The sequence below is a fragment of the Numenius arquata genome, chromosome 2 (assembly GCF_964106895.1).
Source record: "Numenius arquata chromosome 2, bNumArq3.hap1.1, whole genome shotgun sequence".
Taxonomy (NCBI): Eukaryota; Metazoa; Chordata; class Aves; order Charadriiformes; family Scolopacidae; genus Numenius; species Numenius arquata.
This window is the reverse complement of record NC_133577.1, coordinates 2761530-2905708: the sequence shown is the minus strand read 5'-3', so window position 1 is coordinate 2905708 and position 144179 is coordinate 2761530. Positions and strand designations below refer to the sequence as shown.

Genomic DNA, 144179 nt, shown 5'->3' with positions numbered 1-144179 from the left:
TGTGGTTATTTCAGATTTCTATCTGTAAAGCCAGCCTCAAGGGGTGGTACGCAGCTGAGCAAAGACCCAAGACACAAGGGCCAGGTAAAGTTTCAAGACACACGTTCCAAGACTCATGTTCTGAACTTCCCATCATGATGTCTCTGTCAGGAAAAAACTTAGAATGACTTAGTCCTTTATAACGGCTTGTTCCAGCATCTGTTAATTTTGCTCTCCAAAACGCCCTCTTTTTGGCAAGTACGCACACACACAAAAATGTTTTTGCAAAGAGTTACTTATTTTTCGGCTGTTTTACCAGTCTTCAAGAAAAATATGATCTAAGGATAATAAACTGATCACCTAATATTTCCTTTATCATTGAAAAATGGCGTAATCCTGCCTGGTTTCAGGTTTAGTCTGGCAAAGGTTATTGCAAATTGAGTAACTGTTAATCTAACAGTTGTTAAATTGCTGGCAACAATACAATGAAAAGCTGTTATTTTAGCAATAGGACATACTTGCTTGACAGTCATTGCCTGTCTCTCTAAGCTCTGTAAAAATGCTTTTATTTGATATCAGAAAAAATGCCTTAACACCTTTAAGCTATAAAATCCTGACACTATAACAACGTTTTGGGAATATTTGGTGGGAAGCACATTATAAGATGTTTGAATACTTTAATGAATACGTTAATGTTACCCAACCAGACATTCATTATGCTGTTATCAGAGTAATCTCGTTAGCAAACGGTTTTAATACGTAATCTGCCAACCATATCTAAGTGGTCTGCACAAGCAAGCCTATTACCAGGAAGAAGACTTTGTACCTACATTGGAAAAAATGTAGGATGTTCACCAACAAGAAAGGAAAAAAAAGGAAAAATATTGTATTAGAGTAACTGGTCCTGGGGTTTCTTGAAGACTCTGCTGGTTCTGGCAAGGTTAAAAGCAGTGTTTATAAACCTGAGAGGAGTCCAGAACAAAGCAATCGTGTAGGTACTGTAACACCACTGCGGCTAGCTGGTGATTCAAAGAAGATAAAATATAATTTCACAATTTAAATGCTGTATTACGATATAAGTAGATAAATAAACAGAAGGCGTCATTGTGCTCTCATCCATGTTGGTCTCTGCAGGATATAGACACGCTCCAACCAACTCCTCTTTCAGTTCCTGCCTTAAAACCCATTTCTTCTGAGACATCTGTTTTCGAATTCCACCTTCATTTCATGCCTAGGAGTATAACAACTGCTGAATTAAACCAGGTTAAAAGGCAGTCAGGGATCTGCAGCTGAGAAGATTTCTGAGCCGGAGGGAAGGTCTCCTGCTAAATGCCATTTGAGATAATTTTTTCATCACGTCTAACCACTTTTTGAACCACTTCATCGCGTCTGCACACTTTTAGCACCTACCCAACTCCGCAGTAGGAGGTTTTGCAGTTTAATTCTCGGTGCCTGAAGAAATACCTCTTTAAACTTTAATGTTTGTTGCCGTCATGTAAAATACGTAGGTCAACGTAATTTGAGAGAGCCCCGTGCCCTGTGTAGTACCATCACCACCCAGATGCCGCGTGCCTGCTTTTCAACAGCTACGGGTGTTGGCACTCACTCCTTTTTTACTGGAAGCAAGTGCATGGAATGCCAAGTTTGGATTTCACTGCTGGAACGACATCGATTTCATACGAACATACCAAAAAGAAATCAAAACAAGATTCTGGAAAACATCCTTACTTTTGAAGAGTGTCCAGAATGATTTAAGAATGCTTTAAGATCGGCTGCACTGAGTTACCATGAGAAAAAAAATGGTTTGTGATTTTCACAATGCAAGTTGTTTCTTCCAGTGTTATAACCACTGGATCCAGGGCCACAAATGATCCAGGATCTTGTTGCACATTTAAGGAAACATCTGATATTGTAAAATATGGTATTACTCAATAAAATCCACACAAAATTAAAATACTATGTGCAGGGATAATGAGAGAAGTACCATTTGTTATTCCTTTCAGAAAACATCTAATGAAGGCATAAGACAGGAATTTAAACATTATTAACATTAAGATTCATGTTAATATTAATATAAACATCATTAACGTTCACGTTATACTTGCCAAGTGTGATGTTAAGACCAACTGGAAAACTCAAGAGGGAAAACTCAAAGATCTCCAGAATGGAAGGAGAGGAACACCTGGAAGGAAAGAGAAGGGAAGTTGTATCTTTGGGTTTTAATACTGCAGATGCTGCTTCTCATTCATCTGAATTTCAGTGTTGCATATGCAAGCATTATATTTAAGAGATGATCAGATTTGGTAGAACAAACCACCTCATGAAAATGTTTTGTTGTTCGGATCAAATTTCCCCTCCGCAAAAGGACATCCATAAAGCCTCCAAGCAATTTGGATAGTTTTGGGACTTCTGTGCTTCAGAGTAACAAGAAGAACAAATACTCCATGTTTCTGGAGTCTTGACCATCACAGCCTTCACCGGACAGCTGGTTCTGCAATCCTGACAGGTCTCTGCTCAAACGCTTTTGAAAGCTTAAGCACTGTTTAAGAACAGCATATTTTAATCAACCATAAATTTTAGAGCTCTCTAATAATCTCTAAGAAAGATAACTAGAATCATGTTTTCTCAGGAAGACTCTAACTCTTCTCCAATGGAAACAACTACCAAACGTTAGTCTTACACGTTGTTACTGTCAAGAATAAATGCCTGTCCTTGCACTGCCAAGTCAGCCCATGCCCAAGTTCCTTGCTGGTGGACATCTCCTGCTCACCCGTCCTTCTTCTGTGCTTCTCCTGCCTTGATGCAATCGTGCACATCCAGAAAAATTCACCAAGCAGGAAAACCCCGTCTCCTGGTAGGAAACGTTCACACTCTCATCTCCAACCAGTGTGAGTAGATGTGACCAGCACCTGAGCTCATCCCAACCCTCCTTCAGCTCTAGAGTATTCAGCTCTGCCTTGTCACCCAGCTAGGCCTTGACGCTGCCTCTTAGACTCCCACAACAAAAAACTACCCAGGGAAATTCCAGGAAAACACTTTAGTAATATTCTTCGGGGCTCCACAGTTTGCCTCCCCCACATTTATGAAACCAGAATCTTTGGAAACATTTACAAAAGTACAAGAGAATGCTAAAACATTGGTAAAGCTGCGTCAGAGTGATAAAGCAAAACCGTTTTCTGGGATGTGACCCAGGTGAGAAGCCCACCAGGAAAGGGAAACAATGCATGTTTAAATAATTGTTAAAAAAAAATATATATATATCCTACAGGGTGATATCTCAAGGACACAGGGCATGTTCTGGGGCAGGGCGCTTCACCTACCCCTCTTTTTGAGAACCAGCATGAGGTCTCCAGCAGGGGGCCTACTGCTGAATCCCTACTGCTTTATGGTCTGGGTATATGATATCTGACCTGGCCATCATCAAAAAACTGTCCAGAGATTTACCAGAGCTGGGTGTCGGGAAGAATAGCTAATTCAGTCTGTGGGGAATGCCAGGAAGCACATTCTTCCAAGTTTGATTCAAGGTCTATACAAGGTGTCCTAGGCATGATCTTCAGGAGCCCAGAAGATCACAAGGGACATCTTGCCATCCAAACTCAACCCACTGCCCTACTTTCAGAGCAGAATTTCAATGCATTGTTATAAGTCATAATATTGTTGGTGGAGAACTGAAAAAGAGAAAGAGAACTGAAGTCTGCAGGTGAGGAGGACAGACCCCATCTAAGGAACATGTGCTAAACCAGTCCTAAAGGGACACAGGGCGAGTTGGTCAATACTGGCTGCACGATCAGTGTAACGGAATAGCAAAAGCATGTGTCTTCCAACCTCTACTATTCTCCTTCCATACTTTCCTGTAGCCCGTAAGAGAAGTGGAAGGCAATACTCCTGAACCTGTCCAGGAGGCAGAATAAGAAAACGCAGGTCTTTTACAACCAGAGCAGCTGCTCCTCTGCTGACTCCGGGTATTTCAGGAAGCAGACTCTCAGCCCCTTCCCTACTCAATCTGCTCTTTGCTCCAGCTGGACTTGCAAATGAATCTTCTGAGAAGCAGAGTTAAGTATCCTTTATAAAACTCCCAAATCGTTTATGTCAAGTTTGTTAACAAACTTGGTTTTTTTGCAGATGTCTACATTAAACTAAAACAGCAATTCCCTTGTATAGACATGCCACAACCAGATTGTCTTCAGATGTCCGAGGCTGATTTGCTCATCCCATATTTGCTTCCTTTGCCTAAACTTGTTTGTCCCCAGCTTCTCAGCAGGGCCATCACTTATGAGAAAGTCTGTATTACTCAGCAAATCTTGGCGAAGCATCACTGCAGGGTATTTAACACAGACTCTGTGCAAGCCTTGCCTTCTCATATGAGCTCTTCCTGCCAGGACTAAGAAGCTGGAAAAAAGGAAAATATCTCAAAAGGCAGGTGTACAAAACTTACCTGACAAAGAACTTCTCCAGAGAAAAGCTTTAAAGCTCATTTTTTTTCTATTAATTTTTCTATTCATTTGTCTTTTTTTAAGAAGATATGAAGAAAAAAATCCCTGCTTTTATTGTCAGCTCTTGTAGGGATGTTTCTTTAGACCGTCATTATTTAAAAGCTAATATGTTCAACCAAACCCAACTATGTATTTTAAGGGAGGCTGAATTGACTCAGCCAGGATGTTAGTGATGTCTAAAAGTCATTTTACCCACACCCCAGAAAGAAACACGATGTATTTTTAGTAAATATTTATTTTTCTCTGGGGTTCCTTTTTCATGGTTCATGGGTTCCAAGAGCTCTACGTGCCAGATATCTTGGCCACACAATTTACAGTTTATTGGTAAATCACTTTGTCTCAGACTAGCAGTTTAAGCTTCTGAAGAATTGCTTGTCTTTTGAAGGTATCTTCCTCGTAACGCTTTCAGGTTCTTAACTCACCACGGGGTTGTTGTACTTAGTCACCCTGGTACTTTTCTCTTTCGAATTGCAGCACAATTGGCAGAGAAAGCATCTGAATCGAAGTGACAGGTGACATTTTGGAGGTGGCAAAGCTTTGTTAGTTAACCCTCCAGACTCGTTTAGTGTCGATAATCGTGATAGCATTTGTTGACAGCAAGTTGACTCATAGTGATTCTCTGTGACATGTGGTTAGAACTGTTACTCAAACAGCTAGATGAGATCTTCTCATACTTTGAGTCTCAAACCATGTTTTTAATCTAACCTATTTAGAGAAAGGTCCAGAGTTTACTTTGAATTACTCCCCATGGAGAAGGATAGAGAAAGCAGCTCCTTAAGATGAAATAATGATGTGCTTTAATTTACAGTCAGAAGTTATTGCCCGTATTCTTCTGCCTTAGCAATCTGCCATGCCCCATGGGCTTTCAGAGCATGTACAATCATGAAAGAGGGAAAACTTTAGGCATAGCTCCATGTTCTTCTTGTCATTCTTAGAGAGCAAGGGGGGTGTCTGAGAGGGTTCTGTAAATGCAGATTAGCTTTTCCACAGAAGCTACACATCCTATTCCCCCATGAAGCCATAGTTTCTTCGCTGATGCCTCACAGCCCTCTTCACTAGCATGATTTATAGTACAGGACCCCCAAGCCTGTCTCTTTCCATGACTTGCATCAGGAGGGAACTCCAACTCCACAACTCTGTGATCAATCAGGAAGGCCAACCTGATAAAGGAGGCCAAACTTACACAGGATCAACATCTGGAGCTCCCACCATGACCTGGTCTTTTACCACAACCACCAGACCCAAAAATGAACTAGCCAGTTGGCACCAGGTAATGAGGTGGGTTGAACCTCAAAAGCTGATGGCCAGTCCCACCAGTGCCACCCAAGGTACTCCATTCAGTCTGTACTTTGTTTACAAACAAAAGCCTACACGTTAGCAAATATTATTATTGTTTAGCTTCTCCACTAATTATTGGAAGACGGATATTAATGGAATGGGTTTGAGGATGCAAGGAAAATATTACTAGACACCTTTCTGTGTGTGAGCTTAAAGTCCCAAAGTACATGTCAGACATCTATCTTTTTAGAAGTTTTATGTGAAGCGCAGAGATAAGTAAGCATTACTTGTACCCTATGAACTACATAAATACTGGATCCTTGCAAGGCTTGAATTAAAAGCATTTGGAATAACCCTTTCATAAAACCTACAAAGCAGTAAATCTGCTCGTTCTTCCCCTTTATGGTATAAAAATCCAAAGCTCCAGCATATCAGTTCTAGCTCATACTTCAGCTCGAGCATATAAACCAATTTCCCTCTGATCTTCTGTCTGAGGTTATTTCTCAGCCATTGGTATTTATCTTATGCGTTGTGTGCCCCCTAGATAATTGAAAGATGGACAGAAAGGTAGGTTATAATTTTTTCTAACTACTCTAGAAGCCTGCAAATGATAAAACAGTCAGGTCTTTACACTGCCCAGCATCCCAGTACGACAGCTGAATAGTCTTCTGTTACTCAGGAATTAATGATACTGATGAATAGTGGACAACAGCTGCATCCTGTATCCAAAACAGTAAAAAGGCAGTTACCCGGCTATTATGACAGTCCCGTAACAGTCACTCAATCAGCTCTCACATCCAGATAATTTAATACATTTAATTGCCTTTAACCTCCTGCATTTCTTCTTCCTCTTCTGACTGCCTGCTCTCAGTGGATATAAATGGGAATGACCCGAAAGGCAGGTTCTCTGCGATGAAAGCTGCTGAGCAGATCCAGTAACCACCACATTCTCCATCATGTCTCTGGGCTCTTTGTAGCCGGGCTGCCTTGCCCCAGTCTCTGTATAGGTTCCAACTAAAATTCACATATCTTTTTTTTTATGAGGAGTTGGAATAGGATTTTGGCAAAGAAAGCAAGGACAACAGCATGAGTTTTGGATGTGCTAGAGAGGAGAGTCATGGCAGAAATGCTGCGCTGGAAAAAAATTTCCTGTCTTCAGGGAATTTTTAGGACTTCAGAAATTCTCACATTCTGCACCAGGTCAGAGCCATCTTTCAGACAGGGAGAGGGGTCAGACAGAAAGGCAACAAAACAAGTAGAGGTAAGACACTCACTCAAGTCATACAAAATCCAGCATCAGGCTTGTGCCTACAAGCTGCTCCGAGCATGGATTCTGTCAGCTCAGCTGGCCACGGAGCAATATGGCTTTCAGCCAGGACTCAATGAGTTCAAGTTGTTTGTCAGCTCAGGAGAAGCCTGAAAAAAAAACAAAACAAAACAACCAACAGTCATGGAGATGATATGTTGGCATCCAACCTTGTTCTGAATATTGTTTGGCTGACAAGGTTGCGTTGGGACACCACTGGAAGCAAATTCAGACTCTGCAAAAATTATTTCATTTCAGTGAGCTGACTAATTCATACCAAAGAAAAAAAGAAAAAAAAAAAAAGCCCGACTAAGTTGTATTAAGCTTTTTCTGACCAACTCTGTCCATGCCCTTTTTTATCCTAACTAGTCAAAGGCACTTTCTACAGACATTTTCTGACTCAGCGTGATATGTCCTGTCGTTATGTTTCAGTGAGGCTCTCTCTTGCACATTCTTGCAGATGCTGTGCAAAACAGGCGATAAAGCCAATAGAGGAAGAAGGTATTGATGGGTTTCATTACAACTCTTCACCCTTGGAGAAAAGGATCCCTCCAGCCCCCCACTGCCCTTTCCTTCAGTCCACCCACACATGTACTGCCCAGCCTCACAAACACAGCAGGAGGTAAAGCAAGTAGGGAAGGGTTTTCCTACCCAACTGCTCAGGAAGGTGAATCACAGAATCACAGAATGATATGGGGTTGGAAGGGACCTCTGGAGATCATCCAGTCCAACCCCCTGCCAGAGCAGGTCCACCCAGAGCAGGTTGCACAGGAACATGTCCAGGCGGGTTTTGAACGTCTCCAGAGAAGGAGACTCCACCACCTCCCTGGGAAGCCTCTTCCAGGGCTCTGCCACCCTCACAGGAAAGAAGTTCCTCCTCATGTTTAGATGGAACTTCTTATGTTCAAGTTTGTGCCCGTTCCCTCTTGTCCTGTCACTGGGCACCACTGGAAAAAGACTGGCCCCATCCTCCTGACACCCACCGTTTCAGTATTGATAGGTGTTGATCAGATCCCCCCTCAGCCTTCTCTTCTCCAGACTAAACAGACCCAAGTCGCTCAGCCTTTCCTCATCAGAGAGATGCTCCAGGCCCCTCATCATCTTTGTAGCCCTCTGCTGTACCCTCTCCAGCAGTTTCCTGCCCTTCTTGAACTGGGGAGCCCAGAACTGGACCCAATGCTCCAGATGGGGCCTCCCCAGGGCAGAGCAGAGGGGGAGGATGACCTCCCTCCACCTGCTGATCACACTCTTCCTGATGCCATTGGCCTTCTTGGCCACAAGGGCACATTGCTGTCTCATGGTCATCCTGATTCATAAGTGGAGAAAGCAGAGCAGGAGCTAGGGCTGCTGAAACAGCAGCACAAGTGGGGCTCACACAAATCCTGGCAACACAGAGAATTTCTCTTTAAATCACAGTAAACCCAAGTAAGTTTCTCAAGCACTCCAGTTCACGTGGACTTTCGGTGTTAATCTCTGTTAAATATCCTTGAGCACTGTCTCAATCAAACAGATATTTCATGACATTTCTACAGTAAAAATGACTTTTTTTATCTTAATAACTTAGTCATTATTCACTGAGTCAAAGAACACAGATCCAGTTGAGTCATTGAGGCAGTTCCCTGTTATCATGGGTAACTGGGTAATTCAGGTTTTAAGTAGTTATATGTGTTATATATTGGGGTTGTTCAGCCTGGAGAAGAGAAGGCTCCAGGGAGACCTTAGAGCCCCTTCCAGTCCCTAAGGGGGCTCCAGGAGAGAGGGGGAGGGACTCTTGATCAGGGAGTGGAGCGATAGGATGAGGGGGAATGGTTTTAAACGGAAAGAGGGGAGATTTAGATGAGACATTAGAAAGAAATTCTTTCCTGTGAGGGTGGCGAGACACTGGAACAGGTTGCCCAGAGAAGCTGTGGCTGCCCCATCCCTGGAGGGGTTCAAGGCCAGGTTGGATGGGGCTTTGAGCAACCTGGTCTGGTGGGAGGTGTCCCTGCCCATGGCAGGGGGCTGGAACTCAATGGTCTTTAAGACCCCTTCCAACACGAACCATTCTATGATTCTATGAAACCCATTAAAATTAAAATCTAAAGAAAAAGAAGAAATTGCACAATTCTTTGTTTCCTCTCCTTTACTTGGCCATTAGGCCATCACTGCAAGTTGTTGCTCAGTCCAGCCAAGCCCATGTGGCTTAATAAGCACCAATACACGTGGAACACCTCATTTGCATTCAAAGTGATATTTAGGAGTTGACAGCAGTTCAGAAATGACACTGAGTAGTTAAAAAGCAGATGGATTATCAGAGACCAGGAGGAAATCACTGTTTTCTTCTGTTCAACCTCAAACCTCAGTAAACAATCCAGGATGTCACACAGGAAAATCCCTGAGCATAAGCAACACACTGGTGTGTCATGTCCCATATATCATTATCCCATGCTATAGCTGTCCGGAATGTTGTGCAGCTTTGTTGGACAAGACGACGACTGTGGATTCAGTGATTCATAAAGCAGAAGCTTTAGCCAGAACATACAAAGTTTGTCGGTGCTGTTTTTCTCTGCAGTTATTCTGCGTTAATCACAGTATAGAAACATATCATGGAAAACAGAAGATCAACTCCTATGCAGAAATATAATTTTTCGTACAGTGGTTTTCATAAAGTTCCTGAGATATCCCAGAAATAAGTCAGACAACTTCCCTTTTGAGTTCCTGTCATTCATCAACTGTGTTTTACCAGGACAAGTTTTTTACAGCAATCAATCAGCGAATTTGTGTAGCAATATTACTGCCATCTGCCCATGGGTGTAGTAGGTTGTTCACACCTGGAAAAGAGGGAGCTTCCCATAACTGCATTAACAGCAGGTACCAATTTCTGCCCGCTGCTCTGAAATACGCACTGCTCGTCTTTGTGCGAGACACAAAAATCTTTTATTCTACTTTTAATTCTATTTCTAGAAAGCTTTCGCATTGCTTTTATGCACATCCTTGAACCTTGGGTTGCTTTTAATAACTAGAACATTTGGTGGTACCACTGACAACATTTCTGCTGGATTATTTCCCTTAAACATTTTGCGTGTGAGGAAGGTACTGAAAGAAAGGCTCTATATACTTCTGTAACCCATACGGTTTTGCAGCATTTCTCATACAATGATGTTTACTTGGAAGTTCTCATCCACGAGTCATTCAGACACACAGAAATTTTTTATCTAAGGGTCTTTACAGCAGCACATTAAATGAAATCTGTACCTCAGAGAGAACAGTTATTACGAAATACATGTTATCATCAAATGTTAAAGCCTTTCGTTACTGAAAATGCTTATTTCTGGATTTCTCACTCCTCACCCTATTCCTTTGGCAGAAGCCATGTGATTTTAATGACTAAATTCATCACTTCTACGCTAAGCTTTCTGAAAGCCCTGAGTTGCAGAAGCAGCGCAGTTTCTGATGTGAGAAAACACGGGTGGCCGTGATCACAGTCCCAACACCTGAGCAGGGAACTAGTTTACACACTGGTTTTACTCCAGATCAGTTGTTTAGGGAGTATGGTTGGCACATCATCAGTGGGGCTAAATGCTAAGGGCCAGGTTGGAGAAAGGTATGGGGGCTCCTTTCATTGCAGGGGGCACCAGCTGGAGAAGCTGAAGATCCCATTGAGCCACAGGTTCTGGGTAGAAACATGGATGGGGCTGTGAAGAGAAAAAGAGACACATTGGAGTAAGAGGAATGATAAGCAGGAACCATGAGAGAAGGAAGATGCTGGAGATCAGATACAGCCAGTGACACACTGCACAAAAAATAGAAACCGATGTGGTCGCTTCTGACACCCAATGTTGTGGGTCAATGCTATGGTTTGAGAAAACCCGTAACAGTTTATTGTTGCTTAGACAATTATTCTATCACCCGATGACCCCTCCCCACCTGGAAAGGGGAATCGGGGAAAGCAAGGAAACACGAGGGTTGAAATATAAATAGATTTAATAGGATAAGACTAAATAATTAACAATAATACCAAATCTGCCATCAAGGGAGAGAGAACTACACAGCAAATTTTCTAATTTTTATTGAATGTGACATTCACAGTATGAAATAATCCTGTTGGCCAGCCTGGGTCAAATGCCCAGGCCTTGCTCCTCCTCATCCCTGCTCCTGGCAAGGCTCAAAAAACACTGAGACCTTGAATCCCACATACCATAGCTGGCTGTAAAGTAAATATTTTCACAAATTCAGACTCCAGAGTCGTCCAAAAGTGGAGTTTTCCCCAGCATTAGAAGAGAAGCTAGTCCTGTGTCGCTCAACCCAGGAGAATCAGCTACTAAGAGGGGTCACTGGCCAGTCCTTGTGCCCCCCCGCCAGCCCACAGTCTCCTAGGGAAATGTTACTGGTCCTTTTTGAAATGTGCCTCGCTGCCATCTCCTTCTCCTTTCCCATTCCTCTGCTTCCCCACGTCCTGTTTGCTGTCACCCCATCTGACTGTGCCTTTAGGAACCAGGATATAGGAAATTATTTGCTGCCAAACCACCAGAAGGATGTCTAATACGCCAAACAGAGCCTGAACGTCGTTGGCAATGTTCTTAAATAAAAATTTACTAAAACAAATACGAGGTCATATCGTGTGCATTTCCTAAGCCTATGCAGCTAAACTCTTTCCAAAACTAGGATTGGAAACTACTCATAGGATTAAGTCGCATACCACATAAAATGTGATCTAACTCATAACCGAGGAAAGGAAATGAGGCAAGATTTCTCACTCTGTGGAAAGAATTAGAGTAAGCAACAGTGTGAACTCACCTTTCCCATGGGTCTGCAGTTAAGATTTTAAAAATGCCAAGGAACAAAAACTTGAATATTCGATTTTTTTTTCTGCATACAGACAGTGCTTTTTTTTCTGCCCCTCTTCCTCCTTCTAACTGAAGACTGATATGAAATGCTTATCGGTGGTTGGGAGACATCCAGCATCTGTAATCTGAACAAAAAACGTAGACAAATATAAACTGCTGAGACAAAAAGATGTGGACAACACCCCTCAGAGAAGACTGGGAAGGAGGGCTGCAAATTAATCTCTTTGGAATCTGCTGCTGCATGAAAATGTGCCCCCAGATACAAAAAAAGCATCCTTTTGTCTAAAATGGAGGAGAAATTCATTAGGAGAAATTAAACACAGCTATCATTTCTGAAGCACGTTTTGCATTCTTGGCTGGTGGGAATATCCTTCAAATGTCCTAGAGATGATAGAAATGGTATTCACAGCTGTAGTTTTGGTAGTTAGACACAAATCTATCAGCTTTTCTCCTGAAAACAAAAAGCAATAGGAAAAAAAAAATCCAAACTAGAACAGCTGAATAGATGGAAATTACATTCACTGGCTTGTCTGCAGAGCAGAAGGAACATTCCTTTCCAAAATGCTTTTTCTCAGCCATTCCCTGTCGGTCCTCTCTCTTCCCCTGGAGAGCTGGTTACTCCTGAGATTTGGGAGAAAATTCTGTGGCATGTCCTGCGTACGATAGCAAGAGAAGGACAGAAAGATTGTTAATTCCCATACTCATTATGAAAAGTTTTTTTGGTTTATGAAATGGAGTGGTTTATATTTACAGCTGACTGCTCGAGCTTCTGTCTGTGCTGATGAGTGTTTGGCTGCTCATACAAAAAAAAAAAAAAAAAAAAAAAGTCTGGTATATCTGAAATGCAGGACTTTGAGAAAACTGTTTTACCCTGCCTGCAGAATAAGAGGCTTGTACTCTGCCGCTGAAAAAATTTGATAACCACTGGCTTCAAAAAGCATCCTTGAAAAAGTACAAGGATTAGCCTTGCAGCCTTGGAGGCACTCCCATTGCTCAGTAGGGGTCTATACTGGGTCCAATGGTGTTCAACTTCTTTATTAATCAACAGGATGATGGGGCAGCAAGTTTGCTGCTGACGCGAAACTGGGAAGAGGGTCGTGCTGCCATCCAGAGGAACCGCAACAGGCTGGAGAATTGGGTTGACAGGAACCTCATGAAGCTCAACAAGGGGAAGTGCAAAGTCCTACACCTGGGGAGGACCAACCCCATGCAGGAGCATACGTTAGGGACCATCCAGCTGGAAAGAAGCTTGGCAGAAAAGGACCTGGGTGTCCTGGTGGACACCATGTTGAACACAAGCCAGCAGCATGCCCTTGGGACAAAGAAGGCCAATGGTATCCTGGGCTGCATTAGGAGGAATGTTGCCGGCATACGGAGGGAGGTGATCCTTCCCCTCTGCTCAGCACTGGTGATGCCTCACCTGGAGTTCTTGGTCCAGTTGTGGGTTCCTCACTACAGGAAAGACATAGACATACTGGAGAAAGTCCAGCGAAGGGCTACTACAGTGATTAAGGGACTGGAGCGTCTCTTCTACAAGGAAAGGCTGAGAGAGCTGGGACCATTCAGCCTGATGAAGAGAAGCCTCAGGGGGATCTTATCAGCGTGTATAAATACCTGAAGGGAGGGTGCAAAGAGGATGGAGCCAGTCTCTTTTCGGCGGTTCCCAGTGACAGGACAAGAGGCAATAGCCACAACAAAACACAGGAAATTTAACTTAAACATAAGAAAAAACTTCTTCGGTGCATTAAGATCCACTATATTTGCAATGATCTAGAAAATGCATCTGGACTAGCCTTCAAGTCACAGGGCTTTGCAGGTTTTTCCTCCATCTACCCTGTAAGTGGTCCTTGTAGGCACTTAGAGATCCTCCTGAATTACTGTGTATATCCTGCCTGGAGCCTGCACAGAAGAACACAAGTTGCTAAAGGGAAGAATTAGAGAAAAAAAAAACCTGGGGGTTTTGTTTTTAAGGAAATGAAAGAACTTTGGCTCATCGTGCCCCTGTCAAAGTGTGGAGCGTAACCAATAGCTCTTTTTCAGCTACACGGCACTACAGGCAGACACGTAAACGATTAAAAACCCCTCCGTTGCCTTTTTTGTATGCCTCGCAAGCACAGCTGGAGCTGGTATTGTTGGCATTTCTTTTTGTGGAACTGCTGATCTCGCTGGAGTCACGATGTGGTCAAAATTCACTTGTCCAGACACGGCTCTCCTAGGAGTGTGGTTTCTAAATCGTCTCCTGCCGTCATTGTAACCGTGAACAACATCTGCTTTGAGGGATGACCAGCCAAAGAAACAGCTTCCCTACTGCCAAATGTCACATTAGTGGGGCCTCTGGTAGGAAGGAAAGACTGTGCCCAGAGGAGATCACCCTGCTGCTTAGCTTATAACACCACTCTACAGCCCCTAATCTTGTGTAGAACCACACATGCCTTTGGTGGGTTGTTCCATCCATTGGGCAGCAATCTAATCTAGCTCAGTGATCAGGCAAGCTGGACAGCAAACAAAACTCTGCAAGTTTGCCTTTCCTCGGAGAGCCTCCGGAAAACCGGAGTCCTCTTCTCCCCAGCCATGTTTCTTTCGCATGGAGTAAGACCTGGAGATATGCTCCTCCTTGCTGCCAGTCTTGGGAAACACTCACTCTCCTTCCACCTTCCGACCATCACAGGCAAAGCAGGCTGTGGCAGAGCTTTCTGGACTGTTGTTTATGTGGTACGTTGGTTGCCACGTCTCCTTCACACACATTCATAAACAATTTGGGTCCTTGGCAAAAGACTCATCCTGCTTCATGTCTGGTTGATCTCAAACCCAAAGCCACCCTGAGCCCTCACCCTGGCTGACACCAAATGACGTTCCACCCACCGCTTTTCATCCTTCTGAGGACACTCCTGTACTTTGGTTCCTGCTCCAGGGACTGGGAAGGATTCAAAGTTCCTGCTATTTCCAGGCTGTGGGAAGAAAAGTCATTCCAGATGTCTTCCCTTCCTCCTCACCACGGAAAATGCGATGGGGCAGGGAAGTGCCGCTTGATTAAGAAGAGACTTCTGAACCTCCACTTTTGCCAAGACATCAGGACAGAGTTGTCATCTGCTGCCTCCTTACTGACAGCTCTACTGACCCTGGAGCAGGAACTCCCCACACTGCACAGGAATGGCACAGTTAGGGTAGAAAAAAACCTCTACTTATAAACACAACTGCACATTTTGCACGTGAAAAATCCCATTGTCCTATGTAGGAACATTGCAGCGTGGGAGGTAATTTTAAAAAAAAAAAAAAAAACAGATCCATTAATACTGTTTTCCTTAAGGAAGAGTGTTTAAGGTATCCTCTGCCATTGGAATGCCTGCACTCGGCTCTGAAGGCAGCCTTCAGTGAGGTCCTGACAAAAAGCCAGCGGTCTCTATAATAAATATTAAGAAAAAAAAAAAACCAACCCATTTTTTTATATGGTGACAGTCTCGCAGGGCCAGGGCAGGGTGTCACAGAAACAGTAGCATTTGCTAAAAAAAAATCTGTTCCTTCAAGTTCTCCTTGCTCTGGCTGTAGGGTTTTCTGGAGCAGGGTAGGTTGTGTTTCCCTTCCCTGCTCCCGTTCGTTATCACTTGCTACAGAGACAAGACCAGCTATAGGTAGTACCAAATTTCTCTATTAGCTTACAGGTTTGGTTCTACTACTCTAAACTTCAAAAAAAACCAAACCCAAAAACCCCACCAAAACCCAAAAAAACCCCAAGCATAAAAGAGGGAAACAGCCAGATCCTCCTGAGTTCAGATTTTCAACGGCTACAGCAGAGCTCAGTTTCTCAACTTCAATAGTGGTCTCTGGAAAAATCACATTTTCATAGATTCATAGATTCATAGATTGGTCCAGGCCGGAAGGGACCTCCAAAGGTCATCTAGTCCGACCTTCCCGCAGTCACCAGGGACACCCCCAACTAGACCAGGTTGCCCAGGGCCTCGTCGAGCTTCACCTTCTCAAGGGAAGGGGCCTCAACCACCTCCCTGGGCAACCTGTTCCAGTGTTCCACCACCCTCATGGTAAAGAACTTTTTCCTAATATCCAATCTAAATCTCCCCTTCTCCAACTTAAAACCATTGCCCCTCGTCCTGTCACTGCAGGCCTTTGTAAACAGACCCTCCCCAGCCTTCCTGTAGGCCCCCCTCAGGTACTGGAAGGCCGCTATGAGGTCTCCCCGGAGCCTCCTTTTCTCCAAGCTAAACAACCCCATCTCCCTCAGTCTGTCCTCATAGGAGAGGTGCTCCAGCCCCCTGATCATTTTGGTGGCCCTCCTCTGGACCCGCTCCATCAGGTCCATGTCCTTTCTATATTGAGGGCTCCAGACCTGCACACAGTACTCCAGGTGAGGTCTCACCAGAGCAGAGTAAAGTGGCAGAATCACCTCTCTGGATCTGCTGGCAACACTTCTTTTGATGCAGCCCAGGATGTGATTTTACAGAATTTACATTTTTAATTCTGACACGTAAGGTGGCTGTGAGAGCTGGGACGTGGCAACATCAGATTTTGCAGTCATCAGATCGATTTACACCTATTCCACTGACAGAATCACAGAATGACATGGGGTTGGAAGGGACCTCTGGAGATCATCCAGTCCAACCCCCTGCCAGAGCAGGGTCACCCAGAGCAGGTCCCACAGGAACGTGTCCAGGTGAGCTTTGAATGTCTCCAGAGAAGGAGACTCCACCACCTCTCTGGGCAGCCTCTTCCAGGGCTCTGCCACCCTCACAGGAAAGAAGTTCCTCCTCATGTTTAGATGGAACTTCTTATGTTCAAGTTTGTGCCCGTTCCCTCTTGTCCTGTCCCTGGGCACCACTGGAAAAAGACTGGCCCCATCCTCCTGATACCCACCGTTTCAGTATTGATAGGCATTGATCAGATCCCCCCTCAGTCTTCTCTTCTCCAGACTAAACAGACCCAAGTCCCTCAGCCCTTCCTCATCAGAGAGATGTTCTAGGCCCCTCATCATCTTTGTAGCCCTCTGCTGTACCCTCCCAGCAGTTCCCTGTCCTTCTTGAACTGGGGAGCCCAGAACTGGACACTCAATTTACACCTATTCCACTCCAGCTTCATACTTTGGGGTCCCAAAATGGGCTAAAACTCACAAAAACAAAGAGCTTGCCATTTTGGAGAAAGTTATAGCCACATCCCCCAGGAAATAGGGTAAGTTTGAAACTTTCAGAAAGGACATTATTTCTTAGTTCTCAGGACAAAGCAGTGGTTATCAAAGGAGGGGTATGTTTTAAAATTAAATATTTGCCCTGTGCTGGTTTTACTATGGGTTATTGTCTGTTTGTTGTTACTTTTTCTGTTTGTTTATTTTAGCTTCTGAATTTCTCAGCATCTCTGAGTTAAAAAAACCCCAGATTTTAAACACTCAGTCAACTGTTCTTTGGTCCTGCTTTTCTATAGTAGGGAACGTGTCCCCAGTAGATTTCTCACAATGTCACAGACATTTCCACCGGCTTTGAATTGCAAGACAGAATTTATTCCCCTCCTACTCACCTCCACATACCAGAACTTTTGTGTATTTGATAACTTTAATGAAGAATAAGTACTATTTGCTTTTCAAATGCAAACCAGGACAACCCGTTGAAAGTTTTGAAACTTAAGTGGCTGAAAAGTTCCAGGTCAATATTATTTGAGTAAAATAGATTTTTTAAATTCTTGGAATGGCTGTGCTGTGGTTTGTAGCTTTGGTGGCACATGAGTTCTGTTTGAGGCAGCTGTTCATTTCCATCTCCATGCAAACTGCAGAAGTTACGCTATTTCAAAAAGGAAAAGACCTGTACAAATGTCTTAGGGAATGGTAGACATTCTGGTAGACAGCAAAATGACAATGAGCAAGCAGTGTGCTCTTGTGGCCAGGAAGGCCAACGGAATCCTGGGCTGCATAGGGAAGAGTGTGGCCAGTAGGTCGAGGGAAGTCATTCTCCCCCTCTGCTCTGCACTGGTGAGGCCACAACTGGAGTATTGCATCCAGTTCTGGGCTCCCCAATTCAAGAGGGACAGGGAACTACTGGAAAGAGTCCAGCGAAGGGCAACGAGGATGATTCAAGGATTGGAGCATCTCCCTTATGAAGAAAGGCTGAGAGAGCTGGGACTCTTTAGCCTGGAGAAGAGAAGGCTGAGGGGAGACATTATTAATGCTTACAAGTATCTAAAGGGTGGGTTGAAGGATGATGGAGCCGGACTCTTTTCAGTGGTTTCCAGTGACAGGACGAGGGGCAACGGGCACAAGCTGGAACATGGGAAGTTCCATTCAAATATGAGGAAAAACTTCTTTCCGGTGAGGGTGCCAGAGCCCTGGAACAGGCTGCCCAGGGAGGGTGTGGAGTCCCCTTCTCTAGAGATTTTCAAGACCCGCCTGGATGCAGTCCTGAGTGATGTGCTCTGGGCAACCCTGCTTCGGCAGGGGAGTTGGACTAGATGATCTCTATGGTCCATTCCAACTCTAAAAATTCAGTGAAATTCAGTGAACTGCATAAGTTTCAGGCTATATCTCTGCTGGTAATGCAGCCTTATGTACACAGCATTGAGTGTTTCCTACGAACTGGCAAGATATTTTTTTTTTAATTTCTATAAATGGATAAGGCATTACATCAATTTTCAAATTTAAACAAAAATGCCTACACAAGCCTATGAACCTGTTAAAAATTTTAGATAATGTCACCAAAGCCCAACCACTACTGAATTTCCCTTACAGAAATCTCCAGGGTTTGAGAGCTGCACTTGCTCCCACCTGCAGCTTTAATTACCTGATACAAGGGTGGTCCACGGAGCCAAATCTGTCCCCTAATCGTCATCCTATCAACTTCAGTATTGGTTCTCCCAGTCTCCAGTGCAGGCACTGGCTCGTGTAACCAGGGAAAGGAAAGCAAGAAAACTTACAGAATCATAGAATTGCCTGGGTTGGAAGGGACCTTTCAGATCATCGAGTCCAACCATCAACCCAACTCTGATAAAAACCATCTCTAACCCGTGTCCCTCAGCACCACCCTCAGCTTTTAAATACCTCCAGGGATGGGGACTCCACCACTGCCCTGAGCAGCTTCTTCCAATGATTAATAACCCTTTCAGTGTAGAAATTTGTCCTAATATCCAATCTAACCCACCCCTGGCACAACTTGAGGCCGTTTCCTCTTGTCCCATCGCCTGTTCCTTGGGAGAAGAGACCGACCCCCCCTGGCTACACCCTCCTTTCAGGGAGTTGGAGAGAGCGAGAAGGTCTCCCCTCAGCCTCCTTTTCTCCAGGCTGAACACCCCCAGCTCCCTCAGCCGCTCCTCACAAGACTTGTGCTCCAGACCCCTCACCAGCTCCATTGCCCTTCTCTGGACACTTATCCCACAGTTTTCCACCAAAGAAGTCAGAAATCCAGACGTGTCCTAAAGCAGTCAGTGGCTGGGCTCCCTGGTTGAACTCGGCAGTGATGGGAGAAAGAAAGCTTCCCATGGTTGCTCCTGTAAGTGACAAAAACACAACAGGTTCAAGGAGGCCTGTGAAACCACAGGTTCAACTAACAGAGGGACCCTACAGCCTCTGGGGAGAAGGAGAGGGAGCACGATGCTGTCAGAAGGAGTTTGTAGCAGGGTTTGTGTCACGGGGTGTGATAGAAGCCCTATGAGAATGCAGAGAGAACTGGCACTGAGGAAGCTGGAGACTCCACAACGAGAAGAGAGCACCCAGGCACCGACACCAAGGGATGAGTAAGGGGCTGAGAAGCAAGTCCTTCCCTCACTTCACTTAGATATTCCTCCATAATTACATCTGTAAACGACCCACTACACTTCTGAATGCTAGATATTATCACAGCTGCGTGAACCGCAGGGGAAATAAAGATGACTCCAGCAGAACCACGTCCATATTTGCTTTATTACAGTAAACGCAACTCCAGGCTCCGTCACCACAAAAGTTTGTGTAAAACCCAAATATGTGATCCAGGTCCTCTTGGGTTAGATGCTATACAAATACTGAGCGAGAAAATACAGTTTTTGTCAGCCTGATAGGGATCTTCGTGCAGAAGGGGCCAACTTTTATCAGCAGGGTCACTGCTTTTAAGGGGGGAGGCTGGACATTTTGATAAAGAAGAACATTAAAGAAACTTCTGAAGGAGGAGAACGGATTAATTTTGCAGCTATTCAAGTCCGATAGCTGTCATGTGTGACAGCATGGACGAAATTAATTTGCAGAAGTCCAGGCAAACCTCAAAGACATTATTTCATTACACTGGTACCTGGAGATACACATAATAAACCACCAACTGCATCCTGGGCTGCATCAAGAGAAGTGTGGCCAGCAGGTCGCGGGAGGTGATTCTGCCCCTCTGCTCTGCGCTCCTGAGATCCCACCTGGAATACTGTGTCCAGCTTTGGAGTCCTCAGCACAGGAAGGACATGGACCTGTTGGAACGGGTCCAGCGGAGGGCCACGAAGATGATCAGAGGGCTGGAGCACCTCCCCTATGAAGACAGGCTGAGAGAGCTGGGGTTGTTCAGCCTGGAGAAGAGAAGGCTCCGGGGAGACCTCATAGCAGCCTTCCAATATCTGAAGGGAGCCTCCAGGAGAGCCGGAGAGGGACTCTTTGTCAGGAAATGTAGTGACAGGACAAGGGGTAATGGTTTTAAATTGGAAGAGGGGAGATTTAGATGAGACATTAGGAAGAAATTCTTTGCTGTGAGGGTGGTGAGACCCTGGCCCAGGTTGCCCAGAGAAGCTGTGGCTGCCCCATCCCTGGAGGGGTTCAAGGCCAGGCTGGATGGGGCTTTGAGCAACCTGGTCTGGTGGGAGGTGTCCCTGCCCATGGCAGGGGGTTGGAACTGGATGATCTTTAAGGTCCCTTCCAACGCGAACCATTCTATGATTCTATGATAATAAACACACGAGTGTAACTGCTCACAAAGGCGCATCTACACCAGAAATCTGCTTTCGTTCCTGAACCAGAGTATTGGCCTGGAGCTTGTTGTGCTGCCACAGTTGGTGATACGGGGCTTAATTCACATTTAATTATATCAAGTCACAGCAACATCACATCAGTCAAAGTAGTTCTACTGTAAATTGCTAACGTAGACAACCCAAATATTATACTCTTAAGAAACTGTTTGTTTCTTCTTATGTCTGAAATAATTAATTTTATGATTCTAGACTAGTTAATTTAGATTAGCCTAAATTAGTATGTGCTATGTAGATTCATTGACTAGAGTTAGGGTACGATATACTATGCAGTGAAAAATCAATTCAATTCTTAATTGAGGCAGTTTGGGTTAGGTTTTTCTTTTATATAGGCTTTTAAACTTAATTTTTCACATAGACATATCCCCTCCAGTCCACAATTAGTTACAGATTGAAGCAATCTTTCACAAAATCACAGAATGCTATGGGGTTGGAAGGGACCTCTGGAGATCATCTAGTCCAACCCCCTGCCAGAGCAGGGTCACCCAGAGCAGGTTGCACAGGAATGTGTCCAGGCGGGTTTGGAATGTCTCCAGAGACGGAGACTCCACCACCTCTCTGGGCAGCCTCTTCCAGGGCTCTGCCACCCTCTCAGGAAAGAAGTTCCTCCTCATGTTTAGATGGAACTCCCCATGTTCAAGTTTGTGCCTGTTCCCTCTTGTCCTGTCACCAGGCACCACCCCATCCTCCTGACACCCACCCTTATAAGCATTGATGAGGTCCCCCTCTCAGTCTTCTCTAGACTAAAGAGACCCAAGTCCCTCAGCCTTTCCTCATCAGAGAGATGCTCCAGGCCCCTCATCATCTTTGTAGCCCTCTGCTGTACCCTCTCCAGCAGTTCCCTGTCCTTCTGGAACTGGGGAGCCCAGAACTGGACACAGTGCTCCAGTTGTGGCCTCGCCAGGGCAGAGCAGAGGGGGAGGATGACCTTCCTCCACCTGCTGGCCACACTCGTCCTGATCCACCCCAGGATGCTGTTGACGTGTCTCTTTAAAACTCCCCCCACTGTGCCTATAAATCTGCCCAACGGTCAATTCCCCGCTGTTATTCATACCTGCCCTCAGCAGCATTTTCAGCTCAACACTCAATTAACGCGTGACAGCTCTGCCATAGCGGAATCCGGGAATTTCCACTTCTTGTCCCGGCAGTAACTTGTGTCCAGCACAGTGTGAGTTTGAGAGACTCTGTGTATAAATTCACTGCGGAAAGCAACACTGACTATTTTTCGGGTGCCACCTCTAATTTTGCGCTCTATTCTCAGGTTTAACCGTTTTAAATTAGACACAAACATTTAGGTATTGCCAGGCACTTGGAAATTGTTGCAAATACAGGTAATTATCCAGACAAAATTCTTCTGGCGAGAGCTTTTCTATTACCTCTTCATGTTGAGAATGCTTTCAGATTTCTGAAGGGCACAGAAAATAGCTCATTTACTGTAATTTCACTTCACTTGTTACTGGCAAAATGAATCATAGAATGGTTTGGGTTGGAAGGGACCTTAAAGATCATCCAGTTCCAACCCCCCTGCCCTGGGCAGGGACACCTCCCACCAGACCAGGTTGCTCAAAGCCCCATCCAGCCTGGCCTTGAACCCCTCCAGGGATGGGGCAGCCACAGCTTCTCTGGGCAACCTGTTCCAGGGTCTCACCACCCTCACAGCAAAGAATTTCTTCCCAATATCTAATCTAAATCTCCCCTCTTTCAGTTTGAAGCCATTACCCCTCGTCCTGTCAATGAATAATAAAATGATAATAAAATGAAGAATATTATAAATAATAATAAAATGAATAAACCCAAGCGGAAAACACGAGAGGATGATGACAGAAGACACTTTCAGTGTGTATAAACTGAGTATGTTTTCTAAATACATAGCAGTTTCCACGTGAATTAATAGGGGAAAAAGAGAAATTCAGAACATTTCAGGACACAGGAGTATTAGATAACTATAACCCCTCTGATAAACAGAAGGGAAAACCCACACACGCTCCTCTCAAACTCTTGCACTTTCCGACTCCATTATAGAGACATTTTCAATACAGTTTGCAATTCTGGGGTCTCTCTGCTATGAAACATGTTCCTTTTGGAGGTTTGGTTTTTTTTTTCAAACCACTACTAATAAAATAGTCTCTGTTTTGAAAGCCTGGCTCAGCAATGATTTATATTACTTTAGGTTATTTTTATTCAGTTGGTACAAAACACTCCACCAAAGAACACAAATTTGAAAAAAGAAATTAGCTCCTCCAAGTGTGTTTTCCTACAGAAGAGCTGCAGTCATGTTTCTTACATACTTTAGCAAGGAAAAAAGTTAAATTTACTTAAATTTGCTTTCTTCCAAGCACTGACACTTTTTTAACAGCTGCTCAGTTAATTTCAGTCTCAAATATTGGCAAAAACGTCTTTAGCTGTAGGATCTCGGAGACGGGTTCCGTTCTCTCCTGGTAGAAGTCAAGCCCGGTCAGCAGCTCCACATCCCGGACACGCGCGGAATGAGCCTGAACTCTTTCTTCAACCCATTCGGAAGGTGGCTTATCTCCCTGCCAAAGCAAACAAGACCAAGGTTCAAATGCATAAAAGGCACTCGCTCTGTTGTTTGGTGGGGGTGGTAGGTGATAACCGGTGTTTGAACTGGCTTGACAGACTAAAGGCCTCCAGTTGGTGAAACTTCTTCCAGGTTTTTCCCTCGACATCTTTGCAGCCTTGCGTTGAGGGATCTCATTTGGAGAGAATCAAATGGCCGTCCCCTCCTCCCACCTCCAGAGCAACAGAGAAGCAGAATTATGCTGAAACGGCAGGCGTGACGTTTAACTACAAAGCACAGTCGAGTCATATTTTAAACACACAACTAAGGACAGTTTTAGTTACAGTATAAATTAGCGGCAGCGCTCAGGCTGGAGAAACAGCAGGCACCCAACAACCGGAGCAAAGTCCCGACAGCAGCTCCGTCTGGATTGTCAGACAGCAATAATAATCGCTAGGTAGACAGCGAAAACAATGGAAATGTAGGCACTAATCGATCAAAATTGTTATTGCTCAATTCTTTTACCACCAAGTCGTTTTGCAAACGGACGGTAATTTGCTTTTCGGTTACCAATACCTGCTCCTGGCACAAATGGTTCACGAGATTTACAGCACTGCAAAGCATAATGAATGCAAAATGCAATGATGTTTGGGGGGTTGATGCTAAACTTTAGAAATAATAGATTTTAGTTTCTAAAGTCTAAAAAATAATTCATTCAAATTATTTATTTTGTTTATTTAGTCAGCTCCCAACTACCAAAGAGATGACTGGGCAGTTGGGGATTATCCACACCGCACCCAAGTTGTTCCTTGCACCTGATGGGAGTTATGAGTTCAAAGTTATAAATAAACTGAATAAACACAATAGTATTGCTTTGAGGGCCAGTTTAAGTCTGCGCAGCTAAACTTCTCTGTGGGGAGACTCTGTCATACACACACTGAGCTAAGGAACCTCCTGCACCACTATCTGCTTCACACTGAAAGAGGGGAGATTTAGATGAGATCTCAGGAAGAAATTCTTTGCTTTGAGGGTGGTGAGACCCTGGAACAGGTTGCCCAGAGAAGCTGTGGCTGCCCCATCCCTGGAGGGGTTCAAGGCCAGGCTGGATGGGGCTTTGAGCAACCTGGTCTGGTGGGAGGTGTCCCTGCCCAGGGCAGGAGGTTGGAACTGGATGGTCTTTAAGGTCCCTTCCAACCCAAACCATTCTATGATTCTATGATCCCAGAATTTATGGAACACTCAGCTGGTTTAACAATCCATGTTACACTCAGCTAATTTTTTTTTTTTTTTGCTACAAAACATGAGATTTACACTCTTAGTGGTAACCATAGATTTTATTTCACCCAAGTATGAATTTCAGCTGTGGGACCATCTATCTATATGCCTGCTGTCTAATTTCTGGTGAAGGTGGAACAAAGGATTGAAGGAATTATTCTAGATACACTGAAGGGAGTAACACTCAAAGTCTTTTAATACCTCTGGAGTAAGTTTATCCCACAGCCTTCCATAAAGCCATCTCATCACCTTGTTGGCTGTGCTGCCGTTCTCAGGGGACAGCATTTCCAAGCCCTCTTATCAAACCCTCCTTTCTTCTTTTTCCTCAGTTCCTATCCATTCATTAGTTTCCAGCCGCCTCTCCTGGAGCTTCTTCCTCTCCTAGTCATCGCTTTAGCTCTCAGCTCACTCTCAACTCATGGGCAATGAATTAATTGAATACTGAGACTTCTCAAGATTCTCCAGATGACCGGAGCCCACTGGGAATCAGTTCACAAAGCTCATGGGCACACAGGAGCCTAGAAACGGTACTTACAGCGCAGCTTTCAGTGTTGTCAGGTCGATGAGGAAGGATAAAAGACATAGCATCCAAGGAGCCCGAACAGTTCAGTGGAGTATAGGACTTGTTCTTGCAGCTGGTCAGAACCACAAAGTAATGGGTCGGGACAGGAATTTCCGTATTGTTTACATGCCTACAAAACAAACATCAATTAAGGGATTTATCTAGAAGTCAAGTATTAAAACCACTGATGCTGTTGGGAATTTATTTATAGAACTTATCTCAGCATAGATCTTCCACTCTGGTATGACTTTTATTTATTTTATAACTGAAATAAATACCTGATGGGAATAGGCAGCCTCACTATCTGTTCCATGAGCAGCCAAACACGCATGGATTGGTCCTTTTGCTACAAGCAGTCCCACTGAAACCAGCAGGATTGCTTACGTGGTCAATGTTCTATTTTGCCAAGGCCAGAGATCCCTACATCTGGAAGAGGCAGGATAGAGCATCGTGTTTGCCCTTCATGACATTAAGAATCTCAGCCACTTGAAACTGAACTGGAGAAGAGTAACGAGAAAATTACCCTCAGGTTCCTTGCCAGCAAGACATGCCAGAACAATGACTTGTGGCTATGTGCTACAGAAACCAGTTTAGAACACCCAATTCAAGATGTCTTTGCCTCCTTTTTCTGGCTATTCTGTCAACATGGCCGCTTTTGTGTATAAACTTCTGAGGAGCTGAACGCTTCCCAAATTTGCTGTACGTCTTCAGTGTCCGACCAAACACCATCACTGAAATCATTATATGGGTTCATAGGAATGACTAACCACGCTGAATAAAACATGCTTATTCCAAACTGTAGACAACATTATGTGGTCGACCGGGTATTACAGCATGTGCTTGGAAGGAAGTTCTAGTTTCTCCTCCCTTCCACCCTCCTACTTCGTGGCAGAGCCGATTTTCCCATTCTCAAAACATTTCTGACAGATGTGGTATGAAGTCTAGCCTTGAATAAAACATCTCCAGTGACAGATTCAGCTGTGTGGATTTCCCAGCACTTTTCAACTAAAGTGTTTTTTACTGACACAAGGCATTCTTCCCTATATTTGGAAAAAGTTAAGTTGTTTGTTCTCATTCTGGTTTTTTTCCTCCTTCTGTCCTCATTCACTAACATAAGTCATTGGACTTTATCTTTTATATTTCTCTTTTATAGAAATTTTTTTTTATGTAAGTCTTCTCTTATACCTGTTTCTACAAACAGATGAATTTTAAAATGTATTTTGTTGTGCTATCAGAGCTCACTAAAATGTACCTAGAACTCGTCAGACCTTCAAGCGACCTGCGTAAGCCACAGCTGTGCAAAGATGCCACTCGGGAACGTGACATTTGACATTCCCAGTTACACGACTGAGTGAAGATACTTGTTTCATGTTCTTTATGAATAGAAATGAGTTTGCTTGGAAATGCAGCGGGAAATAATCCGGAGTTTGACTTCTGGCTCTTCCACGTACTTACTGCTTAATTTCATCAAGCGTATCAAAATGGCCATCGTAATTGTAATCAAACACTGGTCCACTGACAACATTTACTCCATTCCTTTCTCTAGTGTACTCCTGAAGAAGCACATTATGGAAATAGTCCCATATATCTGTCATTAAAAGAAAATATAAGCGTATTTAACACAAACTTGAAGTTACCACCTGAGAGTTAGTCCAACTCTGCGGAACTAGTGTCAAATATCACCAGGTAATTTGGCTTATTTCACACATGCTATTAGAGAAAATACAATTCGTTGGATAGAAGATAATGAGACTATTTGAATATTTAGAGCTATCATGGCAAAAAAAAAAAAAAAAAACCACAGATGGGTTTAGGGGGTTGAGGGCACCTCCTATTGATTTGCCTCTTTCTTATGGTCTAGGGTACTTCTTGTAAGTTTAAATCTCTTGTAGAGTTTTCCTTGGAAAACTGGATTTTTCACAATGTCTTTGATTTACTTGGAAGATTGGAGCCACTTAGGTTTTCTGGGTCTCTTGTCTTTCATATGACATGGGTGAATGAATGAATGAGATCGGGATAAGTTAGAAAGGTAGTTAAATCATCACTTTTCCTCCAGCTTTTTCTTCTTTCTACCTAAAATGCGCCGAAGCCTAAGAGGACAATGTGCAGTTGTAGAAAATTTCTTATCAGTGTTTATGAACAAATGTGAGTCAGGCTGCATGGAAAGAGTTAAAGTAGCTGTTGTGGTTTAACCCCAGCCAGCAACCAGGACCATGCAGCTGATCATAGAATCATAGAATCATCCAGGTTGGAAGAGACCCTTGGGATCATCGAGTCCAACCATCTACCCAACTCTACAAAGTTCTCCCCTATATGATATCCCCCAACACCACATCTAAACGTCTCTTAAACACATCCAGGGATGGTGACTCAACCCCCTCCCTGGGCAGCCTGTTCCAATGCCCGACCACTCTTTCTGTGAAAAATTCTTTCCTAGTGTTCAGTCTAAACCCACCCTGCTGGAGCTTGAAGCCATTCCCTCTCGTTCTGTCAATGGCTCACTCCCCCTTCACCCCCAGAAGGGTAGGGAGAAGAGGGAGTTGCCCAGCTCGACTTGAGCAGAGATCGTGGATTCCTCCCCAACCCAGCCAACCCCCATTTAGAGACTGAGCAGGACGTCTATGGCACGGAATATTCCATTGGCCATTCCATCGGTCAGTCTAGGCTCCTCCTCAGCTTCTATGGGAAACTGAAAAAAGACCTTGGCTGGTATAAACATCACTCAGCAACAACTAAACCAGTACGCGTTATTGACGTTCCTTTCATATCAAATCTGAAAACACAGCAACCACTAGAAACAAAATCTACTCTATCTCAGCTGAAAGCAGGAGAGCAGCTCGCTGCACTTGTATCACAGAAACATCTGCCTGAAGTAAATATTCCGAGATCAGTATTGTCTGGTTCGAGCTCCTGCTTGATGAAACAGGCACTGTATCAGGGCATTGTTTGTAAAACTTCATCCTGTCCTCTCTTGAGACCTTGCAAAAGGAAAGAAAAAGTGCCATTTTCATTCACCTTGAGCATTTCCCCAAGGGGATATTTTCATGAGTTTCATAGTCAGCATTTCTTGTTAGGACAGGACACAGGAGGTGAAGAGAAAATTCAAAAGTGAGCAGGTACACCTAAGCAGATGTCAGACAAGACTATACACAGAAAAAAAAGATAACTTATCTGTGATTTAAAATTTCACACATATACTTTTTAAAAGTTTTAAATATATTTGCACAAGATCTGGATACACTGCAGGCCACGCATTAATGTTTTTAAGTCCTTGTCACAGCTTTATCAAACCCACAACTGTAGTTACAGAAAATTAATCAAAATTAATCAAAACTTTGCAACCTACCTCTGAAAGCGCTATACATGGGAACAATATTGCTGGTGAGCAAGGCATCATACTGTTCAAGAGCAGATGAATTGAAGTCTATATAAAAGAACAAAGTAGAAACTAATGAAATACTATGCGCACAGACTAATTTGATTCCTATGTCATTATAAGTTGCAGGTACATGTAATTCAATTACATTTTATATTTGAGCATGAGTGTATGATCCGTCTGCAAACATAGCTCCAAATTTATTTGTACAGTCTACTCAAGAAGGTAATTATCAAATTAGACAATAGGAAATGAACATTCATCCAGAGGATGAGGGACAGCCCTTCACTCCAGCCCTTTACATCTTCCCAACCCAGTTTTCACCACATTCAAGTTGTTCCATTTTTTAAAGAAAAACATAAATGGTCTAAACTGAAAATATTTAGATACAAGCCCTGCTTTTGGTCAGCCTACAAACACTGGAAACCTTTTTCTGCCCAACCTGCTGATCCACAGAAGTTTGTGTTGGTGTTTGGGTTTATGTTTAAGCACAAACCCACATCCAGCTGATTAAGACTTTCTAAGCTCTAGCTATAAAAAGAACCGTGCTCACTGGGAGGATAGAGGAAACTGCGGGTAAAGGTCAGCCCTTCTGGGTAGTTGGAACAATTTTGGCTTCGAGCAACAGGGATTCTAACATCAGCCCGCAGACAGTCTGAAACAGTGGGAGGAAGAGATGTGTTTTCCTGTTGAAAAAGGAAAAAAAAGAAAATATTACACCCACAGCTGTGGCTAACCCAACGCTTTGTATGGTTTTAACTTTCTAGAACGGACTTCATTGAATCTTCTCCTATTTTCATAGTGAATCAGGTCAATGAAAGTACTGGACACAGATGTTTTCTGCTTAGTGTTTTTTCCTCTACTTCTGTTTTTAGGTAATTCAGGGAAATCCTTATGCAGCACATAAAATTGTAGCAGCAAAATAAGGTTAGACCTCTAGGCAAAAAGCAGGTGACAAGTTTGGCTCATTCGTCACTTTTACATATTTCTGGAAACACAGACTTGATGTCACATCCTCCTGGAAAGCAGCTAGTATATAAAGTACAGTATGGTATAAAGATGACACTGTCACCTCATCTCTGAGGATGCTGTCGCCATAATAAGAGTCTGCGTTGTTGAAGATTTAAAGCTAAATAAATTCATAGCAACTTCAGTACATGTTATTGGCTAAGTTTCCCTAACTTCAGCTAAGACAAGTTAACATGCACACTGGCTAAGACCTGGCCAAAAGTGATTCTGATGAGGCTAATTGTTTCTATAACCTTTACTTTTTTTTTTTTTTGCTATACCCTTTATTGTAGTTTTGCGATAGCATTAACTGCAACATCCGAACATGCTCTTCTGTGTTTAACTGCATTTTCTTTTTCATACTCATTTACATGTAATTTATTTTCATTTTGGTAAAAACGGAACATATTTATTCGCTTTATACCTTTATAAACAGTAGTTAAACATTTAAATTGGTTTTCAGTACATCGTCTATTTTCATCGGTTAAAATTGAGCAGAAATAAAGAACTGCAATGTACTTCTTGTGCCTCGTTGTACTCCTTGATTTAATTTCTTTACTTACTTTTATGAGATATTATGGTCAGGTATATTAATGGAAAATATATATACCACATGGAATGAAATAAATAATTTGGAGTAAAACTTTCTGAAATACTGACATTTGGTTAGAATAATTTCCCCATATTTGTACTGATGAAATAAGAAATCATGCAGACATCAATAACAATTCTCTTCAGACAGAAAAATCAATATAAAAATTATTTCTTCAAGGGCAACTTCGAAAAAGGGTCAAATTAGAGGGGGAATTAAGCCCATGCATGTCCACTGTTTTACTGACCCTGAAAATTCAAGCAATTTATTCCAGAGCCACATGCCCTTGAACTCTCAGAGGTTCATTCAGCTATAATTACATTTTTCATAAATTATAGAATGTAACAGAGAGCAAATAATCAGAATATAGAGAAATATGCATTAGTACAAACTGTCTTGTAGAGTTTGTTAAGAGTAAAAAGATCATGATATTCATAGAAAAGCTTAAAAGCTGCTGATTTTGAAAATCTCTTGTGTCTCTAACAGATGGTTATTCTAATTTTTTGAACAATATTTTAAGATCGTTGAAACTTAAAAGATATCAGAGACACTTTTTCAGACATAAGGGCCTTAGGTCACATGATATCCACCAGTCCTTAACCGGGATTCCCGATGAATGAACCACATTTTCAATACGTTATATTACGTATTTAAGAATAGTACAGATATTTAATAACTTACAGGCTTATTCACGGTGTATGCGGTCCACAGTGGCATCCAGATATCATAGCTGTACCCGCTCACGTACCGGTGATGCGAAAGGAGGCAGTAGACTTTGTTGTTCTGCAGGACTTTGGGTCTCCCGTATGGCAAGTGATACGAGTTTGCCTGCTTTACTAGAATTGAAGCAATAATTATTGATTCGTTCTTCCATAACATTTTGGATGGCACAAAGGTTTAAGAGAGCAGAGGAAAATGTAAATTAAAGCATTAATAAATATAAATAAAACCAACGGCAAACATGGACATGCGTTTTTTTTAAGCTCTTAGATTCTGAGTGGAATAAAAAATGTAGAAAATAGTTTTCATGTTATTTTTGACGTATATAAGTCAATGTAATTGAATTGAGGTTCAACAAGGAAAAGTTTAAGATGCTACACCTGAGCAAGAAGAATGTCAGGCACCAATACAGGTTAGGGGTGGACCTGCTGGAGCCAAGCTCCGAAGAGAAAGATCTGGGAGTCCTGGTAGACAGCAAAATGACAATGAGCAAGCAGTGTGCTCTTGTGGCCAGGAAGGCCAACGGAATCCTGGGCTGCATAGGGAAGAGTGTGGCTAGTAGGTCGAGGGAAGTCATTCTCCCCCTCTACTCTGCACTGGTGAGGCCACAACTGGAGTATTGCATCCAGTTCTGGGCTCCCCAATTCAAGAGAGACAGGGAACTACTGGAAAGAGTCCAGCGAAGGGCAACAAAGATGATTAAGGGATTGGAGCATCTCCCTGATGAGGAAAGGCTGAGAGAGCTGGGACTCTTTAGCCTGGAGAAGAGAAGGCTGAGGGGAGACCTTATTAACGCTTATAAGTATCTGAAGGGTGGGTTGAAGGAGGAGGGAGCCAGACTCTTTTCAGTGGTTCCCAGTGACAGGACAAGGGGCAACGGGCACAAGTTGGAACATAGGAGGTTCCACTCGAATATGAGGAAGAATTTCTTCACGGTGAGGGTGCCAGAGCCCTGGAACAGGCTGCCCAGGGAGGTTGTGGAGTCCCCTTCTTTGGAGATTTTCAAGACCCGCCTGGATGCAGTCCTGAGTAGCATTCTCTAAGCAATCCTGCTTCAGCAGGGGAGTTGGACTAGGTGATCTATATGGTCCCTTCCAACTCTAAAAAAATTCAGTGAAATTCAGTAATATATCAACCTTGTAAATTCTGGTTTCTTTGCAGGTTCATACCAATAAAAATCTTTTGATTTTGTCTTGCCAGTGGAGTGCAATTTACATCTTATTTGGCTAGGAAGCATTACAATTCTTCCTAAAATTTCCATATAAAAGCACACAGAAATATCTGTGGGGATTTTTGATCAGAGAAAGGCAGAATTATGGTCACAGGGTGGGGAACAAGAGTTATGGCCTGGAAGTGCTTAGGCTTTCTCCAAAGACCAGTGAAACCTGTATGGTTTTTCCCAAGATTTTAATGGGATTCAGACCCAGTTCCTATGCATAAATGTTGCTATAACAGTATCAATTAGCATCTTTTAAAGAAATACGAAGAAAAAAGGAAAAAAAAAAAGTTATGCTTCTGACTTGGCTTCCCTACTTCACTTCAAATTGTAATTCATATTGCTACAATTCCCGCTGAAACCAATAATATAAGATCTAAACCAGGCATAGATTTTAAAATATTGCTGTTCTTATCATTTCTCGCTACTTACTTTCTTCTGCGGTGAGATTTAACCTCTCATTTACTACCGAAACATTCGATATCTGCAAAATATAAGAGAATGGTTCAGAATGAATCCATAGTTTAGAAAAAACAAAGAAAAGAGAACACACTTGATAAAGGTGTTTAAAAGATCCCAGGAGCCTCTACTTACATGCGGGCAGCTGCATCCCAGATCATTTTCGGGAATCAGATGGGAAACTGGACATGAAGAAGGAGCTGACTCTTCTTTTGCATGTGAAGGACTGTAAAAAGGTTTTTTTAAGAGGTGATTCAGGCTGCCATGTGTCCCGTTGTTTGGGGCTGGGGTAATGTGCAGCAAATCTGTTGAAACATTTTGAAATTTGTAAACATATTTTAAAGCTAAATTAAGACTGAAATGGCATTTTTAAAAGACATTCTCTTTCAAATTCTATGCATTTCCTACGCATTCATTCTAAATATAGAAGAAATAGCTTATTCAGTTACCTAAATGCTTATCGTAACTCCTACCATCAACTGCCAATTTTCTAGGTATGAAGAAACCTAGGTATCACCTAGGTGTTTCTAGGTATCATCTTTATCAGTGATCTGGATGAGGGGATTGAGTGCACCCTCAGTAAGTTCACAGATGACACCGAGCTGAGCAGGACTGTCGACCTGCTGGAGGGTAGAAAGGCTCTGCAGAGGGATCTGGACAGGCTGGATGGATGGGCCGAGGCCAATGGGATGAGGTTCAACAAGACCAAGTGCCGGCTCCTGCACTTGGGTCACACCAACCCCACGCAGCGCTACAGGCTCGGGGCAGAGTGGCTGGAGCTGCCCGGCAGAAAAGGACCTGGGGGTGTTGGTCGACTGTCGGCTGAACATGAGCCAGCGGTGTGCCCAGGTGGCCAAGAAGGCCAACACCATCCTGGCCTGTATCAGGAACAGCATGGGGAGTAGGACTTGGGAGGTGATGGTCCCCCTGGACTGGGCACTGGTGAGGCCCCACCTCGAGTGCTGTGTCCAGTTTTGGGCCCCTCACCACAAAAAAAGACATTGAGGGGCTGGAGCGGGTCCAGAGAAGGGCAACGGAGCTGGTGAGGGGTCTGGAGCACAAGTCTTGTGAGGAGAGGCTGAGGGAGCTGGGGGTGTTCAGCCTGGAGAAAAGGAGGCTGAGGGGAGAGCTTCTCGCTCTCTACAACTCCCTGAAAGGAGGGTGTAGCCAGGGGGGGGGTCGGTCTCTGCTCCCAAGGAACAGGCGATGGGACAAGAGGAAACGGCCTCAAGTTGCCCCAGGGGAGGTTCAGATTGGATATTAGGAAAATTTTTTACACAGAAAGGGTTATTCAGCCTTGGAATGGGCTGCCCAGGGCAGTGGTGGAGTCACCATCCCTGGAGGTATTTAAAAGCCGGGCAGACGTGGTGCTTAGTGACATGGTTTAGTGATGGTTTTTATCAGAGTTGGGTTGATGGTTGGACTAGACGATCTGAAAGGTCCCTTCCAACCCAGACAATTCGATGATTCTAAGGTTTGTTGCTATCTCCCATTGCATCAAGATTTGGTAATGATGTATTTGAGTATTTTTCATACAGCTTTACACATTGCCGTAACATTCATAGGATCAGCTGATTTAGTGCCGAGTACAGATGTGATTGCAAACGCAGCAGACTGTGAAGCGCACTGGCCTGCTGCATTTTTGTGGGATGCTTTAGTCCGTGTTTTCTGAGGCACGTACTTCCTGATTGCTCACTGCTGGGACTGCAATGGTTCATCTTAAGTCATGAGCAAGAGCGGTAACTCTCTACAGGATTCTTATCCCAAAATTATCCCCCAGGCACTATTTCAACAGCAAGCCCACGTGGCAGGAGAGCTTCTCTCTGATTCTTTACTGGACTCCCGCAATCAGAGAAATCCTTCAAAGCAGAACAATTTCTGGCAGTTATTTTTTAGCACTGTACAAGCAAGCATGGCTTCAGTGTTTTGTGTGAAAAACCTAGCTTCTGCATGAATTCACTAAATTTTTAGTTACTCTTAGCCCTTACAACACTGGTATTTGAAAACACTTTTGGTTTATCACCTCAAGTACTGGACCGTTCCTACTCACCACACATCAGGTTGTAAACCTCAATGTTTTCAAAAGCATCCACTTCTGTTTTCTCTTTAAAGCTTGGGCCGTATGCTAAGAATATAGCCTAGATGGTAATAAAACAAGAGCTGTTATCTAAAGGAACCCGAATTCAAAAGCAATTCAGTTGCATTTTACAGAGACAGGGACCCTGGAACAAAATATAGTCTTTTTTCAGTTTAAATACAGTATTGTAGCAGAAGCCTGGTACTACTTATAGTCAGTCTTACATTAGTTTCTACTGCTTTATAAGGCTGCCTGCCATGAGATACAGGAAACATGACTAAACAGGACAATGACCTGTTCTAAAATAATATCCTTATGTCCCCATAGTAGAAAAGGAATTTTTAATTTATTTTAAAATGTCGTTAGGACATTTTGCTCCTTCATAAAGAAAAAAAAGTTTCCTCAGCCGTGGTGCCACCAGCATAAGGTTATCTATGATTAAGGTTTGTACAGTAACTAGAAGTCACTTTTTCTTTCCATACAAACACCCAGCACCGTTCCGATCAAAATATTGACACAGGGTGTTAATACAGTCGCGAAGATCTGGAAGAACCTGATTCTTAGGCAGAGGGTACGGGACTAGCGGTGGCATGCTTGACCTTACCTAAAGGTTCACATCACAGAAAGTACGTAAAAAACCAAAAGCTCAAGACCTCAAAATATTTGCACTGTAACCAGAAGTGAAAATGAAATGAAACTGCGATACGGGGTATACTAACATACAGCTTATGCCAATGACTTTTTTGCTCTGACGAGATGATCAAGTCTTGTAAAATAAGCAGGGACAATGAGTTTTAGTTTATTTGAGCCCACAGGCTTTCAGATGCTCAACTGAACTCCCAGAGCCTGTGGAGATTTTTCAGTGAGTGCTTCAGTAGAAGAATGAAAGAATGAAAGAAAGAATTCAGTGTCCCACAGCTAAACATGGTATCCTTGGTTTACTGTAGCCTCTCTGGCTCCACGGAGTTAAGGTGAGCCCCAAGTTTTACTCCAGAGTCCCAAGGAAGGAGCCTCGTACACATCAATGAGAGGCCATACGAGTGTGCGGACCCAGTGTGTGTTCACAGTCTACACGTCTGGGTGACATGGAAAGACAAAGCACACTGCTAAAACTATCATATATTCTATATTCTGGTGGTTCACCCAGCACATTGTGATTTTCTGTATGAGAAGGTGCAAGACTTGACTAGACATCATCTTACCTCCATACTTTTAAATTCATTGTTATAGCCATGGTTACCCCCATCACACCCTGTGTAACCTGCGTCCCTAAGGAGAAATCATCACAGTGTAAATAAAACCAGCACAAACAGAACCACTTAATAACAGTTATCCTGACTCTGGATCAGGTCTTAAGAACTGACTCTGGCATAATATTGTAGTAATTTTTCCTCATCCAGTGTGGGAAACTTTTTGGAAAGCAACGGACACGTTGAACTGATGAGCTTATGAACTTTGTGTAACAGAAGAGATACCGAAATACGGAACGAGCTAGTACAGTCTGAAGGTCAACATGAAGGAGGAAATCACACGCTGATACTGAAACCGCTACTCCCCAACAGATGCTGAATGTGTGTTAGTAAAAGATTGACTTGGCATAAACAGTAACACAGCGTAGATACTAAGTTACAGCTGTGTTTAACCAGTAATAGTTTGTGTGTGTAAGTTTAGAAGCCAACGAGCACAGAACACGGAGCTAACCCACGTTGTAGAATCATAGAATCATAGAATCATCCAGGTTGGAAGAGACCCTTGGGATCATCGAGTCCAACCATCTACCCTACACTACAAAGTTCTCCCCTACACCATATCCCCCAACACCACATCTAAACGTCTCTTAAACACATCCAGGGATGGTGACTCAACCCCCTCCCTGGGCAGCCTGTTCCAATGCCCGACCACTCTTTCTGTGAAAAATTCTTTCCTAATGTTCAGTCTAAACCCACCCTGTTGCAGCTTGAAGCCATTCCCTCTCGTTCTGTCATTAGTTACCTGTGCGAAGAGACCAGCACCAACCTCTCTACAGTGTCCTTTCAAGTAGTTGTAGAGAGTGATGAGGTCTCCCCTCAGCCTCCTCTTCCTCATACTAAACAGTCCCAGCTCCTTCAACCGCTCTTCATAGGATTTGTTTTCCAAACATTTTTGTTTTCCGTAATTTGGAAATTATCTGGAAAATCTCCAAAATTTGTTTTCCATATTTGTAGTAAAGTATATAATGGTTTAAGTATTTTAATTAAACGGCTTCAGCACGATCATATCGGTCCGTGTCTGAGTCCCTGCATCAGCACGATCATATTGGTCTGCGTCTGACTCCCACCGCAATCCAGCGTTCACTTTTATAAAGATTTCTTTCTCCCGTAACAGATACTGCTATGGACAGAAATAAATTATCCTACATAGCTACCGGGTGTACAGTGAATCAATGTTTTCAAAATAAATAGGCAAAAAATGGCCTTCTATTTTTGAACTGAGGCCTTCACCTGGCTACAAGTTTCAGAACAAGTGTAATCTGTTTAGGAAGAATTCCTCACGTATATTGTGTGGTATCTGCATTTTAATACAAAATGTATGAAGGGAGAACTCTGCTGTTCGCCTCTGTGGAACAATATAAATAAGATTGCAAGGGATTTTGCCTTACAAGACTTTCACCGTGGATTCTAAAGGGTAAAGAAGAGCTGTGGATGCCTGCATCTGGACTATAGAATTAATAACATGTCGGAATAGTCTGACTTATAATGACTAACACTTGTTTAAATTTACCCGTTGCTGGGATACATGGAAAGATAATGCGATTTTCATCCCGTTCTGATTCAATGCGCATGTATCCTGTTTTCAGAGGCACAAGAACACAGCTTGAGCACAGTTTAAAAAAAAAGGGTGAATATGAGATTTTTCTTATATGTCCAGGGCAATGTGTTTAAGAGCCGTTTAGATGTGGTGTTGGGGGATATGGTATAGGGGAGAACTTTGTAGAGTAGGGTAGATGGTTGGACTCGATGTTCCCAAGGGTCTCTTCCAACCTGGACGATTCTATGATTCTATGATTATTTGGTTGCATCCAAACAATCAAATCATAGACTGATCGGGTGTTTCCTACTATGTGAATCGCCTTGAAATTCCAAGTGAGCTCATGCTTCTCCTACTGCACTGCTGTAGCTCAGGAAATACAGTATTTCTACTAACACCACGGGCTTTATATTGAGTTTTCAAAGCCTCAGGACAAAAGCTTGTCTGAACTGCTCTTGACTTGCTCAGAGCTATTTTTTTTTTCATTGATTAGCTCTTACAGCAATTTTTTGTAATGAGAATGTCTAATTTGTTGTCAGCTTATCTTTGCATGGCAAAGACGTAGTTTTCAGACAGGTAGCGGTAACAACCAGTTATTCTGTGTAGAATCGAGGCCCCAAGGCTAGAAACAACACACTGATGGTCAATTAAGGAAATGCAGATCTAGAACTCAGCAAAACCAGACTCAGAGGTAAGAAAGAGAATAAAGAACAAGTATTAACACGTGTAGAATGCACCATATCTCGTGAACCAAGATGTAACGTTAACTTGCAGAGCAGTGGAGAATGAGCAGGCTGCAGTGTTAGCGTACAGGTAGGAAGGAACCCCATTTGGACCACACAGTGAGGAAGAGAAACATCAACATCACGTTCCTCCTGAGGAAGGACTCCTAATGCCGATTACTGGCCGTGTCCACACACCCACCGGGCTGAAGGCATCAACCTTAGGATGCAGAAGGACAGTAGAGGAGTAACTAACACCAGGAAAAGTGCTAGGAAGGCTTTGTACCTTTTTTTGCTTTAGGGGTTTTTTGAGACTTTTTCTGCATTCATTTCTTTATTTCCCTTTTTCTTCCTTGTTTGTTTTTTTTTTCTTTAAAAATTTCATCTGGAGTAATGATGATTCTTTTGTTAGACTGTTAAGATTTGAATCGTACTAATAATACATTCTTGGCTTTATGTATAAGGCACATTTGCTTTTTTATAGAAAGATTTTAAATGTAACGAGCATGGAAATGTACCAAGTCTGAAGCAAAATGGGAAACGAGGCACCTGTGAGGGAAATTAAAAGGCTGAGAAGGGGATGAAAAAAGATAAAAGAGTCACACAAATGACGTTACCTCACAACCAGCCACTGCCGATCCACCAGAAGATGAACCTTATCGATGCGGATGTTGTTGGCATAGTGGAATCGTTTCGGCAAGTCAGGCGTAAGGTACGGTTTGAAGTGCTGAGGGGACCTTTTGCACTGTGCGAGAGGAGGGAGCCCGGTCAGGAGTTTTGCTCATTATCAAAAATAAGCCCATCGTTCAAAGTTATCGCAACCACCTTCATGTTGGGGATGTAAGCACAAAGGGTGCTATTCACAGACAACTTCTCGGATAACCTGCAAACCTCATTCTTGGCCCAAGAAGCAATGGCTTTTTTTTGGAACTGTTTGAAAATATACTTCTACAATACGTATCGCAAGTTCACAAATACTGGGGTAAAAGTACTCCTGAGGATGAAAGACATTTAATAGTAATGGTTAGTCTACATGTCCATACTAATGGACATCTTGTGGATGCCCCATCCCTGGACATGTTCAGGGCCAGACTGGATGGGACTTTGAGCAACCTGGTCTGGTGGGAGGTGTCCCTGCCCATGGCAGGGGGTTGGGACTTGATACCCTCATTCTAAGAACTTGAAATGAACAAAATGCACAAACTCTACTTTCGAATAGAAAAGGAAAGTGAAAGCGTCCCGATAACAGGCTATTCCTGTAAGGCAGAGATGTCTCATCGCTGTAACTACTAGCAGTTGCAGTTTCAACTGGGGTTGAAAGTGTGCAAATTGGGCTATTCCCCTCACACTAACGCTCTTTGATTCGACAGGCTCCACATCGTACAATGGCGCAGGGGACGTAGCAGTGAAAAAGCTCTTTCTGCTATTCCCAACCATTGATCATAGAATCACAGAATGGTTTGGGTTGGAAGGGACTTTAAAGATCATCCAGTTCCAACCCCCCTGCCCTGGGCAGGGACACCTCCCACCAGACCAGGTTGCTCAAAGCCCCATCCAGCCTGGCCTTGAACCCCTCCAGGGATGGGGCAGCCACAGCTTCTCTGGGCAGCCTATTCCAGTGTCTCACCACCCTCACAGCAAAGAATTTCTTCCTAATATCTCACCTAAATTTCCCCTCTTTCAGTTTAAAACCGCTACCCCTCGTCCTATGGCTCCACTCCCTGATCAAGAGTCCCTCCCCATCTCTCCTGGAGCCCTTTTAGGGACTCTAAGGGTCTAAGGGTCTCTAAGGTCTCCCTAGAGTCTTCTCTTCTCCAGGCTGAACAACCCCTACTCTCTCAGCCTGTGTCTACTCCCACATCTGCTTTGGATGCTGGAGAATAAAGGACTTGTTCTTATGTATATAAAGTCAAGAAAAAAATAAACTGGAACATTCACTACCTGTTGGACATCAGTGGTGCTACATGTAGCAAGCAAAAGCTACATGTAATATTGCACAACTGAGCTGTTCAACAGGTTAAAGGAAGACCTCTAGCGGTGATTTATCAGAAATATACCCAGCTGAGACAGATGAGAATTTTTCCAAGCTGAGAGCACTTATTCTAAAAGTACCAGAACATCTGCCTACTCTTTGGATAGGACTAGTCACAGAATAGAAAACAAACTGGCAATGAAGGAAAGAAGGGGAAATCATGACAATACACAGAGAACAAGCAGTTTAAAGTTTCCCACAGCATTCTCCTTTAGAAACTGGCTGTTCATGGGCAGTGATGGTCCCCCTGGACTGGGCACTGGTGAGGCCCCACCTCGAGTAAAGTGTCCAGTTTTGGGCCCCTCACCACAAAAAAAGACATTGAGGGGCTGGAGCGGGTCCAGAGAAGGGCAACGGAGCTGGTGAGGGGTCTGGAGCACAAGTCTTGTGAGGAGAGGCTGAGGGAGCTGGGGGTGTTCAGCCTGGAGAAAAGGAGGCTGAGGGGAGACCTTCTCGCTCTCTACAACTCCCTGAAAGGAGGGTGTAGCCAGGGGGGGTCGGTGTCTTCTCCCAAGGAACAGGCGATGGGACAAGAGGAAACGGCCTCAAGTTGCCCCAGGGGAGGTTCAGATTGGATATTAGGAGAAATTTTGACACTGAAAGGTTTATTAAGCCTTGGAACGGGCTGCCCAGGGAAGTGGTGGAGTCACCATCCCTGGAGGTGTTTAGAAGACGTGTAGATGTGGTGCTGAGGGACATGGTTTAGTGGTGGACTTGGCAGTGCCAGGTTAATGGTTGGACTTTATGATCTTAAAGGTCTTTTCCAAACGAAACGATTCAATGTTTGTATGATTCTATAAATATTTAACTCACTAACAATTATAAAAGCAAAGAAATAGAAAAAGAATCAGATACTTAGAGAAAGTGTGTGAGAAAAACTCAAGTATAGAATGAACCTTCTTTCTTCTACCTGCTCAGTTTCCTCTAGGCTTCAGAGATTTCTTAAGTCAGAGGTTCTTTATGGATCATGCTTAATAGCCCTTACAGGCCTGTCCTCCATTAATTTGCCTAAAATCCCCCCTCCCTATTTATATTTCCAGCTTCTGCAACACCCTGTGGCAATGTGCTCTACAATGCCATTATCTGTTGTGTGGAAAAGTTGCTTTAACCTCCCCCGAGTGGACCACCTGTAGTCCAGAGCTAACGGGCGCCTATTATCCAGAGCGTCTCTGTGTTGCATTCTGATCTATAACGGAGATATACCCTACGTTCTCCACATGAACTCAGCCGCTTCTTCTCTTTCAACGTGAAGTGCAGGAAACTCTTTTGCTCTGAGCTGAGATCCCCCCATGGCAAACCTTTGTGGACCATCTTTGAACACCCTCCAGAACTGCCTCCTATGGTACCCTGGAGCTCGTAAGCTATTTAAACTGGTACTGTAGTCTCAGTTTTTCCACAGACTGTGCTTTTTGATTAGATTCCAATTAAGAGGAAATACGAGGAAAAATTATGAAAATATTTACTCACTGTGAGGTTTTTAACAATTCCTTCTGAGTCAACTGTTAAAAAGAAAAGATGAATTAACATACATTCAAACAGCTAAAGGTCCAAAGCCTCATGAGAAAAAATTCAGCCTGCTTTTTGTCTGTGAAATTGAATTTCTTTGTTAGCCTATGAAGATTATGGTAACCATAACCTTCCACAGGTAGGAATGTTGTGTTTCCAAGGGTAACTGTCTGTAAGTGTGGTAGCCCGTGGAAGTAGCATTTTGGGTACATCAAGACAGACTGTAGAAAACCGCCACGGTGATGACTGCCTACACCCAAGGCTGACACATCGTCAGAACCAAATTTTCTTGTCCCACCTAACTTCTGTTTGAAGTACAACCTTTTTTTACTGGACCTGAAGCACTGGTCTTGTATCCTACTTCCAGCAGCAATCACAGAGAAAAATCCAGTCTGTCTCAGCACTTTCACCTTCCACATTTTCAAAGAGTTTTAGCCTTTTGACATTGGCTTTCTAAAAAACAAATCTGAGCACTTTACAGAAAAAAATTCCTTCAGAAAAAAAGTAAAACCATTAGAAGAAATGAAAAAATGAAGAAGAAATGATCCAACAATTATGTGGAGATTAAGACTTATATAAAACATCATTATTCTCTCCTCTGCTTATTACTCTGCTCCTGTCTGACTTAGACTGTCTTCTACTTAAACCAAGGAAAGTCTGCTTTATGTTGTATAAATATTGTGCCTACAAATATAAATACAATTAGAAAAGGTAAATAAAAAGTAGAATAGGATCCCAGCTCCTGTTTGAGATCTACAAGAATTATGCCTTTTAGAATACTTGATGAATTCTATAAAATCACTAAATAGAGCACTTCCATGCTCTCTCCATTCTTTTCCCTGATACAGAAAGTTTTGGGATGTTTTTTTTTTTCAATCTGGTAGCACGGTATCTATTCCCGGTCAGAGTTACCTCCACATGGTTTTTCAATTTTGTGTTCTTTTGTGATAATAGCTAACGGGCTCAACCAAGGCTTAGATCCCACTGCGCTAAGATTCAGATTCGGTGACTCTGTACACACAGTTGGAAAGAGTCACTGCTTCAAAAAGACTGACTCTGCCAGTGTTGCACAAGAAATCTGTGAAGAGCATCGCACTTACCAAAGCCCTGACGTTCCAGCTCACAACAATAAAACTATCTTTACTTCGTCTTTCCACATGACAAGAAAACGCAAATCAGAGTCTGCAACAAGCTTGTCTAACCTTAAATTTCATCTAAAGGGGTTGTTCTTGCAAAAAAACCCAAAACAACTTCCATGTTTAAGCTAGGTTAAGTGAAACAGAAAGCTGTTCACTCTGCTGATTACTACTGATTATCCTTTTTTCCCTATTTATTTATTTATTTCCTGTTACGATGATTGTGCAATCCCAGGATTGGTCCACACTTACAGGTGTGATAGTCCTGTGGAACATTTTTTGCTCGAATGCGAGCTGCAGGCCCAGCATATATGTAAAAATCAATCTGCTTGAAGTAATTAGTCATGTATTCTATCTGTTTGCAGTAGGTCTTCTCCATCCCTAAAGGACAACACAGAAACAGTTATTTTTTATATACAATATATGGCAAGGAAGATAAAGTGAATTATAGATTAAAAACAGTAAGCACACATATTACACAGAGGAAGAAAACAATGAACTCAGTAAAATTTAGATTGAAAAAAGAACTCTATACATTACCATGATCAGCTAAAACAATGAGGTTTACACAATTGTGCAGGTTTCTTTGTTTGAGTCCATCCATCAGCATCCCCAGGGTTCGATCTGCTAGCTGTAAGGCTTTGATTACCTGTGAGATAAACCAGTTTTGTCAAAATTTTTCTTCCTGATTTCAAGTCGTAAAATGCAATCAGCAAAGTCTGAAAAAGGTGAGCTTTTCTGTCAGTTTTCAGGTCCTTAATATTGCTGCTTCTTTTATTTTTTCATCACCACTAGAGTATAAATGTGCAGAATTCCACTACTCTACAGTAGAATATGTGACTTAAAAAAAAGACTTGCAAATAGATTTTTTCTATTACCTTAGAAAAATTGAGCTTTAAAATATGTTTATTGAAAGACAAAAATTAACACATTCAGATAGAATTTATTCCTCACTCCCAAATTGATATAAAATATCAGATTTATAACATTAAATACAATTTTTGTAGCATGAACATGTCACTGTATTAACAATAAGCAGCATTTCAAAAATATTTACACACATGCAGTATCTATAAGACCAGTGTAACATCCAAGAAGGTGCCCCCCTGTCATATATAAAGTCTATTTAAACTTCCTACAGAAAACCACAGACCACCCCTGAAGCTCGACGAGGCCCTGGGCAACCTGGTCTAGTTGGGGGTGTCCCTGCTGACTGCGGGGAGGTCGGACTAGATGACCTTTGGAGGTCCCTTCCGGCCTGGACCAATCTATGAATCTATGAATCTATGAATATGGGCACAAAACCCCCTTCCAACCCCCTTCCAAAACTATTCTACAAAGATCAGTTTTTCTGTCCTTGGGCACTACAAGGCCTTTTGCTGAAAACCATTTTCAAATATATGAAATAAGACCATTCCAGGACGGAGCTGATATGGTAAGTCCTAAGCTCCTTAAAGACTGAACTTTATGCCTGCATGCCAGTAAAGGTGTAATATGTTTTGGGTTAAAAATTAACAAACATTGAATTACAGTGTTAGGAATAAATAAAAGACAGTTCTGAGAATTTGCCAGGTTACGTGCTTCCAAATATCACTTGCCAATAAAATCAAGAGTTCAGTCTAAATAGTATCATTAATATTATTGGACTGGTAGTTTTAGATTAGATATTAGAAAGAAATTCTTTAGTGTAAGGGTGGTGAGACACTGGAACAGGTTGCCCAGAGAAGCTGTGGCTGCCCCGTCCCTGGAGGGGTTCAAGGCCAGGCTGGATGGGGCTTTGAGCAACCTGGTCTGGTGGGAGGTGTCCCTGCCCAGGGCAGGGGGTTGGAAATGGTTATCTTTAAAGTCCCTTCCAATCCAAACCATTCTGTGATTCTTTGATTCTATGACTCTGTTTCTAATAGTATGATGTGAAATGATTTTCTGCCAGTCTGTTTGGTTTACAGCTCTTTTGATTCACACACAGTGTTGGAATCCTAACAGTGGGCTCAAACACACGCAGGAGTTCTTAGTAAGCACTCATAAAATAGTCAAGGTAATCTTTGATCTACTATCCTTTCCAAGTTCATAAGCTGGTTAAGTTCATAGTACAGCACCATTTTTAGTGCGATTTAGTCTAAGAAAAACACAAAAGCTACTTACACCACCACTAACTGGTCCAAATGAATGTCCAGAAGAATCTGGTTCTTCAATATATATAGTGTAGAAATCAGGCCTTGAGTTAGAAATAAACAAGAATAGAATATTATGAGCATTGGGAGACACAGTTTCAAAAGAACATGTTTATTAAAAAAAAAAAAAATTAAAATTAAAATTGAATTATAAATAATTTATTTAAACCTTAATAAAAGTCCATACAGCAACTTCCTCAGAGTTTTGTAATTAATCAACATGGACTATTTGAATTTACAATTTCAGAAATAGTATCCAGTGGCTTTAATTGATATCCCGAAATCACTCTGGAAAACTTCAGGGTCTCAGACAGCAGAGCAAGCTGCTCCTTTTTGAGATGTAAGTGGAACAACCACCTAAGGCATCTTTTCCCCTGATTAAGCACTGAGGCTCTAGAGAGCATCTCCTAACTGCAAATATATTAGGAATTTGTTAAAAAAATATCAAATAAAAGATTTCATTTGTTTACATGTCATAAAGTCGAGCACCACAATCAGAACTGTATTTTTTGTACTTTCTTGTGAAATATCTTTCCTATAAAATCTTTCATCCATAGACTTAGACTAGAAATTGAATGTTTCTAGGCTACACACCAAGAAAAAAGACACAACAGTAAAAGAAAACTCACACAACAGTACATCCCATTCAGAAATATGTGCACTCTTTCCTCTTTTGTATCTAGAAGCTCATCTTGAAAACGATTAGCTATGCTTATACAACAGGCTTAATTTCAGGAAATCGTCGTTTGAGCTGGTGAGGAAGATTGCACGTTTCACAAACACCAACAGAAATTTCAATTGCTAAGCATTAAAACCTTTGTAAGCTACAGCCTCACAAACCTGCTAGATATTACTGTTACCTCTCAGATGTGGTGTAATCAAGCCATTTCAATATTCCTGAAATTCTCTCTTCATATGTAACTGAACTGAAAAAAAAAAAAAACCCAGATGTTAACAAGCCTTTTCTGATAAGACCTTCTGATTCCAAGATACAAAGTGTCCACCTTCTAGTCGTATAGTAAAGTCACAGATTTGGGTTTTAAGAACGATTCACCTTAACTAAGTACCAGCAATCAGTGTCTTGCAGGTGGCTGAAACTTTCAGAACTGTTTGGAAGAGCAGAATATACAGTACCCTTTGACTTTCTCATTGTGAATCCCCTAAATGGTTTTGAAAACGTCAACTATTACCCGTAGTTGCGTGGCAAAACCAGGATGATGTGAAATGGCACTTATCTCTCAGACCGTTTCAAAATCTTGTAGTTCAAATATCTTATATTCCACTTCCTTCAACTGCCATATGGCATCTGGGATTTTTGGAGTCATTTATGGAAGTTTACTACAAGCCCTGTAAAAACTTACCCGTTGTATACAGTGTACAAGTTGGGGTATGTTCCGTTAATCGCAACGTCAGACCCTGGCCAAAAGAAGGTGCCTGCTTTCAAATTTTGGTACATTGCTGTCAGCCAGACCTATGGGGAAAGATACAGAAAAAATTATTGCATGGTATTTACAGTGCTGGGGGAGCTCAGATCACCAATGTAAAAATATATAATTGGGTCAGAAATATGGGCTGCAAGCATGCATTTCTCTTTCTTGTTTCACATATCACGCGGTTGAATCATAGAATCATAGAATCGTCTAGGTTGGAAGAGATCCTTGGGATCATCAAGTCCAACCATCTACCCTACTCTACAAAGTTCTCCCCTATACCATATCCCCCAACACCACATCTAAACGTCTCTTAAACACATCCAGGGATGGTGACCAGCTCCAGGGCAGGTAAGACTGCGCTGGGAGTAGCGATCTGTAGCTGAAAAGGCCGAGGGAAAGCTCTTTTTGGGGCTTTTTTGTCGCCGGGCAAAGCCTCCTCCACGTGGTGGGGGCTGACAGCTGGTGGGCCGGCTGCTGACTAAGCCTGGGCGGAGCCAGCGCCTCCCGCGGCACATTTAAACAAGCCATTAACGTACCTAACGGTCATTGCGACGGAGACCAGCTCCAGGGCAGGTAAGACTGCGCTGGGAGTAGCGATCTGTAGCTGAAAAGGCCGAGGGAAAGCTCTTTTTGGGGCTTTTTTGTCGCCGGGCAAAGCCTCCTCCACGTGGTGGGGGCTGACAGCTGGTGGGCCGGCTGCTGACTAAGCCTGGGCGGAGCCAGCGCCTCCCGCGGCACATTTAAACAAGCCATTAACGTACCTAACGGTCATTGCGACGGAGACCAGCTCCAGGGCAGGTAAGACTGCGCTGGGAGTAGCGATCTGTAGCTGAAAAGGCCGAGGGAAAGCTCTTTTTGGGGCTTTTTTGTCGCCGGGCAAAGCCTCCTCCACGTGGTGGGGGCTGACAGCTGGTGGGCCGGCTGCTGACTAAGCCTGGGCGGAGCCAGCGCCTCCCGCGGCACATTTAAACAAGCCATTAACGTACCTAACGGTCATTGCGACGGAGACCAGCTCCAGGGCAGGTAAGACTGCGCTGGGAGTAGCGATCTGTAGCTGAAAAGGCCGAGGGAAAGCTCTTTTTGGGGCTTTTTTGTCGCCGGGCAAAGCCTCCTCCACGTGGTGGGGGCTGACAGCTGGTGGGCCGGCTGCTGACTAAGCCTGGGCGGAGCCAGCGCCTCCCGCGGCACATTTAAACAAGCCATTAACGTACCTAACGGTCATTGCGACGGAGACCAGCTCCAGGGCAGGTAAGACTGCGCTGGGAGTAGCGATCTGTAGCTGAAAAGGCCGAGGGAAAGCTCTTTTTGGGGCTTTTTTGTCGCCGGGCAAAGCCTCCTCCACGTGGTGGGGGCTGACAGCTGGTGGGCCGGCTGCTGACTAAGCCTGGGCGGAGCCAGCGCCTCCCGCGGCACATTTAAACAAGCCATTAACGTACCTAACGGTCATTGCGACGGAGACCAGCTCCAGGGCAGGTAAGACTGCGCTGGGAGTAGCGATCTGTAGCTGAAAAGGCCGAGGGAAAGCTCTTTTTGGGGCTTTTTTGTCGCCGGGCAAAGCCTCCTCCACGTGGTGGGGGCTGACAGCTGGTGGGCCGGCTGCTGACTAAGCCTGGGCGGAGCCAGCGCCTCCCACGGCCCATCACACCGCCATCCTATAAGAAGCCCCGGGGGAGGGCAGAAGCTAGCTTCTGCCCACCGAGCAGCAACCAGTTGCTGGGTGGGTGTCCTGGTCGGTGCCTAACGCCGCTGCAACTTGTACAGCTGGGTCCTGAGCCTCTGCCGTTGTGCAAGGTAAGTTCAATTCCTCGCTCCAACTGACCTTTCCACTGCCTCTTGCTTGCACACATCCAGCCATGGCTAGAACCAGGTCAAAGGCTATTGCCAAGAAAGCTGTGGGCACCCAGACAGAGGCCCCACGCAAACACGTGGGTGTCCAGGCCTCGGGCTGCAGGGAGTGCCGAGGCCTGGCCCTTGCCATGGAGGGTAGTGGTGATGACACCTGTGTCAGATGTGAACAGGTGAATGACCTCCTCGGCCTGGTGGTTGAGCTGAAGGAGGAAGTGGAAAGGTTGAGGAGTATCAGGGAATGTGAGAGGGAGATTGACTGGTGGGCCCACTCCCTGAAAATAAAAGAACATGTTGAGGCCCCACATAAGCCAGAGGACCCTCTCCCCATCTCTCGCCCGACAGTAGAAGGGGATCTCAGAGAAGAGGGGGAATGGAAACAGGTCCCTAGTCGGCGAAGCAGGCGAATCCCCTCCCTGTCTCTCCCACCTCCCCAGTTACCCCTGCAGAACCGGTATGGAATCCTGCAGGAGGAATTGACTGTTGGAGAGGAGGATGGTACAACTAGGCAGGATGTGCCAGAAAGACCACGTCGCCGCAAACCTGGCATCACAACTAGTTCAAGAAGGAAAAGCAGAAGGGTCATCGTTGTGGGTGACTCTCTATTGAAGGGGGCAGAGGGACCAATATGCCGTCCTGACCCGCTTCACAGGGAGGTCTGCTGCCTCCCTGGGGCACGGGTCAGGGACGTGTTGGACAAAGTTCCTGCTCTAGTCAACCCTTCTGACTATTACCCCCTTGTAGTTTTTCAGGTAGGCAGTGATGATGTATATAATACATCCAGGAAATTAAAAACAATCATAAAGGACTTTAAGACACTGGGAAAACTGGTTGAGGGATCAGGGGCACAGGTAATTTTTTCAGCAATACCCTTAGTTGCAGGAGGAAATCCTGAAAGAAATAAAAAGGCAACTGCGATAAACAAGTGGCTCAGAAACTGGTGCCATCACCGAAATTTTGGGTATTCTGAACTCAGGGAATTTTATATGGCACCGAGTCGGATAGCAACAGATGGAGTACACCTGTCTCAGAAGGGGAGAAAGATACTGGCAAGTGAGTTGGCGGCGCTTGTTGAAAGGGCTTTAAACTAGGATCGAAGGGGGAGGGGGTTAAGCGTAGGTTGAGCAGAAAAAAACTCAAAGAGAGCCTTCAACCTGCCATCTCAGCTAATAAGTCGGCCCCTTTAGGCACCCAGCTGAAGTGCCTTTACACAAATGCACGCAGCATGGGGAACAAACAAGAGGAGTTAGAGATGTGCGCACGCCTCCAGGGCTACGACATTATTGGCATCACCGAGACGTGGTGGGATGGCTCTTACGACTGGAGTGTTCGAATGGAAGGTTACAAGCTCTTCAGGAAGGACAGGCTGGGCAGAAGGGGAGGGGGTGTTGCCCTCTATGTCAAGGACCAGCTGGAATGTATGGAGCTTCACCTGGGGATGGGTGAAGACAAGACAGAGAGCTTATGGGTCAGGATTAAAGGGAGCACGGGGGCAGGTGATGTTACAGTAGGAGTCTGCTACAGGCCACCAGATCAAAGTGACAGCGAGGATGTGGCCCTCTACAAACAGATAGGGGCAGCATCGCGCTCACACGCTCTGGTCCTCATGGGGGACTTCAACCACCCCGACATCTGTTGGAAGGACAACACAGCAGAGCACAGGAAATCCAGGAAGTTCTTAGAATGTGTCGACGACAACTTTCTTCTGCAAATAATAGAGGAACCAACGAGGAAAGGAGCAGTGCTGGACCTTGTCCTCACCAACAAGGAGGGGCTGGTCGGGAATGTCAAGTTCAAGGGTAGCCTCGGCTGCAGTGACCATGAGATGATAGAATTCAAGATTCATAAGGCAGCAAGGAGGGTGCGCAGCAAGCTGGCTACCCTGGACTTCAAAAGAGCAGACTTTGATCTCCTGAGAGATCTGATTGGTAAGGTAGTGTGGGAAAAAGAACTGGAAGGGAGAGGGGCCCAAAAAAGCTGGGTGGTATTTAAGGATTGCCTCCTCCAAGCTCAGGAGAGGTGCATCCCAAAAAAGAAGAAATCGGGCAAAATAGCCAGTAGGCCGGCGTGGATGAACAAGGAACTGCTGGACAAACTCAGGACCAAAAAGGAGGCCTATAGAGGGTGGAAGCAGGGAAAGGTAGACTGGGAAGAATACAGAGAAGCTGTCCGAGTCACCAGAAACCTGATCAGGCAAGCGAAAGCCCAGGCAGAACTAAATCTAGCCAGGGATGTGAAAAATAACAAGAAGAACTTCTATAGATATATCAGGGATAAAAATAAGACGAGGGAAGCTGTGGGTCCCCTCCGGAAGGAAACGGGAGACCTGGTCACCCAGGATGTGGATAAGGCTGAGCTACTGAATGACTTCTTTGCCTCAGTCTTCACTGGCAAGGGCCCTAACCACACTGCCCAAGTCACGGAGGGCAAGAACAGGGGCTCTGGGAATGAAGAAGCACCCACAGTACAAGAAGACGAGGTTCGAGACCTCTTAAAGAACCTGAAGGTGCATAAGTCCATGGGACCTGATGAAATCCATCCACGGGTCCTGAGAGAACTGGCGGACGAAGTTGCTAAGCCCCTCTCCATCATATTTGAGAAATCGTGGCAGTCTGGTGAAGTTCCCACTGACTGGAAAAAAGGGAACATAACTCCAATATTCAAAAAAGGAAACAAAGAAGACCCGGGAAACTACAGGCCGGTCAGTCTCACCTCTGTGCCTGGCAAGATCATGGAGCAGATCCTCCTGAAATCCTTGCTAAGGCACATGGAGAATAAAGAAGTGATTGGAAACAGCCAACATGGCTTCACCAAGGGCAAATCGTGCCTGACAAATTTGGTGGCCTTTTACAATACTGCCACAGACTTGGTAGACAAGGGCAGAGCGACTGACGTCGTTTACCTGGACTTATGCAAAGCATTTGACACTGTCCCGCACGACATCCTGGTCTCAAAACTGGAAACTCATGGATTCGATGGATGGACCACTCGGTGGATAGGGAACTGGCTGGATGGCCGCATCCAAAGGGTTACAATCAATGGCTCAATGTCCAGGTGGCGGCCAGTAACGAGTGGTGTTCCGCAGGGGTCGGTACTGGGACCAGTACTGTTTAACATCTTTGTCGGTGACATGGACAGTGGGATAGAGTGCACCCTCAGCAAGTTTGCTGATGACACCAAGCTCGGTGGCGCAGTTGACACGCTGGAGGGAAGGGATGCCATCCAGAGGGACCTAGACAGGCTGGAGAGGTGGGCTCGTGCAAATTGCATGAAGTTCAACCAAGCCAAGTGCAGGGTCCTGCACCTGGGACGTGGCAACCCCAGGCACAAATACAAGTTGGGTGGAGAATGGCTGGAGAGCAGCCCCGAGGAGAAGGACTTGGGAGTGCTTATGGATGAGAAGCTCAACATGAGCAGGCAGTGTGCACTGGCAGCCCAGAGAGCCAACCGTGTCCTGGGCTGCATCAGGAGAAGTGTGGCCAGCAGGTCTCGCGAGGTGATTCTGCCCCTCTACTCTGCGCTCGTGAGACCCCTCCTGGAGTACTGTGTCCAGCTTTGGAGTCCTCAACACAGAAAGGACATGGACCTGTTGGAACGGGTCCAGCGGAGGGCCACGAGGATGATCAGAGGGATGGAGCACCTCTCCTATGAAGACAGACTGAGAGAGCTGGGGTTGTTCAGCCTGGAGAAGAGAAGGCTCCGGGGAGACCTTATAACAGCCTATCAATACCTGAAGGGAGCCTACAGAAGAGCTGAAGAGGGACTCTTTGTCAGGAAGAGTGGTGACAGGACAAGGGGCAATGGTTTTAAATTGGAAGAGAAGAGATTTAGATTAGATATAAGGAAGAAATTCTTTACAGTGAGGGTGGTGAGGCACTGGAACAGGTTGCCCAGGGAAGTTGTGGATGCCCCATCCCTGGAAGTGTTCAAGGCCAGGCTGGATGGGGCTTTAAGCAACCTGCTCTAGTGAGAGGTGTCCCTGCCCATGGCAGGGGGGTTGGAACTAGATGATCTTTAAGGTCCTTTCCAACTCTAGCCATTCTATGATTCTATGATTCTATGATTCTATGACTCAACCCCCTCCCTGGGCAGCCTATTCCAATGCCCGACCACTCTTTCTATGAAAAATTCTTTCCTAATGTTCAGTCTAAACCTACCCTGTTGCAGCTTGAAGCCATTCCCTCTCGTTCTGTCATTACCTACCTGTGCGAAGAGACCAGCACCAACCTCTCTACAGTGTCCTTTCAAGTAGTTGTAGAGAGTGATGAGGTCTCCCCTCAGCCTCCTCTTCCTCATACAAAACAGTCCCAGCTCCCTCAGTCGCTCTTCATAAGATTTATTCTCCAGGCCCTTCACCAGCTTCGTTGCCCTCCTCTGCACTCGCTCCAGCACCTCGATATCTCTCTTGGATTGAGGTGCCCAAAACTGGACACAATACTCCAGGTGTGGCCTCACCAGTGCTGAGTACAGGGGCACAATCACCTCCCTACTTCTGCTGGTCACGCTGTTTCTAATACAAGCCAGGATGCCGTTGGCTTTCTTGGCCACCTGGGCACACTGCCGGCTCATATTCAGCTGCTTGTCAATTGGAACCCCCAGGTCTCTTTCTTCCAGGCAGCTTTCCAGCCACACTTCCCCAAGCCTGTAGCAATGCACGGGGTTGTTGTGGCCCAAGCGCAGAACCTGGCACTTGCCCTTGTTGAAACTCACACCATTGATGTTGGCCCAATGATCCAATCTATCTAGGTCTCTCTGTAGAGCTTCCCTATCCTCCTGGGAATCAACACTCCTGCTTAACTTGGTGTCATCTGTGAACTTGCTGATGATACACCCTATGTCCTTGTCGAGATCATCAATAAAGATGTTAAACAGAAATGGTCCTAACACTGAGCCCTGAGGAACGCCACTTGTGACCAGCCGCCAGCTGGATTTAAATCCATTGAGCACCACTCTTTGGGACCTTCCAGTCAGCCAGTGCTTGACCCAGCGGATCGTATGCTCATCCAGACCATGTGAAGCCAGTTTTTCCATGAGAATTGTATGGGGTACAGTATCGAATGCTTTTCGAAAGTCCAGGTATACAATATCAACAGCAGCTATACAATATCAACAAACAGGTTGCCTAATCACCATATCTGATTTGAAGTTTGTGTTCTCCATACACATTCTGAAGAAAACTCATTAGCACGGAATCCAGAGTCTTGCCATTTCTTGGGTATTCTCAGCATAGAAAAAAAATCATGTAGGTATTTCCATACTTGGCAACAGGTTGTGATCTTTTTTTTCCTGTGGCAATTGCCGATGGAACGGATCATGGAGATGGAAGAATAGTTCAAAGCTGCGTCAGGGATGTTCAGACTTAGCACTAGGAAGGATTTCTTCTCCAAGAGGGTGGTCAAACACTGGAACAGGCTTCCTAGAGAGGTGGTCGAGCCCCCAAGAGGCATTCGAATAATGCCCTTAAAAATATGCTCTAACTTGGTCAGCCCTGAATTGGTCAGGCAGTTGGACTAGATGATCGCTGTAGGTCCCTTCCACTTGAAATAGTCTATTCTATTCTTCTATTCTATTCTATTCTATTCTATTCTATTCCATTCTATTCCATTCCATTCCATTCCATTCCATTCCATTCCATTCCATTCCATTCTAGGATTCTAGTTATATGACTTTATTATAAGGGTAAATTTCTATTCATCTAAATGAGTGCAGGTGTGGTTCTGTTACAAACCTGACAAAATCCTTCATGAAACAATAGCACCAAAACCTGGGTACTTGAGTGTACCATAAACGTGACTACACAGACATATATACATACACAATCATATAATTAAATATATAAATATATATTTAGTAGATATACTATACACCACATGTATTTTTTATATTTTTGTACTGTTATTACAGCTTGATATTTCTAGTAAATGAATAATATTAATCACAACCATAGGTACAGTCAGGATGGAGGGTTTTTAGGGTTTTTTATGAAATGTGCCATATGTTATATATAAGCGTTCATTTTGCTGGAAATTAAGCTTCTTGCTATTCTCTTCATTGCTTTTATACGCCTGGACTTTGTGAGAGTATTTGTAAACGGATATCATTTGGAAGTAGATTTTCAGATTTCATTTTGTAGCTAGTTGTTAAAAGACGAAAAGAATAAAACCCCACAATAAAACCATATCAAAAATTTACTGTGGCTTCCTGTGGCAAGAGTTCCATTCCAATACTAGCCAAAATATTTAAGTCTTTTTTACTAACTGCCACATTAAGTGAGATTTTTAAGCCTCAGAATTAAGATTTTAAGGGTTCTTTTACCTTCATAGAAACCAAACTGTTTTGTAGTCAGCCTATAACATGAAGCCTATGGGATATTTAGCAAGTATTGCAAATGTATCGCACTGCTTTGCATTTTATTTTATTTTAGCTTTGTTTTATAATATGGCACATGAGCCACTCTAGACATAAAGGAATGAGAAATAATGATGAGAAAGAAACCTACTGGCTGCCCCTGCCACCATGAAGGTTTGAATTTTTCCGTCCCTGAAAGCGAGAAATGCTTGTTCAAGTTTACATCATACATGTTGTTATCAATAATACCATGAGATTCTGGATACAATCCCTGCAAAATGAAAATAAACAACAAAAAACCCATGAATCTTGAAATCAAATGGAGCCTAAACTATGTTTAAACTGAACACATTTTACTCATTCACACAGATCATCAGATTCCTGCCATGAATTCAGCGTGCCTGTCAAGTTTCCTTGAGTTTCCCTATTTTCTCCCCAGACCAAATAAAACTTGATGTGCTATAGAGTAAGTACATTATATGTCATGTGTCTATACATCAGCTGCCAAACCCATCATAATACGCACGCTCATCAAACGGCTGTGTCCTCACCCATTTTCAGCCGTATCCAATTATTCACCCATACTCAATACTCACCATACTCACCCCATATCCAACATCACCAGAATAACCAGTTCACTGGCCACAATCAGACAGCAAAAATATATATAGCCCCATAGCTCATGCCTGCATGTACTATCTCGGCGTTTCTCCCTCTTTCACTCCCACAGCCCGAGTTCCCACATCCCACCAAACAATCAGTCAATCCCTTGGCACCACAAAACCCTTTCTATGTCATCCGGATAATGAAAAGGAAAATTAGCGAATTCTCACTTACTGTGACAATAGTGTAGTGGTTGGGAAAGGTTTTTGTGGGGTAAGCGGCTCTCATGTATTTTGAATGTGTGCCACATGTTCCTGCAACAGATCAGGGAATTAATATAAATTTGCTTATAATTTTCTTTAATTGAAAACTAACAGTCCTAAAAACAAAACCAGAAAATCACCACATTCAGTTGCTGTGGTATTAGAGGACAAATGTGACTCCAAATTAAGACACATACATTGTGGTGTCTCCTTCTGAGCTACTCCTACTGTCGACTGCAGTCAATGGACCCTGGACACTCAGCTCAGCTCCCTAAAGCCTAGGGCCATTTGGGACATCTTTAATGAGCTTGCCTGGCCTTCAGATGCTGCTCCTACATCATGCCTGCCACCCCAAATGGGCATCTCAGATACTTCTGAGACCCAAAATGGCACTGGACACATGTTTACGCAATGAGACTGAAGCCTCAGGTCAATCCAGGCAAGACATTCTGCAGAGCTGTCTGGTGATGAAGGGTGAAGGACCCAGTTGCTTAAGCACTGGAGCCTGGTGCCATTTGAGATACCCTCAGATATCACAGAATCACAGAATGGTAGGGGTTGGAAGGGACCTCTGGAGATCATTTATCTAGTCCAACCCCCTGCCAGAGCAGGGTCACCCAGAGCAGGTTGCACAGGAAGGTGTCCAGGCAGGTTTGGAATGTCTCCAGAGATGGAGACTCCACCACCTCTCTGGGCAGCCTCTTCCAGGGCTCTGCCACCCTCACAGGAAAGAAGTTCCTCCTCATGTTGAGATGGAACTTCCTATATTCAAGTTTGTGCCCGTTCCCTCTTGTCCTGTGGCACGCTTTGTCTGTCGGTTGAGCTGACTCGCTCTCCAGGTTCCTGCACTGCACTGTACAGACTGTACTAATCATAAACACACTGACTACAATGACCATGTAGACATCTCACATAGAATCATAGAATGGTTAGAGCTGGAAGGGACCTTAAAGACTATCCAGTTCCAACCCCCTGCCATGGGCAGGGACACCTCCCACTAGACCAGGTTGCTCAATGCAGACATCTCCAAGAACATAGCTAAATATAGGTGTCCTACTCTCGAGTGAGTCCCGCCCCAGGTGTCCCACCTTTATTTCCAAACATTGCATCACTTTTCAGCAATCAAGGGCACTTACCACACCTGATCATCTGCAATATCTAAATCCACCGTAGTATCCAACTTGGATACTACGTTGGATTTTTGTGGGTAAATACCCACAAAACAAAGGTGTGAAGATTGGCAGATGCATTAAAGACATTTTTTAATCTAACTCGTGGAGAAACCATTCTGTATTAAGCTGCAGTCAGATGGTTACTTGATTCACACTCAAACACACTTTATTCTTTGATGTACAGTGTTTCAGTCAAAGAACAGAAACTGATTTTAACTAAGCAACATCAACTAAACAATAAAAGCCTGTTCTGGTGCAGAACAGAAAAAAAAAACCTGACTTAAAGAGTGTATAAAGAAGGGCTGAATAATTGACAAATACATGAGAAACTCAGCATAATTTTGTATGGATTTCTCTTGAGCAGTAAAGGAGCTACATTCATAGTGTACACATTCTATAAGAACTAGCTTGATTAACTCTACTGAAAATCCTAGGTTAATGGAATTAATCGAGAGGAAATATTGTATGCTACAAATCAGTGTTACATTTTTTCTTTTACGAAGAAAGGAATTTCCGTTTCCTTTCTATTGTAGATTTCCGAGAAGTATAAGCATGAACGTGCATAAGCAATTGTTAAAATTGCCCCCAAATATGAGTAATGCTGAATTAGATCTGTTCTTGCTTGAAAGGATTTCTTGGACACGTAAACGTAGCACGGTTTTCATGCCTTTTGTCAATTTGGCATTTCCTTTTCACCTGTTTCAAAAAGACCGGAACTGAACACTGACTTCTGCATCCCTGATTTCTTCACTGATTCAAGTTCCTTGCAATGTCAGAACGACACCAAAGAAGAAAAATATTTGCACAAGAAGTCAGGTTTGCACACAGCTTCCAGTTCAGGTTTCTGAACACTCTTGGTATCCACAAACAAGACTGTTAACTATTCAGTACAACGTAGTACTTTGTTACATCAATGAGAAGTTTTCAAATGAGCACAATATTCAGGACAGACATAAACACGGTCAATTTAGACTATTACTTCCAAGAGGAAATCAATAAATATGTAGAGATTTTGTCCAAAGTATGTTGAGAGCGGAGCTTTAAAATATTCAGGAAATTTTAATGAAGTGTGCACTAATGGGTCTCACTTTTTAAAGCCCCTTATGGGACAAGCTAAATATCTTCAACTTACTCTTCCTCCCAATATTCAGAAATACTGGGAAACAGTTACTTGAATGTTACTGCAATCATATAAATAAATTATACCATTATGTAAATTACATTGCATTTAAGCCTAATATAATAATATTCACTGACATACTTTTAAATATGTAGCTTGTCTTTAATATCTTAAAATAGCTGACTTGGAAAAGTGCATCTTTGAGGAAAATTTCCCAATAGCCCAATGCATTTTCGTTTCATAATATACATATATAATGAAGATCTCCTTAACAGCTAGAATTTTTTAAAGGGAGTACAGAGAACATAGGAAATACTTCTCTGGAATTATTTTTCAGTCTTAAACTGTATTTAAAGGTTTATTTCAAACTATCTATTTAATAAAAAGCTTCTGACCCGTATTATAGACCTTGTTAAAAAAAGTCATGTTTGCTGTGCACTCAAACACAAGAATTAAAGTAAAGTAGAACATTAGAATAATGACAATATACAACTAACGAAGGAGACCCAGTTTGTGATTTCTTACTGCTGAGCAACATACATGCGTGACAGCAGCAAAAGGGACTGGAGCATGCAGACTTTTAAAGACAATAGTCAAAGCACTCTTGGTAACTTACTGAGTTTTTCAATATTTGGCAGCAAAGAACTCCAGGTTTGCAAGTATTCTGCTCTAAACCCATCCATTGAAAACAGGATAACTGGTGGCAGATCAAACCTACAAGAAAATGTGAGTTTGTCATCGTAAAGGAGTTTGGAGAGATAGTAACTTGTTAAGATCTTTAACAATATAAATTTTACTTTTAAAAGCAGGATGCAGAATTTCCATGTATTTATCAGAATTAATCAGTGTGAGATAAAAAAGTAGTTCAACTTTGAGAGCAGATGCACAATCCTCCTGAAAAAAAAACCACTGGAGGAATAAAATACAAGCTACTGAGTATATACAGAACCTAGAAAAAGAAATGGGGTTTTGTTAATCTTTTAATTACAAATACAAATGAATACAAATGCTGCAGACTGGCATCCAAAGAAAAGGCTGGAGTATGGAAATAGAACAGCGCAAGTACCTCTGTACATAGTAATGGGTTGAATTCCGTCTCGTCTTTTAACGCATCTTAAAAAAATATTTCAGGGCAGCAGCACAAGGACTGTCAAAGTAGAGCAGTCACTCAGCAAGCAGTTGGGGTCAACTGGCCTCAGTGCTGGGAGACCCATGCAGGAACCCATGAAGAGGCCACAATACTAAAGGTATTATTGTTACAATTAAACTAAATTGGCAGTAAAATAGATAGAATAATGGATAACATCACAAATCACAGAATCACAGAATCTTCATGGTTGGAAGGGACCTTTGAGATCATTGAGTCCAATCACAAAAAAAAAAAAAAAAAAAAAAAAAAAGAAAACTGACCACCCACAAACAGACACAACCCAACAATCTCGGGCACTAGAGCATGCCCTGAAGTGCCACGTCTACACGTTTCCTAAATACCTCCAGGGATGGTGACTCCACCACCTCCCTGGGCAGGCTGTTCCAGTGCCTGACCACCCTCTCAGTAAAGTAATTCTTCCTGATATCTAATCTAAACCTCCCCTGCCCCAACTTCAGACCATTTCCTCTGGTCCTGTCATTATTCCCTTGGGAGAAGAGGCCAACACTCACCTCTCTACACCCTCCTTTCAGGTAGTCGTAGAAGGCAATTAGGTCTCCCCTCAGCCTCCTCTTCTCCAAACTAAATGTGCCCAGATACCATATATCCAAATACCATAACCAAACCAGAAAACAATCCATTTTTCTTTGAGAACAACTTTTAGACTGTGTTTCTGCCTGGCCTCTACCTATGATTACGCAATACTGCACAAATAGCAAAATATCCACAGGTGGAAATCAGAATTACCATGTTTCAGCATTTGTAGATACACAGCTACTTTCAAACCTTCTCTTTTAACATGCCTTTCTTCACATAGATAATTCAAGTTAAAAAAAAAGAACACCCTGTTACTTAGATAAAGAATTGCAATCACTGATTCTAACAATTATTACAGCTTGCATAAGGTCATTTATCTGAATTGTCACAGATACAATATGGTAACATAAAGTGGACTATGAACAATTTGTAATATATGAACCTTGAGATGATTAACAATTTTTCCAGGTCTTTGCAAACTGGATTTGAACTCCTGTACTCTGCTCTAGACTGTAAATGATCAATGAACGTGCAACAAAAATGACAAAGGTTTTAGAAAGAAAAAACATTACTAGCCACAAACCACTTCTATAGAATATTCCTATAGAATAGGAGCCTCATTGTCAGTAAATACAAAAACCTCATGAAAACCTCCTTCAGGCCACTGGAGTATTTCTGACCCTCACAATGATTTTATTTGCTAAGAAGACAAAATTATTTTATCCTACCCAGCTGGACACTGAGGAGTTTCAAGTGATACACATGGTTCTTCCACCCAAGGTATTTCACCTAAAAATAAAAAAGAAAATACTGAGTCGGCACTAAAAACCCCACAGAAACAGCAAAGAAGTTTCCCGGTTGATTATTTTTAGAGCTTTTCCTGGTACATTTTCTGCTTCAATATCAAATTATAGAAATGTGGGCTTAAAGATACCTTCAGAAATTATTTAGTGCAGCCCATTAGGCCCTCCAAGGCCGAAAGGGAGAATGCTTACAATTGGAAGTTGAAAACAAAACACACATACCACACAGACAAGCAAGCAAACAAAATTAAGAAATCACTATAAAAGTTTAGCCTAAGTTTTATCTCGTTTTAAACGGAAAACATTGAAACTGTATTCTGTACACAGGTAATTGCCAGGGCTCCCTTTAGCCTTTTTTTTTTCTGCTAAAGGCCTAAGCTCCTTCAATCTTTCATTGTTGACTATGGCTTCCAAATTTCAAGCAATTCTTTCTGTTCTCCTTTGAATATTCTCCACCTGCTTCACAGCTGTACTCATTTATGATAATGTTTGCCCTCTGAGCATCTTCATGGCCCTCCTCTGGACCTTTTCCAACAGGTCCATGTCCTTCCTGTGCTGAGGACTCCAGAGCTGGACACAGTACTACAGGTGGGGTCTCACCAGAGCAGAGTAGAGGGGCAGAATCACCTCCCTCGACCTCCCACGCTTCTTTTGATGCAGCCCAGGATGTGGTTGGCTTTCTGGGCTGCCAGTGCACATTGCTGGCTCATGTTGAGCTTCTCATCCACCAACACCCCCAAGTCCTTCTCCTCAGGGCTGCTCTCTAGCCATTCTCTGCCCAGCCAGGATTTGTGCCTGGGATTACCCAGACCCAGGTGCAGGACCTTGCATTTGACCTGGTTGAACTTCATGAGGTTCACGCAGGCCCACCGCTCAAGTCTGTCCAGGTCCCTCTGGATGGCATCCCTTCCCTCCAGTGTGTCGACTGCACCACACAGCTTGGTGTCATCAGCAAACTTGCTGAGGGTGCACTCAATCCCACCATCCATGTCGCCAACAAAGATGTTAAACACATTTACATTGTTCTCCAGAAACCATCTTTTTCCCAGTCAAAAACACCAAAAAGCTTCACCTAAAATATCTTCATTTTCCAAAACATCACTGTAAGACTAATCTCGAGAAACAAAGGCATCTACCATTATATTTGTCGTGTTTTCTCATCCGTTTACTTCACAGGACACTTTATATAGAAATCTTTTGGACTTTTGATTTACCTTTGCAAACGCTGTTGTAGTTTACACAGCAGTCTTTTTTCTGCAAGCAGTCATCGGAACACGAACAGTAACTTCCAGGTATCCGTGTCTCACCACAACGGAAATTTGTGCACCTCCAAGATCGGGCTGAAAATTGGAAGAAAAAAGATTATGATTTGGTTCACAGAACCTGATGTAAACTCCTTTGTGTGGAAATCCCCCAAACAGGTAAGGAAAAGAAAAAAGAAGATGGGGTTTTCATTAAACTAAAATTTATAGATGTCCTGCTTGAGTTGCTTTGGAGGTTTTATCTGAAAGGAAAACTAAAGATAAAGCCTATTTCCTTGCATTCTTTGCATTCTCAAAGCATTGAATGGTACCACAAAGTCATAGAATAATTAATTTTACAAAGGTGTCCCCAAAGTCACCCTGTTCAATGCCTTCCACCCTTCCAGGAAGATCTAAAAAACCCCAGTCAAACCCTTATTTCTCCTACAGAAGAGAAAGAGAAGGAAACGGATCTTTTTCCCTATTCTTGCATGTGATCCCTGGCAGACAGCAAAAAATAGAGATGCAAGGGCAGAAGAGGGTCCCCACTGAGCCCTGCAGGAGGCTGACAATGAACCTGGTCAGGAAACACCCATTCCTTTCCCAAAGCACAGGAGAAGTGGACACAGCAGCATCGTTTCAGAGCCTCAGTCAAAGATAACCTACGATTTCCGCTCACGGTCGTTCACAGCTTTATCTGGGCCAGGAAATACGCACTGCAAAATGTTTTGGGTTATCCACGGGGGGACAAAAATATGGGAATCCGACTTGAGAAAGACTCAGGAAGATTTCGTGTCCTGCCAGGTCACCAAGTTACGGCCCTCTGGCCATGTGAGTGCAGAAGCAGCTCCACGCTGTCATGTCCTTCCCTCCCTGAGGGAATATGACATAACTTAGGAAGAAATTCTTTGCTGTGAGGGTGGTGAGACACTGGAACAGGTTGCCCAGAGAAGCTGTGGCTGCCCCATCCCTGGAGGGGTTCAAGGCCAGGCTGGATGGGGCTTGGAGCAACCTGGTCTGGTGGGAGGTGTCCCTGCCTATGGCAGGGGGTTAGAACTGGATGATCTTTAAGGTCCCTTCCAACCCAAACCATTCTATGATTCTTTGAACTTCGGTGTATCTACATAAATACGAGAATTTATCCTTTTCCTATCACCATCACATGAAAATAACCAAACCCAAAATAAAATGGAAGCCAGTGAGCATTGCCTGGAAGGGAACATACTTGGCTCCACGCAGGTGTCCTCGTAGTCCCAGCAGCAGTCCCCACGCTCCTTGCAGCCGCTGTCACACCTGCAGCCGGGCACCGATTCCCCGTGTGGCTCATCACACTTGTGCCTGCAGCTGACTGTAAGGAGAAGGCAGCGAGTCTGAGTCCTCGGGCAACCCTGGCCCAGACACAGATCATGGAGACACAGGAGAATTGTGCTGAATAACTTCCCAAATCTGTTTTCCCAAGTCATTTTGGGACTCCTTGTGAGGGAGTGGAGCCATAGGACAAGGGGGAATGGTTTTAAACTGAAAGAGGGGAGATTTAGATTAGATCTCAGGAAGAAATTCTTTGCTGTGAGGGTGGTGAGACCCTGGAACAGGTTGCCCAGAGAAGCTGTGGCTGCCCCATCCCTGGAGGGGTTCAAGGCCAGGCTGGACGGGGCTTTGAGCAACCTGCTGGTGCTGTTCCATTACAGTTGCCAAAAGGTTCATGCTTTTGCAGGGTGCACTGCCTACGAAATTCAGGCTTTAATATCCACTGTGTAGAAACTATTTAGAGCTAAAATAATTTTTGGCAAGCTAACCAGCTGGTTTCACATGTTGAAAGTTCAGTGTTGCACCTTGTGCTTTAAGTGCCTACATCAACAACTATCGTTCACTGCAAGAAAGGTTTGCAAATAATTAGAATAAAACCCAATATATGTCATGAGCATGAACAGAACTGCCAAAAGTAGAGATGGAAAGAAGTAATTAAGGGTTGAGTGTTTTATGACTGCAGTCTGTTCTGTCAAGAAAGAGCTATGATTTTTCACAAATGCCCATAAACACATGCAAACAGTTTTTCTGTGCTTTTTCTGGCTGAAGTTTAGAGCATTTCGTTTAATTTTTCCTCTGTCCACTGACTTGTGAACAACTCAAAGTTGTTCAGATGGTCTACCTGATTTAAAATGATACAGGATATGTAGCGTGTTGAGTCTAAGTCAGAAAAAATATAAACCTTTTCCTCTGAACTGTTCATACTCCTCATAATTTGCAACCTTCAATGCTTCTAATTTCTTTACAATATTAACATAACTGTGCAAAGTCAGGAATTTAGTATTTCATTAACTTCTATTTGGAATTATCGCTACAATTACAGGAGCTATAAGGAAATTTACCTCGAATAAATAAACAGAATCAATAGTACTATCACCAAATGCAAACTCTGTCCTAATTCTTAAACACACAGAATGACAGGTCCTCCTGGCTCCTTTCCAGGCCCCTTCTCCTGAGACCACAAGCCTCCAGCACCAGTTTTATTTAATTCACCATGTGCTGTGCTTGTTCTCATCCGGCTTGAACCCCTGACATCAGAATGTTACTTTGTTTTCCTAACTAAAAAATAGCATTCCACCAAATCAAAGCATCGTCCCCATTTTACCATAGCTTCACAAAAATTGAAGTTTTCAGAGAAAATTCATTATCAGTTTTAACATTAGGCACCTGAACTATGCCAAATGCACCCAAAGCGTCAGTCCCGAAGATGGTCCAAGGATATCTCTTCTACAAAACATATTGCTTAAATAATTGCAAGGTAATAATGTAGTAAGGTACGTCCTATCTCAAATTACCAAAAGTATTATTATAGTAAAATTTCCAAACCTGTCACAAACTAGATTTAACGCTTCTGGAAAGAGAACCAAGGCACACAGTGGTTTAGGACAGGGTTTTCAAGTATAGATTACGAGGTTTTATACAATCCAACTTGAAAAATGCAAGAACTTCATTTTCACAGGCAATAAGTTTGCACAGAGCATTTACATCACGCTATAAAAGAGCCTCTGCTGAAGCCTTTTATGAGCTCTAGCCTCAGCATTAATTAAGCTGAAAATATCATAAACATACCTTGCTCCTGGACTCCACGGTTCAGTCCTAGTCCTAAACCTAATCCCAGGGACACAGCCACCAAAGCGCACAGCAGAACCTGTCACACAGACACACCAAAATTAAAGCTGACCGTTGTGATAAACTGTTAGGCTTATTAGAAATTAACCGCATGATTATTATTTTGATGGTTGGGCTGGATGATCCGAAAGGTCCCTTCCGACCTCGGCAGTTCTGTGGTTCTATGATTCCATTTCTATGAGCGTAGGATTTCTTACGAACTAATGACTTCTCTGAAATTGTTCATCAAAAAATCGGAGACGTTCTGAACCTGACGATGGGAGGAAGCCCAAGAACGATAATCTTGTGAACTGTTTACAAACCAACGCCTTAATACCACACTTTTAACCTATGGCCAGCCCCACGTTGTAATTGGGGAAGTCTTTTCTGGGGAAAGGATAGTAAGAAGTAATCAACATATTTACCTGTTTTGCAAATTCTTAATCTGTGTAAAGAGAAGGTGTTAAGATAAGCTTTTATTTAGCTTCGGCATTTTCCTGAAATGCTCACAGGGATTTCTTAAGAGACGCAGTGGGACTGAGGCTGCAAGTGTCAAACTGTCGTCCACATGCCAGTTTCTCGTGGTAAGTCACCCCGACAGTGAGGGGAGAGGAAACTGGAAAGGGACAAACAGCCCAGGGAAACCTCATAGCAGAAAGCAGGGTAACGTTTGAGAGACTGAGGAAGAGCTGAGGAGGCCTCTATCAGCTTAAAAGACACTCAAGGTGAGTGGTAACAGGCAGAGTGACAAGTGACAACCCTCTCAGAGTATTTCATAGAATCACAGAATGGTTTGGGTTGGAAGGGACCTTAAAGATCATCCAGTTCCAACCCCCTGCCCTGGACACCTGGCCTTGAACCCCTCCAGGGATGGGGCAGCCACAGCTTCTCTGGGCAACCTGTTCCAGGGTCTCACCACCCTCACAGCAAAGAATTTCTTCCTGAGATCTAATCTAAATCTCCCCTCTTTCAGTTTAAAACCATTACCCTTCATCCTATGGCTCCCCTCCCTGATCAAGAGTCCCTCCCCATCTCTCCTGGAGCCCCTTTAGGGACTGGAAGGGGCTCGAAGGTCTCCCCAGACCTTAATCCTACATGCAGTCAGCAAGGACTGAGAATCAGGGGGTGAACAGTGGCCACTCCTTCTGGGTAAGTGAGGATGACTCTGCCAGGGTAACCCAGCAGGTCTTGTTTTATTGAGTACAGACCAGCCCAATCACCTGGGTGTGCACCCCACACCTTAAAGTTCACGATGGTTTTACCTGCCATTTTCATGAAAACTCACATTTTTAATGGAAATAAATAGATGATACTAAATTGAAAGTACAGCTATGACAGCAGCAAACATTCCCTCTGCTGCAAGCAACCCCAAACTCACTGCAGGTATACAGATGAGATGCTGCATTTATTACAGCGTTTACGCAAAGCACCTTGATTTTAGGACATTCATCCTTAAGGTGAAATAACACTGACAGCACCTATTCAAATAAATCCTCAGACTTTCCACAACTAATTTCTATGTCTAAATTCAGGACTATGCTTACTTACTAATAAAAAACTTGTTCCTAACACATACGCTGTGTTCTCTAGAGGATTTATTAGAGACTGTGACTACCTTTTGTGAGTGCACAATTCCCTGCCTAAGCTTTCAGGAAAAAGTTGCCAAGGAAAGTACTTCATGCATACAGTTTATCAAAATGTACATAAACGGGGTAGGATATTAACAGTTTACACCTCCAATAGAGGTAGATTTTGGTTTTCTTCATAGATGCAGACCTCTGAATACTAGTACCTTTGGAAGAATGAATATGTTTTAGGGCACTTAAATTTCTCACTTTGCTTTTCCAAGTACCTCTTGAAAGCATAATTTACTTTTCTTTGTAGTTAGGTAATTTTCCCACATTGTTTCTCAAGATACATTATTTTTACTAGAAACTTAGAGGGGAAAAATGTCTGTTATTTTATCTTCTCTTTTTTTTTTTTTTTTCCTCAATTTCAATATTTCCCTCATATTTTATGCAATCCTTGCACAATGCAGCATTAAATAGGAAGTTGTGGTAAGTGAATTGTTCTGATAACATAGAACTGAAGAGCATCACAACTTGACTCTCTTTTTCAAAGGTCTGTTTGCAAAAATTAAGTTTTGGCTCTTTCCAAAATCAGTACCTGCCATTTTCTCCAAATTCCAATTTACAGGCGCAGGATCTTGTGCAAACATACACACGTACATATATATCTGTATATATACACATCTAAAGTTTTTCTTGCGGTCACAAACGAGCTTAAAACGGTGTATTGGCTACAACAAAAGATTTCGTAAACATTATTTACAAGGCAGCCCGCATGACGCTTAAAGCCCTGGGGAAGAGGGAAGGAGTTGACAGGATATTTGAGATGCGGGGCTGACAATGCTGTAGGAAAGGGTTCATTAGCCTTTTCCCATGCCTGGCTTCCTGAGTGGTTTCCCCACCGCCTTGCCCACACCTTCGTTTTTGTTAACGCCAAAACCAAAGATAAAAAAAGTCAACAAAAAGGAACAGCGGCTGCTTTGGTCACAAACACATCGGTTTTAAGCAAATGTATAGAACGACGTATTGAAGCCATGTCTTTGCTGTGCAAAAAAAAAAACCTGTCAGGTTGTTGTAATAAAAGAAAAAGTGCAGTTAAATGCCAGAAAAAAAAAATCAAGTTTGCTTGATAAGTGCCAGAACTTTAGAAATAAAGCCCCACCTTTAGACAAGTCCCAATTTTAGAAATCTGCCAGTGAAGTTAGTTCACTCGTGCTGTAAAACCTCAAGCATCAATGACCCGGCTACTCTGAGTGATTACATTAACACAATGAAACTTCTGAAAATGCCGCAAATCGGCGAATCATTAAACGAGCAGCCCCTACTTACAGCACAGATGATTTTGTATTTCAGGAGGTTTTTTTTCTTCGTGTAGTCTCCTGGATTTAAAGACATGTCACTGAAATATCTGCTCTGATCATCCTGAAGCTCCATTTCCCCCAGACCTGTGCCTCCGTTAGGTATAAGTTGCTTCCCCGCCCGGGTCCGCTGCGACTAAGCCACTACTCCTGCTTCAAGCGGGTATGTACTTTGCTCATAGTTGGTTTGGTTTGGGTTTTTTTTTTTTTTTCCCTTACGAGATCTTAGCTTTTGCATGCGCGATAGGTTTTCAGGAAGCCAAAGTAAGCAGGAAAAGGAGTCAGAAAGGTCAAAGACTGAAAAGCACTATCCTGGCTCGGAGAACCTGTCACATCTCAAGATAAGGACAGCAATAGGTAAACTGGTGATTAGGAGTTAAATGTTGCTAAGCGATAAAAGACAGCAATGACACAAATTCAAGTGCTCAACTATTTCGTTAAAAGCTTGTCACCCAGAGTATTTGTTATACATTTATCCAAACCAATAGGAAAGTTCTCTTAACTCCTGCTCTCAGTGAAGCCTGTTCTTACAAGTCCTTTCCCTTATTCATGAGGAAGTGAAGTGATAGGATGAGGAGCAATAGTTTTAAACTGAAAGAGGGGAGATTTAGATGAGATCTCAGGAAGAAATTCTTTGCTGTGAGGGTGGTGAGACGCTGGAACAGGTTGCCCAGAGAAGCTGTGGCTGCCCCATCCCTGCAGGGGTTCAAGACCAGGCTGGATGGGGCTTTGAGCAACCTGGTCTGGTGGGAGGTGTCCCTGCCCATGGCAGGGGGTTGGAACTGGATGATCTTTTAAGGTCCCTTCCAACCCAAACCATTCTGTGATTCTATTCTATTTAGCACCAGAGGATTCCTCCTGTCTAGTTTCAATCCATCTTTGTCACATACTTTATTTTTTTAAGCTTGTTACATGTTTTTTTCAGTAGTGACAGATGTGCTCATTAAAAGCAAACGGTACACAGCCAAATCAAATTCAATAAAAAAAAAAAAAAGGTTTTGTGAAAGTACAATTTGAAATCTATTTGTTTTTCAGTTTGGCAGTTGATGGAAGGGTTGTTTGTTATGAAAATGTACCTTCAGAGCCTATTAAGGCTATGCAAGTGTAACTACTCAAATGTTAATCTGATTCGAAAGTTGAGCAGCACATGAGCTCTAATTTTTAGTAAATACATTTATAATATTTATAATTACAAAAAAAAATATTCCAAAACATAGTACTATACAAGCTGATACGAAGAAAATTAACTCCATTACAGCCCAAACAAGTACAATCTCTACCCCTTATTCTATACCATTTGTGTCATGCTCAGGTCCTGCTTTATCCAATACATCCTCATTAATCACCCCCCTCCCCACCCCAACTATCCTTTGATTCACACCCAGATACCATTCCCTTTGTAAATGGGCCACTTCGCTAAAATGTTCATAAAATGCCCATTGAGTTCACTTCTTCCAGGACCTGGGTTCCATCTGTTACGGTGTTTGCTCAGGGCAGGAGAAGCGGTGTGTTGTGTGGAATTATTCACTGCCAAAATGCATTCAGGTTGGGTCACACTTGCAGGGCTTCTCGTGAGGCTTCTCCTGAGGCTTGTCCTCTCTTCAGGCACTTCCTGCTGTAGTACTTCATAGAACAAGCAACTCAAACAATGTGTTATCACAGAATCACAGAATTGCCTGGGTTGGAAGGGACCTTTCAGATCATTGAGTCCAACCACCAACCTAACTCTGATAAAAACCATCACTAAACCATATCTCTAAGCACCACGTCTGCCCGGGTTTTAAATACCTCCAGAGATGGTAACTCCACCACTGCCCTGGGCAGCCTCTTCTAATGATTAATAACCCTTTCAGTGTAGAAATTTGTCCTAATATCCAATCTAACCCACCCCTGGCACAACTTGAGGCCGTTTCCTCTTGTCCCATCGCCTGTTCCTTGGGAGAAGAGACCGACCCCCCCTGGCTACACCCTCCTTTCAGGGAGTTGTAGAGAGCGAGAAGGTCTCCCCTCAGCCTCCTTTCCTCCAGGCTGAACACCCCCAGCCCCCTCAGCCTCTCCTCACAAGACTTGTGCTCCAGACCCCTCACCAGCTCCGTTACAACAATTAAAAAAAAAAAAAAAGAAGTGTTACAACAATTTAAAGTTATATCCATTCAAATCTCCACGTCTGGTCCCTTTGAACCAGGCTATAAGGTTCAATATTGCAATGAACTCCTCCCCTTGCCCATGCTCCGGCACAGACTTATCCACAGGGAAGTGCCTCCTCCAGTGTCACCCCATCCACAGCCCTCAGATGCTTTGGGATGTACCTGCTCCAGCACAGAGTTACTCACAGGTCACAGTCCCTTCAAACAGAGTTCAGACTGTAGTTACAGCATCCCTACAACAGCCGGAGGGCAACAGCAGCATTGCCCTGGCCATGCGCCAGCCCCAGCATGTGGCCAGTGCTGCCATGGAAAAGTTCCCAGGCACAGGGAAGCAAGATGATAAGGAGAACAGCAAATAGCAGCCACCAGCAATCACTACACTCTAATATACAGCAAAGCAAGCCCCATGGCAAGTGCAGGAGACTGCCACTTAATAGCTAAACAGCTGTAACAGCTTTAAATCCGGTCTGGCACATTCCGATCAAATCCGTCGTTATCTCGAACTCCTCTGGCCCCGCACTGGGTGCCAAAAAAGCAGGGTTATGGGTTAACCCCGGCGGGCAGCTCACACACAATCCCTCGCTCGCTTCCCTCCAAGGGCGAGAAAACTCGGGAGTTGAGATAAAGACAGTTTTACAGGTAAAGCAAAGCTGCAGGAGAAAAAAAAAGCAAAATCAGGAATTACTTCACTGCTTCCCACGGGCGAGCGGGTGTTCAGCCACCTCCAGGAAAGCAGGGCTCCATCACACCTAACGGTGACCTACTTGGGAAGACAAAACACCATAACTCCGACCATCCCCACTTCCTCCTTTTTTTGACCAAGGTTTTATTGCTGAGCACAACGTCACATGGCTGGGGGTATCCCTTTGGTCATGGGGGTCAGCTCTCCCGGCTGTGTCCCATCCCGACCTCCTGCACGCCTCCAGCCTAATCCTTGCCTTAATCTCACAAACATTACTCCTCACGTGACTAATTTCTATGAAATTTCTCACTGATAAAATAAAAATATAAAACTTCACGAAAATTGACCAAGAACCCAGACTCTTCTGTTTAAAGATCAAGGGCTTCACATGTTTAAAAATACCTTTTTCCATCCCTACCAAGAGAAAATTCACACAAAAAAAGCAACCCATATGATCAATACCCAAGAGAAAAGAAAACAACAGGGAAGAAGGAAATAACTATCAATTGTCCCTTCTGTTCCCAGCTACTGAATCGTAAATTTAAGTGAACGTGCTGCTTGTAGTCCGACACTACACAAATGCAGGGCCAGGGTACAGACAAACCCGCTCCCCTAAAGTCAAATTGCAGACTCCAGTTCATCTGGCACCTCCAGAAAGGGGAAGATGGTTTCAAAGAATACAGGGAGGACATCTCTGCCATGCTCGTGTTAACAGAAGCTTTGGGGACATAGGGAGAGACATTGCTGAACAGCACTGTGTTGTAGCCATTTCCATTTTTCACTACAATTCATGTTGTTTTAAGCTACTAATAAATAGGAGCTGAAAGTCCTCTTCAAGGTCATCAAGAACTAGACAGGCCTTACATATCATCAATTAAAAAACACCTTTGTACTCATTTGTCATCCATCTTCTAAAATGAATGTCACTCACTTCGGAAAAAAGCAAACCCAAAGCTTAACCATTTCTCTCATCAATGTTTATCCTCTCACATCGATGACAAATTATCATTTTGCTGGAGGCTTTTTTTGCCAGAGCAACATGACATTTGCAGGCATTTTGAAAAGTGCATTTCCTTTTCTGTCTCGGGATAAAGAGTGTCATTTCTTCCTCATGCAAATGCTGCTTTTCTTCCTTGTTTGGTGAGGCCTGGGGCTCCGTGTTACCTAATACCTAATACCTTTTGTGTCTGTTTGTGGGTGGGGTGGGGTGTGGTTGTGGGCATTTGGTTTGGTTTGGTTTTGGTGTTGGTGTTCTGGGATTTTTTGGGTGTGGGGTTTTTTTGGGGTTGTTTTTTTTTTTTTGTTGGTTGGACTCGATGATCTCAAAGGTCCCATCCAACCAAAAATATTCTGTGATTCTGTAATACACCCAGTCTGACACGGCTTTGTGCCTTGGCAGAGACACCTGGGTGCAATCCCAGCGTAGGAGATCTGTGCTATTTCTCCTTTTAGACTTTTGGTTCCCTTAGGAACAGCAGGATGACCATCAGAGAATCATAGAATGGTTTGGGTTGGAAGGGACCTTAAAGATCACCCAGTTCCAACCCCCTGCCATGGGCAGGGACACCTCCCACCAGACCAGGTTACTCAAAGCCCCATCCAGCCTGGTCTTGAACACCTCCAGGGCTTAGACCTGACCTGCTATGGCACCCCTGGCCCTAAGCTCCTCCCCAATGACCAGATTCTCTGTCAAAGGTAGCATCTCAGATAGTTCGGTTTTGTTAAAATGAGATCTGGATAGAGAAGGGGTTAATTTAGGAGACAAATCACTGTTGGGCTCTCTTGGGGGTTGAAGGCTATCACGCGGTCCAGTTTTAAAACTCAAAATTAGGTATAGTATTTGGGTCAAGCTGTGGACCAGGACTCTAGTTAAGGTTAGACCGAGTCTAACCTTAAGGACAAGAGAAAATGGCCTCAAGTTGCACCAGGGGAGGTTTAGGATGGATATTAGGTAAAATATTTATACTGAAAGGGTTATCAAGCATTGGAAGTGGCTGCCCAGGGACGTGGTGGAGTCACCATCCCTGAAGGTATTTAAAAGACGGGTAGACATAGTGCTTAGAGATGTGGTTTAGTGATGTTTTTTTTGTCAGTGTTGGGTTGATGGTTGGACTTGCTCTGAAAGGTGCTTTCCAACCTTGGCAATTCTATGATTCTAATAAAGGTAACCGGTTAGATTTGGGCTGGCACGGTGAGTACAGTTTAGAATGAATGTTGGTTAATAACTTAAAATCAAGATATACTTGTATTCAGCACAAAGTTATGGACAGATTATGGGTTTGGTACATATTAAGGTTGGATTGAGATCTGGAGCCCAAGGCATGGTTAGGAATGGCTGTTCACCTGTGAGTGTGACCGAGCAATAAAGCAGATGAAAGTGGGAACAACACCCTGCTCCTCAAGATAAGGATAAGACATAATGACGAGTAAAATGACTTCTTTGGGGCTACATTTTTCAGATCACTGGTTGGAAAAGTCCCATGGGGGGAATCCCTGAAGGGCAAAGGTGTTCAGGAAGGCTGGGTGTTTTTCAAGGAGGAAGTCTTAAAAGCCCAGGCGCGGGCCATCCCTACGCGCTGTAAAGCGAGCCGTCGGGGGAAAAGGCCGGCCTGGCTGAGCAAAGAGATAGGGTCACAGCTTAGAGAAAAAAGGAGAATTTATGACCTTTGGAAAAAGGGGCAGGCCACGCAGGAAGATTACAAAGGTATAGCAAAGTTATGTAGGGAAAAGATTAGGAAGGCCAAAGCCCAACTAGAACTCAACCTGGCTTTGGATGTTAAAAACAATAAAAAGAATTTCTATAAATATATCAATAGCAAGAAGAGATCTCGGGAGAACCTCCATCCTCTACTGGATAAGGGAGGTAACATAGTAACCAAAGATGAGGAGAAGGCTGAAGTCCTAAATGCCTTCTTTGCCTCTGTCTTTAGTAGTAGGATAGGGGGTTCCCTAAATATCCAGACCCCTGAACTAGCAGGCAGGGGCGGGGAGCAGAGTGAAGCCCCTGCAATTCAAAGGGAGGTGGTGAGGGACCTGCTCCAACACCTAGATGCAAACAAGTCTATGGGACCAGATGAGATCCACCCGAGGGTACTGAGGGAACTGGCAGAAGTGCTTGCGGAGCCACTCTCCATCATTTACCAGCAGTCCTGGCAAACTGGGGAGGTCCCGGCCGACTGGCGTCTGGCAAATGTGATGCCCATCCACAAGAAGGGCCGGAAGGATGATCCAGAGAACTACAGGCCTGTCAGTCTGACCTCGGTGCCTGGGAAGATCATGGAGCAGATCATCCTGGGTGCCATCATGCAACGCATGAGGGACACCCATGCGATCTGGCCCAGCCAGCACGGGTTCACGAGGGGCAGGTCCTGCTTGACAAACCTGATCTCCTTCTATGACAAAGTGACCCGCTTGCTGGATGAAGGAAAGGCAGTGGACGTTGTTTATCTGGACTTCAGCAAAGCCTTTGATACAGTCTCCCACAGTATCCTCCTGGAGAAACTGGCTGCCCATGGCTTGGATGGGAATACCCTCTGCTGGGTTAAAAACTGGCTGGAGGGCCGGACCCAGAGAGTGGTGGTGAATGGAGTTAAATCCAGCTGGCGTCCAGTCATGAGTGGTGTCCCGCAGGGCTCGGTACTGGGGCCAATTCTCTTCAACATCTTTATCAATGATCTGGACGAGGGGATCGAGTGCACCCTCAGTAAGTTCGCAGACGACACCAAGCTGGGTGGGAGTGTTGATCTGCTGGAGGGTAGAGAGGCTTTGCAGAGGGATCTCGACAGGCTGGATCGATGGGCCGAGACCAACGGGATGAGGTTTAACAAGACCAAGTGCCAGGTCCTGCACTTCGGTCACAACAACCCCAGGCAGCGCTATAGGCTGGGGGCAGAGTGGCTGGAGCTGCCCGGCAGAAAAGGACCTGGGGGTGTTGGTCGACTGTCGGCTGAACATGAGCCGGCAGTGTGCCCAGGTGGCTAAGAAGGCCAACAGCATCCTGGCCTGTATCAAGAACAGTGTGGCAAGTAGGGACCGAGAGGTGATCGTCCCCCTGTACTCGGCACTGGTGAGACCCCACCTCGAGTACTGTGTCCAGTTTTGGGCCCCCTACCACAAGAGGGACATTGAGGTGCTGGAGCGGGTCCAGAGAAGGGCAACGAAGCTGGTGAGGGGTCTGGAGCACAAGTCTTACGAGGAGAGGCTGAGGGAGCTGGGGTTGTTCAGTCTGGGGAAGAGGAGACTGAGGGGAGACCTTATTGTTCTGTACAAGTACCTGAAAGGAGGCTGTAGAGAGACGGGGGTCGGTCTCTTCTCCCAAGTCACAGATGATAGGACAAGGGGTAATGGCTTCAAGTTGCGCCAGGGGAAGTTCAGGTTGGATATTAGGAAACATTTCTTTACTGAAAGGGTTATCAGGCATTGGAATGGGCTGCCCAGGGAGGTGGTGGAGTCACCATCCCTGGAGGTATTTAAGAAACGTGTAGACATGGTTCTTCAGGGCATGCTCTAGTGTCCAAGATTACTGGTTTGTGGTGGGGTGCTGTGTGGGTGGGTGATGGTTTTTGGTTTGGTTGTTGTTGTTGTGTGTTCAGGTGGTGGGTGGTGGTTTTGTTTGTGGTGGTTTTTTTTTTTTTTTTTTTTTTTTTTGTTTATTTTTTTTTTACTGTTGGTTGGACTCGATGATCTCTGAGGTCCCTTCCAACCACTACGATTCTGATTCTGATTCTGATTTCCATGCCTGTTATGGGTCACTATGGGAATGGGTTAAGAGCTTGGCACAGAATTAGAGTAGATACCTACCCTGAGCCGGTCTGCCCATGGTGGGCAAGTACTGATACTAGACATTGATGGGACATCCAAGGGCATGTCAGATCATACTGCAACACACTTTGAATAAGCACACAGTGAGGAACACAATGAACGTTTCTTATAGAAGAATAGCTTTGTGCCAAGGCTGAGGGCAACCCAATTATAAGCAACTTGCAACACAAGCAAGTACAAATGGTCTTTCCTCTGTTTCCAATGATCATTCACTGCATGTATATGTAGGCAAATAATCATAGAATCATAGAATTGTCTAGGTCGGAAGGGACCATTTAAGATCATCGAGTCCAACCATCAACCCAACTCTGATAAAAAACCATCACAAAACCATGTCACTAAGCACTATGTCAACCCATCTTTTAAATACCTCCAGGGATGGTGCCTCCACCACTGCCCTGGGCAGCCCATTCCAATGATTAATAACCCTTTCTGTGTCAAAATTTTTCCAAATATCCAATCTGAACCTCCCCTGGCGCAACTTGAGGCCGTTCCCTCTTGTCCCATCGCCTGTTCCTTGGGAGAAGGGACCGACCCCCCCCGGCTACACCCTCCTTTCAGGGAGTTGTAGAGAGCAAGAAGGTCTCCCCTCAGCCTCCTTTTCTCCAGGCTGAACACCCCCAGCTCCCTCAGCCTCTCCTCACAACACTTGTGCTCCAGACCCCTCACCAGACCCCTCACCCCTCACGTTGCCCTTCTCTGGACCTGCTCCAGCCCCTCAATGTCTTTTTTGTGGTGAGGGACCCAGATAATACACAGGTGAGCATTATTTGTTTCCCAACCAGGCATTTCCCATTAGTGACAAGAATGCCCTCTGGCCTCTTGGCCACAGCAGGTATCTCCACCAGCTGTGCAAGTGCTGCTTTCCCACACACCACAGTTTCTTGGGGTACTTCTAAAATTTATTTATATCATTTCTCCTTGCTTAATTTATCTTTTCTTCTAGGCCTGCCTCCTCACACCAAAGCTGTTTACAATAAATAATCCTCTATTCAATTCCACATGAGCTTCTCCCCGTTTGGGTACACCCTGAGATTTTCCCACTCGGCTCCAAGCCAGAAAATGTTAATTTCCTGCTGCTCTGAGGCCTTCTATCAGCTGGAATTTGGGATGATAAACTTTTTTTCTTTTAATTATTATTTTTCTGCTGTAGATGTGAATTTGTAGCCGGTCACCAGCACCACCTGCACTGAGGTTCAGTGCTACGGCTGGAAACTACGTGGCCGAACAGCCACAGCCACCTCAGAAGGCACAGCCTCAATCCCCGAGACCCACAGAAACTTTCAAACTGACTTGATCTGGCATTCTGCTTTTATTCGTATTTTATTTTTCACCTACAAACCTCTGCCGATGCACAGCGTACCCTCAAGTATTTTCAGATACACATTTTCAGTTTATACCAACTTTACGACTTTTTATGGGAATTAATCATTCTAACTTTATAGTAATTACAGCATAGTCCCATAACAACTTCCATTTCCTTAAATTATTGAGTCCCTTACTGTAAGAACCTTACTTATAACAACCAGAGCGTGTACTTTGTCAAATTATTCTCGGAACAGATAACTCAAAAAAAAAGAAGCCTAAGGAAATGGTTGGGATTTTTTTTTTTTTTTTTAAAGAAAACAACTCCCAAATTTTTAAATGGCAGCTGTTTGGTGCCCCCTGTGCCCTCGGTCGGTGGCGGGGAGCGGGGCCGAGGCCTGGGTCGGGGCTCGGCGGCGGCGGGGCCTACCCCGGCCCCCGGTCCGGGGCCGGGGTAGGCCCCGCCGCCGCCGAGCTCCGGCCTGGGGCAGAGCGATGCCGCCCGGAACACTGTGGCCGCCGGAACGAACGGTCCGAGGAACCGTTTCCCGGGGAGGGTAGGAATCGGGAGGGAGCTTCCGGCGGGGGCGCGCTGGGCCCCGCCGCCGTCTGGGCCTGACAAAAGGGCCCGGCCGGTAGTCGCCGGGCCGGCCCGGCACCATGGCGATCCCCATGGTGCCCATGGAGACGCAGTTACAGAGCATCTTCGAGGAGGTGGTGGTGAGTCCGTCCCCGGGGCGCCGTCGCGGGGGCGGGGAGGAGCGGTGTGGGGAGGAGCGGTGTGGGGAGGTCGGTCCCGGCCCGGGGCCTGGCCCAGGCCCTGCCGCCCGCCGTGCAGGGACACCTCCCACCAGACCAGGCTGCTCAAAGCCCCATCCAGCCTGGCCTTGAACCCCTCCAGGGATAGGGCAGCCACAGCTTCTCTGGGCAACCTGTTCCAGTGTCTCACCACCCTCACAGCAAAGAATTTCTTCCTCATATCTCATCTAAATCTCCCGTCTTTCAATTTAAAACCATTACCCCTCTTCTCCCTTTGCAGAATGTTTTATCAGGAAGCTGATGCAAAGGAGGCATAAAACAGGGGGAGGCACATTTCCTGCCCAGACTCAAATTAGAGCATGCTGAGTTTGCTGTAGAATAAGCAGTTTAAGGAGACATTTTGAAGGAGACCACGAGAAGATGCATGTCTTGAGGAGTCATTTTTCTTCAGCCAACAGAATGGCATGAGCAAATTAGGGAAATGCACCCACACAGTGGTACCTGCAAAGTAAAGCATTATTCAGTAGGTCATTAAAATAGAATATTTCATTTGGAAGGGACCTACAGCCATCATCTAGTCCAACTGCCTGACCAATTCAGGCCTGACCAAAAGTCAAAGCATGTTTTTAAGGGCATTGTGCAAACGCCTCTTAAACACTGACAGGCTTGGAGCATCAACTGCCCCGCTAGGAAGCCTGTTTCAGTGTGTGACCACCCTTTTGGTGAAGAAATGCTTCCTAATGTCCAGTCTAAGCCTCCCCTGGTGCAGCTTGGAAACATTCCCATGCATCCTATCAGTGGATCCCAGCTTAGGACTCCCTGTCTACTCCCTCTCCTCAGGAAGCTGTGGAGAGCAATGAGGCAGATGTAGCCCCATTCATTACAGCCCTTTGAGTTCTGCTTTTCAGCCGCTTCTTCACCCAGTGCACTGTGAACCTGCTCGTCCCGCAGCTGGACAACTTGTACAGAAGGATGCTTTGAGGGACAGTATCAAAAACCTTAACTAAAATCCAGGAAAAACTACAGCCACCACTATCTCTTCATCCTCTAGGCTGGTGACCTTGTCAGAGAAGGTTATTAAATTAGGGAAACAGAACTTTCCTTTTGTGCACCCAACTCATTGGGTAATTAAGTCATTGTTTTGGAGAGCACAAATAAATTAGTTTCTAGGTAGGTATGAGCACTTCATGGTCTGAAGCAGCGGGTTGACAGTAGTTGGTAAGATCCTGAACGGGAGTGTGACTGATGTTTTGGACAGGAGAGGCTGGTTGAACTGGAAAGAATATAGAATCATAGAATTGTCTAGGTTGGAAGGGACCATTTAAGATCATCTAGTCCAACCATCAGCCTAACCCTGATAAAAACTGTCACTAACCCATGTCACTAAGCACTATGTCAACCCGTCTTTTAAATACCTCCAGGGATGGTGCCTCAACCACTTCCCTGGGCAGCCCATTCCAAGGCTTCATAACCCTTTCTGTGTCAAAATTTTTCCTAATACCCAATCTGAACCTCCCCTGGTGCAACTTGAGGCCGTTCCCTCTTGTCCCATCACCTGTTCCTTGGGAGCAGAGACCGACCTCCCCTGGCTACACCCTCCTTTCAGGGAGTTGTAGAGAGCGAGAAGGTCTCCCCTCAGCCTCCTTTTCTCCAGGCTGAACACCCCCAGCTCCCTCAGCCTCTCCTCACAAGACTTGTGCTCCAGACCCCTCACCAGCTCCGTTGCCCTTCTCTGGACCCGCTCCAGCCCCTCAATGTCTTTTTTGTGGTGAGGGGCTCAAAACTGGACACAGCACTCGAGGTGGGGCCTCACCAGTGCCCAGTCCAGGGGGACGATCACCTCCCGAGTCCTACTCACCACGCTGCTCCTGATACAGGCCAGGATGCTGTTGGCCTTGTTGGCCAATATGTAGGTCTCATAGAGAAATGTAACTGAAAATTATGTCTGTGATAAATTTCAGTGAAGGGAAGGTTGGGTTTTTCTTTCCCTTTTAAGTTTACGTTATAAAATGCACGATGTACTTAGCTTTGAACTGTGTTAAGTTGCTCGGAGCGTACCCGATGGATTTAGCCATATTGATCAGCCATAACTGAGAAAATAGCAAGTTGTTCCTTTCACTGCTGCTAGTACCTACTTGGGGGACAGCAGAGACAATTACCTAAGTTTCTATGCAGAACAGATGAGTATTGGTTTCTCTTCTATTTCTTGAGGAAGCAATGAGTTGGAGCGACAGGCGGTTCTAATCTGTACGATTGAGAAGGATCACCAGAAATATTATTTTATTACACCCTCTTATGCGTACGATATAGAAATGCAAATAGATAGTGGTCAGTTATAGACCCCATCTGAGCATAATATGAAATTCTTACAGAAGGTAAAAAAAGTTGCAGGATACTGTTTTCCAGAACCTCTTTGCTGATGCATTAGACTAATGATGTAGAAGCCTTTGAGCAAAAGGGAGTTAAAAAAGAAGTGGGGCAAGGAGGGCAGAGGGGAAAGAATTGTATTCCTATCTAGTCTTTCCCCCAGTACAAGTCCATATAATCATTCCATGGAAGTTAGAAAGCAATGGATCTAAACTCAGATGAGAAAGTAACTGTATGAAATCGGTTTGTGTAACTGAGTGTCATGGAACATAAGTGGGAGGAAAGCTCACTTTTTCAATGAATGAAAAAAGGGCTCTAATAAGAATCAAACAATTTCTCCAGCTTTGGGAAGTAAATTCATCTCTAGGTGTTTAGAAGAAAAAAAAAAAAAACAAAAACAAAACAAAGAGCCATAATTTGGATCCACAAGGTATGTTGTTTATGTGTTTACATGAAAACAAAGCAGTCTCAACTTTGAAAGAATCCATTATAGCAGAGTAAATAGATCTGTCTCTGATACAGTCCCATAACAGGGGACTCACTCTTTTGGGCTTTATCCTGGTGCTGTGATTCTCATAGAAAACCTTTTCACAATCGCTCACTCAGGGTTTTTCTCTTACAGAAAACAGAAGTAATTGAAGAAGCATTTCCTGGGTGAGTGTAACCTTAGTTTATTTGCCTAAGACTTTCTGTATAACGTGTATTTTTCTCCTTGTGTTCTTTCATTGGGTGCTGCTAATGACTGATGTTTTTATTTGCATTAGTATGTTTATGGACACTCCTGAAGATGAGAGAACCAAACTGATCAGCTGCCTGGGCGCTTTTAGACAGTTCTGGAGCAGTCTTTCCCAGGTTAACATTTAATTTGTTGCTTACTTGTACTTTTTATACTTTTTTAATATTGTGAAACCTGATCTGGTAGACAAACACTTAAGCTGTAAGGTCTGTGTCCAGTTATTCAGAATCTGGTTTCCGATATGGCCCAGTAAAGAATATAGGAAGACTTTGCAGGAAACAAGATCGGGTTTGACATTTATAAGATTATATAGTTTTTCAGCAAAGGTTAGTGTGCAGTGCAAATAAAGACAAGAAAATGTAAGTATAACATTAAAGACACAAACAAAACCAGGTAGTTTGTTACAGAATTTCTGGTAGAAGGGAATAAGTAGGAAAAAAAACTAAAACAACCTTTTTTTATGTTCAAAAATTGCTTTCCAAAAGTTAGATACCACTACATACTCTTCTGTAATGGGAGACCTGGTCATCTTTGTTTTCCCTGTATTTGATTATAACCGTGAAAAGGAAAGAATAGTATAGAACGATTCTATTTTATTCTGTTTTGTGCCAACTTAGATGTGAAAAATGAAGTTGACTGTAGAAATCAGTGTTTCAGCTAGGAGGTGTTCACTGAGTTATTAACCAGGACACCAGTACTGGACAACTGGACTTCTTCAAAACGAGATCAAAAGACTTGTAGGGAAACCTGTATCTTGGACAACTTCTACCATTTATAACCTTGTTCTTCTGTTAGTTTCATTTCTTCATGGTAGGATACTATATGAATTTTATAGTTCATTTCGCTACCTGTAAAGACATTCTTTCTCCCCTCTGCTGCTTTTTCAGGAATCCCATGAGCAGTGCGTCCAGTGGATTGTAAGGTTCATTCATAGCCAGCATAGTCCTAAAAGAATTTCTTTTCTCTATGACTGTTTAGCAATGGCAGTAGAAACTGCACTTTTGCCACCCAGGTAAGCGATGTCGGAATGAATCGATAAATGGGATACGTGGAAGTTATAATATTAGAGGGTATTTTAGAATGACGTTGTAAAATTATTGCTGGAGAGCATGTGCTTATTACCTGTAATTCATTCTTGTGTTGTCTCCTTCTGCTAGGATGGTTTGCGAATCTCTGATAAACTCTGATATGCTTGAATGGGAAAGGACACAGTTGTGGGCATTAACATTTAAATTGGTCCGGAAGATTATTGGAGGCGTAGACTACAAGGTACATTCCCTCCTTTCCTTCCTTCGTGATAAGACACCTTATTTTCTGGCTTTATGATTTTGTGTCAGAGACGTCCTGTGTTTCAAAGTTTGCTTTGATTAAAAGTGGTCTCACCAATTATTTTTTTCTTTCATAATGCTTTTTCATTGTTGAGCTTTACCTTAATAGTTAATTCTGTGGGGACAATGTAACTGCTCCTGCTCTTTTCTCTATTACACAGTTATCTTTCATCCCTCTTTTACTTACAAACTAAATAACCCTAATGCAGTTGTGGAAGTGGCACATACACATGGATAAGTAACACTTCCAAGCGTTAAGGTTGAAGTTCTTGCATCTGCTCTGAGCCCTGGTGCTATGTAGGAAGAAGGTCCTGAAAGCTTTTGAAGGTTCTGAAAGGTTTTTGGCAGGGAACTCCATTAGAAGGAGTAGGAAACTGTGAATCTCTTGCAGAGAATCACCTCACCAGTTTGGCGAGCCTGAGCCTGTTAGTACAAAACCCATAAAATACAACATAGTACTTTGATCAATCTGCACAAGCCCTTGTAGGTTGGATGTCTCTGGATGCGCATCAAAATTTCAGCAGTTATTTTCTCATCTGTGGTATCCTGAGATGGAGAATCATAGAATGATAGAATTGTCTAGGTTGGAAGGGACCTTTAAAGATCATCTAGTCCAATCATCAACCTAACTCTGATAAAAACCATCACTAAACCATGTCACTAAGCACTGTGTCAACACAGCTTTTGAATACCTCCAGGGATGGTGCCTCAACCACTGCCCTGGGCAGCCCATTCCAAGGCTTCATAACCCTTTCAGTCAAAATTTTTCCTAATATTCAACCTGAACCTCCCCTGGTGCAGCTTGAGGCCATTTCCTCTTGTCCCGTCGCCTGTTCCTTGGGAGAAGAGACCAACCCTCCCTTTCAGGGGGTTCTCTTTTCAGGGAGTTGTAGAGAGCGAGGAGGTCTCCCCTCAGCCTCCTTTTCTCCAGGCTGAACACCCCCAGCTCCCTCAGCCTCTCCTCACAAGACCCTGTTCTCCAGACCCCTCACCAGCTCCCTTGCCCTTCTCTGGACCTGCTCCAGCCCTGTCTTTTTTTGTGGTAGGGGCCCAAAACTGGACACAGCAGTCAAGGTGGGGCCTCACCAGTGCCCAGGGGGACGATCACCTCCCGAGTCCTACTCACCACGCTGTTGCTGATACAGGCCAGGATGCTGGCTCATGTTCAGCCGACAGTCGACCAACATCCCCAGGTCCTTTTCTGCCAGGCAGCTCCAGCCGCTCTGCCCCAAGCCTGTAGCGCTGCGTGGGGTTGGTGTGACCCAGGTGGAGGACCCGGCACTTGGCCTTGTCGAACTTAAGGGAGAAGTTCCCTAAGGAGTTGAATGTCATTAACGTTTGCGCTCTCAGTAGCAGTCTATCTCCTGACACTTAGCAACAAACAGTTAATTTGTCTTGTCAAAATCTTGTCTGACCGTATCGATTGTGGCATCCTTCTGCCAGAAATAAAGAATGTGTGGGAAGGTTAATTTTCTGTGCTTGCTTTTAGGGTGTGCGTGATCTTTTGAAAGTGATCCTAGAGAAAATATTAACAATTCCGAACACTGTGAGCTCAGCTGTTGTACAGCAGCTTTTGGCAGCAAGAGAGGTAACTATCTGAATTTTATATGGTAGCACTAGAGAGGTTAATTAATTAATGAGTTTCTAATTGCTGGCATGGCTCTCTTTGGTACAGTTCAACAGCAAAGACTTACTCTTTGTGCTCTAATTCTTTTCTGTAATTGCATTTTATAAAGTAAACAATGAGCTTTTGGGGGATATTGTAGATAAACACAAAAATCCGGAACAGGAGAGTCAGGCCCAATGTTTGACTTGCCTAAGATAAGATATATGAAATATAATATTGAGATTAAATTCATTATTTTTTTCTTAGCGAACTAAAAATAGCAGTAGTTGTTTTCAATACTTTGTGGGCATATACAGAGGCGTAGTTTTACTTAGGGCTTAAACAGTCTTAACTTACGCTTGTACAGTTAAAAACAGGTTTTAAACTAATGCAGTACCATCAGAATACAGCTTAAGAAAAGTATCTTAATTCTTTAATGTATTTTCATGGGCTGCCTCAGACTAGTAGACTGTAGACTAGACAGACTACACTTCTGTTTATCTTATGCAAAGCCTTTTACACCGATGTATGTTTTATTTATAGGTGGTAGCCTACATTTTGGAAAGAAATGCGTGTTTGTTACCGGCCTACTTTGCAGTTACTGAAATCAGAAAACTATATCCTGAAGGAAAACTTCCCCATTGGGTAATGATACGATATCAAATCATGTGATCTGGAGTTTTGTTCCACACACACAAAAAAATTCCTTTTATTGTTTTAAAGCAAAGTTTAAATGAAGATTTAAAATCTTCTGCTCAAGAGTAAGCTCTGTGTTTAGGTGTGTAATTAAGATACAGGCTTAATGTGATCACAGCAGCAGCTCCCTGCATTCTTGCATGAAATTGGTGATGTAGTTCTGACCTATGGCCTGGTGTTCGAAAGTCTTGAAGCACAGTTGGTGCTATCTCTTTGGCTTCAAGATAAGAAAAATCACTTTAAATAGCTGAGCAGTGTTTCCTTTCTGTTCAAATTCAGCTATGCAAAAATATTTGGGGCTCTGACGCAATGAAAATGGTCACTATTTCCAAAAAGAATGTAACATTGATCCAGTTTTTAATTTTGTATTCTGTTAAAATAACTAGGTGTCGGGAAAAGGATAAAATCCTGACTCCCTTGAATTAATGGGAAAACTGTTGCTGGCTTCTTTTGAGCCAAGATTTTATCCAGAGTGTACTAATTCAGGTCCTTTGTCTCTGTGGAATTGTTACCTGGAGGCAAACAGAGATTTGTTATGAACAGAAATTCTAAAGCTTGTCTTAAATCACCTGTTACTAAATAGTGTGCACTGAAATAATATAGTATGCATAGGAGAAACAGGTATATAAACTCTCATTTGGGTGCAAACTGAGTGGTGCTTCCTGCCCCTTCTTTATTTTTCCTTTTATGGTTTTAAGTTCTGGATGATTTTTCTGACTTGTTGAAAGGTGTAGGAAGCTAGTTATTTTAGTAGATTCCTTTATATTTAATTAACATGTATAGACTTAGAAATAGTTTTATATATTCCTTTCCAGTATCTGCAACTTAAACCCTTAACACTTACTTTCTTTTCTCACCCAGTTATTAGGTAATTTAGTATCGGATTTTGTGGATACCTTCAGACCTACAGCAAGAATAAATTCCATTTGTGGTAAGAGAATGACTTCATGAATGACTTCAAAATAAATTAATTCATTTTAAACTATTTTGTTTCTTATAACTTTTTGGGGCATATGTTCATCTAAGCAAAATGAGTCAGAGCTCATGTTTCGTGTAGTATCTTTACTCTTTTCTGTTCTCAGACTTGCTTCTCTGCAGTTTTTGCTTTGAAAGGGAAAACTCATACTGAGGAGATCAAATACTTTTGTGTTACAGGCTGGTAGTGGAAGTGTACTACCTGTGACATGGCCATATAGTTTCTAACTACAGTAGACATTAAGAAAACCATAGGTTTTCTGTGCTCAAGGATTTTGAGTTACTACAGACCCACTGGTATGTCAGTCACAGAGTGTTTTCTGACTTCAGCTTCCGTTGGAGCTGCTGTGGCTGCCAAACCTTATCCCTGTTGTTTCAGGCTTCTGTGTGAGCATTTCCTATCTCAGATGAGTACTGCCTGTCCTCTTCTGTGAAATAAAAAAAAAATTGTCTTTTTTTTATTGCTAGAAATCTGAATATTAAAATTTGGCTATTTTAGTTTTGATGCCTGTTGCATTTTTCTTCAAAAAGATAAAAATGTCTTCTGTTTGCCTTGGGAATTAAATAGCTTAATAACAGCTATGTTATATCTTGGAACTGAGCAAGGTTTATTGCAACTGAGCTGCTTCAGTGCAGAGATTCAGAATAGAAATTCATCCGTAATGCACCAAAGCATTTTGTGTTTTGGAATCATGTAGTTATTCTTCTGTTATTCTATTCTTGGTTGAAATGTGTGGCATAGCTTTTATGCATGTGACTCACAGGGATCACACACTGATTTTTACAAGTCTTGTATGTGTAAATGGCCCGTATAGACATGGTTGAAGGAGAAAAAGAGATATTTATTTACTGCTTGTTTTATCTGATGATAGTCTGGCCAGTCTGGACAATAGAAGTCATGGAATTTGAACTGACAAGTGAGATTTAGGTCAAAGTTGAGGCACCTAAATTGAGATGTTGAGATACAGGTGTTTTAGGGGCTCAATTCAGGTGCCTGTGTTTAAGCAAGTGAAATAAATCCTAGGTGTCAAATCTACAGTGACTCATAGGTCTGCATCTACCCTACAAAAAGCTGTTCATAGGTGATCAGCTGAATTCCATCTGCCTACACTGACTGAATTGCCTAGATCTCTGTTGACTAATTGGATGCTTGTATTTGCCTCATTTCCTGAACAGAATCCTGCCCTCCGTTTGTCTTACAGGGTGAATGGAAGAAATCTGAAAGACTAGATTGTAAACTTAAACTAGTATTATCACTTTCTTTGTGAAAATATGTACTAAAATTAAATCCCTAAGTCAAGCAATGACACTGGATCAGCCTTTTGGTAATCTGAAAGGGCACTTTTGGATATAATATTTGCAAATACTTTTATTTTCGGGATACCCAATCTGAACAAATGGAGTTTTTACTCCTTAGATATTTTATTAGTTGAAAATCGGTTAGAAAAATAAAATCAGCCTGCAGCAATCCTGTGGTAAAAAGCTTTAAACAGTAGAAATATATGGAGAGCATAAAAGTGGCTGATGCCAGTTTCACTCTTTTAGAATTTATGTTTCGTTGCACGTAGGTCGCTGTAGTCTTCTTCCTGTGGTAAATAACTCAGGTGCCATGTGTAACTCTTGGAAGCTGGATCCTACAACCCTTCGTTTTCCTTTGAAAGGTCTCTTACCATACGATAAGGTATGCCTTATTAAGCTTCTTAAACATGTTCTATTCAATAAATACTCAGCTTTTATATCATTAAGAGGGGGGAAATAATTTCAGTTGTGAATATCTGATTGTTCCAGCTGGGCTAACATTGAAGATGTAGATGTTTTCACTGATTTTTCACTGATTTCAAGCTATATGTGGAGGAGCTTTGAAGTAGTGTGTGGTGTAGCTGCTGCCCAGGATGCTGAAGAACAAGAGATGTCTCATGTCCTTCGTGCATGTGTGAGAGAGGGCAAGCGAGAGTAGAGAATTGATTGAAAAATTAGTTTAGCAGTGGGGAGGTGAAAGAAAATGGGAAAGTAATTTCTTCTTTTCTGTGTTCTTTGTTATTCCAGAGGAAAGGTAATTTTACAATTCGAACTTAAATACAAGTTAGCTTATTTAAGCTTAAAACTCTGAGTGAGAAATAGTGGTGTACTGAAAGAGTTTAAGAACTGTAAAGGATCAGGGCAAAAATCCACGTTGTCCAGCATCCCATTCCTCTTACCCTAGGTGTCTAAGGAAGGATATAAAGATAGTATTATATCTAACAACACACATAGCGTTTACACTCTATAGCCCTTAGCATTTTGGGGGGTTTCTGAGACAGATTGGGATTCTATATATTTGGTAAACCTTCCTCTTCCAAATATTTGTCCAGTCTCCTCTTCAGCCCGTGTCAAATTTCAGCATCCCAACATGCCTTTGACAAGGAGTTCCACGTTTCAACTTCATGTTGTGTAAGGAACCAGCTCCCTCTGTTTGTTTTGAAGTGAGCTTCAGATAACAATTTTTCTTTAAAGCGATTCAGCTGTTGGAAGATGCAGTGAGCAGTTGTTCCATATCTCCTTTTTTTTTTTGTGCTACTCATGATTTTTATGGATTTGGGGCATGTTCTTCCTCGTTTGTCTTACCTGGCTTCCTTTGAGTTGTTGATGGTCCCCGGTATTTAAAGGCTGTTTCGAGAAGTGTGTGCCATCCTTTTATTGCCCTTCTACTTGGTCTCTGTAAAACCTGTCACTCCTTAAGAGTTGTGATTATTTCCTCCTTTCTTTTGGGTATCAGAGAGCAAAAAGATTTGCCAGATAATAAGTATCTGCATAAATTAAACACTCATTTTTACATTCTTTAACTCGATTAAACATAAACTCGGTATTAAACAACCTCGAGGCAATATATGTTTGTATGTGATTGCTTTTTTGTTTTTAAGGATCTGTTTGAGCCACAGACTGCTCTGTTGAGATATGTGCTGGAACAGCCGTATTCAAGGGATATGGTCTGCAATATGCTAGGTCTGAATAAGCAGGTACTGTACTATGCTGTGACACGTGATTTAATTCTGCATAGAATCTGCACTATTCTTTTTCTCTTTTCTTTGCTATAGCTAACTAAGCAAAACAGTTTAGGTCCAGAGAGTGAATTTCTTATTTTTATTTTTTTATTTTTCTTTTTTTTTTTATGAGATCATATTAGGTTAATTGGACACTGTTGTTCCTATCATTTGTATATTGCTTTACGAATGTTAAATTGAAAAGTAGAGATTTAAAATATGATTTTTTTTTTTGCATTGCTTTTTTTTCCTATAAGGCCAGCCTCAAGTACACCTTTGACAGACAGTAGGAGACTGCTAGCTCAAACAATAAAAATGGTCATTGTTCCTGTCTTTAGTTTTTCAAGCGCTGTTGTACTCTGTTATATTGGCATGTTATAGTAGTAGAATAGTGAAAAGCTGGGGGTTGTTTTGTTACATTTTTTCTTTTGATACCTTAGAATGGGAGGGCTTAGTCTGACTGGGGGATCCTTGAGGCTGGCCTCATAGTCACTGTTTTGTCTTTTCTTTTTTTCTTCCTTTATTTTTGTTCTGTCCTGTCTTGTCCTGCCCATCCTCCAATGCTCTAGACCTTGAACATTGCTCAGGTATGTTCACAACCTTACTGTTGTATTGTGACTAACGATACGCTGGCCGCTTTGTAGCCACTGATTCCAGTTAGAGAATACGTGTACAGTCAGGGCTTGAAATTGGCAGGACCATTAGCCCAGGGGAAATTCTCACAACGAATCTCTAGAGATAACGAGAGATGTAGCGTAAAGCTGACAGTCGGTGGTCCTTTGGTTCTATAATGGTTGGAATGGACTGCTGCCGTTTCCCTAATCAGTCGTAACAACTTTTACTTTGTCTGCTGGAATTTTCAGATGAGGAGAGATTCTTAGTTCAAAATTTCTTTCCTTATACCGGTGGAAAAACATCCGCTGCACTTGATTGTAAAATTATGAAGCCATAAATACATTATTGCTTAAGAAAAAAAAAGTTTTACTAGCAGAATTTTCTTATCATTAGGAAGCCTCTGTAACAAACTTCCCAACAAGCAACTGTAATATTCTCCAAACTAGGTGAAAGAAAAGTAGTACAGAAAACCACGTGCAAAGTAGTTCCTTAAAATTTGACTCCTGGTTTAAATAAATAAATAAATAAACGCCTGAGCAAATCAACCAAGTGGATTTCTGCTTGAAATTTCAAATTATGGGTATTATATTTACAGTTGATCCCTTGTTACAATAAAAAATTCCACACCTATTTTAAAAACGGTTGTTTAAGATTTATAAAATAGCGTTGCTGTTTGCAATACTATAGTGAAGGTTGTGTCAGTGTTTCCATTTAAGAAACTTTTTTCAGATTTGTAACTTGACTATAAAATTTACCTGATCCTGAAACCTTGTGTATATTTCCCATTGTAAGTGGAATACACCAGTGCTCTTTCTGGACTGGGACAATGGTTTTTGAATGCGGAGATTCCTACATCTTGGCAAACAGTGCTGTGTTGTATACAACAATTTGAGATTTAAGGCAGCTGAAATATTAATCCTTGGAAACGAGCTGCTGGGTTTAGTGTTAAAATGAGCAGTATTTGTATTCTGTGTCTATTTCTGTGTCTACATTCAGTTAATAAGCCAAACTATTCCTCTGTGCACCTTGCAGCTGGTAAATAATAGAAGATCTAGACCAAAAAAATATATCGAACCCATTTTGTTCTTGTAACTTTTGACCCGTGCCTTCAGGTCAAAAAAAAAAAACATTGATGTTAAATGTAAAAATGCTGGGTTTTAACCCCCACTTTACCATCCTCTAAAAATAATCAAAGAAAATTTAAACGAAGTAATGAAATATATTGGAATACGCTTCTTAAAAGTTGTTTGCTAGTATAGGAATTCCTACACAAAGTTTCAACCTGGTGTGAATTTTTATGGCCAAGGAACAAACTTGAAGAACGTAACTTATGAAGGAAATGCTGACAGAACATGAACTATAGCTGCGCTGTTGCAATTACACCAGCATAAAGATGTTTGGGCTGTTGAAAACTTGTGAGTTAAACATACCAGTATAGAGCAGGGTGGCGGTAGTGGGATAGCGCAGGAAATAACGTTCCTTTTAAAAATCAATGTACTCGGTTTAAAACTGTGGAAAACGTTAAAACTCCACTCGCTTTTAGATAGAAAATAACTTTGTGTAATAGTTGAATTTGTTAATATAGCCACCTGACAAAAAGATAGTAGCATGCTTTTTAGAAGTTGTGTAACTGTATCGATGCTTGCAGTAAAATGGCTGATAATTTTGTATTTTGTTATTAGAACTGAACTAACCTGCAGAAATGAATTTTCAGTATAATAGAAGACACTTAGAAATGCAACTAGTGCCAAGTTTGTTTCCAAAGAAAATACAGAAAGACCTCAAAGCAATGATCATTATTTATTTATGATCATTAATTATTTCTGTGAAGCTGCTTGTATGCCCTGTCAACTATTTACACAGATCCAGTTGCAGGATTGGAGCCTTCATTTGAATCTTTTGGCATCACAAACTAGGTATGGTTCAGCCAAACTTGTCCTAGTTCTCAAATGTTCTTGAAGATGGAACAATGACATTTTCTGGTTCGATCTTAACTAAGCAGATCTGTGTTAGAAAACTGTTTACTCAAGCCATCTCCGAGTTGTGTTTTGTAAAAAACACATAAAAAAAAAAAAGATACAAATCCAGCTGTCCTGTTAACCTTGCAGAGAGAAAAATGAAGGTAAAATTTGATATGTTTCTAGATTCACTTGTTCATTTCAGGCATCTAAGTTTTGCTGGGGGGTTTTGTTGTGGGATGAGGTTTTCTACTACCTTTTTAACTATATGGCTTTAAGTCCAGATGTAATAATATGGACTTCAAAATCTTCCTTCTGTTGGAGTCTGGGTATTTTTATTTTTTGCTACTGTGTACTTCTGTGTGGGACGGTACCTTCTCTTGTAAACCTGGAGAGATTTAAATTGCATTTTATCATGTATGTTTTCATGCTTTACAGTTGGACTCGCTGATCTTAAGGATCTTTTCCAACCTAAATGATTCTATGATTCTATGTCAATTTATATTCTGCCGTTAGCTGGGGTGATACTCCTGATACTTAATTATCTTTTAAAAAATTTGTTGAGGTGTGTAACAATCTACATTCTGGAAAAATTATTAATGGTTCAAAATGTCTTAATACACTGATGCCAAATTAAGATTCAGTTTAGGGATCCTACAGATGGTTCTTAAAACGGAGCTTTAATAATGTCTTAAGGACATGAAGTCACTCTGAACGTTTTGGTTTATACCTTTGCCTTCTCTGGACGTACAGACTTGTTTCAAGAATAAAATGCCATTTTTATTTCCATAATTGTGGCCAGGATTGTATTGCAGTCCTCTAAATAGTGAAAAAAATTTGTTAAACTAATTTCTCTGTGTTGGGAAGTATTTGGAAGAGGAGGTAATTTTCAGCTGACTTGTTTCTATAATTTTATACAATCTTTTACTTAGCAGCTGTTGTATTGATGCTTTTGCTCGTTAAATAGTATATTTGGCTGGTCACCTTTTATAAACCAGTGGTGATCTGCAGCTTTGAGCAGGAAGTTATCTATGCCGTCCTCTGTTCAGGTGACAGTGTAGTTTTATTCTCTCCTACCTACAAACCAGAGCAGTTTGCTTGGGGAAGATGTTATTTATTTCCTGCCTGTCCATGCATTGTGCAAACAGAATCATTAAGTGAAAGGAATGACATAATGCAATATTAAAAAAATTGACTTTCCCTTTTATTTTTAAAATATTGTAGGTTGATGCTGGGAACTTACTATCCAATATTATTAGTGTTAACCTGGCAGAGTCCTTAATTTAAGGGGTGTGATTATTTTTTTTATATTTCTGATCATACGAGTGTGCGTTGAGAACACTTGAGTGCAACTTCTATGTTGAAACATCCCTTTTTTTTCATGAGGAAGACCTGCGAGTGCCCACTGAACTTTGTAGAAATAGAATCAGGCATAATATAAACAAAAAGCTTTAAGGTTTTGTCTCTTGGTAGCATACAATTTTGGAAAATGGAAGTGAGGGGGGAGCTATAGTTTTGTCTTGTATTAACTGCTTCAGATGTTTAACTTACACATTTTGAATTGGACTTTTGGAGACACCATTAACTCTTGCAGGGATCTTGGCCTCTGCGGTTTGATCTTCTCAATCCAGTTCTTAAGTGTAGATTTTTATTAAATATTTTTGAGCTAAATGTTACTTGCTTAAAATACTCAAAAACTGTAATACCTTGCAGCTGGCCTTACTGACTTCTTAAAATACTTCTCTTTTAGGGAACATTTTTAATACTGTCTGCCCACCTCTCAAAAAAAAGAAATTAAAATCCACACCCCAACCAACCAAAAAAAAAAAGCTCAAACCCAATTAAAGCTTTTATCTGCTGAAAAAAAAGTACCCCTAGGCCATCAGAGGGCTGCTTTTTAGGATCTAGAAATTGTAGTGTCAAGTTGTCCTGGTAGCGCTTCCCCCCAGCAATATTTCTCTATGTTTTAATAATGTTTTCAATAATATTATGTATTTATCGGGTCTTTTCAGGGCAAAGTGGAGAGTATGTATTTATAGAACCAAATCATAAAAAATTTAATAATTTTCTCTTTAGGAAAATAACCACAGCGGTTTTAAATGCTTTATTTTTCCATTTATAGTCGAAAGCAGTGGTTGGGGCTTTGGGGGGATTGCTTTTCTTTTGTTTAAGCCATACCAAAACATGAGTTCCTACTTATTTGTGAGCGAAATCAGCTCTCGCCTATATTTTTATTCGTCTCAGTATATACTGAGATGTTCTTTAAGTTATGAGCGATTAATAAAACAAGGCCCCAATCCTGCAAATTCTTAGGCAGCACAGTATTTTATTTCTGAGTGTTCCAAAACTATAGACGCAAAATTTGTGCAAAAAATGTATATTCACTGAAAATACATTAAAAAAAAAAATTGCCAGAAAATTAAATGAATGAAGATAGAAAATGAAGTACTGCTATATTACTTATTGAAAAATACTCTTAAAGCGATAAAAGCATGATTTTTCAGAATAAAAGAGTGAATTTGAATTTGTTTTCTTAATTTCCCGGTTCCTAATTTTTTTCCCCTGAATCTTAGAATTATTCAGAATAGCGCAAATTCCTACTGGAAATTCTGGCTTTCTTTTTTTAACAATAATATTTTCCTGTTGTATTCTTTGAATAACTTTTTAATTCTAAATTAATATAGCCTAACACGATTAGGCTTTTGGACATTAACCCAGTGCTTAGCCAACTCTTAAATTTCAAGCCCTGTCGGTCGTAGTTTTGCATGCTGGATTATAAACTAGTCTGTAGTGTTGTCTGTTGCACCCTGCTCTGCTTCATAATTAGTTGCTTTGGGAGGGGGGAAAAAAAAAAAAAAAAAAAAACAACAAAAGAACAAACTAACCCAAACCACAAAAAAAACCAACCCCCAAAGTCTCTTCTCAACTGGTGCCGTAAAGCTGTAACGTGGTGGATGGGTGGTACTGGCGTTGTGTACTGGAGGAGGAGGTGGAACTGGGAGGGATGCTTTCTGTGGTAGTTAGAGGTTTGTGTTCAGCATGCTTCAGGAAAAACTGGAATTGTAGCTTTCTGCAGTTTCGAGCTGGCCAAGAGCATGCAACAGGGGATGCTGTTCACTGTATTTTGTCAACTTTTCCCATTCTTGCATTTGATTTTGAATTGAAGAGAATCTTTCTTTTGTTTGTTTTTTTCATGGCAAAAGACTACCATCGATGAAGGTAGAACAAGCATCTCCTTTCAGCATCTCTCTTTCCTTTTATTATTTTCTTTCTTTATTAACTGAAAGGGTTGTTTTTATTTTGTAGGCTGCCTGACTAGTAAGTCAAAGAACTCATCTAAGGCATCCCTAAAATGTTTTATGAGTATTCGGGCGATCTTTTTTTAAACCTTTTTACGTACCTCTTTTTGCCTCTAGAAAGGGATACTGCGTTTTCATGGTTAGTCTTTGAGCAGCTCAGTTCCTTTTCTTTTGTATCATTAAAGTAATAATGTTTTATTTAAGGCTGCATTACGTTACAGGCATCAGGTTTGGGGGGGAAAAAAAAGAGAATAAAAAAAAAGTGACCATTCCTGAATAGAGATTTTAATGAAACAAAGAGAGATTAGATTATTTCTGAAGTACTAGAACAGCACTTTTTGTCCTTAGTACTAGTACTTTGTAGGAGTGTAACTGTATCAATGCAGGGTAATAAAAGGTTGTTGCACTAAAGAACTCGTGATACGTGGCATTATAGTTGATGGTCTTAAATTGAAGATTTAGAATCTGAGTTCCAAACTACAGGTACTGGGCCTGCTTTACATACATCTCTAATAACGTGTATCCGAAATCATTATTAAAAGTCACGGGGGAATGTGTGTATTTTAAATTATTTCTGTGTTTGCGTAGCTCACTGTGGAGGTCGTGGCAATCTAAAAGCTCACATCTAAAGAGCACACCATTATGAGGTGTAATTTTGGTTCTATTCATAGTATATCGAACAAACCGCTTTTATCAGATTAATTTTAAAGTCTCTTTGATCTCGTCTTGTACCAGGTGGTGCTGTGTCAGTAGGACGGCGCCTAATTATAGGGGTATTAACCAGATGTTAAATCTGCTGCTGGTTGTAGGTGAGCCCAGAACGAGAGTGAAAAAGAGAATAGTCATCAAACACCTGTATCGTGTGTTGGGATGTTTCCTCTGGGTTTGGTGGTATAATTGATGTATCTTTTTCTTTATGGTGATCCCTGCTTTTGAAATGGACTTAAAGGAGAAAAGAGGGAAAGGAAGATAAAAAGCAACAACAGAAACCCTCAAAACAAAGAAAAGAAACCCCTACCAGTGTGGGGACTTTGTTTTCCAGGAATGCCAGATCAGAGAAATAACATTCTGCATGAATTTATTACAAAACATGAGCAAATCCCACCTCCTCCCCAGATGTTATTTGTGCATTGATGAGCTCTGTTTTGGAACTAAGTAGGGAATTGTGTAACGTGTGATAAAAGGCCAAAATCATGGTCAACCTGTAACATAGTGCAGCTTTAATACACTGGCTTATCCTTAACTTGAAGTTCAGACTTCATTTCACGCTTCCCAGCCTTCTGTCAAAATGCTGTAACTGCGACTGTGCAAGTTCTGAAAGTTAATGGCAAGGCTTTTGGAATACTGTATCTGATCTCTGCCTTACAGCACAAACAGCGCTGCCCTGTGCTGGAGGACCAGCTGGTGGACCTGGTGGTGTATGCCATGGAACGGTCTGAGACTGAGGAGAAGTTTGATGATGGTGGAACCAGTCAGCTTCTGTGGCAGCATCTCTCCAGCCAGCTCATTTTCTTTGTGCTCTTTCAGTTTGCAAGTTTTCCTCATATGGTCCTGTCGCTCCATCAAAAGGTAAATTGTTTGTGTCGCTCCCATGTGGTAAGACAGGTTTTTTAAAAAAAAAAAAAAAAAAAAAAACCAACAAAAACAAAACGAGTAAGAAAAAAAAGGTCGTTCACCTGTGAAAAAAGCACCATATGTGTAAGAATTAAAGTTTTGATCATTGTGCTCTGTAGAAGTCAGTCGAATTCTCAAGTGACGTTGCTGTGAGCTCGGTGTATTTTAGGGAATTCAGTTACAGGCTGTTGCGTTACATTTGGATTCAAGATGTAACTGGAATAAGGAGCTGAACTGCCCCAATTCAGAAGACCCGAGTACTGTGCTCTTGCATCCGATTTACAGCCGAGCTTCAGACAGAGCGAACGCCCTGCTCAGTTTGTGAGCTGAAGAAACATGTCATGTAAATGGATGCAAGAACTTGCCTTTTATTTGTCTAATCAATCTAATTGAAGCAATCTAATTAAAGATCATTTGTCCAACTACAGTGACAGTGGCAATTACAGTCCAAAGTTATTATTACTTTCTAATAATTATGTTAAAACTGATGCACTTTCTAGTATTTATCCTTTTCTCTGCTGCTCAGTGCCTCTCTGAATTCTCAGAGTGGTGATGCCGGTCCTCCACGGGAAAGGAGAGGAGGGGTTACAGTAAGTCAGCAACATCCTGAGCTCTTTGCGGAGAGAGTGTGATGTTGAGGTAGGAAAGGGATGTACTTTCTGCTCACTATAGGATTAGCTTGGGGCTATTTAGATACAGTTTCTGACCTGCTGGAGAGCAGCTCTGAGGAAAAAGACCTGGGAGTCCTGGTGGACAACAGGATGACCATGAGCCATCAATGTGCCCTTGTGGCCAAGAAGGCCAATGGCATCCTGGGGTGCATCAGGAAGAGTGTGACCAGCAGGTGGAGGGAGGTCATCCTCCCCCTCTGCTCTGCCCTGGGGAGGCCCCATCTGGAGCACTGGGACCAGTTCTGGGCTCCCCAGTTCAAGAAGGGCAGGGAACTGCTGGAGAGGGTACAGCAGAGGGCTACAAAGATGATGAGGGGCCTGGAGCATCTCTCTGATGAGGAAAGACTGAGGGACTTGGGTCTGTTTAGTCTGGAGAAGAGAAGGCTGAGGGGGGATCTGATCAATGCTTATAAATACTTCAAGGGTGGGTGTCAAGAGGATGGGGCCAGTCTTTTTTCAGTGGTGCCCAGGGACAGGACAAGAGGGAACGGGCACACACTTGAACATAAGAAGTTCCATCTAAACATGAGGAGGAACTTCCTTCGTGTGAGGGTGGCAGAGCCCTGGAAGAGGCTGCCCAGAGAGGTGGTGGAGTCTCCTTCTCTGGAGACATTCCAAACCCTGCCTGGACACGTTCCTGTGGGACCTGCTCTGGGTGGACCTGCTCTGGCAGGGGGTTGGACTGGATGATCTCCAGAGGTCCCTTCCAACCCTGTATCATTTTGCGATTCTGTGCACTGCGCTTTGCTCCATCTTCATTCATCCACAGTTCCATGTTACATGAGAATTCACTATGTATGCTTTACTCGTGGTGGATTCTAGTTCTCTGCTCCCTTTGGTATCCCTGAAAGGAGTTTTACCAAGGTTGCATTCCTTTAATTACTGTTAATGAGTCATTGAAACAATAGGCACAATACAACACAATGGCAAGCTAGATGAGAGTAGAGGTTAAGAGTGGAGCATTGGTTATTAGAGAATTGCTATTACAGATAAAGAAGTTAAACAACAAAAAAAGAAATCCAGACGGGTCCAGATGAGGCAGCCCAATTTCTTCTGGTTCAGAGATTTTCTTTATAAAACTGTGGCCTGCTGCTGGCGATGGCCGTACTTGGCTACAGGGCTACAAAGTGACGTTCTAAGTCCAATATGTTAAGAGTTGCTAATTTTTCAAAATAGTGATCCTCAAGAGCTAAATACTGTTAACCATTAATTGTTGTGGCCTTCCCAGAGTTTGTGTTACCACTAATGTACCTGTTTGCTCTCTTTCTCAAAACACGATGTACTTTCTACCTAAGCCCCACTAAAAAATTCCCAGTAGTCTCTGCTGGAGCCGTTTTAGTCCTGCCCTTCTGCTTTGGTAGGAATCTTTGCAGTGATTTTTCTTCTGCCTGCAGTATTTGTCTGTTACTGAGTGTTTTTGACAGTTGGCAGGTCGTGGTCTCATTAAAGGGAGAGACCATCTGATGTGGGTGCTGCTCCAGTTCATCTCGGGCAGCATCCAGAAGAACGCGCTGGCTGACTTCCTCCCAGTCATGAAGCTTTTTGACCTCCTGTATCCTGAGAAAGAAGTAAGTCTTCTTGCTGAAATGAAAAGTTTTATTTTTAATTCCGCTTGAGGCTTTTGTATATCATTATTACTATCATTCTTGAGTCACTGTTACAGCAGTTTCCTAATTAAATGAAAATTTTCAGGGTTTCCTAACCACGTTTGTGCAGTGTTCTTAGGGCCAAAAAAGACTTCTATTAAGTCATCTCTTCCTTGACTTTGGTTTGACTAAGATTTTGAGGAGTTTCTTAAGGTACTGAGGATACCATTAAGGAATAATAGGAGTTTTATTGTTGCATCTGGGCTGCAACAGAATAATACACTGAGAGACGCTTTCAGGTGCAAAGAACTGAACAAGACACTTTATATTTGTTTTGCATTAATAGTTATTTAAATTCATTCTGTGGTAGCAAATCAAATCCTGGTTGTGCTTTGTATATTCCTCTAGAATTAAGGTTCAAGGGAAGGGATAATTAGGGAAGTTCTTCAACTTCCATCGTGACAGCATTGTGAGCATCAAGTCCTGACTGCATTGTCTTATCATAGCGCCTTCTGTTTGGGGCCAGTAGATACGCTAACACACATGTGGTGTACCAAGCTGATAGGTAGCAATTTTTCCCCCTCTTAAATTAGTTTTGACCCACAGAAATCCTTCCGTACAATTTGCTCCATGAGATCGCGATTGCTTTTGTCAGCACAGATTACGGGGAGAGTGGTGGGACTATTTCCTGTAGCGATGGGCTCTGAGTTACCCTTGTTTAAAGTGTCTGTGGGAGTAGGGCATTTCTGAGGATTCAATTTCCCAAGCAGTTTAAATGTTGTCTACAGCTGTTGCTCTTAAGAGGATCTGTCTTACTGTCACCGTGATTACGTGTTGCTGCTCTTTCGCTTGGGCAGTAACTGTACCAAAGGGAAAGAAATGTGGACGTCGGCAAAAGGAGAGCACCAGAGCGCCTTTTCCAATGGGAGTAACATGCCTAAGTTTGTAGCCAAAACCTTTACAATTTTGGGGTGTGTCCGTTCCTTTTCATAGAAAGTGGATTAGTCTTTAAATATAATGCTGGCAGTAGAGAAATTAGATTTTTCAGAAAATACTGGTGAGCCACTGAGTACCTACTATGGAAACACATACCGTAACTAGTTTCTGAATAATGTATAAGTGTTGGTCTGAGGGTAAAAGTATATGCTTTGTAACTGTGTCTTGAATTTGTATACTCTTAAGCATGGACTTCCATTTGCTGAGCTCTTTGGATTGTTTGTTTGATTTGGGATCTTTTCAGCATAATTACTGAGGTCTGGGTCTTTTCCAGAGCTCTGGATTTAAAATTGAGGGTAGAACCCGTTCTCGAAAAATGTTGCTTATGGTGTTGCAAGTCAGAAAAAAAAAAAAAAAAATTACATTATGAATGCTGTCTGTCTAACTTGGTTTTCTGTACATTAATACCTGCAATATGTCACATTCTGTGTTCTTTCTTTAGTGTATTCCTGTACCTGATATCAACAAACCCCAGTCGACTCACGCTTTTGCAATGACCTGCATTTGGATCCATCTGAATCGGAAGGCTCATAGCGACAACTCCAAGTTACAGATTCCCATTCCTCATTCTCTTAAACTCCACCATGAGTGAGTTTTGGGGCTTTTGTTGTGTTTTGATTTGTCTCGAGACATAATGGAATAGGAAGCTCCAAGTCTGTGTTCAGAATGTGTTGCGTGATGGGCTGCTCTTTAAGGGTTATCAAAGGAACGAAGCAGGACTAAGAGCAAGCTCAAAGTCAAAATACTCTGTTATCATACAGCTAACAGAAATAATACGTTACATCAGTAAATCTTTTTTTACTGATTTAGAATCTGAAAGTGAAGCGACTGTTTTATTATGCTGTGGTTTGGAAAGTGTGGGTAAGCAGTACACCGGGTTAAGTTTTGTTTGGCAAGGTGATTTTTAGTGTATTGTTGTCCTGAGGTGTTTCTCCAATACAGGTAAATCATAACACAGTGAAACTGTGGCATAAGATGCAGTCGTTCTGATGTGATGCAAGTAATAAATGGTTTGGGTTTTCTGCTATTTTACAGTGGATTTTTGATGGGTTATTGTGGCTGTAATCCTGGAATGCGTGTCTACTCTTCTGCTTGTTTCTTCCTACTTAACGTCGAATCTCTTTGGCACGCAGGTTTTTGCAACAGAGTTTAAGGAATAAAAGCTTGCAGATGAATGACTATAAGATTGCCTTGTTGTGCAATGCTTATTCAACCAATTCGGAGTGTTTCACTTTGCCAATGGGCGTACTGGTAGAGACTATTTATGGAAACGGCAACATGAGGATACCTCTTCCAGGGACTAATTGCATGGCTTCGGGCTCTATTACCCCCTTGCCAATGAACCTCTTGGACTCACTCACAGTTCATGCCAAAATGAGGTACAGTATGCACCCAGCTTCTTATTTTCAACCTGTAACTCTTTCTCTAACTAGTTATCGTCAGGAGAGCTTTCCTATGTCTGGACGTGTCACGTATAGATCTGTTTATTAATAAATTTGTGAACTTTCAAGTTCTTGTTTTTGATTGAGAAATCCTTTCTCTCTTTCCTCAGTCTGATCCATAGCATAGCTACACGGGTAATCAAGTTGGCTCATGCGAAATCCAGTGTGGCCTTGGCTCCTGCTCTTGTGGAAACCTATAGCCGCCTGTTGGTTTACATGGAAATAGAGTCCTTGGGCATCAAAGGCTTTATCAGTAAGAAAGAAAACCTTTCTTTTTAACCCTTTCCTTTTGGTCACTGGTATTTTCTTTTAGTGGCAACTAGAGACCATAGGAAAACTGAAAAAAATCTAATGATGCAGCAGGTTGAATACATGTATAAGTCATTTTAATAAAAGAAACTGCAGTGGTGCTGCAGTAAATTTCAGATGAGTGTGCTGCTGTCTCTTCATGCCATCACTGGTACGGTCAGTGCTTTCCTAGATACACTGCATTTTGCAAAAATAGGCTCAGTGGAAAATCATAAGCAAAGTTACTTAATTAAATGCAAATGATACTTAATTGCACTCATTAAAATAATTTGCGTGTCTGCTGTATATGTTCATTCGAAAGATTATTGAGCGCTAGACATTTTCAGCATCTTCAGACAGCTCTTGCACACGCGCTCTTTGGAAATAAGGCAATTTTCAAATCTGATTTGCAGCTAAATATAACCAGTGGACTCTGTAGTTGTATTTTAAAGTGTTATCTCTTGGAAAACTTACTTTACAAACTCTTCTTCATAAGGTCAGCTCCTGCCAACAGTCTTCAAATCTCACGCGTGGGGAATTTTGCACACTCTACTAGAAATGTTCAGCTATCGGATGCATCACATCCAGCCTCATTACAGAGTCCAGCTGCTCAGCCATCTCCATTCCCTGGCTGCTGTGCCCCAAACTAGTCAGAACCAGCTTCACCTGTGGTGAGTGATGGTTACCATATTTAACCATAATGTCACATTGCTCCTTCATTCATACGCGGAAAGTTGCTTCCCCTGCAGCGTGGGCAGCAGGTCAAGGGAGGGGATTCTATCTGTCTGCTCTGGTGAGACCCCACCAGGAGCACTGTGTCCAGCTCTGGAGTACTCAGCACAGGAAGGACATGGACCTGTTGGAATGGGTCCAGAGGAGGCCGCAAAGATGATCAGAGGGCTGGAGCACCTCTGCTATGAGGACAGGCTGAGAGAGCTGGGGTTGTTCAGCCTGGAGAAGAGAAGGCTCCAGGGAGACCTTAGAACTCCTTCCAGTCCCTAAAGGGGCTCCAGGAGAGATGGGGAGGGACTCTTGATCAGGGAGGGGAGCCATAGGACAAGGGGTAATGGTTTTTACACTGAAAGAGGGGAGAGCTAGATTAGATCTCAGGAAAAAATTCTTTCCTATGAGGGTGGTGAGACCCTGGAACAGGTTGCCCTGAGAAGCTGTGGCTGCCCCATCCCTGGAGGGGTTCAAGGCCAGGCTGGATGGGGCTTGGAGCAACCTGGTCTGGTGGGAGGTGTCCCTGCCCAGGGCAGGGGGTTGGAACTGGGTTATCTTTAAGGTCCCTTCCAACCCAAACCATTCTATGATTCTTACATCAGCATAAACCATATAAAAAACTGTGGCTAATCTGGATACAAGAAAGGTGGAAAAGCTGGTTAAAGAAGCTCTGGAGTTGATATGCGGATAATTCTAGGGAGAAGCTTTGAATTTAACTGACCGTTAACAAAGTTGAAGGCTGTGAAGTTTAGTTTGAATGTAGAATCTGGGGTTTGTTGTAGAAAAATTGGGGAAAAGAGTGTCCATTCACTCTTAGAGTAGAATACTTCTTGGGGGGGGGGGTATGTGAGGGAGGCAGAGGAACCTCCTTATTGTCACTTCATGTCAAGGAAGCTCAATTACACAATAATTTCTTAGTCCAAATTCCAATTGTTCAGTTGCTTATCCTTTATCAACAATAAAGAGAACAAGTGAAGAAAAGCTTCTCATTAAATTCAAGGTCTTGCTCTTTTTATTCACCTAAATCTTGTCTTATCATCTCACCCTGTGCATTATGGATGTTAATCAGTCACTTTTGATAAGTACTGGGTGCAACTGCCTTGGAGTAAACTCACCTGTGGCTTCGGCATTTCCAAGACACAATGTTATAAAAATCTTTTACATTACTTCAAACTACCCTGTGTGAAAAGCGCTTTTAATCAAAACCAGAACTTCCTCATTTCTTTAATAAGGACAGTTTAGTGCTGTCTTCCTCAAGGTGATAGTTAGCTTTGAAACTTCCCATGCACTATTCATGCCTCTTTATTCTGGTTTTGCATATGTTTTTCTGTCTGTGTGTCCTTGTTTAGACAAAGATGTTAAAAAGATAAGAAAAGGGGGGGGGACAATCTCTAAATTGGAGAGACTTTGAGGCTCTTTTTCAGAGGCTCTGCAGCTGGAATTTTCACTAAATCAACTTTTGAGCGCTTTATTTGAAAATAAAGTGCTTAAATAGTTGCTAACAAATTTATTAAACAGTGGAAAAAAGCCAACTTTTCCAAAAGTTTAAGAACATCACTTTCAAAAGAAACGTTTTTATATTACTTGAAGCGGAAAATGGAGGAAAATTAGATCTTTTGGGGATCTTAGAAGCAGCAGCATTTGCTAAGTGGACTGTTTCCTTCTTTCAGTGTTGAGAGTACTGCTCTAAGGTTGATCACAGCTTTGGGCAGCTCCGAAGTCCAACCACAGTTTACACGATTCCTCAGTGATCCCAAAACGGTTCTTTCAGCAGAATCGGAAGAACTCAACAGGGCTTTGATCTTAACTCTGGCGAGGGCAACACATGTGACAGGTAAGAGCAGTACTGTGAGATAACATCGGAGTGATAGCTGTAGTCGAGCCATTGCTCTAAAATACTGTTAAATAGAAAATCGTGGAAATGACCAGGTCATAAAACATGTCCTGTACACTTCTGATTTTGAAAAAAAAGTGTAATTTTAATTTCCAACTACTTGTTTTGAGGCAAAAAGCTATTATTAAAGCAGTAGTGCAATCAGGCATTGGTTCAAAGTTTATTATTATACAGAAATACAGTGTGACTAGGGTTTTTTTTGTCTTATTTTCAGTTTTATTGTTTTAAATTAAAATGTTTGGATTGATTATTGATACATGCCATTTAAAAAAAGATGGAACGTTCACAGCAAGGATGTTGCTCTTGTGGAAACCACCCCCTTTTACAGCTTACCTTTAAGAAAAAGTAGTGTGTGGTTTGGGTTTGCTTTCTTGGGGTAGCTTTTATTGTGTATTTTTAATGCTTTAACAATGTGCAATGACGTGGGTCAGGTTTTTGTCAGTTTTGAGGGAGATAGAGAAAATACCTCCTTTTTTATGGTTCTAATCTGGAGACTTACTGGAGAGTTGGAACAACTGATTTCACAAAACCTGGCGGAGGTGAATTGAAAGGGAAAGGGCTTCTTTGTGTTAGTTTGTATTTTTTAACCTTTATTCAGCCTTTAATGTTAAATCATCCCTGTGGCTGAGGGGATGAGGCTTGTGTTTTATTTCTACAGCTTAACTGGGAAAGGTACTGCTCAGCAGATTTTTTTAAAGCAATATAAAATAGCATCTGGCAATTTTATCATCATTACCTTCCTCAGGATTTTTTTTTTTTTGAAGTCTAATCAGTTAATCAGCAAAAGCTCATCTTGCTGCCATTACAGAAAATTAAATATTAAATCTTAAAATCGTGATTGCTTTATTTCTAGCTCAAAACCTAAAAATAATTTTGTTATTGCTAATAGCATAAAAAAGATAATATCCAGCTTGTCCTATAGAGTAAATAAGATTCAAAGGAAGGGGATGGGAGAAGTTGGCCAGAAGGAAACCCTGTTGAACTAGCAAAGCCTTGATGCATGGGGCTACAAAAGCAATACCAATAAGAAATGGGGTTTTTTTGATGTGAAATTCTAATATCATAAATCCATTTTTCTAGACTTTTTCACAGGCTCTGATTCAATTCAGGGAACTTGGTGCAAGGATATATTGCAGACTATCATGAGTTTTACTCCGCATAACTGGGCATCACATACACTAAGCTGTTTTCCGGCTCCTCTGCAGGTAATAGTTTCAAACTGATGATTTTCTAATTGCAAATACAGAGAATTTACTCTCTTTAAAAGATCCTTTGCATTCTGCTAGTTGGTGAGGTTCTTCTGCTGTCCAGCGTATGTAAATCTCAAGTCCCTAAAGAATGTGGCATGATTGTAGCATTGCTATTTCTTCAGAAATGCGTTAGCTTCTCCTGGAGTGTTCTAAGGTCAGGTTTGGCCAACTGGTACTTCTGGTAGAAGGTAAATCAGATCGCTTAAAAATTTAAAAAAATTAAAAAAAAAAAAAATAAATGGAGAACCTTTTTTCTTCTTGTGGCAATTTGTCATGTGACTTTTAGTGACAAAACTTGCCCAGGTGGCCAAGGCAGCCAACAGCATCCTGGCCTGTCTCAGGAACAGCATGGTGAGTAGGACTCAGGAGGTGATCGTCCCCCTGTACTGGGCACTGATGAGGCCCCACCTCGAGTGCTGTGTCCAGTTTTGGGCCCCTCACCACAAAAAAGACATTGAGGGGCTGGAGCGGGTCCAGAGAAGGGCAACGGAGCTGGTGAGGGGTCTGGAGCACAAGTCTTGTGAGGGGAGGCTGAGGGAGCTGGGGGTGTTCAGCCTGGAGAAAAGGAGGCTGAGGGGAGACCTTCTCGCTCTCTACAACTCCCTGAAAGGAGGGTGTAGCCAGGGGGGGTCGGTCTCTTCTTCCAAAGAACAGGCGATGGGACAAGAGGAAACAGCCTCAAGTTGCCCCAGGGGAGGTTCAGATTGGATATTAGGAGCAATTTTGACAGTGAAAGGGTTATGAAGCCTTGGAATGGGCTGCCCAGGGCAGTGGTTGAGGCACCATCCCTGGAGGGATTTAAAAGCCGGGTTGACATAGTGCTTAGTGACATGGGTTAGTGATGGTTTTTATCAGAGTTAGGTTGATGGTTGGACTCAATGATCTGAAAGGTCCCTTCCAACCCAGACAATTCTATCATTCTATGATTCTAAAACAGTCACTGCGATGTCACGGTGAAGCAGCCAGCCTACCTGGTAGGTTTGTTTTATACATGGAAGAAGGAAGGTGCGGAGTCAGGCAAAAGTTTGCCTGTCCAAATGTCTTTTTCTCGGCTCTCCGTCATAGCAAAGCCTACTTTATTTCAGGTATTCTTCAAGCAGAATAATGTGCCTCAGGAAAGCCGTTTTAACTTGAAGAAGAATGTGGAAGAAGAATACCGAAAGTGGAAGTCTATGACCACGGAGAACGATATAATCACACACTTTTCTGTGCAAGGTTCATCCCCGCTTTTCCTTTGTCTCTTATGGAAGATGTTGTTAGAGACCGATCACATCAATCAAATTGGCTACAGGTAATAAATTTGAAATAGCACATCTTTTAAGCTCGTTCTCAGTTCTGAGGGCGTAGGCCTTGTGCAATAACAGCTTGATTTGTACTTTTTTTTTATTGATTCATAGCATGGAAAAAAGCAGTGGAATAGGTATTAGCAAGAATATCATGATAATTGTGCAGTGTTTAAGGTTGGTTACACCGTGCTGTCGTCTGCAATGCATATTCTTCCTGCGAAGAATTAAGCAATGTTTAGGCAATCTGAAATAATAAACAGAAAATATAAAGCATTTATTTCTTAGCCAAATATTTTATAAAAAAAACAAATGTTAGATTAAAATTTATTATACAAGTAGTAGTCCTACAATTTTTTCACTTGTTCTCAGCAGTAACAGCCATGAAAAATGGATTATTTTTTTTTTTTTCTTTTCAGTCCTTGTCAGGCCTGTTGAAACAACTAATATTTACGATGGCACGTGTTACTCTGCTGTGCAATGAGAAGATACCAGTATTTTAATGCTATGGTTATAGTAAAACACGTACTGCAGGAAAAATCAAGTTGAATTGCAGAAAATTGTCCTAAGAGGTGTATAACTAAGAAGTATAGGCTCTGGGCAGAATACTATATATATAAGAATTGGTGAAGCATTTTGTCTGATTAAGTGTCCAGACTTTGGAATTCTGTTGCTCTTCTGTTGTTTTCACTTTGCTTTGCTGCTGGGTTTTCTTCAGCTCATTTAATAAAAGGAGGCTTTTTATGACAATTGTATTAAAACCCACTAATTTCTATAAAATAGAGCAGTTGAAAATGTATTGAACAGTAACAATTGCTTGTTTTGTTGTGTGTTTGTGTGGTTTTTTTCTTGTTTTCTTCCCTGCTAGAGTGTTAGAAAGAATTGGGGCCAGAGCTCTGGTGGCACACGTCAGGACGTTTGCAGATTTCTTGGTGTATGAATTCTCTACCTCCGCGGGAGGCCAGCAGCTCAATAAATGCATTGAGATTCTCAATGACATGGTGTGGAAATACAACATTGTGACGCTGGACAGGTTGATACTGTGCTTGGTAAGTTGTGCCTTAGAAGATAAAATGCCAGTTCTTCTCACAGAGTCTGCTTTCTGAGTCACTTTTCTAGGAGGAATCTTTGTAAAAATGCAGTGGTTTTAAATAGTGGCTATTTGCTAACCCGATAATCAAGTGAAAATAATAAATTACTTCTGTAAGCAACGTAAAACTCGAAGTCTTAACAGTTCTCTGGATCTTCAGGGGAAGCTTTTCTTGGTTATTTAATGGCAACCATTGAATTGGTATTATTAAACGTTGTTATTAGTGCTTTGGGTCTCTGACCTCAGAGCTGGGCAATTATTTCTGCAGCTTGAAAAGGCAGAAGAGGTCTGGCATGCCATGATTCAGAAGCAAATAGAAAATCTTGTACCCATTAGTGTATGCTTTCTTTGCTTAGAATCCAGCCTGTTTCATCAGAAAAGAAGGAGAGAAATGACGTTCTCTGTCTTTCCAGGCTCTCATACAAGATAAAGCAGAGCTTGCCTAGAGAGAATTAAATTTTCCTTGAGTAATTATCCTTTACTTATATTTTACAGTCTCATCTTAAAGTAAAGCTAGTTGTTTGAATTTTACTTTGGTTTTAAAACTGAAGTCCAAGTATGTCAGAGCAGCCAGAAGTTTGAAGCAATCTCAACTTCATGATCATTAATTGGTTATTTTCAGTAAGAGAAGTGACGGCCAAAAGAGAGCTAGAATTCATGGAGAGCTGGGGAGTCTGTAAGACTTTCTGCCTATGGAATGAAAAATGTGATGGGTGTTTTTCACAGGTGGTGACTGAACCCATCTCTGTTCTGTGTCCTCGCTTGAAAAATAGAGTTGAAAGACCATACGTTCAGCGTGAATTTGGGTGCAGATGTACCTGATGTGCAGCCAGATATTTAGGGCTTATAACGCAGACAGCAGCAGCAAACTGTAATTCCCTGTATTCCGATCCATTTCGTTTCAGGCTATGCGGAGTCACGAAGGAAATGAAGCTCAAGTCTGTTACTTCATAATTCAGTTACTCTTACTGAAGCCTAATGATTTTAGGAACAGAGTGAGTGATTTTGTGAAGGAGAATTCTCCGGAGCACTGGCTGCAGAATGACTGGCACACGAAGCATATGAGTTACCACAAGGTACCAAAAGCTAATAAAATTCTTTTATTGTAATACTTTCTGTGGAGTTGAGATCAGCCAGAGGGTCTTTTGTCCTGTAAAGGACAGGTCAGCTGTCAATTTTTGGAGTTACTTAGTGAGTTGTAATTTATTTGCGCTAGTATTAAAAAAAGCACTAAATCTATGTAATAACGTTAAAAATTATAATGCTGTGATATTCAAAGATACATATATCTTTATATATACAAATCTTAAAAATAATATATAAAAATATATATCTTCTATCTAGCTAGCTATATATAACGTTATATATATGATACATATATATCATATATATACGGTTAAAATTATAATGCTGTGATATTCAAAGATACATACATATTTTTAGATACACAAATCTTATATAAAATATATATCTTCTAGCTATCTATATATAACGTTTTATATATAAGATATATACGATATATATATAATGTTAAAATTATAATGCTGTGATATTCACAGAGTCACAGAATCACCTAGGTTGGAAGGGACCTTTAAGATCATCTAGTCCAACCTTAAAAAAAAAAAAAACAAACAAACCAACCAAAAACAAACAAACAAACAAAAAACCCCACCAACACTAAACCATATTCCCGAGCACCATGTCAACTTGTCTTTTGAACACCTCCAGGGATGGTGCCTCAACCACTGCCCTAGGCAGCCCATTCCAATGCTTGATAGCCCTTACAGTGTAAACATTTTTCCTAATATCCAATCTGAACTTCGAAAGAAGGTTGGAGATTCATTCTTGCTTATCTAAATCCAAGAATTTAAAAATATTTTTAAAAAAACAGTGGCTTTTAAAATCTTTTAAAATTCTTTTTTTTTATTTTTTTTTTAAATTTTACTGAAATAATTTAGAACATAGTTTTTGTGCGCCAGGGAGAAGGTATTTTGTGACTAAAACAGTAGTTAAACCTGCACTTTCTCCTACTTATTAAAGCTTCTTCCATCTCCTGGGTGGCAAGAACCTGATATTTTGATATGTTGGGGAAGAGAATTGCTGAGATTTTAATGCTGTGTAAACATAGTGGCTTCTGCTGGCTGGAAAAGGGTGCACCGATGGAGTGTTCTGCCAAAAGAGAAATCAACACTGAGGTGAAATAAATACAAATAAATTCTCACTTAGCTGAACACATACAATCTAGTTCTGATCCAGAAGCTGTTTGGCCTGTAATAGTCCTCTGTCTCAGCGGTGCAGTGTCTCTAACAGTGCCTAAAAGTTTCAGGGTAGCCGGGAAACAAATTTTCTTAGCCTGGGAAGTGCTCTGCTGTGGCTGCACGGGTACTACACCCAATCTGGCACAGAGAAATTTCAGTCACAGGTAAAACAATATAAGCTCAGCCTTCAGCTGTACTCATCTGCTGTTGGAGTACATCCCAGTTCTTTCCTTGGGAGCTATTAAATGCATATTATTTCTAGTGTTCTCATTCAGTATATGATGCAAAAACTTTCAGTAGTGCTGGTTGCCCTGAGGTTTTCTCTTGAAGTACTTGACAAGGGACACATAAGTGCTGGCTGCTTTCAGCTATCCTGGGGATGCTTAATCATAGAATCATAGAATCATCCAGGTTGGAAGAGACCCTTGGGATCATCGAGTCCAACCATCTACCCTACACTACAAAGTTCTCCCCAACACCACATCTAAACGTCTCTTAAACACATCCAGGGATGGTGACTCAACCCCCTCCCTGGGCAGCCTGTTCCAATGCCCGACCACTCTTTCTGTGAAAAATTCTTTCCTAATGTTCAGTCTAAACCTACCCTGTTGGAGCTTGAAGCCATTCCTTCTTGTTCTGTCATTAATTGCCTGTGTGAAGAGACCAGCACCAACCTCTCTACAGTGTCCTTTCAAGTTGTTGTAGAGAGTGATGAGGTCTCCCCTCAGCCTCCTCTTCCTCATACTAAACAGTCCCAGCTCCTTCAACCGCTCTTCATAGGATTCTCTTATGCCCACTTCAAGCAGTGGTGAAACTTTGTTGTTTGTTTTTTTTTTTTTCTCAAGAAGTTGTTATCTACTAGTCTAATAACTAAATAATTTCACTCAGAGTTGAGTTTTCTTCGGTAAGCTTTAGAGTGAAATCATCTCACCGCATTCATATGTGAGAGCGAGAGTTATGAAGTGTCTTTTTTAAAGCAATGTAGATGCTGAATGTTTAATGCGCTGCTTTCAAGGAAAGAGCTTTTCATTTTGTTGGTTTTCTTTCCTTCCAGAAATATCCTGAAAAGCTGTATTTTGAAGGCTTGGCAGAGCAAGTCAATCCCCCAGTTCAGATCCAGCCCCAGTACTTACCAATTTATTTTGGAAACGTATGCCTGCGCTTTCTGCCGGTGTTTGACATAGTAATCCATAGATTTCTGGAATTGCTTCCCGTGTCCAAATCGCTAGAAACTTTATTGGATCATCTGGGAGGATTATACAAATTCCATGGTAAGTTATCTGTGAATACAGACTTTTATTGGTGTTGCAATCATTCTGTTCGCCTTGATTTATAATTTCCATCACTGGCACAGAAGTGTTTTAATCCTTTCTTATTCTCTAAGCCCTGTATGCATTTCCACAGAGAAGTACGACCCCTATTTAATGAATTTCAGCCTTCTAACAGTAAACTTGCTTTTATTCAGGCAGCTCTTCCTGGTTCATGCTTCCTTCACTCCTTTCTTAACTGTGACTTCATACCTGGATTCTTCCTATTTAATACATTTTATATGAAGAGACGATTTAGATGGTTTACTTCCAAATATATTAATCATAATATATCATTAAGATATGAACTGTTAGCAATACCGACTTTCTTTGCTCAACTTCTCCCCTTCTGCACCCAAGTTAAGATGCGTGTACAAAACAAAAAGGAAGATCAGTGTTGTAGAGCGTAGTGCAATAAAGAACGTGAATCAATTCCATATGCACTGTTTTTAAATACGTACAACTTGAGCTCTTGATTTAATTTTTTGTTTGCCACCATGAACATAGTAGTAGTGCTAGAATGATGGATTTTGTTGTTTTCCGTTTCTTCCTGGCAGACCGTCCGGTGACTTACCTGTACAACACTCTTCACTACTACGAGACGCATCTCAGAGAGCGCACGAACCTCAAGAGGAAGCTTGTTCATGCCATAATTGGCTCTCTCAAAGATAATCGCCCACTGGGCTGGTGCCTGAGCGATACTTACCTCAAATGCGCTATGAATCCCCGAGAAGAGAATCCCTGGGTTCCTGACGACACTTACTATTGCAAGCTCATCGGAAGACTCGTAGACAATATCCTTCTTAATGTTTGCATGAAGTGAGCTGTGCCAACGGCTTGTAGCTTCATTTCGTTGAAATATGCAGTTTGGTTTCTGTCTATTCAGATATAAAATAAAGCTTGGACTCTTTATTTAGCTGCATATATCAGTCTAAAGTCATATTAGATGACTTCAGTATCCTTTTTTTAAAATTATACACAGGGACTGTGCTGCCCTAGTAAAAGCATCTTGAAAGATATGGAGAAAACAAAGTACAGCTCTATAAATATTTCACTGTTTAATGCATCACTTACAAATAAACCTCCTGAAAGGAGGGTGTAGCCAGGGGCAGTCGGTCTCTTCTCCCAAGTAGCAGGCGATAGGACAAGAGGAAACGGTCTCAAGTTGTGCCTCAAGGGGAGGTTTAGATTGGATATTAGGAAAAATTTTGACACTGAAAGGGTTATAAAGCATTGGAATGGGCTGCCCAGGGCAGTGGTGGAGTCCCCATCCCTGGAAGTATTTAAAAGCCGGGCAGACGTAGTGCTGAGGGACATGGGTTAGTGATGGTTTTTGTCAATGTTGGGTTGATGGTTGGACTCAGTGATCTGAAATGTCCCTTCCACCCTGGGCAGTTCTAGGATTTTATTCTGTGAAATACAGATACTCATGTTTATGGATTCTGCATTGAATTCTAATTGTCACATGAAATCAGCTCAATACAAAGCCTGAGGATTTAAAAAAAAAAAATGTAGAAATTGAGGTTACTTTTTTCTAATGCCATTATCAATATTCCTTAGAATAAAATATGCTTAAGATGGTATATCAACCAGCTGTGTCTAGTTGAAGATCGGTACACGTGCTGTTAGCAACTGCTGAAAATCTGGTTTTTAGGAGGGGAAAAACTAGAAGTTAGATTTGTAGAGTGGAATCTTCCTGGACATTGTTTTGTTTCTGGGTCAGCTTTACGGGACTTGATCCATTTTCTGGATGTCAGTGTCTTCCTTCACTCTTCTTCCTGAACTGCTGTTTTTATGTGTAATTTGAAAGCAGCATGTTAGTTCTCTCCAAAGAAAGCTAAAATTACATAAAACCCTGCTTCTGTGCAAATATTAATGGTGTATTTGGAGATATTTTCTATTTGTAGCTCAAGTGAGTTAGTCTTGGTTTGGAAATAGAATATTTTCAGAGAAGAAGCAGGTGCTCATTTTGCATAAACTGTCCCCTTAGAAGTCTGCTGGAAGAGCTTAAACTGAAGCAAATTTAAGGTTTCAGATTATGCAGAGTAGAAAATTCTTGTTATTTTTGTTTTCTCATCTTGGAAGCAGATGGTGAATAAGATGGTTGGTGGTGTTTTGTTCCACCTCTTAATTGGGGAAGTTTTTCCTCTGCATGACTTTGTGCGTGTAGTATATTTATTGCTATGTGTTCCTGCCATCCCTCAGTGGTTGAGTATCACTGCCTTATATTCATACTTCTGTCCATATGTCTTATTTTTATGAAATGCAGTTGTTTTATTTGTTCTCAGTAACTTATCTTGCAGTTCAGTTCAGCTTGGTATGTGTGCTATTTCCATATATATATTTTTTTTAAGCGATGTGCTGCTTACGCTGGTCTGTGTCGGGGGAGTGGTTTTTGTTTTCCTTAACCATTGTCACCTATGGCAGGCAAATCCCCTGGTCCCTTCCCAAACTGTGACTGGAGATTCAATGAGTTTCCAAACCCAGCTGCCCACGCTCTCCACGTCACCTGCGTTGAGCTCATGGCTCTGGCTGTTCCCGGCAAGGAAGTGGGCAATGCCCTACTGAATGTTGTGCTGAAGAGGTACGTTGGCTCTCCAAAACTATTTTCTGCAATATATAATACGTTATTAGAGAGTGAGTCTGTGATACACATTTTCTTAGCATTTTATAAATTTTTAATTAAGTATAAATGCTTTAATTTTCATATATAAAGTATTTTTGGAGGACAAACAAGGGTATAGGGATCAAGCAGAAAAATAACCTATGGGATTTCTGTGCTGTAGTGGATTATGTCTGCCTCAGGAACAGCTGATTCAGCGTAATCCCTTTAAAAGACAGAGGGAAGGCCTAGCACAGGCTGAGAACTTCTCCAGTGGCTTCAGTGGCACGGAGGCTGGAAAAATTCTGTTGTTCTTTCGGCTGTGCTGGAGGAGGTTTCATCAGTTAATAGCGCAGGATCTTTGAATGCAAAGAAGGGGGCAGGAAGCATTGGGAGGACTCTCAATCCTCCTGATGCAAATGTCAGATCAGAGGTATTTTGAAACAGAGTGACATGCCAAGGCTGGCCTTTTGTCACGGTGCATTAAGTTTCACCCATAGCTCTGCTTCTTCCTCAGCCACTGTGAAAAGAACTGAAGTGAAAGGACGGACCCTGGTATTCTTGCAGTGATTCAGATGCCATCGTTGAGCGATGACAAACTGAAATGATTCGATTTCAGCCTCATTCGGCTTAGTAATATATTATTGTTAGCTCTATTTGGGGCACATAGAGGGAGAGGGTCAATAAAGGGACAAGCAAGCCTTAAGCACTGAAGTCTATTTGGTAGGAGGAACAGTGGGAAAACAACTTTTGAAGAAAACGTGGTACTAACAAAATCATGTCTGAACAGAGTGTTGCAAGGAACATTGCAATGGCATTTATACCTATGTTGGCTTTCCTAAATACCTGTATGTGTTTTTTATAGTTCTCCCAACTTGAGAAATACTCTCTGGACAAGTACACTTTGTCTTTAGGTGTGCCAGAAGCACAAAGTGCAATCGTGAACTTCAGAGCTTCATTTTTCTTTTTCTCTCTCTCTAGTCAGCCTCTGGTGCCAAGAGAGAATATCACAGCTTGGATGAATGCGATTGGACTAATTATCACAGCCTTACCAGTGAGTCAATATCTTGTATTTTCAAATAAAATCTCTTCTTCCATGTAAGGTTTATCATCTTGGTAGAATATGTTGTAAAAACATACAGCCAATATGTGTAGATTCTGCAGAGAGCTATTCAGAAGGCTGCTTGCGTGTTTGAGAAACATCTACTCTTCCAGCATGGAAAAACTGACCTGGTTTTCTATTATATTTTGAGGCTAGAATGAAAAGGAGTAAATCAGTCCTCTTTAAAACCATAATTAAATGCCGTGTGTCTAGTATTGAAAACTGGAGCTGTGAAATAAGTTCTAGAAGGGTTCTGATGCAAAGCTAATTTTCTATTAACGCTGCACATCGTGTGTCTCTTAAACCATGTGAATGAGATGTGCCTAGGGCTGCAAAAGCAAATGTGTGCAGTATTAGAGTTCGAGTATCAGGAGAAACTTCTGAATATAGCGACTCTTGGTACCTGACCAGGACAGCCTGAATCATTTTGGTCTTGCTTACCTGTTCCTTATATGTGCAACAGTTTTCCTATCTTTGCAACTTGTCTTCCCCAACAAAATGATTCCTTTTCTTGGAAGAAGGCCCACATGTATTCAATCCTTACTATTTTCATAATGCTGCTTACTGTTTTTCCTGTTCCCTTTTCTTGCATCTCCATCTAGATTCTTTGACTCTTGTACCTTTTTTGTTTCCTCTTTCCACCTTTGGATTTTTAGTCTGTTTGTGCCTGCACTCAGAAGACTCAGAAAATTCTCAGTCTCCTTCCATTTAAAAGGATTTTTGCCTCTGCTCTGCTTCTCTTGGAGACCTTTATATTGGCTAACTAAATCATTACATTCATGAAGTATGTCTTGGTAACGCCACACCCTGGAATGTGCCAGCTCCACTAACATGGATACAGCTTTCTCTATTGTGCTGCTTATTTTCCATGTTTGTCAAACAGGGTTAGAAACTCCTGTGTAGTTGAAAACACTTTAGAAATGCAATAAAAGAAATTGTGTCCAGCTTTGGAGCCATCAGCACAGGAAGGACATGGACCTGTTGGAATGGGTCCAGAGGAGGCCACAAAGATGCTCTGAGGGCTGGAGCCCCTCTGCTGTGAGGACAGGTTGAGAGAAGAGAAGGCTCTGGAGAGACCTTAGAGGCCCTTCCAGTCCCTAAAGGGGCTCCAGGAGAGATGGGGAGGGACTCTTGATCAGGGAGGGGAGCCATAGGATGAGGGGTAACAGTTTTAAACTGAAAGAGGGGAGATTTAGATTAGACATTAGGAAAAAATTCTTTGCTTTGAGGGTGGTGAGACACTGGCCCAGGTTGCCCAGAGAAGCTGTGGCAGGTGTTCAAAGGCAGGTCGGATGGGTCTTTGAGCAACCTGGTCTGGTGGGAGATGTCCCTGCCCAGGGCAGGGTGGGTTGGAACTGGATGGTCTTTAAGGTCCCTTCCAACCCAAACCATTTCATGATTCTATGATAATAGTAGAACGAGTCGAGGAAGTCTTGTCTTATATGATGTTCTTTTCAGAAGCAATTCCAACTTTTTGGGTTTTTTTTTCAGGAGCCGTACTGGATTGTTCTGCACGACCACATCGTGAGCGTTATCAACAGCCCCAGCTTGACGTCAGAGACGGAGTGGGTTGGGTACCCCTTCCAGCTCTTTGACTTCACAGCCTGTCACCAGTCTTATTCGGAGATGAGTTGTAGCTACACCTTGGCTTTGGCACATGCTGTCTGGCATCATTCTAGCATCGGACAGCTTTCTCTCATTCCTAAGTAGGTGTAATGATATTTGATGATTTAATTTGTCTCTTTAAATTCCGTGCATATTGTAAATAACAAAGCTGTACCTGTAACACTTAGACCAGCAAATACATTCAGGGTGCTCCAAAACTCACCAGACAAGCTCCCTCTTCCACTGACCTAACTCTTGTTATCTCTAAGCTTCGAGGCTTTCACCTGGAGTGTGACTGCCTTTCATGAGCTTTTTTTTAAATCTTTATTGATTTTTATGCTTTTATTAATTTCAGTTTTTCTTAAACCACTGACTGTAGCATGTTCCTAAAGCACCAGCTGTAATCAGTAAATGTATTCTAGCAAGTACCCTCTACTGCGAGTTAAGATGATTTGCTGACTGAAGGATGTGGTCCAATTCATCATTAAAGCAAGTAAAAAATACTTCTGCGTTAAAAAGTTGATTAGACTTTTCCCCAGTGCCGTGTTGATGAGAGAACTAACAGACTTCACTTAACAAGTCTTAAAATATTGAAGAGTAACGAAGGTGGTATGATGTGTTCCTCTCAATTAATCCTGAACCCTGTTTTAAGGCTAGTGTTTAAATATCAGAGGACAGCATTTTGACTGTGTGTAACGTTCTGCTGAGCTTAGTATTGCTGCCTTTTCTAGTCCAGTGATAAGGGCTGGAAATGTTCTAGAGCTTCACTGAAATGACTCATATTTGAAATAACTAATATTTGCTCTCAATATAATACTAAAACTCGTATTTTCCAAAAATGAAGGGCCAAGTCTGTGAGAGAATGTGATGTTTTGGCTAGAATTTGGGGTAGAGGGAAGAAGGGTAAAAAAAAATAATCCACTTGAAGTATTAAGTGTCTTGAAATACTGCAGGTTCCTGACGGAAGTGTTGATACCCATAGTGAAAACCGAGTTCCAGTTACTCTACGTTTACCACCTGGTGGGTCCTTTTCTACAACGGTTCCAGCAGGAGAGGACACGATGCATGATAGAGGTAAAGTGTGGCTCTTGGTCTACTTATGCAGTATATATTATTTTAGCTTTGTGATTATATTACAAAGCAGAATCTGATAGAGACCTCTGATAAACAATCAGAATGAAATTCTTTACAAATTAAACAGTATTTTCAAGGATTTGAATTGCCAGATTGGTATTCAGCTACCCAGTTAACTCAGGTGATGTCAGCTTGATTCAGGATAAAACAACTAGTCCGTTTTGTTTGGGTGTTTTTTTTTAATAAAAAAAGAAATACAACCCCAAAACCACAATGCTTCCTAAATAAGTATATTTTAACACCTGCAGCTGTAAACTCTTTGTAGAGAATGCTTGACCCGTTAAAATGCGCCGCGTGCATTTGCTGAAGAGCTTGCTGGAGTCTAGATACAAGCTGAACGCAGACTCAAATCTTGTGCTAAATTTTTCCTAGTTATTTACGAAGGTCTACTTTTGCAAATTTTTGTAGGTACTTTTTCCAACCATATTGCAGTCAATGATATTTAAGCACTAACTATTCAGCATGTAGCAAAATATCATTGCACTCCCTGGTAGTTAACTTGGGAAAATGGGATCATTTAATTAAACATAATGGGATGAGTTAGACCTGCCCATTTGTCCTTGTAAGAAAGTAAACAATTAGGAATCGTGGATTCTGTATTTCTACTCTAAAGCATTTTAAAACCTGTTCTAATTTGGGGTGCGTTCTGTGTCTGGGGAAGCAGATTGGAGTGGCCTTTTATGAGATGCTGCTGAACGCGGATCGGTGCAGCACACACCTCAACTACATGGATCCCATCTGTGACTTCCTCTATCACATGAAGTACATGTTCACAGGTGACAGCGTGAAAGACCAAGTAAGTAAACAGTAGATATTGATACTTTAATTATCTTTCTTCTCATATAGCAATTTAATCTTTTTGAGAGTTAGTTTCATAGGTAGCAGTACAACAAAATGCTTAACAGTTGACGAGCCTATATGCAAATGAGGAAATTGGTGCACTTCTGTACATTGAAAACCTTCAGATGCAGTAAACTATCTCAGATTTCAAGATTAATTACTGTAGCCTGACATGTAAGACATAGTTTGAGGGCGCTTTAAGTATACTATTGTTAAAGCAATCACTAGGAATAAAGCTATTGGATGTTTCATAACTTCTCCTCATTTGAATCTATATCTTTTAAGTTTTTACCTAATTTCTGATTCATTAATATAACTGAACATGTGACAAAAGCGAGAATTCATCCAAGACATTGAGGGGGTGGAGCGGGTCCAGAGAAGGGCAACGGAGCTGGTGAGGGGTCTGGAGAACAAGTCTTGTGAGGAGAGGCTGAGGGAGCTGGGGGTGTTCAGCCTGGAGAAAAGGAGGCTGAGGGGAGACCTTCTCGCTCTCTCCAACTCCCTGAAAGGAGGGTGTAGCCAGGGGGGGTCGGTCTCTTCTCCCAAGGAACAGGCGATGGGACAAGAGGAAATGGCCTCAAGTTGCCCCAGGGGAGGTTCAGATTGGATATTAGGAAAAATTTTTACAGTGAAAGGGTTATTCAGCCTTGGACTGGGCTGCCCAGGGCAGTGGTGGAGTCCCCATCCCTGGAGGTATTTAAAAGCCGGGTTGAAATATCGCTTAGTGACATGGGTTAGTGATGGTTTTTTTCAGAGTTAGGTTGATGGTTGGACTCCATGATCTGAGATCTTTTCCAGCCCAGACGATTTTGTGATTCTGTGATTACTGACATCTATCAAAATACTTCTGTTTTGCCAAATGCACTTCTGTCTTCTCTTTTTTTCTTTTTAATTTTTTTAAACAGGTTGAGAAAATAATCTGTAATTTAAGACCAGCTTTGAAACTTCGGTTACGCTTCATAACGCACATCAGCAAAATGGAATCGGCTGCTGTTGCGCAGCAGCCTCTGAGTAACGGCTCCCCAGCACAGCAGCCTGGCCAAGTGCCCGTCAACGTGGCTTTGCCAGTGACCCAGTGAAAATGCAGCGTTTGACTGGCTGGGATGGGGAGGCCGCCTCCTGTTACTGGTCTGGATGGAACATAGTCTGGTCGGGAATCTGGTATGGCATGTGAAAGGAAAGAGATTGCTTCTTCATTTTCTTTTGCCCAATGAAGCTGTCTAGCTCTACACGTGCCGCTCTTCTTACCTATTTATATCAGAGCCTGGATGAGGGCTGCGTTGCCTCTCTCTGAAAGCACCGAGTAAAGATTCTCTGTGAGTAAATACACAGATTTCTGAAGAATTTGCAACATCCTGCTCTCTCTCCTGATTTGAGTCATCTGGATTTTTCCTTTCTTTCCGCCTTGTGCTATGGAAGGACACTCAGCGGATGTAGCTTGATAGAAAATGACCTTTTAAAATTTGGATTCCACCTTATTAAAAGTTTCTATTCTTTTTCTCCCGACAGAAGAATTTAAAATTCTTTTTGTCTTTTGAGCCGACAATTTAAGCCCTTATACAGAAACGCTCTTAGAGAGATTGCTTCAGTTGTATTGAGTTAATTATAACATCTTTCCAAAGACTAAGAACGAGCCTTTGAAAATAGCTGTAAATTTTGTATGTACAGTTTATATTCAGCAATTGAGCAATGGACTTGATCTCATATCAATTACTAAACTCTAAGATTACTAACCAGAGGCTCTCTCTAATGAATCTATTGGAAGTCTGCGTATTCAGTTCAAGCTGTGCTGGTTCATATTTTCTTTCCTATTTGGGAAACGGCGTAGTTTTTATTAAGTCAATGACATGAATTTTATTGATACCTTACTATATTTTAGATTTGTATAATATTCTACTTTAAGTTTTATGTGTACTGTGTTCAGCAGGTTTTCATAACAGAACTGAAAGGCTCAATGTTTTGTAAATACTGGTCTTGTTTGACAGACTTTTTAATTAAAAAAAAGACTTTAAAAGACTGTATTAGTATTGTTAGTTTGTTTATTTTCCATACCCTTTACCTTAAAAACAAGGGTTTACCATAGCAAGTATACTTCCATTTCCCAAGTTCCCTGCTAATTTTAACCTGTTACAAATAGAGTCCAGATTAGTGAGGTCGGGTCTGATTTATGTCTCTCTCTAAAAATTGAACAGTTATGAAAATGAGCTGTTGATTCAATGGGTGGAAGCTTTTTTTGTCTGTTTGTTTTTGAAAGGCAACAAACCTGGATGGCTGGCAACGGCTGTCACTTGGGTTGTACTTGGATCCTAAATTCTGCCAAGTGTAATTTGAGTGAACAGAGAAACGTGAGTGCTGTTCGATGAATTTATGGTCTGATAGAAAAACACGTTTGCCTCCTGTAGGTCTGGAAAATTAAATTCTTCAGCGCTATTGCAGGCAACAGTAATGGACAGAAACAGTTCCCTCATCCAGCTTTGTGTCCACAACACCTGGCTGGCAAATCGTTGAATAACTTGTGTTTCACCAATCATAGAATCATAGAATGGTTTGGGTTGGAAGGGACCTTAAAGATCATCCAGTTCCAACCCCCTGCCCTGGGCAGGGACACCTCCCACCAGACCAGGTTGCTCCAAGCCCCATCCAGCCTGGCCTTGAACCCCTCCAGGGATGGGGCAGCCACAGCTTCTCTGGGCAACTTGTTCCAGGGTCTCACCACCCTCATAGGAAAGAATTTCTTCCTAAGATCTAACATAAATCTCCCCTCTTTCAGTTTAAAACCATTCGCCCTCGTCCTATGGCTCCCCTCCCTGATCAAGAGTCCCTCCCTGTCTCTCCTGGAGCCCCTTTAAGAGAGACGGGGAGGGACTCTTTATACTGGACTATATTTGAACTTTTGATTAAGAGCTTAAAGTGCTGCAGATCAGGACCCTGAACCCCTGCTTACCCAGTAAAATCAGTGATTTAAATTGTCTAAGTGTTAAAAAATGCAAAGGAAATACAGACACTCTTCCTCTGAGCACACACTCACTCTCTGCAAAAGTCACCCGGTTTCTGAAGGCGATAAAACCTTCACTAGTTGGAATAAGGTATCGCTTCTGCTAAAATCTACAATTCTATATTCAGCAGTACTGGTCTAAAAATAAATTCTTAACGGTGCTTTCTTTGAGTTAAATAACTTAGCCTTTAAACCTTAGCTAACCCAATTCATTTTCTAAAGTACTAGCACAGCAAACCAAAATTCCAGTGTAATTTTGGCTGCACGTTTGTAATTGATTATGGCTGTCGTTTTCTTTTTGGCTTTTGTGGATTTTGTTTATTTTCCAAGTTACAGGGAGCCGGTATGGGATAAACACAATAGTACCAGAATTCCCCCACCTCGTCTGAATTTCGAGAGAATATTTCTTTAGTAAAGACTTGAACGGTCTGTTATAATATCGCTGGATGAGTGAGCAGATAGTTGGAAAAAAATTGAATTCCCTCTTTAACCACCAGAGGGAGATTTCTTTGGAAAATTTAATCTGCTCTTCAGCTGAGGGTGTGTATGACGCAACATCCTGAACGCTCAGGTCTTCCTGGGATCTACCAACGTTTCAATCCAAGGTTTAACAGTTTATAAGCCATATTATGCTGTTGTCTTTGATGTTTAAAATACGCTTTGTTACTGCTCTTCCTCATAAACAAGTTTGCTGGAGGATTCCCTAGAACTATGGAATTTGCAAAATCTTCCAAATTCAAAGATTTTTTTCATCCTTCAACATTGTCACAGGGTATTTTGGTTTTTTTAAAAGCCAATCACTTGATGCATGCAACAGTTACCAGAGCTGATGAGAGATTTTTGTACTTAATCACCTCCAAAAAATGAGCAATAGATAAGAACAGTGTATTTGACTTTTTGATTTTTAGCGCTAGGACTTTTTTAGGCCAGAGATAAATACTGGTGGCTTGGCAGACTGTACCTCAAATCACGCAGCCTTTTCTGCAGCTGCACCAAACGAGGATAAATACTGTCATTCCAACTTTGACTGTTGAATTCACTTGTTCCTGTGACTTTCCACAAGATGGGCTTGCCCCCACCTTGCTACTGCTGAAAATAACCTTACAACGGGGAATGAATGCTTGAATGAAGTGATCGCGCGATATTTAACTTGCAGTACCCTCTGCAGCTCCAAACGGTGGAGAATGACCCTGGTTTCCCCTGGACCTTTGTTCCTCCAGCAAAGACAAGCGCAGTCAGGAACAAACTTCTTTTTCTGCTTTAGGATCCAGAAACCCCACAGGGAGAGGTTCCTGTCCAACCTCCTTATTTCTTCACTTAGAATCATAGGCAATTCTATGATTCTAGGTTGGAAGGGACCTTTAAGATCATCGAGTCCCACCATCAACCTAACTCTGATAAAACCCATCACTAAACCATATCTCTAAGCACCACATCTGCCCGGGTTTTAAATCCCTCCAGGGATGGTGCCTCAACCACTGCCCTGGGCAGCCCAGTCCAAGGCTGAATAACCCTTTCACTGTAAGAATTTTTCCTAACATCCAACCTGAACCTCCCCTGGTGCAACTTGAGGCCGTTTCCTCTTGTTCCATCGCCTGTTCCTTGGGAGCAGAGACCGACCCCCCCTGGCTACACCCTCCTTTCAGGGAGTTGTAGAGAGCGAGAAGGTCTCCCCTCAGCCTCCTTTTCTCCAGGCTGAACACCCCCAGCTCCCTCAGCCTCTCCTCACAAGACTTGTGCTCCAGACCCCTCACCAGCTCCGTTGCCCTTCTGTGGACATGCTATGGCTTGTATTTAATTCCCTGGAAAACAGGTGATAAATCAAGGCTGCGGATGACCTCACTCTTAGATTAGAGCATCCGTTCCTCCTCTCCAGTCCTGGGCATGAGGCGCAAGGCAGGTGGGTGAGGGTGAGTCTCTTGGGTGGTTGGTGTTGTATTAAAGCGGAATCAGGAAGGCAAGTTACATTGGGGTCCCTCTGGAGCTGGAGGAGAGATGGTTGTCCTGGTGACGCTTGTTCTAAGATATGAGAACTGCAGGGGCCTGTTCCTTTCTAACGTGAAGAATGTATCTATCATGACATTTCCTGTGGGGTTTTTTTTGGATGAAGCACATTTTCCCGATGCTGCTTTTGAAAGCAACAGCAGGTAGGTTTAAAATTAGTAAAGTTCTGCTGAAAGTTGTATAAACAAAGTTCCTGAATGAGCCAGTCCTTGCACTGAAGAGCTTAGAACCTATGAAAGAAGGTGTGGAGAAAGAGGAAAATTGTATAGTTGAGAAAAAAGTAAGAATAACTAGTTGGGGTTTCCTATTAGCATATCAATGTTCCTGTGAGTGCTGCGAAAGCAGGATGGGGGGGGAGGTATCTTTGAATGACTTTATGGAAGTATTTACACTTAAAGGACCTTAACCCATACACTGAAAGGGTTATGAAGCCTTGGAATGGGCTGCCCAGGGCAGTGGTTGAGGCACCATCCCTGGAGGTATTTAAAAGCCGGGTTGACATAGTGCTTAGAGACATGGTTCAGTGATGGTTTTTATCAGAATTAGGTTGATGGTTGGACTCGATGATCTGAAAGGTCCCTTCCAACCCAGACAATTCTATGATTCTATGATTTGGCAAAGGGAGAAGGGCTTTAAGAGGTGAGGACGAGACAAACAGATGGGAACGGAAACTGCTGATGTTCTCAGAAGGGTTGCGAGGTTGGATTCTCTTCAGAAAATCCCTGTAGGCTCCTTCCTTCCTTGATGCTGTTGCTGCTAAGACATAATTGAGCAGAAAGGAGACCTGGCTGTAGCTTATCACATCGGTATCTTTTCTGTTGTTTTTTTCTATATTATCAAGCCCCCACTGAACAGGCCTTTAAGGTTGGACTAGATGATCTCCAGAGGTCCCTTCCAACCCCATATCATTCTGTGACCCTTACAGGACTAAATGATGGGGTTTTTTTGCTTGTTTTCTTTAAAAGGGTAGATGAAATGATGAAAGGAGCATAGATTGGCTCCACGCATGGCAGAAGAGGCAGATTGTCACCTGCCTTCAGCTGGCACGTGGCCTCCTTCCATCAACGGTGGCGCTCCGACTGCGGATAAAAAGGGGAAAGACGGAATGTACCCCCCCACACTGCTAAATTAGCAAAAACCGTGTTAAAACACACGATAATGAGAGTTCAGCAGCAATACCGGCTTCCACTTCTCCCTTCCCACCTATTCCACTCATTCTTGCCCCCACTGACTCCCCTCTTCCCTAGCGGCACAACTGTCCTTTGAAAATAAAAGTGATTTTTTTCCCCCTGTGGGAAATTCCGAACAGCACCCAGACGTCGGCGTTACGGTCTGGAGTCCCGTGGGCCTTGAGTTTAACTATATGTGCTGTGTCTAGTTGAAGAAGTAGCCTCAAATAAGTTTATTTTATGATGTTCAGGCAGCTCTGTGCCGGAGTCTCCACTCCTCAAGGTAGCGTTGGGATGAGCAAAGCTCCCACGCTACAGAGAACAACCACCACAGGGATTTAATTTTACTCCCCCCTTTTTTTTTTTTCCTTAATAAAAAGGCACCTTTTAATATTGTAGACTCAGTTTTATGCATTTTAGTCACAGAATGACATGGGGTTGGAAGGGACCTCTGGAGAGCAGGGTCACCCAGAGCAGGTCCCACAGGAACGTGTCCAGGTGGGTTTGGAATGTCTCCAGAGACGGAGACTCCACCACCTCTCTGGGCAGCCTCTTCCAGGGCTCTGCCACCCTCACAGGAAAGAAGTTCCTCCTCATGTTTAGATGGAACTTCCCATGTTCCAGTTTGTGCCCGTAGGCTGAAAGAGGGGTGTGGGATGAGATGTTGCAGAGGGGCCCGATGGCTCCGAGCACGGGACAAAATTAATTTCAGATTTTCCTCAACTTCTGTGTTAAGTTCAAAACAAAGACCACAAACGTCAATCCTTAAAGCAACATTTATGACAATTCCTCTTCCTCCCTAGTAGAAAAAAAAAAAAAAAGTGGCTGAGAGTTTTCTGTATTTTTCACAAAGCTCCTTTTTTTTTTTTCTTCTTTTTTTTTTATTTGCCCAAGAGGAATGAACAGCCTTGAAGAAAGGTCACAGACAGCGGCAGCTTCATCGTTCTCGGCCTCGCACGTGCTGAGCCAAAGTGTTTCGAGATGAGTCTGGCAGAAGCCAGAGACACTTTTTACCTGTCCCTTTGAGCGAGGAGCTCCAATTATTTCCACTCACAGCTTCGACCTGACACTCGCCGTGACACCTGCGAAAGGGGTGAAGTCGCTGTAAAGAGATTTGTTTTTCTTTCCATCCCCAGGAAAAAAAACCAGCAGCACAAACCCAGCAGCAGGAGTTATTGCCTTCTCCTCCTCCAGCCTCTCCCAAGACAGTGATTGGTTTCCTGTTTTCTCAGAGAGTTCATTTGCAGCCTTTCCTACAACTAAAACGCCCCTTTCGCAGTTTTGGAGAAATCCGTGTTTCCATGACACACAGTGCAGCGCCTCTCGGGTATCTTTGAAGGACAAAGCTTTCACAGAATACATCTATCTTATGTTGCTATTTATAATTTAGGTCTTTTTTTGTCCTTTTTTTTTTTTTTTTCCTCAACAGCTTCATTTTACTGTAGAGAAAGGCATTTGCTTTAAAAGGACGGATAACCCTTGGCCGGTAGTAACTCGGACACCTCTGCGCTCTGACAACTATAGAATCATAGAATAGAATCATAGAATCATCCAGGTTGGAAGAGACCCTTGGGATCATCGAGTCCAACCATCTACCCTACACTACAAAGTTCTCCCCTACACCATATCCCCCAACACCACATCTAAACGGCTCTTAAACACATCCAGGGATGGTGACTCAACCCCCTCCCTGGGCAGCCTGTTCCAATGCCCGACCACTCTTTCTGTGAAAAATTCTTTCCTAATGTTCAGTCTAAACCTACCCTGCTGGAGCTTGAAGCCATTCCCTCTCGTTCTGTCATTAGTTACCTGTGCGAAGAGACCAGCACCAACCTCTCTACAGTGTCCTTTCAAGTAGTTGTAGAGAGTGATGAGGTCTCCCCTCAGCCTCCTCTTCCTCATACTAAACAGTCCCAGCTCCTTCAACCGCTCTTCATAGGATTTGTTTTCCAGGCCCTTCACCAGCTTCGTTGCCCTCCTCTGCACCCGCTCCAGCACCTCGATATCTCTCTTGGATTGAGGTGCCCAAAACTGGGCACAATACTCCAGGTGTGGCCTCACCAGTGCTGAGTACAGGGGCACAATCACCTCCCTACTTCTGCTGGTCACGCTATTTGTAATACAAGCCAGGATGCTGTTGGCTTTCTTGGCCACCTGGGCACACTGCCGGCTCATATTCAGCCGCTTGTCAATTAGAACCCCCAGGTCTCTTTCTTCCAGGCAGCTTTCCAGCCACACTTCCCCAAGCCTGTAGCGCTGCTTGGGGTTGTTGTGGCCCAGGTGCAGAAACCAGTTCGCTTGGAGATTTCCTTGGGGTTTTTTTCTATCACCTTTTTTATTTTTACTCAGCATTTTCTGAAGGAAGAGACAGACAAATCAAGGCCGGGGCAGGTTCAATAAGGGCAGGTGTAGGGTCCTGCACCTGGAGAGGGAGAATCCCAGGCACCAATATAGGCTAGGAGTGGATCTTCTGGAAAGCACTACTGAGGAGAAGGATCTGGGAGTCCTGGTGGATAGCAAACTTTCCATGAGCCAGCAATGTGCCCTTGTGGCCAAGAGGACCAATGGGATCCTGGGCTGCATAGGGAAGAGCGTGGCCAGCAGGTCAAGGGAGGTCATTCTCCCCCTCTACTCTGCACTGGTGAGGCCACAACTGGAATACTGTGTCCAGTTCTGGGCTCCCCAGTTCAAGAGAGACAGGGAACTACTGGAGAGAGTCCAGCGTAGGGCAACAAAGATGATTGAGGGATCAGAGCATCTCCCTGATGAGGAAAGGCTGAGAGAGCTGGGACTCTTTAACCTGGAGAAGAGAAGGCTGAGGGGAGACCTTATCTATGTTTACAAGTACCTAAAGGGTGGGTTGAAGGATGATGGAGCCGGACTCTTTTCAGTGGTTCCCAGTGACAGGACGAGGGGCAACGGGCACAAGCTGGAACATGGGAAATTCCATTTAAATATGAGGAGAAACTTCTTTCCAGTGAGGGTGCCAGAGCCCTGGAACAGGCTGCCCAGGGAGGGTGTGGAGTCCCCTTCTCTGGAGATTTTCAAGACCCGCCTGGATGCAGTCCTGAGTGATGTGCTCTGGGCAACCCTGCTTTAGCAGGGGAGTTGGATTAGATGATCTCTAGAGGTCCCTTCCAACTCTGACAATTCCGTGATTCCCCACAGTGAATTCCCTGCCTTCCCCAGCCCCACTGCAATCGGCTCCTGCCCCCCCTGAGCTTTCTCCTCTCAGCACAATTAGGATATTTGCCACCTGCAAAGGAATGTCACTCTCTAATTTTATTTTTCCCTAGCTTTCTGAGAGACGGGGCTATCACATCAGCTGTGGCAACGGCTCAACCTCCCAGCCTGCAAGGAGCTTTATTGAGCTTGTTGATGGTGCTCTCGCCTCTCCCAGAAGCAGTTTGGGCCACCACTTTCTTCTCTTCAAAACGAGTGCTCCAGCCCAAATGAAAACAACAGGGTGCTATAATTATAGTCTCTTCTTCTCTCGGTGCTCGAAATCAACACGCAAGAAGATGTTGGCTTGATAACACTTCCAGCCCGTGTGCAAGCAGCACCTGCAGCACGGCAAGCTGTGAAACGCATTTATATTGACACATTCCTCGCCTGGGCCTTATTTACACTAGGAACTGTGTGTGGTGTATTCAAGCTGTCACGCACAGGAGGCTTTTCTAGTGTTGTATCCCAAAATACCGGTACAGCCCTTAGGATAGTCCTTTGGCTCCTTCCCAAGGTTTTAGCTCTTGTAAGAAAGCCTTAAAAAGGGAGAGGTTGCTCACACATGTTCCTTCAAATCATAGACTCATAGAATGGTTAGAGTTGGAAGGACCCTTAAAGATCATCCAGTTCCAACCCCCCTGCCCTGGGCAGGGACACCTCCCACCAGACCAGGTTGCTCAAAGCCCCATCCAACCTGGCCTTGAACCCCTCCAGGGATGGGGCAGCCACAGCTTCTCTGGGCAACCTGTTCCAGGGTCTCACCACCCTCACAGCAAAGAATTTCTTCCTGATATCTCATCTCAATCTCCCCTCTTTCAATGTAAAACTGTTCCCCCTTGTGCTATGGCTCCCCTCCCTGATCAAGAGTCCCTCCCCATCTCTCCTGGAGCCCCCTTAGGGACTGGAAGGGGCTCTAAGGTCTCCCCGGAGCCTTCTCCAGGCTGAACACCCCCAACTCTCTCAACCTGTCCTCACAGCAGAGGAGTTCCAGCCCTCAGAGCATCTTTGTGGCCTCCTCTGGACCCGTTTCAACAGGTCCATGTTCTTCCTGTCCTCTGTTAAACCTCGAAGAAGCCCTGGGGAACCTTGTAACCACTTTTCTGGGATTTGAATCTGGGATCAGGCCTTCTTCTGGAACTGGCACACCCACCCCAGCCACCAGGTTTCCCCGCTGAGGCTGTTCAGCAGCCAGACGCAAGTGGTGGCCCAGAGCAGGTTACATGACATGAATACTCCATTTAAAACTTTTCAAACGTGCATCACATCAGCCCTAAACATTTAGCTTGTGTGTGTGTGTGTACATGACTATTTTTTCAGACTAAGACGCTGAAACATACGGTGTTCAACTAACTTGAGGAAAATGTGGGATGGAGCATGGTATGAATTAAAAATAGAGATGGTCCTCTGGAGCACGTGCAAAGCTTCTGCCGTGGCATCCTGTGTCCGTCCTGCCAGAGAAAAGGAAGCCCTTCGAAATGGATGGGACACCATAAAAATCCAGTTCTTGTGGTCCATCAGCAAACTACTTCTTCTGCTCCAGTAGATGACAAGCTGACAAAGCTTGTTTTAAAGAACATTTTCAACTTGTTTAATAAATTATAAAAGGCGGCTTGCAAATGGCGTATTTCATTTGCAGTGACATAAAGCCCAAACAGATTTTTCAGTAATGTCACAAATTATATGAAGTGATTTATGGGTTTCCTTGGCGTTAGTTCTCTGTCTTTCTCCCTGAAATTATACAAGCCAAAAGACAGAAAAGTAGGACAGCATTAAAAAAGCATTAGGATGAAACATTATAGAGTGGGAGTATTTGAGAAATTAAAATATAGAATGCTGACTAACCACCAAGGAGTGATGGGCTCATGGCTGAGGTATGAGAAGGGACTGGAAGAACCCGGGTTCATTCTTCTTTTCTGACATAGTCTTCCCAAGTGACCTCAGACAAAGCTCTGAGATTCACTGTACTTCTATTTTCCATCAGCAAAACGTGGCAAATAAGGCTTCCCTTCCTCCCGGTTGGGCCATGGAGAGTGTAAAATAGTGATATATCCATAGTGATGGTCAGGGCAGTGTGATGGCTATAGGGGAAGAACAGGAAAATCATGAACTAAACTGCTAAGAGCATCCTTTCCCTTGAGCCTGGTACTGTCCACTTTGTCTTCTGCAGAGGTTCCCAAACTCATTGTGCTCCTGTGCTGTCATCATTGTCACTGTCGTCAGCTGCTGCCCCGGTTTCTGTGTGTTAGAGAGAATTTTCAGTTGTTTGCTCAGCATCTGTAGGCTCTGAAATAAAAGCTTGTGTGCCCCATACCAAATCTACCACAATTCGGGAGTCCCAGGTCAAAATATAGAGGGATTGTCGAGGTACAGGTGGATTTTGTTTTCTCCAGAGAAAGGAGGGTAGAAAAGTTTCAGATGGAGAAATAAGCATTCAAGGGACAAGATCATATTTATCCTATAGATATATTTTTTTATTTTTTTATTTTTTTATTTTTACAAGCTGTTCTACATACCCTTTGTTTTTCTGAGTGGGTGATGTTTCCTGCTGAAATCACTGTCCCCAATCCCAGTTATCACCCCAGGACATGTGCCACCCTCCCTCAACTCAGACCATGACAAGGAGCCTCCCTCAGCAAGAGGAGCAGCATGATGGCTCTTTTACTCTGGAGTTCTTCATCCTGCAGCCAGGTGACAGAGAGACGACAAAAAACCTATCATCTAATGAAGGTATGGGAAGACTGTTGACAACCCCCCTACAGCCAAACAATTAAGTTCATCCCTGAATGTGGTGCCCCTCGTTAATCTCTTCCACCTCACAACGAGGTTTCTGTGCTCGTCCTTCCACATGTTGTGCCAAGGCAGCTTTAAGCTTCTTTCACCTCCTTATTTACAAAGTGGTGAAGCAACATCACAGCTATAAATGAGGAAAAACTGGACCCTCATCATTTGCTCAGCTCTATATCAAGCTGTTTTTCCTGTAAACAGCACCCCTGTGGTACCACCAGGAGTGCAGTGAAGAGGAGAGACAAGCAAGCGGATAGGAACCGTGAGCACAGGCAGGCTGTGATTTAACACCGACAGCTCCTGCTGCCACTGAACCAGGCACAACTGGGCAAGCTGGACAGCTGGTTTTCTTTCAACAGGAAAATAATCTTTTATGGATAATAATAATAATCCTTCTTGTTTTCTCACCTTAAACTCATGACGTGGAAGAAGCTATTACAGGGAAGGATTTCTTCTCACCTTCTTCTCACCTACACCTAAGGGATGGCAGGGATCACTCGTTAGGTTGCCCTGTCCCTGTTTCTCAAACAAGTGTTTTTTTCTGGGCAAGTATTTCCCAACTGAGGCCTGGAAAAAGAGGAGGAAAACTTAGGCACTTAGTTACTCTTTGAAGTGAAAGAGTAATGGGGCCCCTTCCCCTTCCCTTTCCTCTCCTTTTCTCCTTCTCTTTTCCCTTCCCCTTCCTCTTCCCTTCCCCCTTCCCTGTCCCTTTCCCCTTCTGCTTCCCTTTTTCCTTCCCTTTCACTTTCTCCTTCCCCTTCTGCTTCCCTTTTTCCTTCCCCTTCTCTTTCCCCGCCCCCTTCCCCTCCCCTTCCCCTTCCCTTCTCCCTTCCCTTTTCCTTCCCCCTTCCCTGTCCCTTTCCCTTTCCCTTCCCTTTTTTGTTCCCTTTCACTTTTTCCTTCCCCTTTCCTTTCCCCTTCCCCTTCTCTTTGCCCTTCCCCTTCCCCTTCTCCTTCTCTTTGCCCTTCCCCTTCCCCTTCCCCTTCTCTTTGCCCTTCCCCTTCCCCTTCCCCTTCCCCTTCCCCTTCCCCTTCCCCTTCCCCTTCCCCTTCCTTTGCTCTTTGGGACCTGGGCAACCTGGGCTTTCACTCAGAAGTGTGTGTAAATCCAGTTACCGTGGGTTTATGGATACAGATCCTCAGCCTGCACCCGTGTGCCTGACAATGCACCCCAGCTAATCCCATTGCCTTCAGCACTTCAGATGGATATATGGACTTTATGCAGCCATAACTGAGAACCAGAAGTGACATCGTCAGATCAGTGACAACAAACTTCAAGCCCTTCAGGCAGCTGGAGCTTGTGTTTTCCCACATGCAAATATACAAGACCACAGTAACCTGAAAAACTTCTCTTCCCATCGCGTGAAGAGGTGGGACTTGATTGACCCGGTCTTTGCAAATTGACTTCTCATTGGCTTCTCATCTCACCATGTCCGGTTGTTCAGAAACAGGTATCGAGGGGAATTTGTTGTGCCAGAAACTCTGGCGCAGAGAAACTTTCTCTTCTGTCATGTTCTCTCTCTTCTTCCTCTTTTGTGTCTGTTTGTGGGTGGGTGTGGTGTGTGGTTGTGGGTGTTTGTTTTGCGTGGGTTTTGTTTGGTTTTGTTTTGTTTTTGGTGTTTGGGGGGGGGTTTGTTTGGTTGGTTGGTTTTTTGTTTTTGCTATTGTTTTGGTTTGGTTTTTTTGTGGGTTTGGTTGGGGTTTTTTTGTTGGGTTTTTTTCTTGTGGTTGGACTCGATGATCTCAAAGGTCCCTTCCAACCAAGAAGATTCTGTAATTCTGTAATTCCTCCTCTCCCTTTCGGAGCAAAGACATCCCCGTTGGCTTGTATCAGCCGCTGCGAAGGGAAAAGGCCTTCGGGTGGTGTCGTGCAAACGTTGCCTGGGGGCTCGGGAGTGGGAGAAGGAAGGCAGAAAACATACCCATGCTTTAGAAGCCCCAGGAGTCACACAGGAAAATTGCACTCAGCTTTGCTGTTCCCCTCAGTTTTCAAGTGAGATATTAAACCATCTTTCAACTTCAACTGCTGCTCATACTCAACGCGATCACTTGACGTTGGCCAAATTCCCTGCATATTTAGTGTGTTTCCTATTGTGGCTCATCACATGCGACGCCTGAAGTTCCCTGGGACAGAAACTCTCTTTCTTATTGCATCTGTTCCCAGTAACTTATGAAACAGAGCTTTAATTCCCCTCGGCTGGGCTTTTAGGCACAGCTCTGCTGCAGCATGAGGTGCTCTGCAGCCCCAGACCTTCACAGATGTAGAAATCTGCAGATTGTGACATTTACTTTTCCCTGAGATGTCTACACAGCGCCTCTCAAGAGCCTTCCTTGTCCTGCTGGGAATGCTGTGAGATAGTCCGCTGCTTTTTGTATTTTTTGGCTAAGATCCTTGAAACCAAATCAATAAATAGCAATTTAGAAGAATCTTTTACAACCTCCTGAGGAGGGGGGGGGACGCACACTAAATGCAGGTATTTACAGTGGTACCACAACCATCATCGTAATTATAATGCTGCTACTTCCATAGAAATTCTTGACTTCCAGGGGAGGTGGATTTTTGCCTCACTAAGAATATTTTAAAAGAATGGAACTGGGTACATGCTCCATTTCATTTGTCCTTCCAAAGTGTTGTGCCTTTGTCACATAAACTCCCAGCAGATGATAGATGGCAATTTAGTCATGTTTTCCTTTTATATATTCCCCAGATCACTCCTCCAGGTTTGGGTGTTCACCTTTACACCGAGTAGTGCTGTAGCCATAATAAACCTGGACGTGATAACCCTCCAAAACCACGTGGAACTGATTTTAGCCAAGCAGAAGTGTTGGAAGGCATTCAGTAATACGCAGAATCGTAATTATGTGCATTAGAGTAAATAAGAGAATAAAAAAAAACCACAAAAGTAACAAATGAAAACCTAAAGTTTGCTCAAACAACCCAACTACAAAGGAGGAAAAAGTCAGACGCACGTATTGAACAGCGGCCAAATTGTGACACAAACTCAAATCCTACATTAAAGATAAGAAAGTGTTATCACATGCAAGGTTTTATACTCATCACTTGTTTCTCTTGGTTTTATTTTAGCAAGAAAGATCAGTGATGTTCATTCATTATTTGTCAGCCAGGGAAAGACTATTATAATTTTTCCAACTCCTAAACTGCTGCAATAGCACAGTGGGGGATTCACAAGTGCTTTGATTTGGACAGAAAATTGCAAGGAAATTAAAAAAAAAAAAAAAAGAAAAGCAGAAGGTGGCTGTTTATCAGTGTGGGTTAAAATGATAAAATGAAACAGAAAATGTTTTTCCCCATCAACAGAAGAGCTGAGGAAGGCAGGTTATGGAAAAGGTTTTGGAGGGCAAGAGAAATTTCTAGATTTTGAAGACTTTGTGGTTATAGAGCAGGCCATAAGTCAGTGCCAGAACAGCAAAAGCCATCTGCTTTGAAAGGCTGGGGGACTTGGGTCTTTTCAGTCTGGAGAAGAGAAGGCTGAGGGGGGATCTGATCAACGCCTATAAATACTTAAAGGGTGGGTGTCAGGAGGACGGGGCTGGTCTTTTTTCAGTGGTGCCCAGGGACAGGACAAGAGGGAACGGGCACAAACTTGAACATAAGAAGTTCCATCTAAAGATGAGGAGGAACTTCTTTCCTGTGAGGGTGGCAGAGCCCTGGAAGAGGCTGCCCAGAGAGGTGGTGGAGTCTCCATCTCTGGAGACATTCCAAACCCGCCTGGACACGTTCCTGTGGGACCTGCTCTGGGTGACCCTGCTCTGGCAGGGGGTTGGACTGGATGATCTCCAGAGGTCCCTTCCAACCCCATGTCTTTCTGTTACTCTGTGATTTCTGGAAGGGCTGGTTTGTTTCCCTACTACCAGACAGACCGAAGTCAGAGTTTTTAATGTAGAGGGGGAAAAATAAATCATAATCTTAGTAGTACTGAAATCCTGTTTAAATATTTTATACTTGTATTTAAATAATTAAATAATTACATATTTAACCAGTAATGTTAATAATTCAATGTATGTCAATATTTTAATATATAAATATAAAATCCTTTTAAAATATATATTCTACAGCGTAGTTTTGCAGAAGAGCAGTATGAATAGATAAACACATGTTTAGGTTTTATTTATATTTTTGAATATATTAATATTGGATTTGTGAGGGCGAAGTATTTCTCTGTGTCCTCTTATCCAGGGCTGCTGTTGGCTCATCCCCAGAACACAAACTTAGAGTCAGACTCTGGGAGTTGGTAAAACAAAACCTGCTCCTTTCCTTGGCATTTCCTCACAGCATTCACCATCTGCAGTTTAAGAATTTACTGTTGAAAGCTGTCTTCACAGGGTCCTGTGTAGTAATGATTAATGAATCTTGCCCAGTTCCTCTCTAAATCTGTGTGTACATCATATAGACGCATTTATATAGCCCTCAGCGCTATATTAACACCTCAGAATCAGACCCAGATGCACCTCAGAAAACTCATTTATATATAAATGGGTCGGTTCTGCTCATACTCTTTCTACCTGCAACATAGATCTGTAAAATACCTCAACGGTAAAAGAAAAAAAAAAAAAAAAAAAAAAGGGACCATGGAAACAAAGCCTTGGTTTGAAAATGTCAAAATACTTCCTGTCAAAGCTGTTGGACTAGAATGGTTTGATGTTTCATTCAAAACAAAAGGATTTGGTGTAGAAAGGAAGCAAAGTTAGGAAACAAAATTGAAAAGAATTTAATTACACACAATATAATATGTTTTGGTTGAATGAATCATCTAATTTTTTTGTTTTCATCTGAGAGGATAATATTTCTTTTTGGCTTAATTAAAGTTGTTTGTTTCCAAGGGTGGGGGAGAACAGTGTATTTCCTGCTGTTCACCTGTGGAACCTAAATCCCTACATTTATACACCTGGTCCACTGCCACTCTCTGCACTTTACAAAACCCTTCAGAAAAGCCTGGGTTTGGTCTCCTGTTCCTCTGGATCCCAGTATCTGCCTGTGGTCCTTCTCTTTGCTTCGACTCCGCCAGGCTTTCCATGAGTCTTGCGTCTTCACCAACATCTTCCCACAGCCCTCCTCGCCTTTGGGCAATGGGCAATGGGCAATTGCAAACCTTGGACTGAAGAGTTTATTTTAGCAAGTCTGTTTGCACGAAACTCATGTTTTAACAATGGCTTCTGTGCGTTTCCCTCATCCGAGCAAGGTCAACCCATCTGAAACCTGCCCGGGGAGGTCATTTTACCGTGCAACTTTCTCTATGATGCAATATTTTTTCAGTAGGGGCTTTTGTTTGGCTTTGGGCAAGGTGGAGTAGGACATCAAGAGCACTGGTTCCTGTTCAGCTTTCAAAAAATGTGAGTAGGAAACCGCCTTCTTTTTATCCCTGAATAATTTAAATCACAAACAGAGCAAATTATGTCAACAAGCAGCTACCTAGTGAGTTAATTAGCTGTGAATTTTGTAGTTTGAATTCATCAGCAGTCATACTACCGTAAGCCAAAGACAGGGGTGAATGTTTTTGTTCTAATATTCACAGTTTTTACCCTAAATGAGAGAGAGGCAGAGGTTGGTTGACTGACTGACTGCACCACAGTTTGGTGGCAAAGAAAAGCTAAGAGGCTTTGATCGCTACTTGGGAGTTGACACCTAGAATTTCACCTATTTTTTTTGTGAAGTCCAGCAAAGGCAGATCAGGGATAACACTGGAGCTGTGAGTGTGAAAATATACAACATGCCAGGGAAATAAAACTTTAGTGACCCAAACGCTCCTATAAATACTGCATCTGAATAAAGAAAAAAGGAGTTTATGAGGAATGTGTCTCACATAATGCTCACAATGGCTCTTCTTTCTAAACAGATTTTTTTTAACCTATTCTGTAGTAACACAATAACTTACAAGACTTGCTTTGTTGCAGGGAGCATATATACGTATTTTTAAAGAGCATTCAGAAGGATCTGCTCGTTCAAGAGGTCACTGTCCACAAGCCCCTCTGTTATTTATATTTTTTATTTTGCAGGATTCAATAAGTCTGAAGACCAGTTATGAAAAAGATTTTCTATGGAAGTTCAGGAAGAATTGAGTGACAAAAAGTGATTTACACTTTCTTACAAACAACAACTATATATATTTGTTTACTCAGTACCCTTGAGATCGGTGAGATTGTGTGAATTGCCTTCTTTCTTGAAAAACTTCAATTCTCTAGTGCCTTCTGTTGAAAGTATCACAGAAGATGGGAACTTTTATTGCATTAAACATGCTTGCGTAAAATGCTAAGGATGTCCTTCAATATCTGGGTGGTGAGACTCTTTGGTGCTTTGTCTGTGGTGCACAGCATCTAAATGGCAAGTCCTGTAGGAAGACAACAGCTTCCCCTTGAAAGCTTTTGTGCCCCGGATTGGAGGAGGTGGGTCATCTTGCATTAAGGCACCAGATCAAAATTCAGAAGAGAGAGCTTACATTGTTTATTTCTGAAGCTGTGATTTTATCTCAAACGCCTCTGCTAAAAATTAAACTGAGTAAAAACTGTAACTTCAGCTAATTGTTTTAGCAAACTCAAGGGGAGTCTTCCTATAATCTTTCCTCTCACCTTCTGCTCCAGGCCAACCAAAAATAATGAAAACGGAGGAATTCTAGTTGATGTGCTGATCTTCTTCCTAAGCTGAGAGGCTAAACTACCTTTTTTATTCCTTGCAGGAAAAACATTCAACAGCGTTGAGCCTGATCTATTTTCACTCCACTTCTTTCACCCTTACGTTAACTAAACAGAGAGCTTCTCTCTTCATCATTGTCAAGGCAGGTGCTCAGTAAAGACCCAATCTGATAACTAATGAAGTTCCACTGACTCTGATAGGAGATGGATAGTGATTGAAATGAAAAACAGCCTCAGGAGTCCTCCTGCCCAGTGTCCTTGCTCACAGGCAAGCTGTCCTGCTGCCTCGGCTTGGGATCAAAAGAAAGAGATTTTGATGGGAGAAGACTTGTATGAGAAGCCCAACACAAAGTGTGCAAAATACAGCAGCAGAGGGTAAAACAAAAAATAAAATCTGAAATAAAATCCAGCAATGAGCAGTATTCAGAATGGCAAATGTTTAAGGGGGCAAAGTAAACAGAGTCTGGAATGAATCCAGCCTGTTATAAGATGCTGGTTTTGCTTTTCGTTCTGGATTCATTTTTCTGAGTTGCTTTGATTTCAAATGGCTCCGAAAACGCAAGAAAAGGAAAGCACCCCAACAGTCAGCATTTATACCTGGTGTGCTGCGTGAGTGCGCTGGCAACTGCTCTGAAATTCTGAATTCCCTTACAAAGAGAAAAAAATGATGAATGTATTTCTCAAATTGTTTTGTTTATGCCCTCCTTCAAGAGGAACGGCAACTTGCAGTTCTTCCTCCCAAACATCTCAGATCTGGAGGTACACAGAATCACAGAATGGTGGGGGTTGGAAGGGACCTCTGGAGATCATCTAGTCCAACCCCCTGCCAGAGCAGGGTCACCCAGAGCAGGTCCCACAGGAATGTGTCCAGGTGGGCTTTGAATGTCTCCAGAGATGGAGACTCTACCACCTCTCTGGGCAGCCTGTGATTATGGTTCCCACCCCAAACCCCCCAAATACGCTATGCCTGGAAGGGTACAGCACAGAGTTGGGGAACACCAGAGCAGTGCTATGGCTATGCTTTATTTGCATTTTCTCCTTGACACTGGGTGTCTCTCTACTTTCAGTATTGAAGGTGAGTCCCCTTTTGCCTTCTGCTATCCATGATTTCTTGCCAATCTATCTGTAGGGTAGATGGTTGGACTCGATGATCCCAAGGGTCTCTTCCAACCTGGATGATTCTATGATTCTATGATTCTATCTATAGAAATAATAACAATAATAACTGAATGCTCAAACTTCAGCCACTTTTTCACTGATCTGTGTTTTCCCTCTGTCTACCTTGATGGTAAGAGAAGATGTCGGTACCTGCCAGTTGTCCTCACCATGTTCTTCTAGAGGAATAAAATCTAAACAATGACAGGAGGGTTATCCAGGCCTTTTACAATCTGAAATCAACATTCTTCTCATCTTTACAAAGATAAATTATTGTAAACGTAGATACTTAAACTGGAGTGAAAAAATGGAGAGTATCAAGATCAGGAAACCTTAGTTCCAGCCATGAAAGTTTGTCAATACTGACATATAAATGCATAATTCCTCAAACATTTCTGCTGTAGCCTATTTCCTTGCATGCTCTATATAATCTTTAGATAAATTATTCAACTGAAAACATTTCCTTTCCGTTTTATAGAGGGTTACACTCCTTTCCAATTGTGTAACTGTTCCCCTCTGCAGATGAGAATAAAATGCAGAGGAATTTATTATTTATGGAGAACAAATATTAATAGTTCGTGGTGAGTTTGGGATGGTGGTTGCAACAGAAAAGGTATCTGGGCAGAAGAGCTACCGTATGACACAGCTTTTGTTGTGGATGCTTCCACAGCTTAACATTCGCAGTGTGAATTGTAGTCGATGGGAGACAAGGAGGTTGGTTTCATTTTGACACCGGCAGTGGCTGCTAAAGCACTGATTAACTAAAAGCAATGGCATCATTACTGAGTGAGTCATTAGCATCCTCAGAGAAGAGCATTAACGAGGAGGGGAAAAAACCCAATTGCTTAGAAAAAAAGCACAAAGCACATGATGGACTATTTTAATTTGTTCAAAAATAGTTACTGCTCCCCTGCTCCTATAATTAAGGTTTTATTAATTTAGGGTGGGAACAGACAAGAGCATGAAGCTTTGCGTGTCTGCATCAGCTCAGGCACGGCTCAGAGCTGTGTGAATCGGAAGCACCGCGGCCACTTTCAGCGGGAGGGGTTCCTTCGTGGTGCAGGCTGTGGGAGAAACGAGTCCCAGCCCTCTCCGTATCGATGCCTACTCCTCTATCAGCTTTTTACAGCGTGCCCGTATGGACGATGGGCGGACCTCAAAAATCTGACTGTTTAATCATGTTCAGTATAACTGATTTAATTATAACTGATAATTAACAAATAATAAATAAATTAATAATTAATAAATAATAATATATTATAAATAATTCTAATTAATAAATAATAAATAAACAAATAAATAATAAATAACAGTTTGATTATAACTGATTATAACTGGGACTGTTTAGTATGAGGAAGAGGAGGCTGAGGGGAGACCTCATCACTCTCTACAACTACTTGAAAGGACACTGTAGAGAGGTTGGTGCTGGTCTCTTCGCACAGGTAATTAATGACAGAACGAGAGGGAATGGCTTCAAGCTCCAACAGGGTAGGTTTAGACTGAACATTAGGAAAGAATTTTTCACAGAAAGAGTGGTCGGGCATTGGAACAGGCTGCCCAGGGAGGGGGTTGAGTCACCATCCCTGGATGTGTTTAAGAGCCGTTTAGATGTGGTGTTGGGGGATATGGTGTAGGGGAGAACTTTGTAGAGTAGGGTAGATGGTTGGACTCGATGATCCCAAGGGTCTCTTCCAACCTGGACGATTCTATGATTCTATGATTCTATGATTATTTTCTCTAGGCTCCTAACAACAACCTACAAGTAACAGGTAAAATTCCATGCCTCTGCATGCCAGTGAGAATGGGCACTGGAGTATAATCAGGAGTTCAACCATCACGTAAAGATCTCCCGACACTATGCTGAGTGTACCTGTGTTGAAATTACCTTCAGAAAGTCCTCAGGTAAAAAGGAACTGAAATTAAGGACGAACCCAATGTATTGCAATTAATGAGTTCTATATGAGGCCCAAAGTCTGGGTCTCGCAAAGGGAATTATTTTCTTTTTTTTCCCCCAAAGTCTGGATTGACATCCTGAGGTTCTCTGCAGGAGCACTGTACAGAAATTCAGAAATACAAATTATCCTGGTTAATTCCAATGAACATATTTAAAAGAAATAAAAACCCTGTCTAGATTGTCTGTTTGTATGTGTGGACACTGAAAATGACTTGCGTGTTCAACATCCAGAGAGGGACCGTAATAATGAGTGAGCAGAGATTGAAGGTCCATCCCTGTCAGGCTCTGTGTGTCCTGAATCACAGGCTCAGAAGATCACAGAATAATTTAGGTGGGAAGGGATGTCCTGAGGTCCCATCTGCTCCGACCTCCTGCTCAGAGCAGGTCTAATCATATCACCTTTCTCGGGGCTGTGTCCTATCGCATCTCCAAGGATGGATGTTCCCCAACCTCTCTGGGCCTTGTTCTAGTATTGGACCACGCTCAGGGAAGAAAAGGGTTTTCCTAATACCTAAACCGAATTTTTCACATCTTCTCTTTTCTCAGATCCTCCGACCAGGCAGCCATAACGTCTCCCTGGAGCCTTCTCTTCTTCATGGGCTTTTAAATAAAAGTTCAGTGCATTCAACTCCTACCCATTCAGGCTCCATGCTGCTGCCTGGCAGCTATCTGGAATTAGTTGTACTTATCGTTCCTTATCCCATACAAAATGATACAGTTCAAACCACAAGGTTTGAGGAACCTTACCCCAGAGTATCTCACAGCTGTGTTATCCATGAGGACGTTGAAGATGTGGGTCCGACACCACGCAAACAGCAAAGTTAATAGCCCAGGTCTTAGTCTCTCAGGTGACCCCTCTAATAAGTGTTCAAGGCAATAATTAGGACAGGATCCCAGCTGTGCCATCACTTTTGTTTGCCAGATGTGACAGGGTTATGGGCTTTCTGTACCAACCCCAGCAGGGCCAGGGAGGAGCGGGGAGGGAAGTGACATCTCTGAAAAGGGGGCTTTGTGGGACTTCGATGCCACAAGCAGGAACCCGAGGAGCTTGTTAGAGGAAGCACCAAGCCCAGGAACATGAGGTACTTTGAAGGCTGCGATGATGAAGGTTTTTAAGAGCATATACATTTTGGGGACAAGTAGGTAGCTAAATTCATCTGTGAAGTCAGTCCCCTTGTTTGGAATGGGTCCTCTTTGTTCTATAATCATAGAATGGTTAGAGTTGGAAGGGACCTTAAAGATCATCCAGTTCCAACCCCCTGCCCTGGGCAGGGACACCTCCCGCTAGACCAGGTTGCTCAAAGCCCCATCCAGCCTGGCCTTGTATAAATCAACAGATAAGTAAACAGAATATTATTCTTAAATTACCCTGCATAGCACAGTGCTCCAGAGGAGAAAAGAATTCTCTATCTCAGAGTCTTTAAAACTTGCATAATTTTAGTTGAATCATATTTAAAATCCAGTAATAATTTAATTGCACGTGTCTTTTAAATTGATGGATATTTTCCAACATATTGTCACATAGTATTTCTTTATATTTTTGATATAAGAAAAAAAAAACCCTTAAGTACTAAAAGCAATGATATTAGAGAGCGAAGGAGAAAGAAAGAGAGTAAAAGCATCTCATCACTTCTCTCCCTCAACAGGAAAGTAGTTCAAACTGATTATCGTTTTTTCTGAAAGCGTAGCAGACTTCTGGTTTCTGAGAACCCTGGAAACCCTGTGCATTTGCACTTTGGTTTAGCAAACAGAAGCCTTGCTGTTCTCTTTGTTCAGAAAGGTTCAGTTCATAATTAACAAGCTGATAAAATACTTCGCGATAAGTTTTTATAAGTATCTACAATGGGTCACATCACTGCGTTGTCATGGCGATGAGAAGTGCAGGTGTCAAATGCAAACTAGAAAGTGGTATATGTGATGGTTTGATTTTGAAAAAAGGTTTTATTAAAGCAGCTTTTGGGGGGCTCAGATGTTTTTTCATCCAACAGATCACGCCGACCTCAGTAGCCAGAGGCTCAATCCAGAGACCACCACACTCAGTGACCCTCAGGCTGTCGCTTTCAGTGGACATGGTCATTAGGAAGTTATTGATGTCAAAAAAATGCATTAGTTTTCTCTTTGCACAGAGACAAAGCCCTCCTATGGACCGAGGCCCTACAGCTGCTCGAAGTACACGCAAACTTAATAAGGATTATTTTTAGATGGTTGTATTTGGTATATGGTAAATGGAGTGTTACTCTTGATAAAGCTCGCTGTTATGTGAAGGGTATTTTAGAATTAAATTAGAATTAAAATTCTAATTTACTTAACCCAAGAGTAGAGTAAAAATACACCTTCACATACAAAATGCCAATGTGTAGTACAAAACATGGTGAGTGGCAGTTTAAAAAGCAGCATTGTCTCCACTGAAGGCATGGGAGACTGGCTGCAGGTAAGTAGTGGCGTTGATCGGGGTGGAGTCCTCAACAAGGATGACAATACCAAAGCCATTCCTCTCTTTCTATTCTGCCTTTGTTAACATTTTTCAGTACCTTCTTGTCCTTTCCTTTGTGTTCACACCACAGGGGGATGCTTTCATACATGTGTTTGATATATGTTCTTCGTTTCCCTTGATGTGAGCTAAAATTTGTTCTATTCAGCTCTCAAGGTTGTATCCCTTCCATGACTTGTACTTGACAGGAAGGGCTGTATCCCTTCCATGACTGACTGATTTGTATTTATATCCTGGGGACCTCTGCTATGGTGCCCCTCAGACCTAAAGCTAAATTCATTTGCCCAGCTCAAAACCAGCAGTGGGTCAATGGTGGAAAAGTTTGGGACCAGCTGCCATAAAGACCAACTGTCCCCACTCTCCCCAACCTCCCCAATGTTGGCTACTTTGTTTTCCCAATGGAAGCCACCCTGCCAAAAGGCCAGAACCTGGGGACAGATCCCAGACAAGCAGCAGGTATATCTTCATGGTATATGAGCGTGGTATTGAGTGCACCAGTCCTACCAACCTTGTAGTCTACATTCCCTGCCCAGACCCACCATGTTCTCATCCCTTAGCATCAGCTGAAACATCTCCTACCCCTAACGTTGACTGCAGCTGCCATGAGCCTCCTCTGGCTCTGCAGCACCTTTTCTCACTCTTGGATGTTATTTTCTAGGTAAAAAAATAATAAATCTTCTCAGCATCTGCCTCAAGTACAGCTGGCGTGTTGGTCTGCTGTCAATGCACTGTGGGTACCACTCACAGACATCTTATAGGTACAGGAGGGACACGTGGAGTCGTGTCAGCGTGAACTGGGCTTTTTAGTTCCATCCTGCTGAGATTCCGTGGGGAATTTTTTGCCCTGCCCAAGAGATGAGTCCCCAAGTATGACATAAACAATTCTATGTGACTGCTTGTGTGACCAGAGTGGGGGTTTTACATCATAGACTAATTTCGGTTGGAAAAAATCTTTAAGATCATCAAGTCCAACCATTAACCTGGCACTGCCAAGTCCAGCACTAACCCATGTCCCTCAGCACCACATCTACACCTCTTTTAAATACCTCCAGGGATGGTGACTTCACCCCTTCCCTGGGCAGCCCAATCCAAGGCTTAATAACCCTTTCACTGTAAAAATTTTTCCTAATATCCAATCTGAACCTCCCCTGGCACAACTTGAGGCCATTTCCTCTCGTCCCATCACCTGTTCCTTGGGAGAAGAGACCGACCCCCCCTGGCTACACCCTCCTTTCAGGGAGTTGTAGAGAGCGAGAAGGTCTCCCCTCAGCCTCCTTTGGCCATCATCTGGTCCTATGTATTGATGGGCATCTGTGTAGCGGTAAGAGAAAGAGTGGTGTCAAGATCAGAGGGATTTACTTGAAGTACTAGTAGTAAGTATCTAAATGTCTAAATAATTTTAAAAGAGCTACTGTCCTCAAGGTTTTCCAGAGTTTCCAGCTCTTTGGCTCAGAATACATCTGACCAGATATCAGTTCCCACTGCTGCATCCTGGTTGCAGACATTTCTTTGCCCCAACAATGATATCATTTTATGTGTACCACGTTGTCCTGCCGCAGCACAAAACACTGAGATCTGAGTTCCTTTTTATGAGTTGCATTTCCAAAAAACGTGGTGGTCATTGGGGATGGAAGAAAGAGAAGAAGCGGGTATTTCTCAACAGAAATCTCAGACATGAAAAGAGTGCAGTTAAAAGCTCTTACAACTGACCATATGAACCGGAGGCACATGTTTTGCATTAGCCTGTGCTGCTGTGGAAAAAACAAGGGGCCTGAGCCTTCCCAGAAGCCCATGGAGATACCTGCAGGGGCAGCCCAGATCCAGCCAGGCTGATGTTTGGACAGAAGCCCAGTGACTGAAAATAATCGGATTGGGCAGGTGCACCAAAAGGAACTGAAAATGGCTCTAGAGGTCAGAGTCAATAAGTGGAAATCTCATACATTAATTCAAGTATGTTGGCCTCTGCCACATTATTTCCAGATAAGTAGAGATCTGACTCATTTCCAAGACATAAAAAAATAATTTGGTAGAATGGCACAGGGAGTTTTCAAAAAGCAACTTGACTTTAAGTGCTCTGAGGACATTATTAAAAACGTAGTTAGCTGACAATCTGAATGAACCTCTCCGTATACAGAATGACATGATGCTTCATCCAAATGCTACCTCCAGTAACCTG

The 144179-nt window shown here is 42.7% G+C and overlaps 2 protein-coding genes across 8 annotated transcripts; one reads left to right on the top strand and one right to left on the bottom strand.

Annotated features, from left to right (window-relative positions):
- Window positions 1-23206: 23206 nt before the first annotated feature.
- ENPP3 (ectonucleotide pyrophosphatase/phosphodiesterase 3) lies at window positions 23207-67658 on the bottom strand. Its single transcript, XM_074144523.1, has 25 exons — window positions 67551-67658; window positions 64615-64693; window positions 62744-62866; window positions 61492-61617; window positions 60203-60263; window positions 58404-58501; window positions 55467-55546; window positions 54781-54900; window positions 46365-46474; window positions 45864-45929; window positions 44975-45047; window positions 43373-43481; window positions 43085-43213; window positions 41658-41689; window positions 38776-38903; window positions 35852-35918; window positions 34623-34710; window positions 32708-32877; window positions 32546-32597; window positions 30859-31013; window positions 29131-29263; window positions 28548-28625; window positions 26657-26789; window positions 25171-25331; window positions 23207-23376 (listed from the first exon to the last, which is right to left on the bottom strand). Exons 1-25 carry the CDS (start codon window positions 67653-67655, stop codon window positions 23207-23209), a joined length of 2646 nt encoding a protein of 881 aa, XP_074000624.1. The 5' UTR covers window positions 67656-67658.
- Window positions 67659-77194: 9536 nt separating this feature from the next.
- On the top strand, window positions 77195-119598 carry MED23 (mediator complex subunit 23). 7 transcript variants are annotated; one of them, XM_074144388.1, is made up of 30 exons: window positions 77195-77254; window positions 80283-80314; window positions 80425-80512; window positions 81284-81408; window positions 81554-81665; window positions 83214-83312; window positions 83874-83975; window positions 84888-84957; window positions 86570-86682; window positions 87902-87997; window positions 88591-88608; window positions 95262-95462; window positions 97603-97746; window positions 99203-99348; window positions 99894-100139; window positions 100313-100455; window positions 100987-101161; window positions 102884-103047; window positions 104188-104312; window positions 105443-105648; window positions 106509-106689; window positions 107636-107806; window positions 110043-110259; window positions 110853-111089; window positions 112714-112879; window positions 113879-113951; window positions 115491-115705; window positions 116558-116678; window positions 117403-117534; window positions 118484-119598. In XM_074144388.1, the coding sequence occupies exons 1-30, from the start codon at window positions 77195-77197 to the stop codon at window positions 118655-118657; spliced, it is 4152 nt and encodes a 1383-aa protein (XP_074000489.1). In that variant the 3' UTR covers window positions 118658-119598. The 7 variants fall into 7 exon arrangements, with proteins under 7 accessions (XP_074000489.1, XP_074000490.1, XP_074000492.1 ...); XM_074144391.1 differs by having other exon boundaries at window positions 77216-77254; window positions 95421-95462; XM_074144389.1 differs by lacking the exon at window positions 88591-88608 and having other exon boundaries at window positions 77207-77254.
- The last annotated feature ends 24581 nt before the right edge of the window (window positions 119599-144179 follow it).

What these genes read in the sequence shown, in the direction of transcription:
- ENPP3 (XM_074144523.1), bottom strand. Translation starts at nt 67,655, where the DNA reads ATGGAGCTTCAGGATGATCAGAGCAGATATTTCAGTGACATGTCTTTA. An exon ending in AATACAAAATCATCTGTGCT is followed by an intron (nt 64,694 to 67,550) that starts GTAAGTAGGGGC and finishes TCTGTGTGACAG; the next exon opens with GTTCTGCTGTGCGCTTTGGT. An exon ending in AAATCTCACCGCAGAAGAAA is followed by an intron (nt 31,014 to 32,545) that starts GTAAGTAGCGAG and finishes CTTCAATTCTAG; the next exon opens with TAAAGCAGGCAAACTCGTAT.
- MED23 (XM_074144388.1), top strand. Translation starts at nt 77,195, where the DNA reads ATGGCGATCCCCATGGTGCCCATGGAGACGCAGTTACAGAGCATCTTC. An exon ending in AGCTTTTGGCAGCAAGAGAG is followed by an intron (nt 83,313 to 83,873) that starts GTAACTATCTGA and finishes TTTTATTTATAG; the next exon opens with GTGGTAGCCTACATTTTGGA. An exon ending in CAGCTTTCTCTCATTCCTAA is followed by an intron (nt 115,706 to 116,557) that starts GTAGGTGTAATG and finishes GAAATACTGCAG; the next exon opens with GTTCCTGACGGAAGTGTTGA.